The sequence below is a fragment of the Marmota flaviventris genome, chromosome 11, assembly GCF_047511675.1.
Source record: "Marmota flaviventris isolate mMarFla1 chromosome 11, mMarFla1.hap1, whole genome shotgun sequence".
NCBI lineage: Eukaryota > Metazoa > Chordata > Mammalia > Rodentia > Sciuridae > Marmota > Marmota flaviventris.
The window spans coordinates 3283165-3426249 of record NC_092508.1 but is presented as its reverse complement, the minus strand read 5'-3'; the positions used below and the strand labels follow the sequence as shown (position 1 = coordinate 3426249).

The 143085-nt window shown below is 51.7% G+C and overlaps 1 protein-coding gene across 1 annotated transcript; it reads right to left on the bottom strand.

Moving 5' to 3' along the window:
• Positions 1-56330: 56330 nt before the first annotated feature.
• Positions 56331-134960, bottom strand: Col6a3 (collagen type VI alpha 3 chain). Its single transcript, XM_027951696.3, has 44 exons — positions 134757-134960; positions 118396-118516; positions 116380-116997; positions 110018-110620; positions 104839-105423; positions 102412-103011; positions 100659-101231; positions 98718-99326; positions 96286-96891; positions 93919-94530; positions 92312-92911; positions 91222-91559; positions 90101-90179; positions 88930-89075; positions 87156-87248; positions 86642-86695; positions 85661-85732; positions 85012-85038; positions 84875-84919; positions 84711-84764; positions 83960-84022; positions 83358-83423; positions 82883-82936; positions 81558-81593; positions 81031-81093; positions 80436-80498; positions 79077-79139; positions 77995-78057; positions 76525-76575; positions 76292-76327; positions 75826-75888; positions 74795-74857; positions 73599-73631; positions 73476-73512; positions 73363-73374; positions 72781-73274; positions 71265-71361; positions 70025-70723; positions 68733-68832; positions 65967-66322; positions 64880-65143; positions 63935-64039; positions 57775-57939; positions 56331-57026 (listed from the first exon to the last, which is right to left on the bottom strand). Exons 2-44 carry the CDS (start codon positions 118484-118486, stop codon positions 56986-56988), a joined length of 9492 nt encoding a protein of 3163 aa, XP_027807497.2. The 5' UTR covers positions 118487-118516; positions 134757-134960; the 3' UTR covers positions 56331-56985.
• Positions 134961-143085: the final 8125 nt, after the last annotated feature.

The following is a 143085-nucleotide window of genomic DNA, read 5'->3' as shown; positions in this document are numbered from 1 at the left end:
ACTGTGACTCCCTTTACTCCCTATTGATTCAGAGGCACGTGGAGACCAGAATGGCCAGCAGCAGCCTTGACCTCCAGGTCAGTGGACCCATCACAGTGCCTTCTGCTGGGACCACTGGAGCTAAGACCTCTAGGCCAGCAGAGAGAAAGACCACGAGAAAAGGAAGCAACAGTTTTACTAGCAGGTCACTAGGGGAAATAGTGAGTTGCTCCACCCCCATTTCTGTCCCTAGGATTCTGGACCCATGGATTCTAACTATGGAAGAAGCATTGTCATGCACTGGACACTAATTCAGAATATCTACAGCCTTCTGGAGAACCCTACTCCAACCCTGCAAGGTACTGCCATCTAGCTGGTGCTGTAACTGGGTCTTCAGAATGTCAGTGCACCCTCCGTGAAGCCGGTTTCTTCAGAACACTAGGAGCACAGTCGACCAGGTGAGTTTTAGGACATGCTGTGCTTCATCTCCTGAAGTCAGTTCCCCATCAGAGGCAACGCTGTATGCAGTGCCAGGGGCTGAGAAGATCTTGTGGAAGTCCACAGATGGTAGTTTTAACAGCATTGCATGCAGGAAAAGCAAATCCACATCTAGAGTAAGTGCTTATCCAGTGTAGACAAGACACTGGCCCTACGGATGGGATGCAGTCGGGCAGCTGCCATCCCGGGAATGGTGCCACCGAACAGGCTTGCCCTGGTCTCTGCTCGTCTCTGCAGCTGGCAGGTTGGGCACTCAGCAGTGGCTGCGGCCAGGTCAGCCCTGGTGAGTGAGAGTTCCTCTTGTTGAGCCCTCTCTCCCTGCCACCAGGGCCACTTTGCCCATGAGCCCTTCCTCAGGAGGGTAGCGGTGAAGGGATCTCTCCAGGGAGAGGAACTTTGAGCTGTGCATGTCACTTCCATGTGATGATTGTGCCCTACTTGCTCATTTTTATGGCTTGGGGGACACACAACACCTGGTTCACATGGGAAGTTCAGGTCACATGGTAACTTGGTGGCCTATGAAGGTCCAGTAGCAGGTCAAGTGCTATTCTTAAAGGAAGAGAAGTTATCCATGGAGGGGGACAGGCTTATCTCCCTCCTGAGGGTCTGGAATGTGATCCACCCACAGCCATCTGCCAGAGGCTCCAAAGGACATCCCGCCTGCCACGGACTCTTCAAGCACCATTAGTTGCTGGATTGCATGGCCCAAGAACCTGGAGGACAGCCTGCAGCACTGCCTGGGCCCCTGGCAGAGACTTCTTCTGCCAGGGTCCCATTCAGAACCAGCACCCCTTGGGCCACACAGAAAATGGGAGATTTTAGTACATACTGAGGCCCACTAGGTGCTGCTCCTCTGTTTGGGTTGCAGGAGAGGCCAGAGGCAACCACTCATCTTTCACCTGAGAAGAGCTCTTTCGACATGCCCCGCATCGCTGGACTCTCAGGAGTTTCACTAAGGTAAAGGCCCCGAACATTCATCAGATTTATTCACCAACCCTGGACACACAAGTGTCTTACCAATAAGCAGAGAGTAGTTGCTGTTTCTCTCTCGCTAGGTTCAGTCAGTGTAATGTCCCCCCTGCAATGGGCCAGTGTGGTCACTTCTGGGAAGAAAGGCTGGATGCCTACAAACCACACACGACTCCAGGCTCCAGGGGGCACCCAGGTACCAGTGAAGCTGTGTTGCTGGCCCTGCCTGGTGACAGCAGACCATTAAGCCCTTCAGAAGCCCCTGAACTCCACGTTAAATGCAGACCCTCTGCTTACTGAGCCTGCTCCCGTTTCATACCTGTTCCACACACTCCCCAGATTTCTGTCCGTATAAGGCAGAAGACTGAAGTCAATTTTGGGAGTGCAGTTTACCTCCTCGTGGGTCGTACTTTGTGCCTCACTTTTAGTGGCCTGCTGGGACTTGAGCCTACGTTCAAGTCTGGAGCAGAGCGGTGGGCCTGGGGAAACTCGTCTTTTATGGTGGTTGTTTCGGGGAAGGTCAGCACAATTTCTCAGGCAATTCAGGATTATACCCTCGGATGGGAGCAGAAACCCAGTCCCACTAGGGAAGGGGAGGCCTCCTCCACTGGCAGAGGAGATTCATCGGAGTCTAGAGGAGTTCCCAGCTTCCAGCCTCCAGGTCCCACTCCTTCCTGATCAGGGTCTTCACTTCAGCCAAGTCCTGATTCAGCTAGTCACCTCTCCAGAGTCTGGGTTTGGTTTTAACCCACTCAGCCCCGAGCTACAGTAGAGAGTCCTTCAGGGCAAGCGGAGAAGCTTTCAGACCACTTATGTGACCTTGAGCTGGGCAAAGGCCTGAGTTCATCCTCTTCTTTCCCTGCCTTGCTTATTAAGCTGTTAGCTTGCCAAAGATGGCGTGAAGTATGTCCACTGTCACCTGTGGGCCTGCTGTGGGCCTGCTGTGGGCCTGCTGTGTCTGTGGCTAATAAGGAGTGGCCAACAGCGCTCTTCTGTGTATCTCAATTGTCAGATGATACTACAGACCATCAGTGCTCTTCTCACTACTGCAGATAGTTATTAGCAACTTTAAATCCCAACAGATTAAAGAGTTGATTTCCAAAACTCCAGAGCCAGTCATAAAATTCATCCTCAAAGTTCTGCTCCTCTAGAACCACACTTAGTACCAAAATCTGTACTAGTCAGTGTGCATACAACGTGCATCTCACTTAGATTAGATTTCTCCTATAGAATCCATATGAATCTGCGTGATTGTGGAGGGTGAGAAGTCCCAAGATCTACCATTAGCAAGCAGGAGGGCCAATGGTGTGCTTCCGGTCTCACTGCAAAAGCCTGAGAAGACCCTCTGCAGAAAGAGGGCTTCATACCCAGCCATTTTGTTCTGGTCAAGTTTGCAACTGATTGGAAGAGGCCCACCCACACCAGGGAGGGCATTCTGCTTTATTCAGTCTGGGATTTCAAATGTTACTCTCATCCACAAACACACTCACAGACACACCCAGAATAATGTGTTACCAAATGTCTGGGCAACAGTCAAGCAGACATATAGAATTAATCATTTGATTTAACCATCACAGTGGAAATTCTGAAAAACTGTAGAAAATGATCAGTGGTTCCCAGGGGAGAAGAAGGAGGAGGATGGGATGAATGGGTGAAGCACAAGGGATTTTAGGACAGAAAACTGTTCAGTATTGGAGGTTTTTGGGGCATTGCGTACTCATGAAAATCAACAAACTTTACAGCAGAAGAGTGGGTCTTTTTTTAATTTAATTTTTATAGTTGTAGACGGACAGTGTGCCTTTATTTTATTTTATTTATTTTTTATGTGGTACTGAGGATCGAACCCAGTGCCTCACACATGCTAGGTAAGGGCTGTGCCACTGAGCCACAGCCCTGGCCCAAGAGTGGGTCTTAATATATGAAAGATTTTAAAAATCACTTAGGAGGGTGGGGGGTCCCGGGAAGGAATGCAGAGACCCCAACGTCTAGATGCATTATGAGTGTGTGACTCTGCCTCGGTGCAGAGACAGGCACAGGGCTGACGGAGGGAAGGAGTGTGTGACCACTGCAGGTGAGGCTGTGCTCTGGCGATGAGGCTGTTTCCCAGGGCAGTCGGGGTAACAGTCCAGCACTGCCGTCCACGTGACCTGGAAGGAACAATAAGAAAACAGCTGGCAACAAGGTTTCCTGCCGTCGGAGTGGAAATTCACAGGTGAGCCGGGGAAGAGCCACGTGCTCCTGTGGTCCTAATCAGAGTTGGAGACATCGTATGAACTCGTTTGAGCTTCATACCACAAATATTTACACAGAGAACTGTCCACTAATCTCTCACACACACACACACACACACTGGTTAGCATGCACGTACATTTCCTGCTCTCAGCTGAGAGGGCTTTAACGGTCAGGATCCCCCAGGGAGCCATGCGCACACCTAATGCTCAGATCTTGTGTATAAAGTCAATCTAAGACAAAAGGAACCAGGATGCTAAGAAATGACTGATTTCAGGAAAGAAATATACAGGATGAGCATGGAGCATCTTATGGTTCCAGAAATAAGAAAAATGCTCAGAACCGGGAGTCAGGGTGGAGAACCCAGCCATGGGGTACGCGAAAGGACCACAGAGGCCAACCCCGGGAGCTCCCAGGGACCAGACTGGAACAATCAGTGTGACACGATGAGGTGTTGTAACCCAGAGTTTAAAATATCCATGATTCATACTGAAATAAATCAAAAAATTAACAGGTGGAGCAGAGGAGAGAGACAGGTTTCCCATGTAGAAGAATTCCAGATGATTTCTGTGGACCTTCCACCCCTGAGGAGAATGTGAGCCCACAAAGTGCCCTCCTTGCCGGGGAAGAATGTGCAGGAGGGAAAAATAACGCACAGTGGGCAGACGGGTAAGTGGCTCGCAGCCCCGCCAGGAGCCAGCTGGGCTCCAACACCTGGTACGTGGTGGGAACGGGACCCCTCCTGTGGCCTCCCTCCAGGTGACTCCAAGCCCAGCCTGACTATAAGAAAAACCAACAGCGAGGCACCTGCAAGGGCCCGGCCACACCTCCTCAGAACCGCCAAAGTCAGGAGAACAAGGAGACCAGAGCAGCTGAAGGAGACATGACATCCAATGCCACTTGGTGTCCTGGGTGGGATCCTGGGACAGATCAATAGGCACTGTCAAAAGCCAAGGACATCTGAAGAATATATGGGCTCCAATGAACAATAATGGTTTATTAGTTGTAACACATGAACCACAGAATTATAAGAGTTAATAGTAGGGAAATATGGGACTTCTCTATGCTGTTTCAATATTTTTTTCTATAAATCTAAAACTGGTCTGAAAAACAAAGGCTATTAAAAAAACAATGACTGTTGTCGCACACAGTGACACGGATATATCTCAAATGCATTATATCCAGTGAAAGAAACCAGACTAAAGTCTACGTACATTATGATTCCATTTGCATGACATTCTGGGGGGGAAACTACGTGGTTAGGCCAAGGACCAGGGTTATCAGGAGAGGGAGGAGAAAACCTGTTGACTCTAACGCCGCTGGGCCATGGGGGTGATGGTGTTCCACGTCTCGATGGCAGCACGTTCACGGCCGAGTGCGCTTCCCACGTTTCCCAGAGCTGGACCTACAACGAATGGATTTTCCTGATGTGAATTAGACGTCGATCTTAAGAAGGAGGGGGTGCGTCTAGGTCTGCAGTGGGACCACTCTCGGCCAAGCTCCCGCTCCGAGCCTCCCAGGGGTCCCAGCCTTCTTTCATTTCTCAGAAAAGACCCGTCTGTACAAACTGCCTACCTGCTGTGTGGCTTGTGGCCCTTTTATAGTCACCTCGGTCAGCACTGCTTGCATCAGGGAGGGCCCAGAAAAAACCAGGGGACAATGGAATGCCCAATAAGGTAATTGTGGGCGGTTGGGACAGATGATGTAGGACCCCAAGATCTATCCCCAGTGCAGGCTGAAGGAACCCGAGAGGGTTTGGAGTCAATCCGTCTGATGGACACTGCGAACTCTGGTCAAGGGACAAGCCAAACCAAGGAGACCAGCCCTCCCTCTCCCCTCACCTTGCAACTTCCTGCATGTGGCCCAGGTTGGCCAAACTCCACTAGGAGGGAGGCAAGGGGGGCCTGCGGGTGTGGGCCAGGAAGGTCAGCTCCTGGGTCAGAGCCTGGGTGGAGGCCTCGGAGGTGGAGGACTGTGCGCACCCCATCCACCTCGGCACACAGCAAGCAAGAGATTCCTGAGCTTCACCCAACTTGTTAGAGTGGAAAGTTGAAGAGAAAATGCAGAGAAACGAGGTCAGATCAGGGCCGACCTCTGCTTGAGTCACGGCAGAAGGAGAACGCTTTTTGTTCCCTTGTTGGGAAGAAGAAACGTCTCTGAATGTCCTGTTAAATGTCCTAAAATACACACAGCTGTCGGGCTTTCTTTTCTTTCTTTTTTTAAGCCAAAGGACAAGGACGTGTAACCTATATGCCAAGGTGACTCAGGAGTCACCCTGTCGATAGAGCTGAACAGAACTCTCTTCCGTGACAAAAAAATCTTCCTAGAGCTGCTCCGTGTCACCCTGAGGCTGTCCCCACCTTCCCCTCCCCTGGGCAATGGGCATGGGCAGTGGGGGAGGGGTGGCCCAGGAGGACGGAGCTCTTCTGACTGGCTCAAGGGCGGGCCAGGCCTCCTGACTGGAAGGAAGGCCAGCCCCACGTGGCACCCAGCACCCAGCTGAGACTTCGTCAGTACTTATAACGTGATGTGAAAGTCTCCAGGGCTGTAGCAATAGAGCTGCAAAGTTAGAGTTTACACCAAGGTCGGACTGTAGGGAGCAGCTCCTGTGATGCCCTGGGGCTCCAAGGCCTTCACCTTCCTCTGCTCAGTGTCCTCAGTGGGATCCAGAGAGCACAGTACCTCAGCAAGGTGACCAGCTCCAGTGGTCGCATGGCTGCCCGCCTTGGTGTTATCTTCAAACTTTCCCTTGCCACTGCTTCCTGTCCACCATTCCCAGCCACTTAGTGCAGTGTGACCAGGTGGCCATGGTCAGCCTGGTGACGAGGTGGCTCAGACCTGGCCCACGTACCCCATCTCTGCTCCCTGCTCTTATTTGCTCCTAGGACTCTGCTGAAGCCCACACCCCCCCTAGCATGTGCCCTGTACCCATGGTCCTCCTAGAACTCCCCACAGACTGTGCCCTGTGAGGAGCCTGGATTTCTGAGCCACTTTCTGAGAAGGTGCTCAACAACTGGGGGCTGAATTGCTGCTTCCATAAGCCTCAGCCTCCTCCAAGGGGAGAGTGGTCCTTCAGTTAGGAAAGGCCTGCAGGAGCTGACGCATGGGTGGGACAGTACGTGACTGACCCGCATTAAAAAGGAAAACACGCACCAGTGTCAACTGAGGTTGCTAAGGCGCTGAGTTTCTATTTTGAGTTTCACAGGGTGCCAAGTGTGAATTGCAGCATTAACAGCAGCCCATGCCCAGCTTCAAGTCCGGGCCTGAGCCTGAGCTCAGCACATGCGTGATTATAGCAGCTGAGGAAGGTGAGACAGCGCGGGGTGCCAGCAGGGCGGGCAGGCTGGGCAGTGAAGTTAAGCGTGGCCACTTCCAGGCAGCACATGGGCCCTGTCCCTGTTGCTGAAAGGCCCACCCGCCCCACCCCACCCCCAGCACGTAGCCTGCTTTGTGCTCCCCAAGCTCCAGGAACCTCTATCCTAGCTCTCCTCCCTCACTCTCCCTCCCACTGGACCCTGAGCCCCATGGGGCACAGCCCAGTGCCCGCCACATGTGCTTTTTGAATGAATGAATGGAATGAACAGGTGAGTGGGGAAAAGATAGAAGTAAAAAAATGATCGAGTGCTAGCTCATCCTTCTGCCTCAGACGCACTTGACAAGCACCCCGATTCCTGCTTTCTACTTGGTGCCTGTTGCACCAAAATTTTCCCCGAGGTGCGGAGCCTGCAGGAGAGGAGCACAGAGGCTCAGGGGTGCACCCTGGCACCACCTGCCAGAGCCTTGGCTCCTGGCTTCCAACTGCTTACCAGGTGCACAGCCCATCCCCCAACTCAGTCGGCCCAATCCCATGATAGGGCCAATCCCGTGAGGCCATCTTTCCCCAGTTGTGTGCTGGGGCACCTCAGGATGCCACTATGGGCAACAGCTGGCCCATGAGAGGCACAGGTACAACTACGTGGGGCTTGTGGTGGGCACTGGAAAGCACAAGTGGTTCCGCAGCACTGAGTCCTCAACTTGGGATCCAACCCCATCTCCAGGTAGCGTCAGAACTGAGTCGAACCAGAGGACCCCAGCTGGCGCCCACTGGTGGCTCCCTCGCTTACTTATGGTGCAGAGAAACCTCACACATCTCCAGGTCAGAGAAGTGCTGTGTGTTGGTCATCGGGTTGTGAAGCAGAGCAGACATGGCCTGTGTCCCCTGAGCACAGTGTGTCCCAGGGCTGTGAGGGCTCCGTGAGGGCACACCTATGGCGCCTTGTTCAGTGGCCCATGATGTTACCTACCGTCACCTGTCTCTCCACTCAAGTAAGGAGCCGACTAAAACCCAAGCAGCAAAATGACGGGCAATAGTGAAATGCCTTTATTTCCCCCAGATAATAAACCGATTGTGATGACAGGAAGATGCCGTGGGAAGAGGCAGCCCTGGACTCCGGGGGTCGTCCTCCTAGGACACGCAGGCCACAGACAGCTCCAAAGTGCTCACCAACCACTCAAAGAAATCTGACTGCCCTGGAGCCTGCTGCGTGGGAAGTCCACACCTAGAGTGGACTTTGGCCACCAAAAGCGATCCCTGGACACGGCTTCTGAAACAGTCCTTGGAATGGATCTGAATAGCCGTTGTTACAGATCAAAGTCAAGTACTCTGCCTCCCAGGTACCAAATGTACCAGAAGCGATTCATTCTGTTATACTGAGTCTGTTTTTTACTGAATGTCCTGTTTGTTTGTTTCCAAGGTACCCACCAGCATATTCATTATTACTGTTTTTAAACCAACCAAGCCATGGTGTGGTCAGTGATTAACAACATAGAAATGTGGAGAGTTTAAGCAGCAGTTGCTATATCATTTTCACAAAAAAGATCCCCAATTATCAGTGAGGCCAAAAAATAGCTGTCAGTTCAAAGCTCTAGCGCCAAATGAAGCACGTCAGTGTCCTTCTTCCAAAGAAATTCCAAACTAACTGCACACACAAGTCCGTTTCTCTTTTTAAGGAAAGACTAACTGGTGTATTAAGTTATCCCAGAGCCCTGAGCATTGTCAGAGCCTCTGACAGCCTCAGGCAGGATGGGGCACAGCTGCTACAGCCTTTTCGGCACAGGGATGAGTCACCCTGCTCTTCCTGCAGTTTCTCTGGGCAGCTGCCTTTGCCTTCCACCCCAACCCTGTCTACCACACCCAGAGCTCCAGAAGGCATGAGAATAAAGACCCTGGATCTCAGATGCATAGAAATGGACCCGAGATAATTGGTTTGTGCTTCTCAAAGTTCAAATACTCAGCAGGCTCCAGCAGGAGTGTAACAGAGGTGGGGAGCACCAAGGAGTTTGGAAACTTCTCCATCTTTCAGAGGCCCCTAGCCTTCCTTCAGAGAGGCAGGGGTAGGAATCTTTAGGAAATGAAGCTGGCCCCCACGCACAGGGACAGTGAGGCCCCCAGCACCTCGTCACACTGAGGCTCAGTCTGGGAGCCAGTTCCAAACATGCAGCCTCTGCAAAACCTTCACAAATCGTCTCCATCACCACAGAACTTGGATATATTTGCTTTGAGCCTGGTGTCCCTATATTACAAGGACATTGAGGACAGGTAATGTGTCCCCCCTGTTTACCGCTATGCCCCCAGCTCTGGGCAGCATCAGGCCCAAGGTGAATGTTAACACACAGTGGTTAAGTCAATACACAGGTTCAGCAGCTGTCATGTGTTGTAAAGCAGAGTTTAGAGCCACCCACCGTCACATGGCTTCTCCTGTCCCCTCTGATGCACTCTGGACTGTGAGCATCATCTCCATTTTACAAAGACAGAGCTAAATGGAGGTGCAGCTGCCCTGGACGCCCCAGGCAGTCGGCTGGAGGCCCAGGCAGGGACAGGCAGCTTTGCTGGAAAGAGCTGACTGTCCCACAGGCCCACCTGCCCCCAGAGCCACTGGTTCCTTCAGTTCCTTTGGCTCTAGAGCTTGCAGAGAGCTGTGACAGGTGGAGTGAGAGGGAGTGGGAACCTGAGGCAGGCTGGGGAGTCCCCCAGAGCAGGATGCAGAATTGAGCTGCAATTCCTCAGACAGCTTCTCTATTTTTTCTTTTTTTGAAAATGGCAGGATGGGTCCAGATTGAGAAGGGTCCCAGGGGCTGGGTTTTTCTGTCTCCTCAGGTTGGTGCCCTTCCAAGGGCACCAGGAGGGTCTCCTGGCAAAGACTCCACATGCCAGACAAACACAGGGGAATGGCAAAGACCCCACCTTGACCCCTCTTCCTCTTTCCCTGACCTGCTGGGTACCTTCCTACCCCTGCCTCTCCCATCACATGTGCTGGAAAGTTAACCCCCAATTCCTATGCTGAGGGCGTTGGGTGGTGAGCCTTTGGGAGGTAGCTAGATCTGGATGAGGTTCTGCAGATGGGGCCTTCAGGATGGCGTTAGCGTCTTTACAACAAGAAGAGAGAGCTGAGCTGTCACACACCCCTGCTCCCTCACATGTGATTCCTATACCATGTGAAGCCCAAGTAAGAAGACCCTCACTAGATGCACCTTAACCTTGGACTTCCCGGCCTCTGGAACAATAAGGAATAAATGTCTTTTTAAAAATGAATTACCTAGTCTCCAGTATTCTGTTATAGCAGCAAAACCTGAACTAAGACATCCTCCCAAGCCTTGATGGCAACTCCCACCCCTGTTCTCCAGCCCTTCTGTGGGTCTTGTGTTCTATAAAACACCTTGAGAAGCCATGGTTATCTTTGTTGCAAGGCCAGAGGGGAGAGCACAGTGTTTTACACAGCCAGCAGCAACAGGCTCTGGGCAAGGGGGGCGGAGCATTCTCCCCAGTGAGGGTTCTGTAGGGGATTCTTAGGGGGGAAATTCAGGTGCAGACATTCCTCAGCGGAAGGGAATCCCGGCCCTCCACTGGTGTGGGAGCTGGGCCCAGGCTGGGCAAGCAGCTGCCCTGGATCATATGGTGAGTGAGTCTCGAGTGAAAATCAGATTTTCCTCCCTGCAAGCATAACCTCTTTTTTCCACTGTGAAGGTGACGTCTCCTTAATTGACGTGAGTCCCCTAGTCACATGTCTCATCTGCGAGGTCCCTGAGCAGACATGGGACCCCGGCATAAGTGTGTCCTGGGGCTCCCCTCAGTGTGCAGTTGCAGAGGGGGCTGGAGCCAACAGGAGGGTGTGAGGGGAGGGGAGGGCCTGGTAAACTCTATTTCTTCTACAAGAAGCACAGCTCTCTTTCAACATTTAGGAACAGAAACCTATGCAGATAATACTTATTTAGCAGACAGAGGAACATGAAGCCAGCTTTCCTGGGCAAAGAACGGCTCCAGAGACCAGCAGACGGCCCGCCCGGCCTGGCTTCCCTGGGCAGGAAGATGTACCACTGCTGGTGGCCATGCTAGGGCGGGGGTCGGGGTGAAGCAGGAGGGTCTTCCAAAGTGACATCCGGGACAGCTGTGAGGGCCCTGCTCTTACTGCCATTCCATCGAGAAATGAAAAAGCAATTTTCCTTTGAAGTTCTGGGTTTTTTGTTTTTTTTTTTTCATTTCAGATTCCAGTTTGAGGTCAGAAAATGAGACACGAGGAATCCACAAGCACGCACACATGGATCTGGAAGAATTCCTTCCCCCATCCCCAGTTCAACCGTCCTAAGTCCAGATGGTTTGCAGATTGATGGAGCTCAGTCTGGCCAGCTCTGGAGGGGTGCGGCTTGCAGTGTTTTTCCTGAAAGAGAGGTATTTTGTGCATGAAGCTTATCAACATCATTTTTAAATAGTATTTTAAACACCCTTTAAGTACTATTTTATGAAACTATTTTAGAAATAGGAGCAGAACAAGAAACACACAGTAACCAAATGTATAAATCCATGAAGAGTGTTTCCTATAGCAAAAAAAAAAAAGAAAAAAAAATGAGAAGCATATTATGTAATCAAGGCAGTGTTGATTTTTTAATTTTTTTAAAAAATTTAAATTTCTAAGCTTATATTTCCCCCCTCAGAAGATTATGGTCTTGTACCAGTTGTAGTTCAATCAAGATGCAGAGACCACGCTACAATTTAAAATTGCATATAAAGAATCATAAGTAGGCTGGTGAGATGGTGCACACCTGTAATCCCAGCAGCTTGGGAGGTTAAGGCAGGAGGATTGCAAGTTCAAAGGCAGCCTCAGCAACTTGGAGACTCTGTCTCAAAATAAAATAGAAAAAAGGGCTAGGGATGTGACTCAGTGGTTAAACACCCTGGGTTCTAATCCCTCCCAGACTCCCCAAAAAAGAATCACAAGTAAAGTGAGACATTGGAGGAACAGGGGATTGGCTAGTAAGAAGTAGACTCCAGAGAATATGGGACAGAAGCTGTGAGGAGCAGCCACTCTCCCAGAAGCTAGGACAGAGCCCTCAAGGGTTCCAGTTTTTCTGTGTTTTCTCTGCTCTTCCACTGAACGTCATTACTGGTGAGTTTTTCCATGGAAGTTCTAAGGACTACTTGGGAATCCCCTGTGTCCCACCCACAGTCCTCCCTGCCCCAGGTACGGCAGCTGCTCAGTGTCCCCTGGAGATCAGGCCAATCACTCCACTGGGAGGCTCACTCCTTTGGCTGTGGATCCAGAGCCTCAGAACCCCACACGGCCACATCCGAGTCTCAGGTCCAGGTGAGCAGTCATGCTCTTGTCCCCGAGGGCAGCGTTCCTGCCCAGCATCAGAGATCTCCGGGTAGCTAGGATGGCAACCTGATCCTTGCATCCGAGCATCCTGGTTGACAGAGGTTTCTGATTCAACACATTTAATGCATCCTGTAAGACAGAGGCCTGATTTGAGAAGTATATCATGAAGCTATTTTAGGAATGCAAATAAAACAAAAGACACCCAGGAAATAAGTATATAGATTGATGAAGAATGTTTCATAGTGTTAAAAACGTGAGCCAGACTGTCGTTATTCAAGGCTGATTTCTCAGATTTTAAAACTCATATTTCATCCATTAAAACACTGTTGCCTATGAAAAGGAACGTTGGACAATCCTGTGCAGCAGGGTACATGAGTTTGGCCTGTGTTTACTCTTCTCATCATCATGATCCCACCTGGCAGATAGCTATTAACCTCTATGTACTGCAGAAGACCAAGAGATTCTAAGATTAACTTACCATTTCTGCAGATAAATTATGTCACAACTTGGAAAAATAAAATTAGGGGAACTCCAGACTTCTGGATTTTTTTAAAATTATTTGGGTGAATGTTTGTAATGACCATATCCAGAGCTGTCCCTGGGAGCTTAGGCTAGAGTGATTTTATTACAGGGATTTGGTAAGAGATAATCAGGCCAGACAGACCTGGCCAGACCCTGGAGGCATCTTATCTCTGAAGTCTGAGGACTCCCATTCGACCTCCTCTGAAAGGCAGAGGACATCAGGAAAGGCTGAGGAAGTAACAGAAAGAAGGAAAGGAAGTCATGTAAAGGACTCTTCATGGTTTAGATATGAGGTGTTTCCTAAAAGCTCATGCGCGCGACAGTGCAAGAAGGTTTAGGGATGAGATGATTGGGTTAGGAAAGCCTTGACCTAATCAGTGCATTAATCCCCTAACTAATTAGCTGTGTGGTAACTTAGGCAGGTAGCGTGTGGCTGCAGGAGGAGGGTCCCTGGGGACAAGCCTTTTGGGGTATATATTTTGTCCTGGTGAGGGGACTCTCTCTGCTTCCTGGTACCATGTCCTGAGGGCTTCCCCCACCACACTCTTCTGCACGGTGTTCTGCCTCACCTCCAGCCCAGAGCAAAGAACTCGGCCATCTATTGACTGAGACCTCTGAAACTGTGAGCCCCAAATAAACTTTTACTCCTCTAAAATTGTTCTTGTGAGGTCTTTTGGTCCCAGTAGTGAGAAGATGACTAAAACACAAGCTGATGAATGTCTCATCTCTGCAAGAGTGGGTCACTTCCTAGGAGTGGTACAAAACTCCAGGCTCTCAGAGACCATGACTTACTTTAGTAAGACGGTTGGTTGGTTGAACCCTGTCACCCTGCCACGGGTGTAGGCAGAGAAGTCTGCACAACTGGGTCTTTCAGGATAACTTTAAATATTTTAAGAAGAACACAGATGAAGTTGGGAAGCAGGAAAACAGACAATTTATAGGCCAAATAATTTCTGGTTTTATGCTCTGTTGATTTGGGAGCAAGAAAAAAGAGGAATAAGCCAAAACCACCGTCAGAGAGACTCAGCAGTAATAAGGGTGGAGGGTAAGAAGCTGTGGTGGGAGATGGAAACTCACATGCTAGCCAAACCTCACGAGGAGGAGTAGTCCCCAGCGTCCTGCTCAGGCTGTCCTACATCCATGGACTTCTCCCTGCACTTTACACATGAGTCAGCTGGAGCCACCTTCTCCTGCCCTGTGGGAGGGTCCTTTGAAATGTGGCCACCTCTGGACAATGAAGGCTTTCCTCATTCCCGTGGGCAAATATGAGCATCCCTGTGTTTAAGGGAGAAAGAACAAAGGAAGAGGGGTACCCTGCAGGGCTCCAGACCCCACCCGTCCTGATATGGTGGGAAGAGCCAAGGAACTCCGCCCGGGCTAGGGGGATTCAACACCCACCTGCACACACTTGTTTCTTGAAGACGGTGACCAACCAGCTTCTTTTAGATGATATTATCGAGAAATATAGGATTGGAGTCGATTCTTCTAAAATTCCTCTATCATATCTACTCGTATGGTTCCTGGATTGTAGGTTCTTAAGAGTGAAAAAGAATATTCTGAATATTCTCATATTGGTGAAGAGACTCACCAACCTTAAGTGAATAATGATATCCCAGTAACAAATATCAGACAGAAATTTGAAATCAAAATGGAGAAGTGTAACTGTCACAGGAGTGCCCAGATCTTGGTTTCTAACACCATTCTCCAATAAAGGGAAGCAGGCTTCTTGGAGAATGGGCCGATCCCCGGACCCAGACAGAAATATGCAAAAAGGGCCTGGAATCTTGCAGTGTCAGAAAGCAAGGAAGTGTTCAAAAACTCTAAAAAGGAAAAACAAAGGGACACAGGCGCCAACTATTTGAACCCAACAAGGTGCCATGGGATTGAGCCCAATGTTTAAAATAAACCCCTGCATCCATTGTAGTATCCATAGTGAGTAAATAAATAAATATTCCCGGAGGAGTGGAGCCTGCTCTCTATGGGCTGAGACCTCTGAGACCATGAGAGCCAGATAAATTTTTCCTCCTCTGAAATCGCTCTTGTCAGGAATTCGGGTGACAGGAATGGAAATAAAAGAAGCCCCTTTACTTACTGACGTTGCTGCCTGCCCAGGGGACCCCCTCTGTGGGAAACAAGGGCAGAGGGGTGAGCGTGAGCCAGCAGTAGGTTCTGGGGCCCAAGCCAGGGTCCCAGTGGCCTGGCTGCAGAGGGATGCGTCAGAGCCCACCTGACGAGCACCCCCCACCAGGTGCTCCCACCTGGGACCTCAGGGCAGGGGTGTGTGCTGGGTCCTCATGGCCTTCCCAGGGCTCTCTGCCTGGGGTTTGGACAGGCCCAGGTGCAGCGAGGAGCTGAGCCCAAGTCTTGATCTCTCTTGGGGTGGGCTTCAGAGGGAAAGAGCCGATTTCCTGACCACACCGGAACTCGAGACACAAGAGCCGCCACCGTCGCGCAGCCCCTGGCTGATGAGACCCAGGGTTATGCTTTTCAGAAGACACGCTTTACTTTTGGAATAGTTTCAATTTTACAGAGAAGTCGTGAGGACGGCCTGGGAGTTTCTGGACTCCCCACTCCCTGCTCCCCTGCACTAGTAGGGAACATGTTACAGTTAATGAGGGAACAAGAACTAACGGCACTACATGGCTGTGAACTAGAGTCCACACCCGACCGACATGTCCTCCGTCTTTCCCTGGTGTCCTCTTTCTGCCCGGGATCCCTTCCAGGGTCTCACGTGACACTGAGTCAGCGTGTCTTCTTAGGCTTCTCTTGGCTACGCTAGTTTCTTAGATTTTCCTCGTCTGGTTGCCTTTGATTTCAGGGAATGACCTTGTCAGTTCTGAGTGACCTTGTCAGGTATTTTGTGGAAGGTTCCTCCGTTGGGGTTTGCCTGATGCTTTTCTCTGGATTAGACTGGGATTATGTGTGTTGGGGAAGGAGACTGAGTCGGTGGAACATTCTATCTGCTCAGATCATCACTGATGAGGCTGACCTTGACCTTGACCTCCTGGCCAAGGTGGTGTCTGCCAGGTCTCTCTACTGGAAGCTATTCCTTGCCCCTTTGGAAGGAGCTGATGCTGCAGCCCCCACCCAGAGGCAGGAGCAAGCTCTACCTCCTTGAGGGTGAAGTACCTCCTTAAATTGTCTTCTGTAGGAGGCCTCTCTCTCTCTCTCTTCTGCCTTGCTTATTTATTTATTCACTCACTGTCGATACCACAGTGGATACAGGTGAGACCCAACATCCCGGGGGAAGGGCTTGGAGGGGGAAAGCAGCTCAGGACATGACAACAGGAAGCAGAGAGAGGCCCACTTACCAGCAACCAAATATAAACCCAAGGCCACCCCAGGGACCCACCTCCTCCAGCCCATCCTACCCGCCTACCGTTACAACCCAGTTAATCCCGACCAGGGGATTCATCCACTGATCAGGTTACAGCTCTCCTAACTCAAATCATTGCACCCCTGAACCTCCTTGCATTGTCTCACACTTGAGCTTTTGGGGACTCCTCATATCTGAACCATAACGGGGCCCACGGGTTAGGAACACCATTGCCAAAGAATAGACCACATTTCAGTTTTACTGATTCAAGCTGATGGTGAAGATTTTGTTTTAGATTCAGGATCGAAGAAACACAAATGGGTAAAGAGGAATATGCATTTATCAATTATTTATTTGAAATGCGATGTGCTTTTGATATGGAAGCAAAACCAAGATTTTTTCTGCACTGAAGCATCAACAACAGACCTTGAATTTACTATTGCTATTCACAAACAAGAATGTTTTCAAACACAAGGGACCTTTGCAGAATGGTTACTCTGCGGATATGTGGTAGAATCTCATCTTCCAGGTCATCCTTTAGCAACTGAACATGTCTTTTGGGTGAGTGCAACGGCAGTTCAACCACTTGTCCACGTGGCTCTTCATTCCCACCGTAAAGCAGGGGACACAGGACCAGGTCAAGCCGGCTCCACAAAGCCTGGAGTCAGAGGACCTTTTCTGGGTTTCCACTTCAACACTGCAATTTGGGAGCTGTCGTTCAAGTGGAGCAAAGGAAAATGGGCCATTGCATTTAGAGTGAGATTGCCAGAGACAACTTCCCAACACGTGAAAGGGACCACAAGTTTGTGTGATGAGTTTCTAATGCCCCAGCAGAGGAAGAACCTTCCAAGTGTGAAATAAAATTGTGTGGTTTATAAAAAATCTGGGCCTAGATTCCAGATTTGCTCCTGGAGATAGGAATACTTCGTGTAAGAGGTTACCTCTTCAGTTTACAACATCTTCCTGACACCAGGCCAAGGCCAAAGTGCGTGGCCTTCCCACAGGACAACCAGCGGTGACACTGCACATCCCCAGTCAGAGTAGCCGGAGACCCAGCGCATGCTGCCTGAGATGTGCTGAGTTAATCACCCAACACAGTGTGGCCTGGTTCTCTTTCTAGTACAAACCATTTCCTGGAAATGCTGCATTGGAAAACTCAAGTCCATGGTGGAGAAAGCGTCGCCCTTTGGTGGGAACATCTTGGACTGGAAAAATCCAGCCTTCTCAGAAACTACTGGAGAGCCTAACCTGTGGCCTCTCGTGCTGCTTCTGACTCCATGCGCTGCTCGAAGGTTTTTCTCAATATTTCAAGTCACTTCTTGATCCCCTGGGCTTTCTTGCTCAATAGGTCCAAGAGTTCTGTATCCACAAAGGTCCTCACGGACACCTGGAGAAGGCACCGCTCCCTGGGGAGCATCATTGACATCCAGACTCTCATCAGTTATAATAAGGGGACAAGAGACCCTTTCTCTCACACCTTGTCCTGAAAGTTCTTTACCCTGTGCACAGCAGACTCCGCCCCAGGATTCCCAGTTGAACTTACCCTTCCAAATACCTTTCTGTGTTCAGGACACACGACTTCTGGGGACACTCACAGACTCGCCCCACACCTCGGCAGCTGTTTTTCCCTGGAGTTCCAGGTGCCTGACGAAGCTGTTCTTTTTGGTGGTTTGTTGAATGTCCCCTGCATCTCTTCCTTCTGGTGGCCGTAGAGTTTACTACTCCCATCCTACCATGGTGTCCTCTTCGGAATTATTTTTTTTTTAATTATTTATTTATTTTGGTTGTAGTTGCACGCAATACCTTTATTTATATGTGGTGTTGAGGATGGAACCCAGGGCTTCACATATGCTTGACAAGCGCTCTACCACTGAGCCCCAGCCCCAGCCCCCGTTTGAATTCTTCCTGAGCGCATCCACCTTGTTTGCCAAGTAGAGAGGTGGGACTCTTTTTACTTTCACACACCAATTGGTTTGCTCTCATTTTCTATTGAAACTGTAGTTTTCCTGTTCTTTTATTTTTACATTATAGGGCACAGAAAGGGTACGAGAAGCATTTTATTCCCCTTAAACCAGGGCAACAGCACACGGTGACGATGGTGGTGGCAGAACACCCAGCGCTGGGGGACAGCAGAGGGTGGTGGGGACAGCAGAGTGTGGTGGGGACAGTGGCCAGCCAACCTCATTCACTCCTGCTCACCAACAGCTGTGGCTGTGCCGGACCGTGCCTCCAGGGCTGCAGAACTTTGCCAGTTGAAAGGGAAACACAGAATCAAGATAGTAGTGGCTTTTAAACCTTTTAACTAATTTAATGATAAACCAAAGACCAATTCCCACAGGGTGGACCCACTTTTTATTTGCAGAACGAGGGAAGCAGCCCCTGGCCGGCAAGCTCCATGTCTGAGACCTTGTCCTCGAGGAGCCATGCTGGAGACCACGATGCTCAGCCGGGTCCGGGCCGCACAGCGCTACCTTGTCCCCTGCGCTGGTGCCTCCTCTGGGCATAATTCACACCAGTCCTTGCAGCTACTGGTCTGGGCCTCACCAGGGCGCTGACTCACAGAGCTGATGAGTTAACAACTCCCCGGGCGTCTGCACGCGCCGCTGAGCTCCACCCTCCAGGCCCTACGTGGCCTCTCAGGTCCAGCACTCTGGGTCTTGCAAATGGAAGGGAACTGAGCTACCTTCATGTCCTGGCCTGCCCTGGGTGAGGAGGTGCCCCTGAGCCAGCTGGACCACTTGTCCAAAGCCACGTAGCTTCCCAGGAGGTAAGGTAGACTCACATCCATTCCAGAGCCAGCCCTGATTCCCAACCCCTCCCTCACCTCCTCTCCTCCCCCAGAGAAGTGCATGCAGGGTGCTGGGACCCCAACGCACGTCTTCAGCAGCTCTCCGTCCACACCAGCTCTGCGAGCCTGCATGAATTTGTTTCCCACATAAACAGAAGAGAGATACTTCAAACCGGCTGGTAAAGGATGCTGTCAGAGCACCCACAGCTGCCTAAGGAGTTCCAATTTCAGGCAGACCTGCACGTGTGTCTTTATTTATTTAACGTAAAATAAATTAAATAAAATGCATCAAGTAATTCAATGTATTAAGATGAAAAATAAATTACTACAGAAGGACTAGTTGAGTTGATATTTTCTGAGGGTGGCAAAATATTTCTAAGCACAACCTCATACAAAAACCAACAAGCAAATAATTAGCTGTACAAAATAAAAGTGTTTTGCATACGTAGAGACACCATGAGCAAACTCAAGGCAAATAATTAACTAGAAAAGATCGTTCCAAAATAAATGGGAAAGGCTTAAATGTCCTTCATGTATCAAAAAACATTTATGAATCATTAAGTAAAAGATATACACAAATTGAAAAAGGATAACTTATTTGATTGAAAGATTAAAAAATAAAAATACAAAGAATCAATCAATAAACAAATAATAATGTAACTTATCAGAAGGATTGGAATTTAAAATTATTAAGATTATCATTTTCAGGGCTGGGGCTGGGGCTCAGAGGCAGAGCACTTGCCCAGTACGTGTGAGGCGCTGGGTTCCATCCTCAGCACAGCATAAAAATAAACAAATAAAAAAAGGCTTCTTGTCCATGTACAACTATAAAAAAATTTAAAGATTGTCATTTTCAAGATACCAGATAAGCAAATGAAAACATTAGTGGAACTCCTTATTGCAGAGGTAGAGCGGCCCAGGCCCAACTCTGTCTAGCCGGGCAAGGCGTCGGGTTTAAGCTTTCCAGAGAGCCACCCAGTCACGAGTTCCCTGGCACAGTGGATGGCTTCTAAAAAATCACTCTAAAAGGCACCAATTCATGAAACAAAACTGTCCATCATTTTGCTGTTGAACAAAAAATTGGAAGAAACCTACATGAGCATAAATAAATAAAGCCCTGAAGTACCAGGTATTGCTGTCCTGTGTCACCATCCATTCATGGTGCCATTAATGAGCCAAGCAGCAAGAGCACACTGTGGCTCAAGAACATATTTCTCTAACTTCAAGATAAAAATCAGTGCATTGCCATGTCCACCACGGATGCACAGACACTTGAATATTTTACACCAAATGTTAATGATGGCTGTGGTTGGGTGATGGGCTGTAGCCTGTTTAATAACATGGAAAGATATGTCTATGTTAAAGTCATGTGAAGAGCACCAAGTTTACAAAGCAGTGTGATGTATCAGGCTATTTTCTATTACTACAATGGAATACTTGAGGCTGGGTCACTTTACAAAGAATAGAGGTTTATTTAGCTCACAGTTCTGGAGGTGCAGGGCATGGCACCTGCCTCAGCTCAGCTCTGGTGAAGGTCTCCTGGTGGGATGGGAAGCCAGAGAGCAGGTGGCTCTCTTATAACCACTCCCTCCTGAGAGCACTGGTCAGGGTCCCAGGAGAACTGCCTTACCGCCGTCTGAGGGCAGCAGATGAGTGCTGCAGATCCAGGTCTTAGAGGCCCCACCTCCTAGCACAGCCACCTGGGGGCCGAGCTTCCAGGCCAGGAACCCTTGGGGACAGAGCACCTCCAAACCATTGCACACAGTAGTGTCTTGATGTTGTTGAGAATTGGAGCATTATAGTTTTGCTTAAAAAACAAGAGCAGAAGACATATCCGTGTACGCAGAGAACAGTCTTTTTTTTCATTGTACCTCTTTTTCTTATACTGGTTCTCTTTGGTTTTATGGGATGGTAGAATCCATTTTGACGTAAAATATACCTTGTTCTAATTCCAGTCCTTCCCCTTCCCTCCCCCACTCCTGTTTCTTCCCTCTACTCTGCTGATCTTTCTGCCATTGACCCACTGTTTTAATCAATTTCTTGCTGGTGTTGTTGATAGCAGCACGATTCTCAATAGCTAACCTCTGGAGGCAATCTAGGGGCCCTTCAGCAGATGAATGGATAAAGAAAATGTGGTTCATATACACACTGGAATATCACTCAGCCATAAAGAAGAGTGACTTCAAACATTGGTCAGTGAGTGGGTGGACCAGAGGCTATCCTGCTAAGTGAGATAAGCCCAGTCCCAAAAAACAAAGATCGAATGTTTTCTCTTATATATGGAATCTAACCCACAATAAGGGGGTGGAGGCAAAAAAAAAAAAGTATAGTCTTAACAGAAGAAAAAGCAGAGAAATTGCATGAACATTATACTTTTGTTTAAAAATAAGATGAGAAAAAGAATGACATCAAAATCACATCTCAGGTCAACCTCAGGCTGTGGGACGTGGGCTGGTCTCCTCTCCCCTTCACACTTCCCTCTGTTCCTCGTTGAGCACTGTTTATCACCCTGACAACAAAAACATCGTCAAGAACGGTTTTCGTCTGTAATTCTTTATGGAAATAAAGTGAGAGGAGACAGCTTTCCATAATCCTGTAAAAGGGCTTCTACTGCTCATAAGTTTATAGGTTTTTCTCTTCACCAAGTATTACATCGCTTTTTCAGGCCGTAAATCACAAACTCCATTTTCCTTGATATTTGGCTGGTATAATTCATCGGCAGTAACGTGGTCAATGCCTCTCCAGCAAGATGGTTGGGGACACAGGGTAGTGAGGCTTAGAACAGAAGTCTTACTCTTAACAACTGACGGTCACTTTATTCTGAAACGAGTTTTGTCTCGGTCCCAAGTGACCTCACAGTTTCTATGGCAAAGTCTATTTCTGTCTCTGGGCAGCCGGGTTCAATGTCTCTTCTGTGCTTGGTGCCCTGTTTCGAATGGTTAGGAACGAGTGATGGTGAGTCTGGATCACTAACAAAGCATCTGCCAAAGAAAACAGCTGAGCGGCTGCCCCGCGGGGTGAGCCGGGCTCTCGGGGACTTCCAGAGCTCACCTCCGTGCCCAGGCTCACCCCCGTGCCTCGGGGCAGCTCTGCACAGAGCTTTGATGCTGACACCTGGGATCAGCTTCTGCCAGCAGGCCTCTCTGGTGGGCGGAGCTTGTGAGGCCTCCTCGAGGCCTGCACTGGGTGGGTCTGGGGGACGCTGATGACGCCATCTCTTCCTCTGCCAGGCCTCTGTGCTGTCCCCACACCCTGGGTTCCCCCTCCCCAGGCGTCCGGGTCTCAGGTGGCCTCTCTCCTGGGGCACGCTGTCCTCACTCTTGCCCCCTCTCTCTTCTGGACGCCCCACACCCTTCCACTGCCCCTTTCCTTCCGGGAGGCTGTAGGGGACAGATGGGCTTGTCCCTTGCTAGGACCCTGCTTGCACGTGTCCCCAAGGAAGCAGAGGGCTTCACTCCAGGGTTTGGATCCCAGCTCAGCCCCTGCTGGGCGCAGACCTAGGGGGAGTCACTTCCTTCTCTGGACAAGGGCACGGGGAGGACCCAGGCAGAGCACAGGGGAGAAGGCGACCGCGCCGACCCCACGCTGGCTGGCTAGAGAGAGGCGGGCATCGCGTGCTGAGGGCCTGCGCGTAGGCAGCCCCTGCGTGCTCAGCTCTTAGGGGGCCTCTGAAATGGAGGCTCTGAGATCCCACATGACCTGAGGCTCAGAGGGCTCTGCCTCCCGCCTGCATTCCCAAGGGCAAGACCGGGGCAGCCCAGCAAGCGCTGCTGTTTTCTTGCTTTCTCTAGTCCTTCAAGTCAGCAGTAAAGATGGCACATGTCCTCCCCAGCTCTCTGCTGGGCACGAGTAAATAAAGCAGCCATCGACTGGACTGATGCCCTGCCTGTGATCAGCGTCACAATCTGCTGCATGTCCCTGCCTAGTAAGTGACCGCAGCTGTGTAAAAACCCCAGGAAAGCACAAACGTTTATTTTATTTTTAGAAAAAAAGAAAAAGAAAGAAAGAAACCACCGGGAAAGAGCCTGGCTTTGTGTTTGGAGGGACCAGTACACATCAGTGTCCTCCATATGAAGGAGGCAGGGGCTCCCGACGCCCTTAGGTCTTTCTGTTGCCTTGTTAGCGAGAGGCTGGTTGCAAAACTCGAGTCAGAGCCTGGATTCTTTTCCACACGGCAGAGCTCACTGCCAAGTGGGGAAGGAATGGGCCCAGAGCCCTGTCCCCCTGCCTGCTGGCAGGGCCCCTGGAGGCAGCGGCGTCCTGTCTGGCAGGGGAGGGGTGGGCTGCTGGCCCTCCACCCTCAGAGAAGGCCTGGCTCTCAGCTTCCTGGGGAGGGAAGCGGCTGTGCCTCCCCGGGGCCCGTGGGTGGAGCCCCAGGCGTCTGTGCTCCCAGGCCAGGTGCCCACTCCCCTGACTGTTTGATCCCAGCCCCCCTGGAGCTCTCCCCATCTCCAGGACCCACCTGCCGCCACGTCTTCATCTGTCCCCACTCTGACATAATTCCCTGCTCCATTCAAAGGTTTCCAGTGGCCGTGCGCTGCAGGGCTCCGGACGCCCACCCAGCTCCACATTTCTCCCTGGCCGCCACACCCCGTCTTGTTCGCCTCCAACACGGATCTGAGGAACAGGAGCCAACCCTGGCCCTCGGCCTGTCTGTGCCGGGTACGGTGGCACGGCACAAGTAGGGGCTCAATGTGTCCCCACCGCTCCCCAGCAAGTGTCACCTGGCCTTTACTGTCCAGGAGGGCGGGGGCCTCCATCTGTCCCTCGCAGTGTCTTGGGAAGCCCTGAGCTCACCCGGGGCAGACTGTGAGCTGCAGAGGGAGGGGGCCGCTGTCTGTCCGGAGATCCTGACCATCTACCCCAGGTCCACAGTGGTCTAGATCAGGGGAGATGGGACTACTTTGCTAACTAAACTCGACTTGTCTTCACCTTAGGGTAGAAGCTCAGTAGCAGGGGAAGGTGCACTCTAGAGACACACGGACAGCCAACCCAAGCCTGGGGTCCCTGCTGAGCTGGGCCCGTGGCCACCCGATAGCAGACTCCTCCAATACTCAGGGAACTCAGGTGTACTGGGCCCTCCCTATCTCTCTGCAAACTTCAGCGTCTAGCTCGCCTGCCCGGGGACAGCGAAAGGTCCCCTGATGTCCAAATGCTGCTTCTCAGGTGCCCTGAAAGACCCCCAGAGAGCAGCAGGCCATGTTCGGGACAACTGAGAGCTGTATGGAGCAAAGAGCCAGCCCAGGGGGACAGTCCCTGCACACAGCTGTGTGGTCATCGTGTTTGAAACTCCCGACCCCCATTTACGAGTGGGTAGGGAGCCCACCAGGCAGTTTTCTTGAGCCAAGGTGTGGATGATGGATAAGTTTGCCAGGGAAGAACCCTTGCAGAGAGGGGGCATGTGGGCCGAGGTTAGGGACCCCGGCCAACCAGCACGTCCAGGGAAGGACACCACTGAGAACCTGGCAGCTGTCAGAGCCCCGTGTCTGGGTAGTGAGCAGGGCCCAACAGCCATGTGACCCTGATGGCAGCCGGCCTGGCAGATCCCCACCCCGCGGCTTCCCAGCGTGCTAGGCCGTGAGATCTCGGGCACTGGAGCTGCCCTGAGCCTCAGCCCCTGCTGCAAAACCAGAGATAGAAATGAAAGCATAACGGAGAGCATGCAAAGCGATGACGGGGATCTCCAAGGACAGACCTCGGAGCGCCCTGCATCTGGGTGACAGTTGTGACCTCGTTCGCTCTCTCATCATCTGCCAGCATTTCTGTGCTGCCATCTCTTTCCAGCCTGATTCCTTTTTCCAAAGATGAACACCAGCCTCATAAAATTCAAAACCGAGCCTAAGAGGGACAGGAAAAGAGTGACACAGGGGATCCGGGAGCTCCCACAGAACAGCCTCCAAAGGGTCCCGACTCCCACCTGAGATGGATTTGAACGTGGCCATAGCTGGCCAGCAGAAGAGGAGGCCTAATCAGGTGCATGAATCAGAGGCCCCGGGGACAAGACATCAGTGCCACAGGACGTGAGAGTGCGCCCCACGGTTGCTAACAGGACACGGACGCCGCCTTAGTCCAGGTATCACACCGCGGCTGCCAACAGGCCACCTGGCTCGGCTCTAATGAAGTCACAGAGGAGGGTTGGTGCCTCTCGCTGACCAGCAGCAGAGTGAGTCCCCACTGCTGACCAAGGACTCGTGCAACGACCCACGTCAGGCAAACAAATCTAAAGAAAAGAACGGCAGGTGTGTTCACTTTGATCACGACCGTGATGCTGCTTCAGAGCTGGTGTGACCCAGGGGGCCTTTACTTACAGCAAGTAGTGTCATCTGGCTTGCTCCCTGCACCCTGCACCCTGCTCCCTGAACCCTGCACCCTGCTCCCTGTACCCTGCTCCCTGCACCCTGCTCCCTGCACCCTGCACCCTGCTCCCTGCACCCTGGACCCTGCACCCTGGACCCTGCTCCCTGCACCCTGCACCCTGCACCCTGCACCCTGCTCCCTGCACCCTGCTCCCTGCACCCTGGACCCTGCTCCCTGCACCCTGCTCCCTGCACCCTGCACCCTGCTCCCTGCACCCTGCTTTCTGCACCCTGCACCCTGCTCCCTGCACCCTGGACCCTGCTCCCTGCATCCTGCTCCCTGCACCCTGCACCCTGCTCCCTGAACCCTGCACCCTGCTCCCTGCTCCCTGCACCTTGCACCCTGCTCCCTGCACCCTGCACCCCTGGCTGGACTATCCCACCTACACTAGGGCTAGGGGGCCTTCCTTTGACCTCTTGCTGCCTCTCCGGTGGGAGATGGTGGGCTCCTCGGTGCCCTCCCCAGGCCCCCGAACCCCAGGTGTGCTCCATAGGAGCGAGAACTCCTGGGGGAGTGTGAGACAAGGCCAGAGGCACAGGGGGCCTTTCCACAAACCCACTGGGGGCTTCCGACCCCCAGGGAACTGGGAGAGGAGTCACAGGGGCTGAGAGAGGAAGGGTCTCTTCAGAGGCTGATGGCGGTATAGGCATGACAGAGGCACAGCCTTGGGATCTGGCAAGTGGAGGACACCAATAATCAGAGAAGGGACCATGTCAGTGGGACAGAGCCTGATATTGCACTTTAAAGAGAGGCCGGAGGAGCAGTGTGGCCGCCATTCACCTGAGGAGTGGGCGGTGGCGAAGTCCTGGCGTGAGAGAACGTGCCCGTGTGGCTTGCTTGGCTGGTGTTTGTGTGAGGAGGGGGGTGCCAGGCTGCAGGCTGCTGGTGGACGTGGTGTGGAGGACGGGCACTGACGGCAGACGCCCGGGGCCCAGGCCCTGAGAAGGAACACGGACGGGGACCAGGACACAGGAGGGCCCTGCATTTGCCACCAGGAGAACCCAGGCCTGGGTGGAAGGAGGGTGAAGAGATCGGGGGACTCACTGGGGTCCCGAGTCAGGAGGGCCAGCTTTGGAGTCTGCACTGAGCTGGACACCCCCCCACACACTCTCATTCTGAGACAGAAACTTCACCCCACTTCAAAGAAAAAACAAAACGTAATTCCGGTCCCTGGGGTTTCTGTTGTCCCCACGCAATGGTGGATCCATAGGAGGCTTCCACAGGGGCTCTTGGGACTTCCCAGGCCTGCGGGATCCCAGCAACACGAAGCTGCAGAGCTTAGAACTAAAAAAGGCTTTCACACTCCACACTGGCCTGCTCGTTTTATGGGGTGAAACTAGGAAGTGAGCCAAAGCTGATCAGATGGAACTTAAAAGGCTGGGTATGGACTGTTGCCCTGAGCTTCCCACAGAGACTCGGGGTGCCTCTGGAGTAAGGGGGACTTGAAGCTCGTACAATATCTGGGGGACAAGTCCAAACAGTGAAGACACCAGCGATTCTCCCACCCCGTGTCTGTTAAACTCCCCCAGTGAGTCACCCAGAAAGGAAATGTCTTCAGTGGCTCTCACACAAACCATGAGAATCGGCCATCGCCCGTATCTGCAGGAATTTCCGCCGTCACCCACAGCAGTGACCTGGGATGGAAAGTCCGCCCCAGAAGACCCACTGGCCCACAGCGGCTGGAGGAGGCGGCTCGGACATGCCCCACTCGGGAGCTCCCTCTGGACAGCCACATCCTGTGCTCTGAATCCACTGAGATTTCTTCAGCTTAGCAATCTATCATCCATCACTTTCAAATTTTCATTTTTAACCCCCACTCGCCACCCCATTCCCGCCGGCCCACAACTAGAACAGAACTCTGCACACAGCAAATTCTCAAAGCCCTGTTTCCACTTCACCATCAAGTGGGACCAGTAACCCCTGCTCTGCTGAGCTCCCAGGGCACGAGCAAGATCACCATCAGGAGGAAATGTGCTGCTGCCGTCTTGCCAGCACAGAAGTCCTCCAAAGGTGTGTCTGTCCCCTTCCGATGTCTGAGGGGCACCTCGATTAACTGGAATAAATGGGGGCTGGGTTTCCAGCTAACTAAATACGTTTGGATCCATGTTAAAGGACTTTCTGACTCTGTTCCTGGTGACACCATGAGAGGGACCGTGTCAGCCCCCTTGCAGAGGACCTGAGGAGCCCAGGGTCAGGCATGCGAGGTTACAGCTGGCCCTAAGGGAACGGCGCCCATTCAACATTCGCCTCATTTCTGATCAAAGTCCGTCCTGCAGGCCAGGCTCCATGAAAGCATGTCACATGCTGGGCAGGATCCTTAGCACCCCAGTCTTGTGTTCAGTATAATAATATACACTACATTAAAATGTCCCCAATGTTAACTCTGTTTTTATTTATTTTTCTTCCAAAATAGAGGACAGTTAATACAATGGATATCTTAATTGACTGGAATAATTTAGAGTTTTATCATTTCCACACAAGAATAATTGTTTTCAAATGGAAAACCACAATATTCAGAGAACACCCCTTGCTCCATCTACATGAAATCAAAGCCTAAAATTAATTAGGAACAGTTTTAAAGTGGTGAATCCAAATGTCTGGCAGCATGGTGGCAAACCCCGTGGCTCGTGGGCTTGGGTGCTGTTGGAAAGACTGAGAAGCCCAGGGAGGGTCTCTCAGCAAGCAGTTCTAGAATCCTGAAGAATACTATCTCCATCCGCTAAGATCATGCAGCCAAAGTCATAATGAAATTACCGTCACTTTGAGTCAACCAGAGCCCGACAAGAGCCCTGCCCTGAAGGCTGTGGCCGAGGAGTCCTGCCTTGGCCTCCTGCCTTGGCCTCCGAGCTACTTACACTTCCTTTTGCTGACAAAGGTTCCCTGTGAAATGTAAGATCACTTGGGCTCCCGGAGGCTCTGACTCATAGGAACTTGAGCAGTGATGAAGATGATAAGGCCTCGGTGGAGTCTTGGCACTGTCCCCAGCAGAACAAATGCCACAGAACTGGAGGCCCTGTGACCACAGCCCTGTGACCGCAGCCCTGCTGGATGGTAGGCTCCTCAAAGCCGGGCTGGCCGGGGGCGAGCCCAGGAAACGCATTCCAAGGTTTTTTGGCCTCCACCACCCATCACATCTCAAGACCAAAGAGCCCACACACAGGGTCTAGGGTGACAGGGTGGAGAGACCCAGCCACCGTTGCGATGCCACGGAACGGTCTAGCTCCAGGGGCAGGGCTTCATCCTTCTGGGCATTTACAAACTCAGGCTCAGAGACGCAAAACCAATCACCCAGAAAGTGACCTGAAGCTTCCAACGGGGGTCTCCAGGCTTCACTACAGGGCAAAAGACACTGGGGTGTAATTTACCTGATGATCTTATTGAATCACCTCCCGTAGCAGAATGCAAATTCCATCGGGGACAGACATGTTTATCTGTTTGTCCACTGGTGTATCCCTGGCATCTGGGTACAATATGATGTCCACATGTTTGTGACAATAAGGGAACGGGTGAAGGGAGGGAGGGAGGGAAGGGAGGGGAAGATGTCTAACCCCCAGCTAAATGGAGGAGCAGGAATAGCGAGAGCGAGGAGAGAGAAGGGCCACCTCCTGGTGGCAGCCAGTGTCATGCAGTCAGGTGGGCTGTGTAGGTGGAGGAGAAATTGTCCTCTGCTCTGGGGCAGATGTGGGACAAGTGGCACAGCCTCTGAGGATGACTGGTGTCCCCTGGGTCCTAGTTCCAGCCCCAATCTCCCCTGTGGGTCTGGACCCAAGGTGGAGGCTCAGAGGGAGGGCCTTTCTGAGCACCCCTGATGGCCATCCCTGTCCCACCAATCTCACATGACCTTGTGGTCGTGACTCAACCTAAAACTGAGAGCCCTTTGCATTTAAAGTCACCAGGCGCGTTTGTGAGTTCCTCCGGGAGTTTTGAGGGTTCTTTGCGGCAGGCGCTAGCCAGCGGTCACCTTTTGCTTCACTGCCTTAGCGAATTCCCTCCTGTGCCCTACAGCTTCCCTAGGCCAAGTTCCGTGCTTGGTATAACCAGGTTGGGGTTGTGCATTTTACATGCGGAGCTCTCTGCTCTGCTGAGCCCTGAGACGCTGTCGATGGAGGGAACATCCTGACGTCTCCGTTTGTGCTGTGAACCTGGAATAATTGCCCGCTCTCTGGCATCCCAGCTGCCATCCCTGCCCCTTCAATCCACTCGCCCTCACATCTGTCATCTTTCTGAAGCGAGCACTGGCCACGTCACGGCCCTGGGTGAAAACCTTCAGTGGGGCCCGTTCTCCCAGGCACAGCCCACGATCCTTAGTGCTAAGATCCTGCCCCAGCCCCATCCCGGCCCCCAGCCCCACAGCTCTCTCCACGGCAAACAGTCTATGTGGCTTTCAATTCTCCTTCTTCTTTTTCTTTTTTTTAATAAACTTTATTTTTTGGAGTCGTTTTAAGTTTATATTAAAATTGAGCTCCAGATACAGTGGTTTCCCACATGCTCCACCTTCTTTCCTGTAGATCCCCCCTGTTGTCGCCCCAGCAGGGGCCGTTGGATGTAATCAGTGAGGCTGCAGTGACATGTCACCACGGGGCCTTAGTTTACATGGGCTTCCCTGTGCACTCTGTGAGTCGGACCTAGGTGTAAGGTCTCCACTGTGGGAGGGGCACACAGGGCTGGTTAGCGCCCTGAACGCCCTCTGCGCCCTGCCTCCCCCAGCCCCGGCAACACTGGTCTTGTTACTGACAGACGTTCCTAGAGCATCACGCAGTTGGAACCATGCAGCACGTGGACTTCCCAGATAGCAGGTTACTTGCTGAGGAATGTGACATGTCCTCCTGACTTCCGCCAGGCAAGGCTGCAGGTAAGCTGCTCTTAAAAAGAAAGCACATGGGAGGCGCACAGTGGGACCAATTTACACCATCGTCTCTTCCCCGTGCCCACCATTGCCTCTGCCTGTTATCTATCAAAAGTATCAGAAAAAAAATTTAAAGAACTATGAACTCGAGTGCAAAAGGTGGACAACCAGCAAGAGCAAATAAAGAGCTTCAGCAGAGAGACTATAGAAGAAACCCGAGAGAGAGAAAGTGGATGCAGAGAAAGCCTTCGACAGGATCCTCACTAGACCCAGGCCAGCTGAGGAAGCACTGGACTGGACAAGGTCCCAAGAGCCATAGGACAATATCAGAAGCCTAATGTGGGTAATTGTTGAAGAAATAAAATATGGATCACAAAAAATAAGAATAACAGGATGTTCTTCAAGAGAGCAACTGCAATGACAGACATATGGATCCAGACCTGACAGAACGGCCCATGCACAGCCCTATTTCTTATGCAGCCCAGAACTCTGGGTGCAGAGCAGCCAGCATGAAAACCAGAGGCACTTCAGGGGCTAAGGAAGTCACTGCTCTCAGGTATTTGATTTTTGTCTTCTTTTCAAAAGGGTATTTCCATGGCCATTCCAATTTTTTTAAAAATGTACATATCTTTGACCCCCATCCTATTTCAAGAGTCTTTCCCATAAAAATAAAAGCATCTGTATATTACTATATATTCAAAGATATTAGTTCCGCTTTTCTCAAAAGTGAAAAATGGGCTTAGTATGAACATCTGTTAAAAATGATCTGGTTAAATTACTTAAAATTCAAATAATTACATACACTACATGGCTCTAAAGATGAGTTATTTGTATTAAACTTTTACTTCTTTGGAGCTTCTTCACTTTCTTATGATGCAAAAGAAATCTCTTCATTCTAACTGCCCAGCAGACTGACTTAAGCCTATGTACTTCTATAATTGTTCTCCTTGGACTTATTAAGACACAGATGCTGACTCAGTTTTTTTAAAAAACAAGGAGTCTGGTTAAATAAATCAGTATGGGCCTACACACTGGAAACATTTGAAACCATTTGGGAAAAAAAATAACAAAACAAATGTATTTGGAGGGACTAGCATGTATTATTTTAAGTGAAAAACAGATTCAAAATTATGTTTAATGCTCTCTCATTTATGTAAAATAAATATGATCCTTGTAAGTGCAAAAAAAAAAAAAAGTCTAACATAAATCCCAGGAAGAAAAGAGAACCAAATCAAATACTTGAAATATTTGAGATAATAAACAATAATTTATCAAAGCAATGAAAGACATAAGACCACAGATCCAAGAAACTTGGAGATGCCCCCAAGGGGGACAAATAATCCTCCAACCAATCATATTTGAACTGTTTAAAAACAAAGTAAAGAAAATAATCTTGAAGAGACCCAGACATATTACCAACATGAGAACAAAGATAAGAAGACCTGTTAAAGAAGACCTTTAAAAAATTAAAAACTATGCAAACTAAATTCCTGAGACAGAGAGGTAGACTCCTGACCAGCGCAGCTACCACCAACCTCCTCCTGCATCAAGCTGGCTCTGGGCTGTGGCAGGGGCACATCTGCCTTCCTCCAACCCACTCTGCATGGCCTATGCAAGGCCTCTGATACACTGCATATTGGATGTTTGCAGACTCTTTGATAAGGGACCACTGACAATTCTGAAGCAGTCACAGAAGAGAAGGCATGTGTTGGCAAACAGATTTTATCTCCAAGCCAAGTCAAGTCAAGGTTCACTGTGTAGTCAGCTGACCTGAGCGCAAAGGAACACACAAGGAAAAGAGGGTCTGGGAAGGAGCCGTCTTCATGGAGTCCAGAAAGCTGAGGCTGGCCTGACCAGCCCCTCTCAGCTCCATGGGAAACAAAATCTAGAGTGGTGTGTTGGGATGCCTCAATGCTTGGTTTTATCATGGTGGATTTTCAAAGAAAAGGCAGGTAAAATATAAATAATCAAGGTCAGTTCTTCAACTCCATGGTATCCTACATATTTGCATCCATACCCTTCACATTGAGATTTTCCTGCCTTTAGGGAGCAATAAATTCAACAGTTAAGAATCAGATCTCAGGCTGGGCAAGGTGGCACACGCCTGCAATCCCAGCCACTCAGGAGGCTGAGACAGAAGAAATGCGAGTTCAAGGACACCCTCAGCAACTTAGCGAGGCCCTAAACAAAGTAGCAAGACCCTGTCTCAAAATAAAAAATCAAAAAATCTGGGGATGTGGCTCATTAGTGAAGCACCTCTGGCTTCAATCCCCAGTATACAAAAATTTTTTTAGATAAAAAGACTCAGATCTCAGATAAGAGTCACTCTCCCTCTGACTCTAGTCTCCCCATGCTCGGCAGGCCAGGGGGACGATTAAGCAGGATAATTCACAGGACGCACTCAGCACCATTCTTACTGCACTCTACGGACACACAATTAACTTGGGTTGCCATTAGCTTAATTGTGGCTTTTGTTAATCATACTCTGATTCCCGATGGGGAGTCATGTTCTCGGGCCAAGGTGTGCTAGCTGACGACCTCCCCTGTGTGCCTCATTCTGTGGCCTCTCTTAAGTCCAAGACACGGTCACCCATGACTTTCCAAGGCCCATTGCCCAGGCTCCTTTATCAGGTCTGAAAGAGCAGCCCAGCTCTGCACCTAGGCGCGGCCCCAGCTTCCCCAGACCAGGGCAGCCAGGCAGAGCGCCTCTGCCAATGAGGGCTGCTCCTGGCGATCCCCACTCCTCACGACATGCACTGTGCCTGGCCAGGAGACATAGGACACACTCTGTGGCCCACCTGGCCCTCTGTGGGTGCATCACATATTTCTACTAGTTGTTCTCCTACAGAAGTTACCATCACGCTGGCCTGTGATTATGTGCTGCCTTCACCCACAGTGGCATCATCGTAGTCTAGATCAGGGCAAAGGTCCGTGCAAATGACCAGGTCCACCAGCTGGTAAACTCACTGGGCTTTAGGGGCTGCACCTATCTGCAGACTTCACAAAAACAGTCTGTGGGCAAGAATTGGTCCACGGGCCACCGTCCGTCACCCCCGTTCCACGTGATTGTCTTTCCATTTGTTTGTCAGTAAGGAAGAAAACACACTCTGGTTTTCTTTTCTTAGAGCTACATTCAAAGTCAACCTTGTTTTCAGCTTTTAGGAAACTGGACTCTTAGAGCCATCTAATTGGAAGAGGGGAGGCATTTCAATAAATGCTCTGAAACCTATCGAGTGCCGCACACACCACATTTCTGCGATCCATGCAGTCGAGGTCTATGAAAACGGCTGGACCTTTCAGCCAGTTTCCTTGGGAACATATGTGAAAACAAATGCACATCTCAGGCCAGCGCAGGGCTTTCTGCTGATGAAAGGTCTGACGAGTTGGCCCTGGTGGGTGTCTGACTCCCATCATGCCGTGCTGCGCCCTCCTCCCCCCTCGCCCCCCCCCCCCCCTGCTTTCTGTGTGCTGCGTCCCTCCAGGGGCGCTGGCCCTCCCCTCCTCTCGCAGCTCACTGGAGGCCTCTGGGATGAAGGTCGGACATCTGCTTTCCATCTCCCACACTGGCTAACTGCAGCCGGCCGACCCAGATTTCCCGCTCATGAATCATTACTCATCTGGAGCGCACTCAGGGCTCCTCGCGGTGTTTATTCAGCGTATCTCCTTTTTTAGAAGAATGGCTTCCCTTCCGCGTTGCTCCAGTGGGGCTGCCATCTTCTAAGCAGATCCTTTTCTTAGATTTTATTTTTGAAACTGGGCGAGAGGGGGATTCACTTAGATCAGGCACTAACTACATCAAAGGAACAGTGGGGTGAAGCATCAGCGTCTGTTACCATCAGGCCGCAGGAACCCACCCTGGGAGTCAGCGTGTAGGGTAGTGAGAGGACAGAGTACTTGATGTTTCAAAGAAACTTTTCCAAAGTAGAGGTAGTTAACACTTACTCACAGCCACATGCCAGCTAACAGCCGAAATGCTGATTCCACACTATGGTTCTGTGAATGAGGAGCCTGGGGCCCAGAAGAGATGAGGAACTGACCAGACACCTGGAAGGGGACAGTCCCGGGAAACGAGCTGGCGTCTCTGCTGCCTCACCCGAGATTTAACTTTAAAGTCGTTCCGTTTCACAGACGGGGAAACTGAGGCACGGGAGTTAGCAAATGAAGCTGTGATGGCTGTTTTCTGACCCTCTCCCAGAGGTGGCCTTGACTGCCCCGGGCTGAGGGCGGGGTCCTTTGACGTCACCACTTCAGAAGACCCATCCCAATTCCCGGGGGGTGTCCTTGCTCCTGGTAGACCAGCTATGGACCAGGGTTTCTATGTCCCTCTTCAGGTCCAGTGACTTGCGAGAACAACTCACAGGACTTGGGGACACATGCTGAGCAGTTCACTATCCAGGATGTTACAAAGGACACAGGTGGAGAGGCGCACAGGGTGAGGAGTGGGCGGGGGACCGCAGCTTCCACACCCTCTCTGGTGTGCCACCAACCAGGATCCCACACCTCCTCAGCCACCCGAGGATCCCAAGCCCTGCCCTTTGGGGTCATTTTGGAGATGTCATCGTGTGGGCATGGCAAAAAGAGATGCCCTAACGCTGGTGGGTGGGCTGGCCAGTCTGTTCCTTGGGATTTCCTCCTCAAGGGTGGGCGGGGGGCACGGCCTTCCAAATGGAAGTCTTAGCACCTACCACAGCCAAATCAGGGGTCAGAGAGTTTCCTTATGGCCTGCTCCAACCCAGAAGAGAAATTCCAGTTTACGGTCTGCTGTAAGATTCTAATTTATGAGCCAGGAACATTGGATGAAAACCAAAGTAGATAAATCACAATATCACAAGCTACTTTCTTTTTTTGTTTTTTTATAGAAGCATGTGATGTGCGGACTTCCCTCAACTGACTTCTATCTTAGGAGCAGTAAGTGAATGTCCAAGTATTTTTACATGAAAGCTGACCCAATCGGACATCTTTTCTATGGTCATAAAATCAAAGACTTTACAGAAATTCAAATTTAAGAATAAAAGCTTGAATTAAGTAGAGGCCACTATGCCTCGTTCTAGTTCTCAAGTCATACCTTTGGGAATAATTAAAGCAAGGGATATACAATGACCATTTTTGATGTTTATTAAATACTAAACACTGTGCCAGTTGCTGGAAAAAAGAGATAATTTCTCTCTCTGCAAACAGTGACTCTGAGCAGAAGCCATAAAAATGGGAATGAGATTCTTGTCCGTTGTTACTCGTAGACAAGTTGGGCGGGAGGCTGGGGAACCCTGCAATAACCAACACTCTAAGTTCTGGGGAGCTCTGTACCACCTAGTGTGGCCTCTACTCACCCCTCCTATCCTCGGCTCCACAGAGTGGCTCAAGTGACTCAAGTCACTCAAGTCTCTTATTTTGCAAATACCCTTTTGTTGGTTTGGTTTATTTAATACAATTTGTGATACATTTTCTGTGTTCCAGGTGCAAGCACCCAGCATCATGAAACAAGGAACCACAGGATAAAACAGAATTATGTGGATTTGTTTGTTTGTCTGTTTGGAACTATCCAGATGGCATTTGGACCATGAACCAGTCTCTGAATTCCCATCAGCTCAATAATTATCCCCCCCCAGATACCCCTACTGTTTAGTGGTCTCTGTTATTTGTTAACAAAAGATGTATCATGAAGAAAAATCAGAAATTAATTGCAAGTAGCTGACCCCACCTCATGGACCTGGTTGAGGGGGTTGTTATCCCCAAGTTCCCTGCATTCTGGCGGGAAAGCTGACCACACACCACGTCCTCCTGAGGGTGGTGGGCGGGACATTTGGCCCCAGGTGTCAGGATGTTTGACCCCCCCCTCACGCCCCGAGTGAGGAGCTGAGCAAGGATGCAGGCTGCGCTCCAAGGTCACTGCTGGGAGAGGGAAAGTGCAGAACATTGCTGACTCCTGAAGACAGCAGCGATGATGACCGCCAGCTCCTGCCTCGAGGGAAGCTCTTTCTCCCTGTTCCCAGCACCGCGATGCCGCTGAGCTTCAGAAGAAGAGGCCACTCGGTACAATTCCATGTCCACAGTTACAACTGAAGCACCATCAGGGCAAGCGGGAGGTCCTCCAGGTGGGAAGAGGTACCGGAGAGGAGCCAGAGACTCAGGCCACTTAGGTGCCAGCCACACACAACTGCCCTCTGAGCGTGGTGTATGTGGTGGCTCCTTCACTCCCAACAGGCTCACATCCCCACTTCTCCAGTCATCTCTGCAGCAGCGCACACACACACACACACATACACCCCACTCTCAGTTCTCCCACTTGGCCCTTATCACCATTTACCATACTGCATACTCATTTGCCTACCTCTGCCTATTATCTGGGCTAGGCTAACTGATGTAATAACAAATAGACTGAAACAGGTCATGTTTCAGTGTGATAAAGGTTTGGATTCATGCTCAAATACCAGACCAGGGCAGGGACTCCAGTTGGCCATTCCGCTCTCCTCCATGTGGTCACTCAGGGATCCACACTCCTCCTTCCATGCTGAGGCTCCCTCGTCTTGACTCCAGTAAGAGATCCAACAGGGAGAGATGCACACGAAGTTTCAGATCCAGGCCTGGAATTAGCGAGACAGAAGGATGGACCACCCATAGGTAGCCAGGAAAAGGGTCGTGGAGAAAAACAAAAGGAAGAAGAGAGGACTAGAGAAACAAGCTTCAGACACCCATTGCCACCCTCCCTTGGGACCGCTCCCTTCAGGAGCCCTGGCTTCAATCACCCTCATAAATCCTGTTTCTTTGCTTTCACCCTAGTGTCCGTGACTTTCATTCTTAAAATTCGTGAATCAAAGAGCTACCTGTCCACCCTCCATGCTACAATGGGACATCTTACTTTGCTCATTTGATTGGAAAGGACTTGACATAACTTCAAGGAAAGTTGGGAATAGAGTTAGGGTATGTGACTGTGGTAGAGGGGCCTGGCTCCTGCTAAGACCTGTAACCTCTGTCCTGCTTGAAAATAGCAGCTCTGTCTCTCTTGTTTGCAGTTATATTCATGATGCAGAACAATGCCCGGGACATAGTAGACATCCAGAAAAGTCGTGCCAAAGGAGGGAAATGAGCTTAAGCAAATTTTCTTTGAACGTACCTGAGAAGACTGGGGCACAGTCCAGATCATACCAGCGAGCAAACTCACCAAGACCCATATCTGCTTATTTGTCCCCAGATGTACCTCCTGTGGGGAGATGGCAGGCATTTAGCCCAAAAGCTGCCCACGCATGGACAGTTTCCTTTAGTGAGTCTAGCAAATAAAGATCATGAGTACCTAACATTTCTGGCACTTAAAATTCACAAATGTATTATTCCTCATAAACAAAAGAGGATAGAATTTTAGGTAATTAGATCACCAGAAAGCTCCGAGCTTAGCAAAGAGAGTCTTGGTATTGCCCCAGCAGTGGGCAGGACGCACTCCTGTCTCTCCCAGCTTTTCCTGCTCCCCTGGAATGAACTAGATCAAGGAGATGCCACATACCCACCCACACCACGGGGAGATCTTCCTTGTCCTCTCCTAAGCCTGGCCCAGGACAGAAGAACTAGGAACTTGTTCCATCAGGCAGAGACGGTGGCCACAGCTATACTTAACCCAGTTCAGTCACATCCAGGGCAACGTGCCAACCAAGACACAGGCATTGCACTTTCTTTCCAGGAGAAAACAGGATGTTGTCTGGACCTTTGACTGATGTACAGCGTTTCCCAGGTCCCGTCTTGTTTCATCTCCACCATGTGCACCTGGAGAAGGCCCCTCGTGCCCAGGATGCAGACTAAGAAGCTACGTCTGGGCAATATCAAGACTGTGCCTGGGAGAAATTGCTTTGACCAGAGATTCTGAACTTGGAGAGCACCAGCTCTGATACGATGCCTTGGTACGATGACAGAGTTGTGTGTTTGTGGGTGTCTGTGTGTGTGTGTGTGTGTGTGTGAGTCTGTGTGCACGGGTGTGTGTGCCTGGCAGCCACACTGAGGGCTCTAGACTGGACCAGACAACTTGTGGAGCGCCATGTAGACAGGTACTGTCCTTTCCTGTTACCCACAGCCCATCCCACGGGGACAGGTAGGAACTTGACCCAAAGTAGGTTTAAGGCCAGCCTGTCTTTCCCCAGAGGCCCTAATGGAGGGCCCAGTGGCTGTGGCCTGGACTCTCATGGTGACATGTTCCTATACAGGGAAAGTCAGAGATGCATGAGGAGGCCCCATGAGGAGAAAGGGAAGAGGTTGATTCCTGTTATAGATTTTATGACAGCTAAATGATAGAGGGGAACACATGTCAGACTGTCTTTAATAATAACAAAGACGACTGTCTCTATCATTGGGCGTATGCCATACATCAAATAGAGAACTAGATACTTTATTGCAAGAATTCTGGGAAGTAGATATTAAAATTTCTATTTTTTCATATTTAAAAAACTGGCTCAGAGAGGCCAAACTAAAACAAAGGTGTTAGATTTTTATTGTTGCTTAAGGAATACTATAGACTTAATGAATTCAGATAATACAAAATCTATTATTTTGCAGTTTTTCAAGTCAGAAGTCCAAAATTAGTGCCAAGGGGTGCAAATCAGGGTGTGGACGGGGCTGTGTCCCTGACAGCTCTGGGGACAATCTGCTTCCCTCCTTTGCTTCCCATAGGGGCTTCTGCATGCCCAGGAGCCTCCCATCTCACCCTGACCTGCTTCCTGCCTCCCATCTCACCCTGACCTGCTTCCTGCCTCCCATCTCACCCCGACCTGCTTCCTATCTCCCATCACACCCTGACCTGCTTCCTGCCTCTCATCTCACCCAGACCTGCTTCCTGCCTCCCATCTCACCCAGACCTGCTTCCTATCTCCCATCTCACCCTGACCTGCTTCCTGCCTCTCATCTCACCCAGACCTGCTTCCTGCCTCCCATCTCACCCAGACCTGCTTCCTGCCTCCCATCTCACCCTGACCTGCTTCCTATCTCCCATCACACCCTGACCTGATCCTCTCCCTCCATCTTCTGCTTTAAGGACCCTTGCAATTACACTGGGCTCACCAGATGGTCAGAGATAACCTCTTTATCTGTTGGAGGCAAACTGAATTCCATCCGCAGCTTTGGTGCCCTCCGCTATGTAACAAAGCAGGCTCCAAGAGCAGGGTATGGACATCCTAGGGGCCATTTTTCTACGCACAACACCAAGGTTGCAAAGCCAGCGAGTGGCAGTTTGTATTCAAGCACAAGCTAGTGCAAACCTCATCCTTGGCCTAGCCTTCTCCAGCCTCTGCCTGGTTACCATGCAGTTCTCTCCAGCCTGTGAAAGGCTTCTGGAGACTGAGGCACAAGTATCCCTGCAGAGCCTCCCTGCTCTTCAAAGCTCAGCGTGACTTTATCTCTGCCACGGAGCATTTCCTGAGTAAGCGCTCCTAGTGAGCACCAGGCTCACGTGGTCAGAATCCCCATCTGCAGTCTCTCCTCCGAGCGTCTACACAGCCCGGGCAGGACTGCAGCTGGGACGAAGCCCAGCCCCAGCTCCGGGAGTCCACCTCACTTCCCCCCATCTGCCCATCCACATCTGGTCCTAAGCCTTAGGGGTAAAGAGAGTGGAAATCGCTTTTCTCCTACCGGAAAGCTTTGCACGTAGATGAAGAAAATAGTCCAGGGCCTCTTGCCCACAGCTTCTCTCCGTCATACCGAGGAGCTGGGCTCCTTCAACCATCCTCTCTGGCCAGAGACGGGCAGTTCCCGACTCTCAGGCACACAGTCCCTGGCTGCTCCAGTTTACCTCGCTCGGCTGAAAGAGTGGCAGCTCCCTGGGCCTTCCAGCAAGTCCTCCTCCTGGGCACCACAGCCTTCTAAACGCCTGGGCCGCTGAGCTTGCTGGTAGGTGCGCCTCAGAGGAGGGAATCTCTGTTTACTCGGATATGACTGATTCACGTGGATGTGCGTCAAGACGTTTGCAGCATGCTCTGCTAAACTACTGTCACGTTATCCTAAGGTGGAAGGTCGTTTACCCGTGGCCTGAGCCAGCAGACCTAAACAAGAGTATTTACACTTAACATCTTTTTTTTTTTTTGTCCTGGGGATCAAACCCAGGGACGCTTTACCACTGAGCTACCCCCCAGGCCTTTATATTTTTTGTTTTGAGACGGGGTTTCACTAAGTTGTTTAGGACTCTCCAAAGTTGCTGAGGCAGGCCTCCAACCTGCAATCCTCCTGACTTGGCCTGCCAAGTCACAGGGACCACAGCAGTGTGTCACCGTGCCCGGCTCACTCTCACATCTTAAGTCTGGTTTTTATACATTGAGTCCTCGTCAATCAAGGTCACGCCACTCTCTCCTGGTTTCATGACATGATGCAAATGTGAAAATACTGACTTCCCTACTTCAGTCCGTGGCACTGATGACAATGGCCAGCAGTCTAGAATCAGGGACAGAGTTCAGCAGCACAGGACCAAACCCTGTGGGTTGCTGAGCCAACAATCCTGACCCCTCCGGAAGCCACTAGCCACTTAGTACGCACCTAATTGCACCAGCCTCCACCCACATTCCCCAGTGTCTTCAGCAGACCACGAAGAGCCTGTCCAACGCCCTGATGGACGGCAGAGGAGGCACCAGCTGACCACATTCCCCTGAGGAAGGAAAGGAGCTCCGTGGGCAGTGCCTGTTGGCCTTAGAGAGCGTCTTCTCCCAGCTCTTCCACTGAGCGAAACGGCCGTGGGATTTCCAACTAGTCGCCTTACACAAAGTCACACCTCTCTTTCTTGGTGCCACAGAAGGACGTAGAACAGGAAGAGCAGTCACATGACTGGGTCTGCCTTACACACCCTTGGGCATGGGCTGGAGCTTGTTCAGTTTCCTGTCAATGAAATGAACGCCGTGTCCACTCTACCTGTGTGACGTACAGCCCAGAGCGTGTGGCTGCACATAAGGACTTGTGCCACGCAGACCAGGGCGTGCCGCCAACACTGAGTGTGAGGCAGGCACAGAGTCCCCAGCTCACCCTCCATGGCCCTCCTCCACCTCCTCCACCAGCTCGGCAATGTCACACATCTGGGTACAAAGCTCAGGGAAGTTCCAGCTGCTGAAGCTCCCTTAAACATGTGCCCTCCAGGGCTGGGCATGTGGGTCTGTGTGGAGTGCTTGCCTAACACACACACGCACAGCCTGGATTTGGTTCCCCAAATTGCAAAAAAGAAAAAAAAAAACAAGTGTACTACACATGGATGGTTTGGAGGTTAAGAACAAGGTGTATGATTGACAACGAGAACAGCGCTGATCCCAGGAGAATGTCAACCCTGCCTGGTTTCCGTGGGACAAGTTTCATGCTTCACAATACAACTCATTCCATGAAAGTTCTCAAGCCATGGCCCTAGCATCTCTGGGACGTCCTCCTAAGGAAAGGAGTTGGCCTATGGCACCGAACAGACCCATTGGGCTGCTTTCCTCACCACGAGCTGCACTCGGAGAGGCAGGATAGGCTGAGCCCTCCCCCTGGTCTCATAAGGTCTGTCACAGATCTTGTGCCTGAACAGTCACACCTACTAGGTGGTGCCAGTCAGTAACCAGAGATGAGCAGCACAGAGCATAAGGTTGTGTCCCCTCAACCTCTGTCACACACCGTGGCCACTGGAGGGGTGTGGAATGTGACGTGCAGGGACCAGCACTCCTTACTTGCCAAGTGACTTGCCAGTCCAAGGCTCAGAGCTTGAGTCCTTCATCTGGAGGTGGGTCGCTCTGCACCTCTCCAGCACTGCACTGTCCGCACAGGGTGACAGGTGAATGAAATCGTGGATATGAAATTGCAGGACAAAGCCAGGCTCAGCTGCAGGACTGCGTGAGCAGCACAAGGGTGGACGTCTTCCATGAAATGAGCCCCAGCTAAGCCACACCAGACCAGCCTCGGAGATGGCTGAGGGTTACCTTTGCCCTCTGCCCACCATTTACCCTGGGGTCAGAGCTTGCAGTGGTTCTGCCCCAGCAGAGCTACCTGTCCTTAAAATAAAACCTTGTGTAATGTGTGAGCACTTCAGTGCAGTGAGATGAACTTGTCTGGATTAGCAGGAACAAATTCCCCACATAAAATGTCATTTAAAATTACAGTACAGATGAAAGAATAGGAGGCCGGCCCTCCCCAGAGATGCTTCTCTATATACTTTTCCCCACTTTCTGCCTTCCTTAGACACAGGCTGTCTTGGGGCAGAGTCGACTGGCCGTGCCAGGCTGCGGCCCAGGACTGGGCAGAGATGCTCTCTGGAGAGCCCAGATCTTTTCCCTCTGATCCGGCTTCTTCCCAGTTAGGAGCTGCTGCCAGCTCTCAGACTCACCTCTGCCACTTCTTGCCTATACTGAAAATGCCTCCCTGGGCCAAGCCACTGCCATTTCCCTTTCTGGTTACTACCAAGAGGACTTGGGCCCAAGACGTTCAGGAGGCTGGGAGCTTCGCCACACAGGCTGCAGGGCAGGGAAGAGGCAGACGAGGCTGGAGGAGCCGGGAGACCCATGCCTGCTCTCCACCCAGGGGGCACGTCCAGATGTGCAGACAGGTGAGGATACCCATGGAAGACCCACCGGGGCACAAGGAAGTGGCTCAGCCACACCGGGGCTGATAGGAGCTGACGTCTTCACCAAACGGCTCAGGTGACCCACAGGCAGGGCGGGAGCAAAGGAACCAACCCCCAGCGATCCTGGGGCAGCAGGAGTCAGGCAGGTATCTGGGGCTGGATTCTGCCAGAGCAAGTCTCCAGGTAAATGGGGGCTCCAGGTGGGAGGGATACAGTGTCACCAAGTAGCTTGCACGAGGGAGGGGACATGGGAACAAGAAGTCTGGCAAAATACAATCCAGGATCCATCACAGCAGACCACCTTCTTATTTCTGAATACTCCCCGCCCGTCTCAGTGGAGGGTGGTGCTTCAGTGTCTTCTTGTCACCAGGCTCCGTCTGCCCACAGGACACAGGCAGCAGGGACATAGGTCCCTTCCCTGAGAGAAAAGGTTCAGATGGAGGCAGCACCCACAGCCTGGGTCCCAGACAGCACACTGTGCAGACCCCCGGGGACAGCTAGAGTGGGCTTGGGGAGGGATTGGGGGTTTTGAGGGACTGGATACTGCACGTGCCCGTGCGAACTTCACAGATACCCAGAGGGAATGATAGAGGAATGGACCAAGGAAGCTGTGCTGGGCGAGCAGGGGGTGACAAGGAAGGGAAGGGCCGTGGCCCCAGGAGGCAGCACCAGGTGTGAGGATCTCTGCTGGGGCCCTGGAACAAGAAAACAGGACCCAAGATGGAGAGGCTGCTGTGCCGGGTGATTGACGTTGAGGGTTCTTAAAAGGTAAGTATTCTGCAGGTGTGTGGTGCCTGCGGTTGACAGAGTGGAACCGAGGGGGACATGGTGCTGATAAAGAGGACAAGTGCCTGAGATCCCAGGTCACGGGATGCCATCCAAGCCTCTGCCGCCATGACGCTGTGATTTCCTAAGAGAGGTGGAGATGTGTGCCAGCAAAGGGGAGACAGCAGTGTCCCGGGGTGGGGGGGCAGCTCTGGGAGAGGCGTCAGGAGCTCAGTGGCAAACCATCCTCTGGCACAGCTCCTGCAGGGGTTCAGCCACAGATCCTGCCAGGGCTGCGGCAGACAGCATTCGCCAGAGCAGAAACTCAGCTTTCAAGCAAGAGGGAAGATCGTTTAAAAACATCTAGCAGAGACCCAGGGCCGTCAGGAGCACCGGGAAGGTGTGGAAGGAGGGAGTGGGGAGGGTGTGGAAGGAGCCGGGAGGAGACTCCGGGCAGTGACGGGCGATGGATCCTTCTGTTGGGTCAGCCTTGGGAGTAGCCTCGTGCTGACCAGACCAGGGCTGGCAGCATGGCTCTGGAGCTGCTGGTAGAACTCACAGGTAGCCTTTCTCAATCCCCTAAACCCAGAGTGCTTCACCCGGGTAAGGCCCTCTCTGGAGGGTCAGAATCCCCAAGAGCACAAGATAGAGGTCACCCTGGCAGCCACTTCTCTCCTGCCCCACACCAACGTAAGGAGGGAAGGCCATGCTCTAGGCTTCCTGTCACAAGAGGGGCAAGGCTGGGGACAGATGCAGTGTCACACCATGGAGCTATCACTGCTGTGGCTGCTCCTTTTCTCCACTAGTGGGCCACTGGACCTGGGGTGGCCCCCAGGGGCTTCCTCTCCTGCCTCTGATGCACCCCGTGACTGCTAGGTAATGAGCTTATGCTCCACAGGGACCTCACAGCCGACATTCATTACTTCCTCCATCATCCTCTAGCTTGTCACATGTCCCGTGTCTCAGGAAGGTTCCACCTTGCACCTAGTCATTTAGCCCTGACTCCTGTAGCCAAGAAGGCTCGACTGTCCTTCACCAGCCTCATGGGGTCAACCATGAGTCCTCTCTGTCTGCGTCCTTTGCGTCTCCTCAGCCCCCTGCACTGTCCACGTCCAGGGCCCTGAGTAGCGCTCATCGTCTCTCCCCGTCCCTCTCTCTCCTACTGTTACAGCCTCCCTGCTCCCCTGGACATAAGCCTAATAGTTCACACAGCAGGAAGTAGAGTGGCTTGCCCTGCTCTACTGACCTTATCAGGTCATCTGCCGCCCAAAGGTGTAGTCAGTATCCCTCCCCCTTTGCTATGTTAAACCCTTAGGATGACAAGCAGAGGCCTAGGGGACCTATTCTTGAGCTCAGTCCAGCCTCAAATCCACCCTTCCAGGAAGGGCCAGCAATAACGAACTTCCCATCCCTGGACACCCCTCTCTGGTCACGTAAGGCCTTTGCAGGTGCTCAGGGGTTCACCAAGCGGAGAAGGCTGGACCTTCAAGGCTATGCCATTGAACTGCTGGGTCAGAGCCTCCTGTGCAGACTCACCTCCACCAGGACATGACTTCACGTGCCCACACCAGTCTCTACATGCTGCTTAAGAGCGAGCAAGGGCCAGGCTTTCAGATCTTCCTTCTCCGGGGCCTGTGCCTACAGGCCATGACTGAACCTCTGTCCCCTGCACTGAAGTCATGGTCTGTATGTGTCCCCTACCAGACCAGAGAGGGACGAACGTGCTCGTTCTTGCTGATGTGGGGCGGAGCACAGTGACACCACCTGACACACAGAGCTGTTAGCTACCACAGATGGCTATTGGGGATTCATGCCAGAGAGCCACTCTCCAAGTCCGTGATGCTGAGACTCGCAGGGAGACTCCTGCTAGGCTCCAGGTTCCTGCAGGAAGATTCCTAGTCTGCTTGCAGATGACAGTGACCAGATCTGAGGATGACCAGAAGCCAAATCCCCCCAGCCACTGTGAGAAGAAGTACCAGCCTACTTTGTTATTTCTGGAAGCTTCTTTTTCAAGCTGGTCATTTATGAAGACTTCTCTAGCTCTTGGGTCATATCACAGCTTGTTGTTTCCTCTCCTGGTTGGCCTTGAAGTCGTTGGTGTACCCGACACTCACCTGCTTTGGGTTAGGCACAATGTGTTGTTAAACAGTTTTGCTAAACCAAACCAGACCTTCAAACAACTTGGCATCTCTCGTACTCAGTCACAAATGTACAATAAATGCTAGACCTTGTCCTTTGTATGGTCTTTCTGCTTAGGCCGTATTTAATCCTAAGGTCAGGGGAGTCCAAGCCAAGCCTGCAAACCTTGACACAATCACATACAGCAGATCAAACAGAAACGTTTACTTGGGAAATATTTTTAACTTTATATCTATAAACCACAGATTGCAAACCAGCAACCCAAATGCCATATTTGCCAGGAAGGCATTTATTTGGCAGTATTGTGTTAAAATCTTCGAACTCGGATGCCTTTTAAGATGGGCACTTCTTCCTTCTTTGCCTCAGGCCCTGGCTGTCCTGATGGCTCGCCCTCCCCAGCCCCACTCATCCATGGGCCTGCTCAGCTCTCGAAGCCTTTTGAGCCCCACCTAGACCAAGCATCCTGTGAGGTCCCAGAGGGCCCCAGGGACTGAGGCCGGGTGGTCCCTGAGACCCGCAGAGTGGCTCTTCATATTACGGAGACATTTCCTTGGCGAACACATTTCCATCTCCCTTTGCTCTTTTGAGACTCTTGGTGAGGATTCCTGGCCCTGGGAGCCTCATGGTCAGGGAGATTCCAGGAGGGGGACCCAAGGGGCCCCAAACAATGGTCTGGGTGGGGTTCAAGCAGCAGCTTCTGCCAAGCGAGGGAGTTCTGAGAGTGCCTGAGACCCGGCAGACGGTTCCTATATTTTCGCAGCCAATGAAAACCGGCTGCTGCAGCAAAGGCTGCCGAGGGCCACCAGCTATTTTTAGCGCTCTTCTCTGCCACGCTGGCAGAAGCACCCTGCTAAATGGCAGGCGATGGGCTGCGTGTGCTCAGGGAGGAATGCAGCAGCTGAAGCGCTTCCAGGGAGAGTGAGCTTCCTTAGAAGGCAGGAGAACGTGGATGGAATGGCTGAGGGAGGCCAGGGGACGCGTGTCCATCCTTGAGATCTCTGGGGACAAGCAAATTTGCGAGAACCTACGGGAAAAATAGATTATTCTGAAACTCCAAGGAAAACAAGGATTTAAGTGATAATTAGAATGCACTGGGGAAGGACGGTCCTGTGTGGTTCATTTGTGTCAGGGACCCTGGAGCCACTCACATAAACTCCCTGCCGACACTTCCCAAATCAAAGCCTTTGGCCAGTTGGTTACAATTGATGCTAAACAGCCCCGGTCTTGAAGGCAGGCTTTTCCCAGGGCAGCCTCACAGAAAGAAAGTTTCCTGAATGTATTCTGAAGCAGAGCAGAATAGAATAGAGTGTGATTAGAATACATTTTAATTTGGGACCTTGATTCTGAATCAGATAAATCATGTATTTGTTGCTGTTTCTGGAAAGGGAGAGTGTTTATTTTTGTTACCCTGAAGTTGTGTCTTTCCATGAGTAGCATGGATTCCCTTGACAAAGGGGAAATACAACAGACTGTTTATTGTGTGTGGATGAAGACCAGGCTCTCTGTTGCCAAAGTCCTCTTTTGCTTTCCAGAAAAACAAAGATAGAGACCTTATTGAGATCTTCCTGCACAGCCTTAAGCTAATGCCCAACCATTATGCCCTCCAGTCACCACCATAGGTCACAAGCATTTGATCTGGCCCAGGGATTAATGAAGACCACCAGGAAGTGAAGAAGGTGGGACCCGGTGTGGCCTGGGGTGTCTGGTGCAGCCACCAACGCCTGACTCCGGGGGTTCAGCAAGGCTGAGGCCGCCGCGGACAGTCACACAATGAGCTGGCCCTCCTGGATCGCAGACAGGGAGCCACAGTAAACTCTCAATGTCATCCCATTAGTTCAAGTGTCTGCTTCTGACGAAACTGCAAAGCTCTGTTCCTGTGGCTTTGCTTTTTCTTGGTAAACTACCAAGAAAGTTGCTTGGGAAGAATGGAGCACACACCGCTGAATGAACCATGCAGTCCCTGTTAAATGACACAAATGGCTGTGTGTCGCGGGGGCACCCAGTGCCACAGTGGCTGAGCCATGCCCTCCTTTCCAGAGCCCCGCTGACCCACGCGGAAGCCCATCCATCCTGCTGGTGACTGGCATGGGGAAGACCACGTCGCCTGATTCTGGCCATCGGAATGCCACGTCGTTGCTTCAAGTTTCCAGGGCCTTCCTATCATGCCAGAGAAGAACCAGCAGCTCCTTCCCCAGCGGGAAGATTAGGGAACCTGGCGGGACCGTCTTGCCTTTTGAATTTCAGTCCATAAATCAACTCAAGAGGTCTTGCCTTCACCCCCAGGGCTCATCAGAGTCCCCTGCAGGTGGCGTGTCCTCGTGTACTGAGGGTTTGCAGTTTGCCTTCCATCTGCCCTGCCACGTGGGCTGCACAGGAGCAGGGGTGACTGCTGGTGCCCCCCTGGAGGGGGCCTTATCTAACTCCGGGCATGTGTGAGGCGTTTACTGGATGAGGGTTCCGATGAACTCTGTGTGTGTGAGGTTGTGAGCTGCCACAACTCTCCCGAGTGAACAGATGGGAGGACTGTTTCCTCAGAAGGAGGTTGAATGGCTGACAGCTGTGACGGTGGCTCAAACCCAGTTTCAGCTCCCAAACTGAAGAGCGGCAGAGAACTGGGCACCCAGAAACACCAGGTGCACACATGTCCCAGGCTCGTGGCCACTGTAGCCGTCCCTGGACCATCGGACATCAGGTGGGGTCCTCAACCAAAGGACCACCCTCATGCAGTCCTGGGCTACAGTATCCTCTAGGAAGAGCTCAGGACATCTGCTCTGTCTGTGAGTCCCTCCTTCCTTTCTGTTAGAGAAACCAGGAGTGGACAACAAAGTCTGTCTGGCCACCGTCCTTGGGAAGACCCTCGCATGTCACTTGATTTTGTCTCCACTTCCAGCTCTATAGGCTCATGTCCCTAGTCATTAATGTTGTTTGTGGCTTCTCCTCATCCCACCTCTGGGTCACCTGGACTTCCAGGGGATGGTTCCAGGTGTGCCCACACCTCTCTGCCTCAGTGACCCACATCTCTCCCCTCAGGGACTTTCCCTACCGCAGTTCTGTTTCCAGTATCTCCTGGAAAATTGTGCAACTGTGGAGATGGATCATCTTTTGAAAGCAGACGTGCATGGCCAACTTCCTCTGTAGGTCCAGACACATTGTCCCAGCTGACTTTCTAACAGCAGGTGGAGGCTCCCAGGCCCCTGGATGGGCAGGAGCCACTTGGAGAGCATCCTCTGTGCACACAGGGCCTTGCTTTTTCCTATCACTCACCACCACGTCTTCTTCCACAAGAACTAGACTTAAAACACTCCTCCTTCCGTGTTTTGCTCTTCGGCAACACTGTGCCCACGGTGTGAGTTGTGGAATCTGAATACCACAAGAGGGGTCTCCGAATGGGCCCCACTTGGGCCTCTAAGGTGGGACCACACTTGCATGTGATTCCAAGCACACAGGGAGGCCCTGGGAGTCCAGCGGGCCTCGGAGCTGCTCGCCAGCTGCAGTCAGCCCAAGGGAGAGGGGAGACCAGCAGCCTCGAGGCTTATCCAAAAAGGAAACCAACAAGGAGCAACCGGAGGGCCGTGCCTGGCCTGGGCCCAGCCCTCCAGCACCACCGCCAGTTCCCCACTTCCCCAGAAGCCGCACCCAGCGAGGTGGGACCCTGAGACTGGCTCCTGGGGAACAGCAGGGTCCAGCTGGAAGTCCAACAAGGGAAATTTGGCAGGGAAATACAAACCATCCCCTAAAAATGAGTCACCACAGGGAAAGAAATTTAAGATGGATCTCAATGTTCATAACATGAGCTTCCTACAAAAAGACTGGCCCGGCTCCATGGCTGTGATTTCTTTTTAATTCTATAGAAAATTGTAAAGAAGAATGGAAAGCAGAGCGCAGCTGCTCCATGGTCCAGTCGGATGTAGATGGACGTGGAGGACTGGGAGGGCCTGCAGCACAGACCCGCAGAGCCCTCGTGACAGCTGGACAGGGGCCAGGGCACTCAGCTTCCTCCCCAAGGCCTAAGTCAGAGGCACTCAGTATAACAAAAAAGGGGACGGAAAGCTACAAGGAGGGAACGGGCCAGATAGACCCTCTCCGTCCCCAAGGCAGGAATGGAAGGTCTTGGGAAGGGACAGAGGAGGGTGTGCTTTCTTCCAGAAGACTACGTCTCAGATTCAACCTCCAGAGGAACTTCTAGAAACCTCGAGAGAATGACGTTGAGGGTGCCTTAGAAAGGAGTATGCCCTTGGAGCTGGGGGAGAGTTGTTGGGTCACAACACACCCATCGGGTCACAAACTGGACCATTCTGACCCTCTGTTTCATCATCTGTAAAACTAGGTCAATGACTGCTGGTCAACAGCAGCGTGTGAGATAATGTGCGAGCACCTGGTGCTGAGCCTGGCTCCCAGAGCTACCAGATAAAGACAGTGTGACCTCACCGTGTCACACTGGCCGCTAGAACAGCCCAACACCTCAGGGCCTCAGCCTGGTAGAAATTTATCTCAAGACCCAAAGCAGCGTTCCTGATTGGCCAGCCTCCTTCTACACGGCAAGCTAGAGGCAGACCCAGAGAGTGCTGGGTGAGCGTTAGGGTCAGGGATCAAGGAAGGACACGGAGTCCTCCACGTGGTCTGGCCAAGGAGGGGACTTGGAAGGAGAGAGCAGCCAGCTGTCAGGGGTGCGAACTGCAGGGCTCAAATCGCACCCGCTGAGCCCTAAGCTGGACGGATGATCTGACAAAGGGTTTGGCTTTATTTGCTTTGTGGGAATAAATATGAAAATCTGAATGCAAAGATTATGCCAACCAGTGCACGTACGGGACCAAAACGCGGCCAGGCCCATCCCCGGCTACACTTCTCTGCCGTTGCTCATTCTGGTCTCCCAGGAGTGTCTGCGGCAGACCGGGCTGCCCTGGCACCTTGTCCACACACGGCAGCCAGGGCGCTTTACAGCTCACCGTCCTGTGCAGCCCTGGGGCCGCTCCCTGTCGGCTGAGCAAAGCCAGGCTGCTGGCCCCCCCGCGACCCCTGGCCCCAGCCTCCGTCTCCCCCACTGAGGTGCCTCACTGTCGGGGTCGCCTCTGCCCAGAGCTCCCTGGACTCCTTCCTCTGCTTGGCCAAAGCTGCCTTCTCTATGAGGCCTATGTGGTTCCCAGCTGAGACCTGGTGGCACAGTCGTGCGTGTCCCCACCCAGTGTTGCCAACCACTTCCCTGGTCACCTGCCTGTCCCCACAGCCCTCATCATCTTCCACAGCAGCCTGCCCTTTGTTCATGGGTCATGTTCACTGGGCTTTGTCTTCCTCCTTCCCGGGGTGGGGTCCAGGTCTGGTTTCCTCCCGGGCTCATCCCAAAGCCCAGAGCGGCACAGAGCCCGTGCCAGCCGCTGCTGCACAGGTTGACGCCATCCATGAGTTGCTGGATGTCACTGAACAAAATGGAATTACGTGGATATGGGGTGGCTGAGCCCACAACTGCCCTCCACTCGGGTGAGAACTCGCGCTGGGGTACAAGGCAGGTGGCGGGCTAGACACACGGGACGGGAGACACTGCAGCTGCCCGCGGGCAGGCCAGGGCAGCCAGGAGGATGCTGTGGGTGAGCGGGCTTCTCAGGGCTCAGGTCTCCCTCCTGCAGCCTGCAGCTCTGCACTTCTGAGCATCCCTGGGTAGGACTGAGGGTCTGGTCCTGGTCATAAGAGTGTCCCCTCCCCAGGGCCACCAGGCACCAAGTGCATAAGACAGAGAGGACCAGGGAGGCTGCGCGACTGTCCTTCTCAGCCGCCCGCCCAGCCCCACAGGGGCCCCACCTGGCTCAGTCCTGTGAGACACTGCAGTGCCCACACGTGCTGACCCTGAGACTAACGCTGTGGAGCTGGAGACAAGTGACCGACCGAACAGCTCAGTGCAGACGGTAAAATAGCTAAAATTGACAAAGGGTGTGGTTTTCACACCAAAATATGTTCTAGCTTAAAGTACCTGGTTGACAAAGGTAAAACAAGACAGAAACGGAAGAAAGTCCTTCCTGGTGGGGAAGTGGCAGGAGGACCACCTCCTTCCATGGCGGCCAAAGCCGCTCTTGAAGGCTGGGGCATCATCCTCTGGGTGCTCCCAGCTGCTGGGGTCGCCCAAGAGGAGCACCCTTGGTGCACAGGGCCTGGAGGAGGTAGCAGAAGGTGTTGGGGACATGCAGGTAGCATCAGGAAATGGTGTGGAGCAAGGGGCAGGGCGGCCGTGAGGGTCCGAGGGGAGAAGAGTGGGCTCCAGTCTATGGGCCCAGCAAGCCACCAGGCGGAGGGCAGTTCCCCGGGAACTCGCTGCCCCGTCTCTCCCCTCACAGCCCTCGCCACCCACCGGCAGTGCTCTGTGGCATCTTCGGTAACCCCAGGCTCTGTCACAACACCTCATGAGAAGACCAGCAACAGGGATGCATGTCCTCTGCGTCCACTCTTGCTCCCAAGCCCACCCCTGCCCTTCTTCAAACCCCAGGATCTTTGAAACTCGCCATTGGGTGAACCCCACCGACTTCTCGTCAGCCACCACCTGCCCGTCTCCCTGTCTACCGTGGTCCCCCCCCCAGTCCATCCCAGCCGATCCCAGTCCTCATAAGGACAATCCACTCACCCTCGCTCCTCAGTTCTGGGGCCTCTTAGCCTCCACCCCACCTCCGTCGCTGATGTGGACAGTTACCCCGCCTGTCCCCACGGGTAACCAGAGTCCCCCTACCCCTGCAGCACGTTCCCCTCCCAGGATCCCAAGATCCACCACTGTGACCATCCCTGGAAGACCCCACACCTGCCCTTCTCTTTATCAAATCCACCTGGAGAAGCCCCAGCCCTGGCGGAGGCCAGCTGCCTGCCCTCCTGTGCCCACGTCAGAGGCCGGTCCGCCTCCGCGCCAGCTCACCTCCCAGCAAGTCCCACTTCCCGCCAGCAAGAGCTCTTGTCAGAGCCCCTCCCTCCCCAGGCCCCTGCTGTCCCTGTCTCTGGCCTGTCCCTCTTTCCCCTGAAGAGTTCCAAGCCATAAGAAGAGCTTTGTCATATTCTCGCTCCCAGTTCCGCCTTCTCTCTCCCTCCCCTGTTCTGAGGGTGGAACTTCACTTCTGGCTCCGTTTCCTCCCTCCTCAGGTTCAGCGGCAGGTCTCCAGGGAGCCACTCTGCCCTGACCCCATTAGTCTCCCTCTCTCATCAGGCATTCCCAGTGACACAGCCCTGCACTGGGTATTGGCCCCACAGTATGTGGCATGACAGACACCTTCTGCCCGGCAGCCCCCAAGGACGCTCTTGGGTCTGTAGACCCCCTGCCCATCTACCGCCCAGTGCCTTATCTCCCCCACAGCCAGTTCACCCAGCCATCTACCTGGAGTGTGTCATCTCCTACTCAACTGAGACTCCAGCATCCTCGAGCAGCCCAGGGACAGGTACAGAGCAGAGCACAGGTGGAGTGAACTGAAACCCAGGGGTGGGGTGGCGTGCTGGCGGCAGGGGGCCTGTCTCTGGAGAACCTCAAGTGAGTCCTCCAGCAGTGGCCCCACCCAGCGTATTTGTGGCACGCCTGGAACAGGTCTCAGAGTGCCATGGAGACAGTCAGTGGGTCTGACCACTTCCCTGGCTCTAGAGGCTGCGTATGTGAGCCTCTGGGCCACGTGCATGCTCCTACACATGAGGCCTGGGGCCAGGGTCCGCACAAGCAGAGGAACCAATGGCCACCCTCCAGGGCCACCAGCCACCGGGGCAGTGGGTGTAAAAGACCCCGGCTCCCTCACCCCTCCACTGAGCTCCAACAACAGAGAGTCAAGCTCCCGCACATGGTGACAGTGGCCTTCCTGTCCCCAACTCACTCCTGAATCATCTGCTCAGTGGCTTCTTCACGCCTCCCAGGAAACTGAACCCGCAGTTCAGAGTCTGCTTTTGGGGGAACCAGGTTTTGATAACACAGGCCACATGATGTCCAGGCAGATTGACCATCAGGGAAGACCACGAGGGGCGAGGCAGGGCTCAGCCCGTGGCGGAGGTACGCGACTCTCTGCTCCTGAAGTTCCACAGGGTTGACATTGGGTGCCTGGGGGACCCTGTTCTCCCTGTGGCTCACCAAGGGCCACAGCTCAGAGCCCTGAACTGACACTTCCCCAGTAACTGCTGAGACAGAAGAAGACAAGGGGAAAGGTCCCCGTGGCCTCAAAATGGCAGAGCAGAGTTCTGCACAGAGGCCACACACGTCCTTCACCTCCAGTGGAGGAGGACAGACATTCACCTGATGCTTTCCCTGAAGCCAAGGCCCTAGCAGGCCTTAAGACCACCCTCAAAGACTCAGGGCCCGAGGCAGGACAGGGTCTGACTCCTTCCTCCCCACCACCACTGCGTCAAGGGCTGGAGACCAGCTTACGCTGTGCCCACCCAACCACTGGCCCCGTGGAAAGAGAGCAGTGGCTAAGCAGAGAGTTGGAGGTACGAGACATGTTTCTTTCCCAGGGAGCCCACAAGCAGCTGGATGCCAGCTTCGCACTGCCCCTGCCTCCGGAGGCTGGGCTACTGGGTGAAGGAACTCAGTGCCAAGAGCCTGTGGGGGGCTTCCCTGGCAGCGACCTACAGGAGGGGGAGGATTCACCCACAGCCAGCTCCCCCAGGCTAGGCCCCTGCTGATTCCCCAGAATATACCTCCCCAGGGCGTCGGCTCCGGCCACCTGCCGCAGGTGGGACCACGGGCCGAGCAGGGCCAGAGAGCAGCGGCAACAATGGCCCCGCTCAGCCCTTGCCTTGGGAGTGCAGCTCAGAGCTGCAGCGTAGAACTCCACCACCTGCCGGAGAAGGGGGCCGAGGGCGGCCTGAGCTCCCTCCAGGGCGCGTCTCGCCTGTGCTGGGAGCAGGATGTGAGGTGTCGGAGACGCCCAGGACTCAGCCTGAAGGTCCAGTGGTGACAGTTCTGCGGACCGAGGATGACGAGGGGTGGCAGAATCTGGCCAAGAGCTCACCACGGGGCTGCTACCAGCCTGCCAGCCGCAGACCAGCACAGCAAAGCTGGGAGCTGATATTGGGGAGGCTCAGGCTGTGCCAAAGGCGGAATAGTGACACAGTTAAAGAAAAGTCCTAAGCCACAATACCTTAGGATGGGGCCTTATTGGAAGTATGGTCAGTGCAGGCGTAGCTAAGACTGGGACGTGCTAAGCCGGGGCGGGAGCCATCCAGCCTGACTGGCATCCTCACAGGAAGACGCCACGTGGAGACAGAGGCACAAAGAGCAGCCCCGTGACCTCAAAGTCACAGACCGTGTGCTGCCACTGGAAGCCCCGGGGCACCAAGGTGGCAGCCACCACCGAAGGAAGAGACAAGGAAAGAAAGGGACGGGGACGGAACGAGGACAAGGAAGGACCCTCCCCCTGCGGTTCAGGGGCTTGGCTCACACCTACCTTGGTTGTGAACCGCCATCCTTGACAACGGTGAGAACTGACTTCTGTTGTCTTAAACCACCCTTTTGGGCCCTTTGTGACGGCAGCCCTTGCCCACCCAGGCAGACGGCTTCGAGCCCTGCAGCCCACCTGCTCACTCAGACCGTTGCTCGGGCCATGAGCTCGGTCGAGGACACGCGGCCCAAGGGAGGCTCCGGGCGTATTCACCTGGGGGCTCAGGTACTGTGGTGGTGGCCCTGAGAAAGTCCCCAAATGCCCGTTTCGTGCCTACCACTAAAATCCTTTGAGGGGCTCTGGTGGGTCCACTGGATGCTAAAATAGGGGTCTTCAAAGACAAGGGGTCAGGCCTGACCCAGAACTGGAAGGGCCAATGGGAATAAAGGGGCAGCTTGTGGCGCTGGTACTCAGTGGTGCTGGGGAAGGGCATCCCAGGATGCCTCAAAGACCAGGTGAGACCACCTGCCCATGAGGGCTCCTGAAGGGTCCCCAGAGCTTTCATTCCACTGGAGCTGCCCCGGTGTTCTACTGGGGCCTCCGGTCCCAACGAAATGAGGTACACTCAAATCCCCAACCTCATGGGCCACAAAGCCTCGAGTCCTTCCCGGGAGTCCCACGAATTCCAGAAGAGCTCAGCCCACAGCATCCTTGGCTTCTCACACACTGACGTGGCCACAAAGCTCAATCCCTCCCCAGTTTCTACAAAGGTGCCCCCAAACTCCAAGAGTCTAGAACTTTCCTTCCAGGATCCTGGTGGGCATCCTGGGCCTTGGGGATCCTGCAACCCGTCAGCTCTGCATGCCCCACCCTTCCTCCTGCTGTCTGCCCTCCCACAGGCCACGTGGCAAAACCACCCTTCAAGACGTCTTCCTTCTGCTCCCCCAGGTCCTGGAGTCCACCTGCAGCACCATCGGGCTGCAGGCATTTTGCTGGACACATTCCCTTTTCTCAGGTGCTGCGAGTGTGTGTGTGTGTGTGTTGTGGGTTATTTCTGAAGGTAGGAGGAAAAGATTCCAAGGGAAACCTCCTGTCTCTCAGCCATTGAGGCAGGAGCAAGCCAAGCCCAGGGAAGAGTCACTGTAGATGTGGACGGGTAGGAGGCTGAGGCTCTGGTCAACTCAAAGTTGGAGGACAGAGAGCAGGGCAGCCTGCGCTCCTGAAATGAGAAGGCTCCAGGGCTCCTGGCTGTGCACCTGTGGCTGGATCCACCTGTGCCAGCCGCCCACCTGGTACAGCACCCAGCACAGCCTGGAACCAAAGGGTGGTGCCCGGGACCAGAGGCCAGGCAGGGGCCACACCTTATGACCCTGGGGTGAGTCTGACAATCCTTGCTCTGGACACAAGACAGCCAAGGGCCAAAGCACAACCCTTTCAATATACTTTATTAAAAAGTTTCTTTGTATAAATTTCCTAAACATTTTAAAATTATAATTAAACCCCACCCCTCACTCAAAATAAAAACAGCAACATTAGAGGAATGCCAAAAATATTCCCTATCATGGCTTGCTTTGAATTCTTTAATTAAGGCTTTGGTCCCAACAGTGCACACAGGTCAGGGGATTCTGCTTTCTTCTAACTAGAGCACTTGTTAGAGGGTTGAGAAGAAGAAATCAGCTCAAAGCCTAATCCAGGAAATTGGGGATGAAAAGGTTGGCTCTTGTCTCTGCATCTAACTAAGGAGGAAATGAACCAAGCGTAAGCAGGTGGAGAAGCTGTGGCGTGGGGTGTGACGCTCTAGGCCACTGGAGCCCCGGGGGGGCTGCACCAGGAATGTTCACACGTGGCCCACGGTGGAGAGCTGTCACAAGTTCCCAGTGCAGACGTCACGGCAGGAGACGAGGAGCGAGGGGTCCACAGACTCGTTTAGCACCATATTGACAGACAGGTCGCAAGGCAGAAGTTTCCTCCCGATTCGAGTGTCACTCGAAGCATGAAATAGCACAGTGCCGGGCTCCCCAGAGCTTCTGCAGAGACAGCTGGAAAGGCCACTCCATCTCAGAGGTATGCGTCGCGCCAGCGCTTAGGTGCCAACCACGTCGATGACTCCAGGTTTGGTGAGCACTGAGCGTGGGGGAGAGAAGAGGATGGGGAAGCACATCACTGACCAAGAAGGACGTGCACTCACCAGGACATGACCCCACAAACTCTGCTGTTCACCCCTTCACGCTGCCTGTTCAGGAACGTCCCTGGTACCCCGTGACCTGCTGGGCTGCAGCCTGGGGCTGTCTGTGCCCTCAGAGTCCACACTCCCTCCCCAAGTCATCTACCTGGATTTCATGCCCATTGTGCACTGACCCCAGGCCTCTGCCCGGCTGCTTAATTCAAATACCAAGTACGTTGCCCAAGGGGATGGACATATATTGGATGGGCCCAGAGGCAGCATTGTTATTTGCAGAAAGTGAGATTACTTAAAGATAAGACATGGGGGGATTTATCTTTGGTGTTATTTCTAATTGATCATGATATTATTTTTCTCATAAACATGTTTGGTGCAATATGTTGAGTAACGGGGACTTGGTAACATTTCTGAAGAGTGGTAAGTAGTTGGCCATGTGTCTCTCCACTGGCAAAAAACAACAACAAAAAAAAAACAAGTATGTTTCTAGAAAAAAAAATGTAATTTGAAAAATTAAATTCACAGAGGTTTGTTTGTAAAATTTTAAATTGTGCTTATTCTGTATCCTTATCTGAAGATACAGTTTATCTTTTTTCATTTGTATCACAATCACTGTAATTCAAATATTCCTCGAGGGGCAGTTATCGACCTGGCTCTCTTATTTGCGGCAGCCAATCACAGAGAATCACTTACCATGACCGCAAACTTTTTCACATTGTTCCTGTGATTCAAAGTTGTTCTCGTTCCCGCCACAGCCTCCGAACCAGAACCTGGCGCAGTTCTTGGTGCCTGGGTCGTAGTACCACTTGAGGTTGAAGTCCCTGCAGGTGCCTATCTCCATGGGCAGCTTACATATATCTGCAGTGACAGGAGAGAAGGGCCTCCATCAGGCTCCGGTGACCCCCACGGCCAGGCTGCAGTCTAACCAGAACACTGGGCCAGGAAAACAGGTCAGTTTCCACGAGGAAAAGCCCCTTCCCCTGACTGAGCCTGTGTCCCCGCTGACATGGGGACAGAATAATCACTCAGCTTTGCAAGGAATGAACAAAGCCTCCCCATGGTTCACGGACGACACTGGAATCCCAAATGCTAGCTCTCCTCCTCGGAAACTGGAAACAAGATGAACGGCTGATCCTCTTCCCACTCACGAGACCGCTGACTCCCTGATTCCTTCTATGCTAATTCCTCAGAGAAGAAACTGATTTAAACCATGTGGAGCTTCCCATTCCTTGGGAAAACGGCATCTAAATAACAGCTCAAAAATAAAGCTGCTCACTTCACTGCGAGCCAAGTAGACTGGAAATCAAAGGCAAAGTGGGAATGAAGAACCTGTAAGAACGTGCGTGTGCTCACACACGTGTGCAGCTGAGCTTTTTCGAGACCTGCCAAATCAAACAAGTTCAAAGAACTACCACTGAGCAGAATTCACCACCGTGAAGACGCCACCGAGGAGCATTCTTCCTCCTGCTGAGGAAGTCAAGCAGGCCACGGTCCCTCCCGGCCTGCAGAGGAGAGCTGGCAGCTCAGGCACACTCTGTTGTCTGTTTACAGAGTTCTCAGGCAAACTCCAGAAGAGATACACGGATGTCAACTGTTATCTGAAAGTTTGAAAAATGTAAACCTCCTTTGGACAAAACTCCCTGGGGTGGATGAGGCTGCGTGTTTGTGTGAGTAGCTCATGAGCCTAAATCTCCCAGCTCTGCCCAGAACAGCGGCCATCCCACTGTCCTTGATCCCTAGCGAGGCACAGCTGTGGGGTGGGGGCAGTGTGGGCATCTGCAGTTGTGACCAGCACAAGAGGGAAAAGAACCCAAAGTCTCGGGGTTGCCATGAGATCTTGGGTCAGCTGTGATGCAGCAGACTCTAAGCTGCACAGGACGAACGAGGCTCAGAATTGTCTCCAATGACCCTGGCTGCTGAGGGGAGGCTGTCCCGCAAGACTGAGGGCTGCCAGCTCTTCATCCACACCTCCCAGATGCACACCCTTTCAGAGGTGGAGAGAGCCAGGGGCCACACCGAGAGCTTTCCAAGGCCCAAAGACGCAGAATAAAATGGCGACAATTTACAACAACCACCTTCTTCCTCTCGAATGTGCCAGGGGCCTCGAGGGTGCTGTGCAGGGAACTGAGCAAGGCAAGACTGCGGATCACTGGACAAGCTCTCCGCTCACCGCGGGCGCCCCGCAGGCCTGAGAGCCAGGCCAGCTGTCTGCCGGGCCTTTCTCCTCTCCTCCTGGAGGATGCCCCAAATGGCGCACATTTATTCACAATTTAAAAAAGAAAGAAAGAAAACCAAATACCCTCGGGGAGCATCTGGCCTGAGCATTGCAACTGATGGTCACACTCCGAAGCAGAGACGGACAGACCATCTTGAAGACAGCAGCTTCTCTTCAACCAAGTAGAGCAAATATTTATAGCTGTTTATCTGAACTTGTGAGGTTCAGTTCTTTAAATTATTATTAAAAGTCAGATTTTCCCCCACCACTTCATCTTGTGCTAAACAATGATCTATATCCACAGTGGAACTTGGCTAACCAAATACTGTGTTTCATCAGGACTAAGAAATCTTAATTTTAAGATGCAATGCTATTTTATGTTCCCAGAATACTACCAGCCAGGCAGGATATGTGGTCAGTTGTAAGTCACATTTCAGTTTCAGAAGTGTTACAATGAGGGGAAACGTGCACCTTACAGTCAATAAAATAAGTAAAAGATGGGTGACCACAAAAATAAGAGCTCCTCCAGAGCTGTATGATTGGCCCGGTGACGTCTGCTCGGACAAAACGTGACCAGTTCACAGACTGCCAATGTCTAGAACAAGTAACACAGAATGTTAATTATTTTGGTGAGTTTCTGCGTTGGACTCTTCCTTAACTCATATGGGTAAGCCAATAGTTTAGGACTCTTTTTGTAATATTGCATAATGTAAACTTCCTGGCTTTGATTTTGTTTGGGCACCTCAGAGAGGTGCCTTTGGTAACATCTAAACTTCTATACAAAGCCTCCTTAGCCAAAATTAGATGAGGGAGGGGAGAGGTGGCAACAAACCCTAAAACCAAAATTGACAGCACATGGTACTGTCAGCTGTCCTGGTGACAAAGCCTGAGGCTCGGTGCTCGGTGCCTGGTATGAACTCTCGATGCTCTTAGGCTGTGACGCGAGTGAGAGATCTTCCCATCACCTCTAGCTAATGGCCATATCTGCAGGCAACACATGGACCCCAGGAAAGGGCTGGGGTGTGACGTTTTAGATGCTGAAGAAAGCAAAAGGTAGAAAGGGAATTTTTTGTGTTGGACGGAGGAAGAGGGTTAATTTTACTTTGTTTAAAATTAGAAAATACAAGTTTTGCTGGGCACAGTGGCACACACCTATAATCCCAGCGACTTGGAAGGCTGAGGCAAGAGGATTGCAAATTGGAGGTCAGTCTGAACAACTTAGTAAGAACCTGTCTCAAAATAAAAAATACAAAGGGCGGGGATGTGGCTCAGCCGTGGGAGACCCTAGATTCAATCCCTAGTACTGCAAAGAAAACGTTAACCATTTCAAACAGAATCATGTAGTACTGCGAAACCTAGGATCCTGAATGGCAGGTAATGGGGCTGTTGTCCCCCTAGTGGAACCAACCCTTGTCGCCAGTCAGGGTCTTACACTCAGGGTCTTGCAGGCAGCCATTTCCCTCTAGACCAAGGGCCAGGCCTTATGTGGGAGACAAAGAATCCCGTAGCCACTCTGTCCAACATATGTGCCTGTGTCTGTCAAATTCTCCATAAACAGGCATCTCTTGGGTTGGGGGTGTAGCTCAATGTAAAGCTTGTGTTTAGCTTGAACTCAACCCCTAGCATCAAAGCAAAAACAAAATTCTCTTAAAATGTGGCTTTTGAAACAGGAAAACGTTAATATACGCAATGGAAAGCTCAAATATTACTGTTGGTCATCTCCTTCCCCTGAATTAGATGCCTAGGGCCAGGGCCTTTCATTTCATTGTGTCCTTGCCCACCAATTTCTAAATGGACTCAAACATGGGTCCAAAATGGTAAACTCGGGCAAAAATGCAGGTTGTCAGGATGGAATCTTTTATTCATGGAAGTAAAGAATTGCTAACATTTCACACGGAGAAAGAGACACACCTTTGTGAATCTAAACTGAGTTTGTAATAAGTTAATGGTCCATAAGATAAAATAAATTAAAATGCATGCATGTCCATTTGGGAAAGCTGGTTTTAAAGCTTAATTTTGCCTGAGATGTTTAGAAAATACATCTTGGCTGCAGAGATCAATGGTGCAGGGCCTTGCTCTTAAGAAAGGCAGGGAGCTTGCACCTCCATGCTATCTGAGTGGGAAATTCACACGAAGGCACGTGCACAACACACGTGACATGGTCAGAGAACACGCGCTTGAGTGACAGGACCCACCAGTGTCAAGGGTTCAGTGTGTCAGACGCCCTGCAGCCTGAGGGAAGCCCAGGCTGCCATCTCAACACCTCTTCTCTCTCTATCATGTGGGGAGGAGGTGCCTGCGTTGGGAGTCTGGCTGGAAGACAGTCTCCTAGTTCTGAAACTTGCAACTCTACCAGAAAAAACAAAAACGGCCCCACCAGATTTGTGTTTCAAGATTATGTTGTGTATGTTAGCTCAGCGCTGTTTATCCATGCTGATCCTTCTGGACCACACATACGAGAACCAGAAACTTCCACAGGCTTGCCGACTTGTGGTTACTCCAAGTCATGTTCTCTCAATGAAGCAAAAGTTTGCGAGACATTTTACAACCTCCACTACCAGGGACGGAGTCAGCCCTAGGCTTGGGGTGGGGGCTTGAGACTTCAGCGCCTCGGAGAGTGCACTGGATCTGCCCTGTTCATGTTTTGGAGGAATCTGGTGTATTCCTTGCAACTTCCCTTTGAGGTCAATCCTCTTGTCTGGGAAGCCTTTGTGGGGCTCAGAAACTGGAGCTGCAGGACAGGGGCAGTGGCTCCTTGACAGTCCTTTGATGCAGGACTCAGGAAGCTGCTTATGAACAGAAATCAAAACTTGAGTCTTCTCCCAGCCCTACCGACATCACATGTGCCTAGCTCCAGCTTCTTAGCTTGAGTTGAAAACCACAGCATTAAAATCTTTTGTCCAGTCTTTTTATACAATCTCTAAGAAGCTAAAACTTTATTACCCCATCTACTAGAACACCTGGCTTATTTCCATAAGTTTATAGTGAGGAGAGAATGTCCTAGTTTTCTACCAGCCTTTCCTTTTAAAAGGTGAAAGAAGTTTAAAAGACACGTGGCCATTCTGACGGACCGATTGCTCAACTTGTCTCCAAAGGCAAACTATAATTCAACAGTATTCAGTTCTGAAAGTAGGTCACTTATCAGCCCTTATTAAACTCCAGTGTGTAACAGCCACAATTCCCGCGTGACTCAGTGACCCTCCTAGTAACTCTGTGCTTGGCATCTCTACAGACGGTCCTGTATGCGGGGATTGTGAACATGCTGGTGTGTGTGGACACGGGGAAGGTCTGTCACTGGAAGAAAGCACTCTGACAGGAGGCCTCCACTGCCCAGCGGCCCCAAAGAGGCAGGTGTGGAGGAGTTACAAAATGCTCAGAACCATCTAATTTGATTTAAATAGATGAAATGGGATGCATCCCCTACAGAAGCATGAGGTAGAGAAATGAGCATCATTTCAGAGACTTACAGTGGAAAGAGTAAAATGAGGAATATACAAGACAGATCCAAGAACCACACAAGATAGTTCAGAATAATAAAGTGCTGTTGCTTCTCTCAATGCATATTAAATCTATGCCACCTGCTGACTTCTCACACAGCCTCAGCTGCTCCTAAATCTAGCACAGCATGAAACCAGCCACAAACACCCTCCCCTCCATCAGAATTCATTACAGAAGTACCCATTGTAACCCGAGATGGTCCTCCTCCTGAATGGGGTGATACAGCAAAAGTGATTGAATTGTTCTCGTATGTTCCCATATGTAGCAGAAACTTATGCTTTGGGGTCTGTAAAACAATATCACACCTAAAATCCCATGGAAGACCACGGGGTAGGTCTGCCGGGCCAGCAGGCCCCCAATGACATGGTCAGTGACTGTAAGGTTCTGCCTCAAAACCAGGGACTGGTCATGGGCCAAGGTGACAGCAAGCTCATAAAAATAAGAACTAGGGGGCTCAGGCTTCTCCCAGTGGAGTTTGGCACTGTTTTTATGTTAGTACCAAATCTTTTGCTGCATACACTTAGGCAAAACAGTGACCTCTTTAGTGATCATCTCTCAATGACGAACAAGGCCAGCAACAGCTGTGTGTACCCAAATCATGGCTGCCCAGTCGCCGATAAATGTTAGCTGAGCGGCACACCTGGGCTCAGGCACCCGAGAGAGCAGGACACGAGAGCAAGCCCAGGCTGTGTGCTCAGGACCTGGGACCACAGCACCCCAGGGGTCACATTCAAACCCAGGCATCTCACGGCTCCAATCTGGACCATCCTGTTTTCTCCCAAGCAGTTTCATTTATGGGAGTGAATCATGGAGGGGACAAAGCCCTCTCTTCACACCACCATAGACCACCATCAACTTGAGTCTCCAACGAGGCACAGAGGATTCGGCCTGGAGCCTTAGAAGCAACTCCCACCCAATTTCCTCTGCAAATCTGGTGGCAGGCAAGGTACAGCTTCATTTACAGCTGGGAACATGCAGACTGACACCATCTGGGCCTCTCAGAGCCAACTTGGAACTTTCCCCATAGAGGTCATGGGAACTAGACCCAGGGAGAGGAGCTAGAATCAAGACTTTGAAAACTTTAAAATTCTTGGAAGAATTCCCCAAGTGCCCCCAGAGCACCTCATTTTTGTAGCTTACCTGTCTCAGTAAGAGCCAAGGGTTCTGTGTTCACCATTAGATTGATGGTTGCACTAGAAGCTGACCTTGCTGATTGTGGAGGTGGAAGTGGAGGCTGAGTTTTCTCTGTAAAAGAAAAATGCATGCAAACCTAGGCAAACCAGAAACCAGCCACCGAGAACTCCGCAGCAATCCAGGCACAGCAGCCTTCAGGGTGGAGGAAACCCTCTCATCTCCCACAAACCTCTTCCACGGCATCCAAGAAAACCGAAGGCCAGGGTTGGGCAGGTCTCTGATTCCTGGGGATGCTGAGCCTGACCAGTGGTTGCCAAGGGGAATCACCCCCCTCCCCCTGTGATCCCCCCTCCCCCTGTGATCCCCCCTCCCCCTGTGATCCCCCAATCTGAGTCACACTGGCCTGAAAAGAAGAGGGGCCTGGCCTGCTCCCACCTCCCTGGAGCAGTAGAGGTCAAGAGGAAGGAACTCAGAAAGACAGAGAGAAGGGCCCCTGGGTTACGGCTGGGAAGGCAGTCTTCAGTGATGGGGAGGAGCTGGCAGAGCATGAGACTGGTGGGCCAGGGAGGCAGAGGCTGCTGGCCTCGCTGCCCTGGGAGCGAGTCCTCATAGTCTCTCCATTGCTCCCTAAGAAGGTAGTGACTCGCGGCTACTTTCCAGGGCCAGGTGGGGCAGCAGAGACCCCCACCTTAGCAGGCTGCTCTCAGGCACAGAGAACCTGGTTTCCTCCATGCAGCAGCCAGAACCCAAGAGCCAGAGCACATTCACATGGAACCCCCTTTTATTCTGTTGCTCTATAAACTTAGGGTGTAACCAAAGCACCCTGGATTCTTATTTTGCCATTTAAACGTTGCTGGTACTTCAGGATAGATGCCATCACAATTGCTCCCTTCTGTCCCACTGGGTATCCCGGGTACAAAGCAGGTGGCCTGTGAGGCCACCTGTACTCACTTGTACTGAAGCTTCCTTGGTAGATGGCTTTGACCTGTGACCGCAGGTAGCAGACCACCACCACATGGTAGGTCTGCCCGGCCAGCAGGCCCCCAATGACGCGGTTGGTGACTGTGAGGTTCTGCCTCAGAACCAGGGACCGGTCGTGGGCCAAGGTGACAGCAAGGTCATAAAAATAAGAACTAGGAGGCTCAGGCTTCTCCCAGTGGAGTCTGGCACTGTTCTCGGTGATCTCAGATACCTGGACTTCTCGGGACACCTTAGCTGAAAGACAGACCAGAGCAGAGCATGGAGGTAAAGAATCGGGCCCGTGTGACTGTGCCACCCAGGCGAGGAGGACACCTGAAAGCCATGAGTCAGCACAATCGATCTGGAAGTTGAACTAATTTCTCCTTCAAGCTCCTGAGAAATACTGTCACACTCAGCATGCGTGAAACATGAAGTTCACTAACTAAGAATAATTAAAAGTCTCATTACTCACCAGCAAGGTGCATAACCTCCTTTTGAAAATCTCCATTGTTAAGGGGATACTTTGAAAATGCAAGATCTGGAGAGCTATAGGAAGACGCTCAGGACAAAATGAGCCTTGCCATTTAAAATCTAAGTCATGAAACTTTAGGGCATAGCATAAAATTCTGTTAAAGGGATCTCTGCTTCCATTCTGCTCATGAACTGAAAGCAATTCCCACCTTTCCTGAGCACATACATTCTGCCTCATGTTCCTCTACAGGGGTGACTTTCTTAGCATCTTTTAGCATCGACTTTGAGGAAGATAACCCACGCACGCTGGGCGCCTCGAACCCAGCTACCTCTCATACCTGTCAGAGTCGGACACGCATCTTTACTATGTTTAGAAGGAGCTTGCAGGTTCGTCTTTGGGCAAGGATGATCACCCAGATCCTAATCAATACCTAATATTGCCACAATGCACAGCCTGAGACCCTATTCTGTGACCATATGCCTCACAGCAGGGACAAAGATCACCAAGGGGATCACTAACCACATTCCGACTGCAAATCGGCCTCCAAGGGCACCCTCAGAGGGGCCTGGGAGGGTGTAGCAAGGCAGCCCCAGCTGGGCTTCTTACCCACGGGCTTGGCAGCAACGGGCTTGGTGGCAGCTGGCTTGGCCTGGGACCTAGGAGCCTCGGGCTTGGTGGCTGCTGGCTTTGCAGCAGGGGCAGGGGGTCTCACAGCTGCAGATTTCACCGCTGCCGCTGGCTTAGCCACCACTGCAGGTCGGGCCGTGGCCGGCTTGGTGGCCACAGGCTTGGCAGCCGCGGGCTTGGCAGGGACAGGTCGTGCAGCAGCTGGCTTGGCAGGCGGCAAGTTCACAATGGTGGCTGGTTTTGTTGTGGTGGTCACCGGCTTTGTTGTGGTCACTGGCTTCGTTGTGGTCACTGGTTTGGATGTTGGACTTGAAGTAACATTATTTGGAATGTTTCTGTTAAAACAGATTAAAGGTTACTTCCACCTGTAACTTTGCATGTTATCTAAGTAGTCGAAGACATCGACCCAAGGATCTATGGGAAATGTGCTGTTTTAGCAAAAATGCTTGCCCTATAGTTTTTTAGAGATTAGGCATAGTATTGCACATGTTCAGAGTTTCTTAATTTTAGAATTTGGGACACTAAAAAAAGATATTGAATGGCATCTAAAAATAGAATCCTTAAAAATAAAGCTTACATGGTACTATAAGAACATCTGACATCTTATTTTCAATTCATTTTTAAAAGACAGAAATAAGATATAAGAGAATAAATATTAACAGTGTTCTAATTATAACACTTAACAAACTGAAACATACATTAAAATTAAATAAAATTAGTAATTAGCTATTTTCACTGTAAAAAGGTGTCCATTCATCAAAATGCCACGTTGAACTAGAAAGTTATGAGGTCAGCATATAACGCTTTGCTCCTATGGCTCATTGTTGGCTGAAAATGTGTGTATCTTTTGTTTGTATCAATTTTTGTGTATGTGTACAAAAACTTGCAACAGTGGGCTGGGGTCCTGGCTCAGCGGTAGAGCACTCGCCTAGCACGTGCGAGGCCCTGGGTTTGATCCTTGGCACCACATAAAAATAAATAAATAAAATAAAGTTATTGTGTCCAACTACAACTAAAAAATAAATTTTAAAAAATCTACAACAGCATCAAACAATGCAACAGCACAGATCCATGCTTCATTCTTGCTTTTAGATGAAAATTCAACTACTTTACAGCTGTATCATGCTACAAATCATATGCAGGATATTTTCAAGCTGATATCATAAAAGTACAAATACTGTTACTTTGTTCATTCAGTTTTCCTAAAGATGAGTCAGTTGAGCCAACTTTAGAGGTTATTTCAGAAAAAAAATGGGGTCCATGAAAAGCTGAAGAGTAGATAGAGCCTGTGAACCTGGATCCGGCTGGGCCGGCATCCCAGTGCCTGGGGAGGGTCGTAGCTGCCTTGGTCATGACTTTCAGCTTACTAGGCAGGGATTTGGCACCACTCCCTCTGACGATGGGGGCAGGAGCTGAAGGACTTACAGGGTGACAGAGAGAAGGGTCTGCAACAGAAAGAGGTGGCTCTCCCGCACCCCCAGGTCAGCTGGGGAACTGACATTCGTTTTCCAAGGATGGTTTCACTTCTCATCTGGTGCAAAGAACCTCCACCCCCACTTAAGTGTGACATACTGTGGCAGTCCCTTAAGGAGCACAAATAGCTGACACCCACATGAGCTCAGCTCCTGCAACCATGTCCCCCTCCACCCCACCTAGTCCTCTCATGTGGCCACGTTCTCCTCCTCTCTGTTCCTAGAGTTGGCACCAGAAATGGAGCAGGGCATGGGCCATGGAGCAGGTCCACGAGCCGCAGCACCGCGGTACCGTGGTCCTCCAGTCTCCCAGCTCTCGTTCCTCTTCCTGGAAGGCATACATGTTGCCTCCCAGGGCTGCCACCTCCATACGCTACCGCAGCATTAGTGATTGCAAGATTATTACGATTATTAATGCTTTGCTTAATACTTTTTTGTATTCAGTTCTTACGACATCCTATCACACAGGGCTGGGATTGTGGCTCAGTGGTACAGTGCTTGCCTAGTATGCATGAAGCACTGGGTTCAATTCTCAGCACCACATAGAAATAAAAACAAAGTAAATGTCTATCAACAACTAAAACATATTTTAAAAAAAAAGAAAAGAAATCCTATCACACCAGGTACAACAGACTGTTTAGACATACGGCCTCGAACATCTACCTTCTCTGTGTCCATATTCTGAATAACGTGACACGCCAGGTCCCCTCTTGGCCTAGTTTTCCACCTTTAAATCTAGGCCAGTTTTTGGACATGGGTTTTGGCTAACAGATGGGGTAGAAGTCAGCAGTGTACCAGGTCTCTTAGGTTTCAAGACTCTTGGCACACTGCCACCGACTTTCCATGGTACTGGCCTGGTCACCTTATGAACAAACAGGCTAGCCTGCTGGAGGATGAGAGACCCATGGAACAGAGGTGAACCAGCCCAGTGGAGACCATTCTGGACCTGCCAGTCCATATCTACAAATGGCTGACCACAGCACACTCAAGAGCCCAGCAGAGACCAGAAGAACCACCCAGCTGAGCCCAGCCAGAATTCTCAATGAATTAAATAATCACTGCTGTAAGCCATTCCACTGAGTTTGGGGTAGTTTGTTATGCAGCAAAAGCTAACCAATATAACAAATTCTTTAAGAACATCCTACATTACCTTTGAGACGTCATACTATCTGAATGTCAATGTCCTCCTCCATAAAGTTAGAGGATGGTTGGAGGACCTCTGCATTCCACCTATAGCACCACAATTTTTTCAAAAATAATTATAATCACTTACACTTGTTTGTGACCAAACTTCATAGCAGTTGCTGGTTGGTCCCCTTGGAACCAATCACACTGTTTCCTAATATCTGGGGACAAGTAAAAAGCATTTTCACCTAGAGAAAAACAAGAAAAAATATTTGAACTGCACATGAGTCACATGGAAATTAAAATCAGTCTGATATGACTAGAGATAATGCTTAGTCGGCCATAAATATTTATCAAATTAATTGGTTCTTCCAGACAAGCTAAGCCCAGTGATGTTAACCATTAAGGGTGATGGTACTAGATTCATACCACAGCTCAGGCCAGTATGTTCTATTTGGTAATTGAGTGATTGGGTTAAAGATGGTATTCACTCAATGTGAGGAAGAAGACAGGAATAGAAGAAAACTCATGAGGAGAGCTTAGCAAGTTCCAAACTCCAAACATCAAATTATAGTCCAATTACAGTTAATATTTTCTCAGAGCTTTGCTCGATAACACTTTTGTTTTTAACCTTCTGAAGACAGGAACAGCAATCCCTGGGTGGACGTGTGGCTTTCCTTTGCTTCACGTTTCCCTGGTGTGTTCTGGGGAAAGGCCTTTACAGACTTTCCCTTGGACCATAAATATTCAGCGGGGCCCTGTGTGTTCAGACTTTGCAGATCCCCCATTGGGGTGATACACAGCCTCTGCTTGTTTGACTATGCATTGTACCAGACCCACCAAAAAAATGACCAGTGGTCCAGATAACAGATGGCCCAAGTTTGGCATCCAGGTTCACCAAGCACAGGCCTTGAGAGAGGGAGTACCCACAGTGAGCTGGGGCAGACAGGGTGAGTTTTGATGCATTTGATAAGAAGGTGGGGGAATATTCTAGGGAGGAAGATCCCCAGTGGCAAAGATGCAGGGGAAGCAAGCGTGGGCTTGGTGGCTAATCCCAGATCAATGCCCCCCACAGGATACACTTCTTTAAGGCATCAGCTTATTGGGGCATGCATAGTGAATGTCTGCTTGACCCCCTTGCCCACCCAGCAAACCTCTGGAACACCAATAGCATCTTACGGCAAGGAGGTCCCCATCAAATTTGGGATTAAAAATGAGTAAATGAGGACCAGGACTGTTGTCTGTGTGTCCCCTGCTGACGCTGGCTCCTAAGAGCATTTCTAGCATATGACAGGCATCACATCTACTTGTTGAGCAAAGGGTCACGTGCATGTCAGCACACTGGTATCTCTCCTGTGGCTACCTGCCTGCCCCAGTGGCCTGGACTGTGGGGCTAGCACAGAGCGTGGCCAGACAAGTGCTAGGCTCTGCAGGACTTACTGCTGACAAAGGACGGCAGCAGCCTCCCAAAGCGCATCAAAGGCTCCTCGTTGAGCTCAGTCGACTTGTCCACTAGTTTGAAAAAGACGTCGTTGGGCTCGCTGGCAAAGCCATACACCTCCTTGACGTTCACCTTCCTGCCAATGCCCAGGACCACAAAGAAGTAGCCCTTGCACTTGGCCTGGAGGACGGCTCTCTGGGCCTCCTCCAGCTGCTGCTGCTGCATCTTGCCCGTCAGCATCAGCACCACGATCTTCAGGTCCCGGGGGTTGGGGGCACTCTCAAAGACGTTCTCTATGGTGTACTCGATGGCACTGCCCAAGGCCTGGGTCCCCTGCAGTTGCGTCATGCCCCTGCTCAGGAAGTCCAGCAGCTTCTCCTTGGAGCCGTAGTCCGTCAGGGAGAACTCCACCCGCGCAGGCGGCACGCTGGCGTTGCTCACAGACTCGAAGGGGGCTTGCTGCACGACGGCCACCCTGGCAAAGTGCTGCGAGGCCTTGGGGTCTGGGCTCAGGTCCAGCTGCCTGACCAGGTAGCCTATGTACTTCTTCATCTCGTTGAACTGGAACAGAGTGGTGGCCTCTGAGCTGTCCAGGATGAAAGCCAGGTCAATGTCCTCATCGCTGCCTGCTGCTCTCCTGTCCCTGAAGGCTGGCCTCCAGCTGCCAAATCCGCAGGATGGGTCGATGTTGCAGATGTCTGGAAAGAAGCGTGGCAGCCCACTTATCCTGGGGCTCCCGCAGCCCCGTGGGCCCCTCGGCTGGGAGTCTGGGTACTCAGAACTGCCACCCAGGACGGAAACCTATTATCTCTCAACTTGATTGTGGCCAGATATCAGCTCTCACCCCCTAAAACTCATTAGAAGAACAAATCAGTAAAGTACTCCCTTTATCATCACCAGACCATCATTTCAAATGAAAAGGGAACATTATCCCCATTCTTAGCCACTCTTTGAAGAAATAGTTTCTGAAAGGTCACTTTAGCCAAACATTTTAATCCCAGATTTTAAGGCTGTAACTGGAATGGGGCCACCTTCTCCTTTGTCTCCCTCTAGAAGAGAGGCTCTGTGTGGGGAGGTCCACTTTAAATAAGAAGGCCCCTCATCGGCATTTACATTGGCCCCCAGGAGCCTCTTAGTTTAACTCCAGCGCTTCAGACAGCTCACAGTCTCACTAGGAGGTCCCCCGTGGCTGTGATCCTGAATCGCCGTGGATAGACTTTCCCCTGGAGAAGACCTTACCCAGGCAAACGTGGCAGGTGAGCACGTTCTTCAGGAAGTCCGTGAGGTCCCCCCTTGCAGGCAGGACGAGGGCGTGCCCCACCGCTGTGTTGTTGATCTGGTTTAAACAAAAGGAGAGATGCCTGGTATGGGAGGGTTGGTGACAGGGAACTATTTGAACGTATAGGAATAAATCCAAGTCACATCAGTAGACCAACTTCCCAGGGGCTCAGAACCTTCCCACCTGGGTCGGGGGAGGGGAGCGGCACTGTCCGAGAGGAAGGCACAGGGCTTGTTCTAAGGGATGGGCTGAGTTCAGTTCCTCCTCCTGCACCTTCTGCTGGGCCTCATGTGAAATTATTCAACCTCTCTGGGGTTCTGTTTCTTCTGCTATAATACAGGGTTAGTGGTACCTTCCCGTTAATGGAGTTATTTGGTGGATTAAATGAGATAATGTAAGTCAAACGTCTGGTGTGTCCTCTAACAAATACCGGGGACTTAGATATTGGATTACTTTTAGCAACAGCAGCAGTTGGCAAATGTGAGCCCCATCCGGTCCCCACCCTTTGAGGCTTCGATAGTGACCAAGCCCACAGGAAATCACTCCCAGCAGGGAAGAGCTCTGCCCATCACAGTGGCTGGCGTGCAAACTGTCACTACTCATCAACTTGAGTGAGAGAGTGAAGGATAAAGGAAGAATCCTTTCTTCACCTTCCAGAAAACACTGTCAAGAATCACATGTGCGCCAGGTCACTCCGCCCACATAGGGAGGAGGCATGAAAAGGGAACCCTCACACAAACACAGTTCCAACTGGACCCCGGGCCCAGTGCCCTGTGCTCAAACTGGCCCACACAGTCCCGTAGAATAAGGCACGGAGAAACGGTGGCCATGGCCCACTGTCCCCTGCCCATGCATGCAGAGGACAACAGAACACCATGTTGAAGGGAAGACACTGGACACCATCACCCCAGCCTCCCCTTACAGGAGAGAGACCTAAGGCCCTGTGAGGGCAAGCAGGCCAGGATGGGACCAGCACCAAGGCCCCCCGATCCAGGTCAGGGGCTCCTGCCTTTCGCACCCCTTGACCACATGCTTTGGACAGACCCAGCAGAAGTGGCCCTGGATAAACATTAATTCATCAATTACAGCAAGTCAACGTTAGTATCAACTGGGAAGGGCACATGTCCCAGAGGCGCAGGGAAGGTGGGCCTGGCCGTGCACACAGGGAGTGTTTCCAGGTCCCTTGAGGAAGGGACACGGCCACACCACCCTCTTGGGAGGCAGAGGGAATCCACCAACACTGACGCTGGACTCGGTGGCGAGGCCCAGAGCCTCACTAGCAGGTCAGAGCTGCAGACCGTGAGGAGGGACCTGGAGGGGTGGCTGGCGCCGCACCGGGGCCAGAGCCTCGGACACCTCCCAGAGGTCCTCAGCTTGGCCTCACCGGGACGCAAGTCCACCCTGGAGAGCGGGGTGTGCTGAGAAGCTCCCCGGGGCGGGAGGAGAGGGAGGCCGCGGCGGCCGCGGAGCCCAGACCTGCAGGGCGTTGACGAGCTGCCGGTCCTCCTGGCTCGTGAGGAACAGCGGGGTGATGCCCGCGTCCGAGAGCTTGAGCACGGCCTCCCGCAGCTGCGGGGAGGCCCTGGTGGGCTTGTTGCTGAAGAAGACGGCCACCTTCCTCATCAGGAACCCACTCCTCACGCGCTTAAACGTGTTCCTGGCCACGAAGGACACGGCTGTCTCCAGGCCGTGCTGCTTGGAGGTCAGCGGCACCTGGAGGTTCCGGATGCTCTCCAGGAGGACGGCCTTCTTCCTGGAGTCGGCAAACCTGATCTCTGTGGTCACCTCGCTGTTGTAGGTGACCACGGCCACACGGGCCCCCCTGGGGCAGTTGCTCTCCGCAATGGTCAAGCCGTCCACCACCTTCAGAAGAACGTCTCGCATCCCGCTGAACGTGTCCTGGGTGACCCCCTCAGAGGTGTCCAAAGCAAAGGCTAGCTCCGTCGGGAAGACGGGGCACTCCAGGGGCCCTGTGGAGAGGGGCGGGTTGGCAGACAGTACTCACTGGGAAGGGTCCTCCTCTCCTCAGAAGAAAGTGGCACCACCGCAGTCACTTACCATAGCAGCAAGCTAGAAAGGGAGAAGGAGAAGAAACGGTGAAGGGCACGTCTATGGCTTGAGGGTTCAAAGGTAAAGATACCCGTGTCAGGGCCAAGGAGGTCTGCACTTACGGCATTTGTCTTTGATGCTCTGGACAAGGGCACATTGCTTTAAAAGAAAAACGGAAGAGTGTGTGAGGAGAGCGGGAGCAAGGCCGGCAGGACAATGGTTTGCTCTGGACGCATGCAACTTACGTCAATGGAGTCGCCTCGATTGCCTTTGTGACCCTGTGAAACCAAGGGAGGACAGGCTGAGAGGCGCAGCTGTGGTGCGGATGTGGCATTCAGAGGAACTGCCTTTGGCCCACGCTAACGTGACGGGAGCGAGGCAGACCCTTGGTGACCTTGGCCACTCCAGCCGCTCGCTCTAAACTCGCCTTGATTGCTCAAACAGCTCAGCAGAGAAGACCCAGAATAGCAGTGCGTCCCTTGGCGGGCAGCCTGGCTTGCAGAGTAGCTGCATACCCTCATCCTAGGGGCCTGTCACCCATTAATGGCCAGTCCACACCTGAGCCTGAGCCTGGATACCCCTCTCCCGAGAGGAGAGCTTGCACACAGAAGCCGGTGGGGGGGGGGGCACCGCTAAACCATCCCAGGCCCTGGGTGTCCACAGCCTCCCATCTCGACTGGACTGTCCCCACCCACCCCCCGGCTCTAAGACAGAGCTAGGCTGCTCACCCCAAGGCCTCATACCCTGATGGCCACCCTGCTCCACCCAAACAAGGCCCTTCATCTGTCCCTCCAGGAGTCACTTTTACAACCCAAAGTCACCTTTTCCATTCACCTGTGAACCTCATCAATTTCAATACAGAAACAAAGTAAAATAAGGACACAAAGATATTAGTAATAGAGTTCTCCTGGCTCCTGGTGGAAGCATGGCTAGTGGCTTCTCAGCCACACATCTGGAGATCCCATGGAGATTCAGTGGGCAAAGGGAGACTCCCCACACCAGGACCTGACACAGGTAGACCACCTCCATGAGATGCAAACAAGACGCACTGACTTTGCTCTTGTTTTCCCCTCACAGGCCGATATCAGGAAATTATAAAGGCAAATCACAGCGTTCCCTGGACTGCAGAGAACCACAGGAAACACTTGCTTTTGGTTTATAGGCTGGGGATCAGATCAGGACACCTGGTGCATCCTCAGCATAGGCTCTGCCACCTAGCCACACCCAGCTCCCAGGAAACAGGTTGTTTAAAGTTTCTTGTTATTCCAAAATTCAAAAGTTCTTTTCCCCATTATAATATAAGAAGGGCAGTGTTTTTTTCAAAAAATAACAAAACCCAGCCCATTCTTGTGAGGAAAACATGAGGGAGTCTCTAGGGACCCATGGAAAGTCCCCAGCCTTACCCACCCCTGGGCTCAGGTGGAGCTAGATGGGTACTTACGGATGGTCCCGGGTAGCCAGGGTCTCCCTTCTGTCCGACAGCCCCCGGAGGTCCTGAATTTCCCTAGAGTGGGTAGAACAGACCCTGCTCATTCCCAGCTCCTGCAGCCGGGAAGGATGGTGAAGGCAATCGACCCAACATCCCACACCCCCACTGAGTCCCCACTCAGGGATGCAAACGCCCCACAAGTCAAGTGCAGAACAAGGGACCTGGACACTGGAGTCAGTTCGCATGACTGTGCTCTCTGGCAGGTTCAGGTGGGACAAAGGCTTGCCCGCCAACCAACCAAAGCGTTAGCTCGAAGGCCCAAGAGATTCAGTAACCGCAAATGAATTAGAGGATCTCTGGTGCGGATGACTGATCGTGCTTCCAACTCCACCTTGAGTAAAAATGCCTCACTTGACTGTCTTCGCTGACCACATTTACAGCGCCATCACCCTCACTGCCCAACTGCACTGCAGGCTGGAGATAAGTCTTAGCCATGTTCGCCTCCGCCTAGAGCATGGGTCCCTAATTCAAGACCCGGTGCAGTCTTAGGAGGGCAAGGAAAGTCCACTAAAGAGAGAAATCCAGATCCGGGAGCAGCTAACAGAAGGGGAGGCTCATCAGCCAGTGCTGCAGAGCCTGTGGTCCAACCAGGAGCCCTCGTAAGTGGCCCCGACACCTAGCGAGCCCCGCTGCCCCACTGTCCGGGGCCCTGGCCAAATGTGACTGCACGGACTCCCAAAGTCCCCTGACTTGAGCCTCCCTCACGCCCCACTGGGGGTGACTGGGGGCTGGGCACCTTGAGGCATCCTAGGGGAGGGGGCTCTGAGGACTGCCCAGTGGGCAGGAGGGCAAGGAGGAAGGTCGCAGACCACAGCTCCAGGGGGCCATGAGACACTGGCCTAGGACCTGGGGTTCCTGCTCTTTCACCCCGTGGTGGCACTGGCCAGGCCCAAGGGAAGGGCGATTTCCCGGGCCTCGGCAGTTAGTGATGCTCTTCTGCACGTAGCCATTCCCAGCCGCGGCCCAGGCCCAGGCGAGCTCACCCTTCGGCCTCGGATGCCTTTGGGTCCAGGTGTTCCAGCTCCCCCCGGCTCACCAGGGACTCCCTGGAAGAGAACCAAAAAATAGCACATCAAGCTCTGGAACAGAAGGTCCAGCTGGGGACCGTGGGCAGGACTGCCGTGAGGCGTCTGGACCACACTCTCAGGACGGCCAGGTGCTTAGGGGCTGGCTTCTCGAGGGCTGCCAGCGTCCTGGTGGCACTTGCTGACAGCCTGGGTTATTTAATCAGCAGTGACAGTATCCCAGAAGCTACCGCATCTTACACTCTTACTCCAGGGAACCTCACAAGCGCTGTGCTGTCACCTCCTTGTGCTAGAAGAGGGAGTACCCCGGAGAGGGTGGGGTCTTTCCCAGGGAGGTGGAGTGAGTATGTGGCGACTGAAGCCAAGATGATGTGCTTTTTGGTTCACAGACACACGGACTCCTGCAAACCCAGGGAATATTTACCTTTGGTCCTGGGTACCCAGGGAATCCTCTTTCTCCCTGTAAAACACAAATAAGTGGCTCAATATTGGGTACCAACTTAAAATCACCTAAAATAAATTGACCTTGAAAGAAAAAAAAAAGTCTGTAGAATCATCAAACATAAATATCTATCACTAAAATACAATAAGATTTAAACAGAGAATTCTCTAAATCATGAGACAACAGGGACTTTTCCAGAGCCTCGCAGGACATACTTTTTTGCCTCTGCGTCCTTCACTGCCAACTCCATCTCGCCCGTCATCTCCCTAGAAGGAAAAGAGAACATCACTGCCGGTGCCCCTGTGGGCACTGAACAGCCACCTTGGCTGCCCTGCTGCTGTCCTGAGCAGACAGTCCCTGAGGCCCTGAAATGTCCCCAGACCAGGAGCAGGAGAAGGAATACTTCCCACCCTCCCCCATCCTACAGGTGTGTGAACAAAGCCATGTCCAGAGGTGGAGGGCACAAAGGACCTCTTAGCAACCCGGGGCAGAGGACTGCGAATATGGAGAAGGACGAATACTCTGAATGAGCGGCTCGCCCTCGAGAACTGCAGCCTGCAAACATCAAGTACTGTTGGACGCAGAGCTCAGCAAACCAGGGAATCCTAGAGTTGGAAGGAATCTTGGGGCCACCTCACGAATATCATCCAGGAGTCTTTGAGGCTACCAAAAACAGGGATAATGAACCCAACTCTCGGGCTCTCTTGGCTCCCCCTCTCTGAGCCCCTTCCTGTCCTCCCAAGGCACCCTGTCCAGATGACTCTCCTTCCAAACGCCTCCTCCCCATGCCCAGCACCTGTCCCCAGCCCTCTCCTGTGGGACATTCAGAATGGGCACCGTCAACTCCTCCAAAAGCATCAGAACAATTTATATGAAATCTACATTGATGTATCTGAAATCAACACTTCGATAATTTACAATTTTAAATAGACACCAAGAGCTAAGAGCAATCACCCCAAATGTCCGGAAGCAGACTCAGGGAGAGGTTGCTTTCAGTGATTTGAATAGATCTTAAAGTCTGATTTTTCCCCTCTGCTTCTGAGACTAAAAGTAATAGAAATAGGATTTTTTTTTAACTTCAATTAGCCGAAGACAAGAAACACGAGAGAAATATTTTAAAACTTGGGGTTCATAACGTCTGACGCGCACGGTCTGTACAGAGTTTTCAGGTGCAGTGACTCATTTTAGAAAATTCCCAGCGAATTATAGGTTTCCTTTTCCTACATAGAAATAGACATGACAAAATCACTGTTAGTGAGACTTGGATGAGTTTAGATAACCTTCTCAAAAATGAGTGATCATGATTTCTGTTCCTAGGATGTCTCATTCAGAAGAAACGGTCTCCCTCGGACAGAGACCTTACCTAATCCAATCCCACGTCAACCCAAGCACCTGAACTTGTATGAAGGAGAGCTCCAGCAGGTCAAGCGTGTGGGGTCTAAAGGGGCTTCAAGCTCTGGAAAACCCCGCCTTCACCTAGCAGAGAGGCTCCCGCACTCCCTCCCTCGCCAATTAAGTGAGACATTTTGAAACTTACTGGCTGTTTACAAGCAGCAGATTCCAGGATTTTCAGTCGTATCCCCAGTAATACAAAAAGCAATGCCCAGTCGCCTCCCGTGGGAACCGAGGTCCCAGCTTCCCTACTGCCCCAGAATCAGCAGCGCACAGAGTGCCCGGGGCCTTACCGTCTCCCCGCGAGGGCCGCGGTTCCCGACTCCTCCCTTTGGCCCTGGCTCTCCAGGCTCGCCCTGGACAGGAGAGGACAGGGGGGACGCGGTGAGTGAGGCTGGGGCGCAGTGCTCCAGCCCTGCTGCTGCTCGGCCGCTGTCCCCCAGGGCCCCTGGAAGCTCAGTTTCTATGAGGTCATTTATGATTGCCATGAGCCAGGCGCAGAAAGACAGACCCCAGTGTCTTCCCTGACGTGCAGAAGCCATGAGAACAACTGAGAGGAGAGCAAGCCGCGGTCAGGAGGCTGGGAAGGTGCAGGGGACGGAGAGGCTGAGCCACAGCAACCCAAGCGATTGGAAAGGGGAGTGCGTCCTGGTGTCGTGTGGCACAGGAGGTGTCCAGCTTCGACCTCATTGTACATGTCCAGAACACCGGAGGGAGTCAGTTCAAAGGTTCCCACCACGAAGAAACACTGTGCACTGTATACCCACATCGAATATCACAGCGTACCCCCAATACGTAGTTATTATACGTCAATCTAAAAAGTCACATGTATTGTTTAAAACTGCCGCATTCATATGTGGAGCATGAGAGAGAAGTCAGAGGGTTGGCGCTTATTCTCCCAGGGCATGGGAGCAGGCTTCTGGGGAAGAAAGAGTCCTTTTTCTCAAAGCCCATAGAGGCAGGTGCTCAGCCTTTTGTGGCACAAGTCACCGGGGTCTAGGTCTCTATGACTTCACAGTGCACAGAGCTGCTGCGTGTGCTCTGCCCAGATGTAAAAATCGTGGCGCCCTGTGGTACTGAGACCACGCAGAGCTGTGCCCGGCTGCTCTGGGGAATCAGAGGACACTGCTCCCTCGGCTTGCGTCAGGCAAGAATGGACCAGATTATCAGCCAGCGAGTGGGGGGGCTTGGTCAGGAGAGAGCAGCCCACTGGGCAGGTCGTGGTGAGCGCAGTGATGGGGCTGGTGAGGCTATCCGCAGGTCAGCACAGAGGAGGAGCAAACTAAGCAGACAGAATCTTCAGTGAGGTCGAGGGGACATGTGCCTCCACCCAAGTCCCCGCCCTCGGAAAAGCTCTTCCTTGGTCCAGACAAACCTTTCTTCCCAGGGGACCAGTTCTGCCACGTTCTCCAGGAGCCCCAGCAGGACCTCCACTTCCCTGTGGCACAAGGAAAGGGGTGTGTCACGAAGGGGTCACCATCCAAGCCCACGGGCCCCTGAACCCCAGCTCTTCCCTGTGTGGGGGTCAAGCCCAAGGGCAGGTGAATTATGCTGCCTACGGATCCCAAGCCCTTGACGTTCAAAGGTTGACGTGCACAGAAATGGTTGGTGCCCGTCTCAGATATCAGCATGACTGCCCAGAGCCCTCGGTCAGGACTCCTGCGTGTTGCAGCTAATTCACATGCAAATGTTAGGTTCCCAACAAGCCCCTGACTTTATGGGACTGTGTTTCCCCTTCTACGTTCCACCCCACAATGAGCAGCTGGTATCCAGAGGTACTTAAGTGTCTGCTGAGTGAATGGGTAAATCAATGAATGAAAGTAAACCTTACAATGGGTGCAGCCTACCCAACCCAGCAACGGCCCTAGAGGAGGTGTGGGAAGCACCGACTAATGGATGCTTCTGGGCTGTTGGTAACTTCAACTATTTGGGCAATTTTGCACCTGTGCCACTTGAATTCTTGGTAAACCAGAAGTTCAACAAATGTTAAAAAAAAAATACAACCCAGAAACTTAAAAACTAGTTATTTATCCATTCTCAAGTGATAAAGGACTTTCTAAGCAATGACTGACAGCTGTCACCGAGCGGCCTCCACCACCACACACTCCTGCACGCCTGGTAGCTACACGAGCAGGCCCACCAGCTGACCAGCCACGGCCACGTCCTGCAGCCAGTGACGACGTGGCTCCCTGCCTATCATCTCGGGCATGAGAGAAACCTGAGTGGGGTAGGGTCCTAGCACTGGAGCCCACCCAACCATGGCACCCTGCTTCTGTCTTCCATGGCTGAGACACATGCTGACACCTACGGTCACAGCAAGCTCACGCCTTCTGCTCTGAACTGGAGGTGGAGGGACCCCACACTAAGAGCTGAATTAGAGGGGCTCTCTCTGGGGGCCCAGCGTGAGCTAACAGTGGCACATTGGCGTATCTACTGATTCTGGTAGATCTCATCAGATTTTATCCAGTTCCATCCTGAGGCACTTCCTCCCCCGTTTGCCACCCAGGGCTCACATTTGGGAGAAACAGATCAGGACGTAGAAGTCACTGGATCACTAAGAAATGGGGTCTCGTTTCTCTCACTGACAGGACCGAAGATAGACCCAGGGTTTGTGTTGCAGTCTAGAGTTGAGGGACAGGCCCACCTACAGTCCCATCACCCATGAAGTCCCAGCCTGGCCAGGTTCTGGGCTATCTATTTAGCTAAAGAGGGGAGGTCAGAGGGAGACACTTACCCGAGGTCCAGAAATACCTTGCTCCCCAATCAGGCCTGGAGGACCAATGGGACCAGGTAGGCCCTGAGGAGTGAAAGACCACTGTAAGTCCTGCTGAGGGGACTGCCTCCGAGGAGACCCATGTGACCTTTACGCACAGTCACCAAAGGTGGAGACAACCCAATCACTCAACAGTTGACAAACAGAACCACTGTGTTACGTCCACACAGTGGAACATTATTCAGCCATGAAAAGGAATGAGATTCTGGTACATGCCACACATGGATAAAACTCAAAAATCTTTTACTAAGTGAAAGGTACCACACTCAAAAGTCACCCATGAAATGATTGCATTGATAAGAAATGTTCAAAATAGACAAATACATAAAAACAAGCACTGGTGGTGACCAGGGGCTTGGGGGGTGACTTTGTACAAAGTCACTTCGGGGGCTAATAAAAATGCTTGAGACCACTGCACAAGACTGAAGGCACATCATGCCCCCAACTACACATTGTCAAATAGCCAATCCTGTGTGCATACCACCTTGATCTTAAAACCACGAAACACCAGGGAACCGGGACAGAGTCACAAGCCTGTGACCGCAGGAGCACCCACCTGCGCGCCTCTGGTGCCCTGCTCTCCCTCGAAGCCGGGCTGGCCTGGACCGCCCCTGTTGCCCTTTGGGACAAGAGAAGAGGAGTCAGCCTGGCTCACAGGGCCACAGGGAAACGCAGCTCTCCCAGGCCAGATGACAGACAGGGTCACCTGGGTCACCCCAGGACGAGACACCACACATGGCAGCCACCTCTGCACGTTAAAACGTCTCTCACCCTGCCTCACCTGACCCTCAGGAGGGCTTTGTGAAATGAGGACGCTTTAGACCCACGCCTGTCCCATGCCTGTCCCTCACAGGCCAGAGGACCAGCTGAGGGACACGTCAGGGACATCCCCTGATCAGTCATGTCCCCTTCATTTCACCCCCACGCTCCCCTGGGGACCTTTCCCCTATTGAAGGGGCTGAGTTTGAGGGGCTGGCAGAAACAGTGGCCGTGACGGCCCAGGAGGGCATCTGACCCTGGGCTGGTTGCACCCAGCAGTGAGGGGCAGCGTGCCTCCAGGAGAGATGCCCAGCCTGGACTCACCTTAGCTCCTGCGGGTCCCCTTCGGCCAAAGCCGCCCTGTGGAAAGTCACACACCGTGAGAGGAGACGGGGACTCTGACATGGACCCGGGGCCCCTGAGCCCAGCCCGAGCATCCCCACTGCTGGCCCCGGGGTCAGAAACTATGCCCAGGCACCCAGGAGGACCCGCACCAAGTCCGCCTTCGTCACCCCCACCACAGAGGGCCCTGCTTCCTTGTCACTCTCTTACAAATCAAAGGGGAGTTTCCAGAATCACTTCCGACCCGCCAAGCAGCACAAGAGTCCCCAGCCAAGTGCAGTGAGGACCGCGGGACAGCATCCTGCCTCGCTTCCTCCCCTTCCTCAGCCACAGGGAGCAGAAATGAAACGTGCTCATCGCCAGCCGGGAGTCCCCCGCACCACAGCACAGGGCCAAGGACAACACTCGCTGCGTCCAGGTCCGACCCATCTGTGAACCTGGAAGTCCTGTGCACTGAGATCAGGCTTGTCCCTCGGACACCTATTCCTGGACACGCCAGAGGTGGCTCTGGTTCAAACACGTGCACTCGCCCATAGTAACTCAGAGGTTCAAGACGGGAGCGCGGGAATGTCCTGGGTCATCAATGCAAGGCCCTCTCCCAAAGGGGACACCCTAGAGTTTGGTCTGAGGCCCTAGTGCCCAGTGACTCATTACCCAGGCCAGAGGCAGGTGCGTGAAGAGTCATATCACCCAGTGGCTGGGGGGACACAATTCATCTTCTACCTCGTGCAAAGAATTGAAACCAACTGTATGCACCCTGCGCTTTAAGTCATTTCAGGAAACTACTTATAAACTGAGTCGTAAGAGTTTATTGCCACCAGAAATGAACATTTCCACATTTATTTTTCATTGTGTAACTCTACAGCATCATAATGTTCAAATCTTTTAAGGTATCGTTTTCAATATTTGCTGGCCTGTGGATTTTGGAAGCATGACGAGTGTTCAGCTGATTACAAGGGAGCCTGTCCCTTAGAAAGCCCCTCACACAGTCGGCCACTGGGACCTGAATGTGCTTCTGCTATTCCCACGATGGCTGGGGACCCATTCCCAGCTGCCCAGGCCCAGTGTAGCTTTCATCCTCTGTTCCTGTCAGAGCAGAGACCTGCCCTGGGCACATCATAAATTACCCGGTCTGTAGTATTCTAGCCGCACAGCCCAGAATGGGCAGATAAAGATGGCCTCAGAAATCCCTGTAAGGTTCCTAAATGAAGAGCCGCTGAGTGACCGTGTACCAGGCAGTGCTTGGCAGATCATGCGGCACTTGCTGAGAATCACCGCAGGGTCCCCAAAGCCCTAAGGTTACTCACATCCTTCCCAGTTTCTCCTGGACTTCCTGATACGCCGTCTCTCCCTGGGAGACCCTGGTGTGGGGGAAAAGAGTGGCGTGAGATGCTGACCCACAGAGATGAACTTCTAACCCTGGCACAGTGCCCGAAGGGGTCAGGAAGGGTCAGTCCCCGGGGAAGAGCCCATCTGCAGGAGGAGGAAGTGTCAGCCTCAGGTACGTCCCCACTTCCGCGAGCCTTTGGCTTGACCCACACTTCCATAAATACCTAAGGGGCATGCGTTCTGCCAAGGCACAGCCCATCTGTATGGGCTGCTCTGGCCCCGGAGAGTCCCTCAGGGCCGGGCACACACTCGCCAGCCTCACGGGGCCTCCGCTGCGGTCCACATGACTCTCATGTCAAAGGCCACAGCGTGGCCTCTGCAGCTGCTGCTGAGCCAGCGTGAGAGTCATTTCTTCAGCCCTGAGCACAGGGGGACAGGAACAGAGCACGGTACCATGGGGCCGATGTCGCCAGTCTCTCCTTTGGGTCCTCTCTGCTGGCTGTCCCGTCCTGATTCACCCTGAGAACAACATGAGCCAGGGGATGAGTCTGTGTATCAGGAAAGCCACGGCCCTAGGGTCCAGGAAGTATCAGCGTGACATGAGCACAAGGCTCTGCGGCACAGGGCCACATCCCACCCAGACAGCATCCATCCACTGTGACGGAGCCGAGCAGGGCGTCAGCAAGCCGCTCTGGGAGGAGAATGCCCAGGTCACTGGAACCTGTCCTTCGTCACAGAGGCTGGGTCCCAGGGGACAGGCGGGTCAGAAGTGGACCCTTTTACAGAGCCATGAAACAGGGAAAGCGGGAAATAACTCTTGTTTCCAAAAGCAGATTTGAAGCGTCCTGAGACAGCACTGTGGAAAAGCCTCTGAGGTCTCCCGGTGACACCAGCGGCAGATGCTCCTCTCTGTAGCTGGGGACAAACGTCACCCAGCAACCCCAGGTTGCAGGAAGAGCACAGCAGGCACAGGGACGCGTCACAGGGTTCCAGTGAGGTCCCTCCTCCCCATGCCCCGCCACCTCCCCGCAGCTCAGGACTGATGGGAACCTTACCGGGTCACCACGGATCCCCACGTCCCCTCTCTCTCCTTTGTCTCCCTTAGGTCCTTTGTCACCCTAAATAAACACAGAAGTGGAAGCGAAAAACTTAGTGTCTTGGAGGTTTTTAAATGAATTTTATTGAGTGTATTTGAGGTTCACAGCATGATGCTATGGGATATACGTAGCCAGCAAAACGATGTCCACAGTGAAGAAAACGGACATCTCTTGTCACACACAGTTACTTTGTTTTCGTGACAAGAGCAGAAGACATCGCCTACTCAGCCCGGATCCCCAACACTGTTCTACTCCACCAGCTACAGTGGTGCCGCACACCAGGTCCCCACACTCCTTCACCGGGTTTTTGTCTTGCCCTGAATATCCCAGGCTCCAGTTCCTGCCCCTTGGCTGAACGGCGTCACCGTGTGCTCACATGACATGAGGCAAAGCCCCTTCCCCATGTTTCTGAATCACTTAGTGAACCCACAAAAATCTACTGGGGAGCCAGGCACTGGGGACCTATTTATAACCAAAGACACTCAGTCCCTGCCCTGTGGGACATGCTCTCCAAGCCAGGAGATGCTGTGTGTTGTGTCAGAGATGGCCGGGGACTTGAGGGACATCCGGGGTGTCCCCGCAGGGAGGAGGTCAGGGAAGGCTGCCTGGAGGAAGAGGGCTGGCCGCGGAGGAATAAAGGAAATACCGAGGCCCTAGAGGGGGGGTCCGTGTTCTCTCCATAAGCGCAGCTCCATGGAAATTCACCTACCCGTCTCCCTGGGCTCCCCTTCTCTCCAGAAGACCCCGGCAGCCCCTTGTCTCCCTGCCAAAGACAACAGCAAGATCACACGGTGCACAGCTGTGGACCAGGGGGTTCGTTTCTAGAACCTTTGGGACCAGGAGCGGTTTGACTTCACAAGTAAAATCACTCACCTCTTCCCCATCGAGACCGTCCAGGCCGATCTCTCCCAATTCGCCCTGAGAGGGAGCGAGGCAGACAGGTGAGCGTCGGGGGAGATCGGGAGACAGACGGGGGGAAGTTTTCCAAAAACAAAAACGAGCACAAATACCTTCTCTCCTGGGAATCCTCGGGAGCCCTGGAAGGCAAGGGACGGGGAGGGTGAGTTCTTCCTGCCCGGCTGGGTGGCTGGGGCAGAGGAGGCCGGAGGCTGCCCCCACCCCCCTTGAACCCCGAGTGTCTGAAAACTTCTGCGTCAGCTTCCTCTCTCCGTCACGTGGGGGCCATGAACTGATGTGCCTGGTCTTGGCTCCCTGGCAAGTCAAGTGGCCCCGAGAGAAGAGATAGTGCTCTCAAGGCCAAGGCCAACTCAGAGACTGAGGGCGAAGGGCCTCCCTCAGCACCTGCCTGGAGCTTCGGCACAGAGGAGAGACTCCGGCGGCACCAGCTGATGATCCTTGGCTGCCTGGCTCTCCCGGGCCCAGGGCGCGAGGCCACCTGGCCCTGGCCTCCCACCACCTCGTGACTGTCTCCTGACTGCTCTGTATTTCCACGGCTCCTCCGTTCCCGGGCTCCCTTCCAGCTGGGGCCAGCTCCACGCTCCTGACCCACCCATCAGGCTGCCTTCTGATGAGGCCCCGGCTGCCAGACACCGAGAACGGAGAGGCTGGTGTGTCCTCCTGCAAGCGCGTCAGCCTGAGCACGCGTCACCCTGTGAATGTGTGTCACCCTACAAGCACCAACCTGACCCCACACTGTACCTTCACTCCTCTCTGGCCCGGGCAGCCCTGGAAGCCTTGAGTGCCGTTCACACCAGGGGGACCTCGCTCGCCCTGTTGCGAGAAAGGAAGGCGTCAGGCAAGCTGAGCCCTCGTCCTGTCTCCCCAGCCCTGCAGACAGAGAGCCAGGGAGGGGTTCCCTGCAGCGATGCTTGTGCAGTCTGGGGAGTCAGAAGGAACTCAGCAGCCAGCACCAGGCCTGGAGGGACCTGTAGCTGCCCTAGAGAGAACAGGCTATGGGAGGGTTGCAGCTCCAAAGGGCACTACTGGCCCAGGGAAGGTGCTGGACTCTCACAGAGGATCTGTCCTCTCGCTACTCCTCTGCATGGTCTTGGTCCCCAGCTGTCCAGTGGGGCCAGGCCAGCCTGACACCCAGCATCTCTGCAGGGGTCCTAGAGAACCCACCTACTCCCCATGACCTCTTGTCCCCTACTCCAGGGCTGGACCTTGTTCTAGGGTCCCAAAGCCTCCCAGGACCACATCTGTCCCAGGCCCACATCTGGCCCAGGCCCTGACCCCAAAGGCCCTTCTGGGGGCTCTTCTACCCTCCACAGCCCCCCCAGATACTGAAGAGGGATCCAGAACACCCCGTCTGCCCCATCTGGGAGACGTTCCCACAGGAGTGACCACAGTCCCACAGGGGTGACCACAGCCCTGCCTGGTGCCCTGCTCAGCTCTCTCTCACCTCCACTTCTCTGCTCCCTGGTCTCAGCTTGGTAGACTCTGCTGGCCCTCTGTCTCACAGACGAAGCACATCCCCACCCTCACCCACATCTGTCACACCCACATTATGACACTACTTTCCACAGCGTAGAAATCTGAGGAAATCTGTTAAGGATGTTGGAAGAGAATTTTTCTCTCAAAGAGAAGCCATCAGCCACCGCACAGCTGATGGACACAACTCACCCCAGCACAGAGGGGACAGGAGACAAGAGCTTAAGGGACAGGGCAGCGTGCACTTACGGGTCCGCCCTCATCGCCAGGGTAACCTCGGTAGCCGTCTTCTCCAGGAATGCCCTGAAACACAGCACAGCGGTCCCTGTGAAACCCAGGCTCCTCCTTCTGCATCCCTCCCTGGGAGCCTTCGCTGGGCAGAGTGGAGCTGAAACCCAGCAAGGCTTCGGGTATTGCCTAGACTTTAACGCTTCCGGGCTGTCCCTTGACAAGGAAGCCTGCTGGCTTCCTGCTAGAAGCCCATGCTAAGAATCCGGCTGCCCAGCACAGGGAGGCCACCAGGCGCAGTGCCACAGTGTCCGTAGTAGTCTAGGAAATGAAGAACCAGTCTATTAAAGAAGAGATTCCCTCATCCCCTGGAAGAGGAGACTGGCAGACGCGTGGACCCCCCCGCACCTTCTCCAGCAGGCCCTCAGCAATGCCCTTCCTGGCCACATATTAGAGAAGTGACCCAGCTGAGCCATGGTCAGCTTTGAGGCAGCTGTAGGCTCAAGTCTAAGGGAGGGTCAAGTAAGCCACGCACCTTTGGCCCGATGGTGCCGATGGGCCCGCGGTCTCCCCTTTCTCCAGAGCACTTGCAGGGAACCCCACAGCAAGCCTTCTCAGCAATGTTGTCCTGCCAAAGTGAAGAAGAGCACGGGGTTCAGACAGCAAGAAATGCCGAGCCAAAAGTCATGAATATGCTGATAAAGATCAAAGCTGACACATGTGGGCTTCACAGTGTGAGACGTGGTCACCCAAGGGGCAGTCCCGCAAAGACAGGCCTGGCTGAGCGTTCAGCTCCACGAACAGCGGGAGGGAGTCACCAAAAGGAAAGAAAAGAGCAACCACAGTAAGGCAGATTTACTCCACTGTGTCCCCATAGTGACCACGTTTCTAAAAGCTTCCAACACAGACAGCCAAGCTTCAGATTTGAAGTATAACTACCCCATGTTTAGAGTCCGGTGCAGACCTAACCAACAGACCGCAACTGGCCAGACTGAAGATGGTTCCAAAACAGAGAGGCAGGGCATGGCTTCTGCAGAGCCGTCCTCCGAGAAAATGGCACCAGCCTGGAGGGGACCCTGGAGCCACCGTGGGTTGCGGCAGACACAAGTGGCCCCAGCTGCTGAGCCACAAAGGCCACAACCCAACTCCAGGTCACCAGGGCCTGGAACACCCCCCACACACACACTTCACACTTCTGTCCACCCCACCGCCTGACCTTAAGAGGCAAGGGCGCAACCCAGATGCGTTTCCATCTGCTGAGCCAGCGGAGGCCACACGCGTGTTCCTGCAATGAGCTTCTTGGAGCTCTCACTTTCTCCCCCGTCCCAGATTCGTCAACTGACTCGACCCAGTAAAAACTTCTAACTGCAGCCCGGAAGAAGGTAGGAGGGAAGGAGGGGCAGAGGCGGCTCACCCCAACCACTTGGCTCTCTATTGCCACCACCAAAGAACCCTAGTTCTCCATGGGGCCTGCCTCCCGCGTCTCCCAGGCCACGAGGCAACTCCGCCTGCTGAGAGAGTCTGGGCTCGGTGAAGAGAAGCCTCAGGGGGTTTCTCCCCCTGCACCAAGGAAACCAGAGAGGAAGGCAATGAAAGCTCTTCTCCCCCTAGGGGCCTTGGCCTTCCTTTTTAGGTGACATCTTGTTTTCATCATGTAAATTCTCAGATACTGTGGTGGCTGCTGCCTGTCCAGGGCTGGTCAGTGGCAAGCTTTTGCCTTCCCAGCAATCTTACGAATGAAAAGTCGTTATAAGAAGCTACAATTCTCCAGGAACGGTGGCACACGCCTGGAATCCCAGCAGCTTGGGAGGCTGAGGCAGGAGGATCACAGGTTCAAAGCCAGCCTCCGCAGCTTCACAAGTCTATAAACAACCTAGTGAGACCCTGTCTCAAAATAAAAAATTAAAAATAAAAAAGGGGGGGTGGGTATTTAGCTCAGTGGCAGAACACTTGCCTGACGAGCACGCGGCCCTGAGTTTGGTCCTCAGCCCTGGGGGGGGAGGGGAAACGGGTGGGCGGGGGTGGCTGGGGATGTTGCAAAAAAGCCACTGCTCCTGGGCCCAGAGGACTTCCCAGCCGCGGGTCTGCAGACCCACAGACCCACCTTCCAGCTGTTGATGCTCCAGCTCCAAGCTGGCTCCTCAAGGATCCACACAGAGGGCAACAAGGCCGGTCCCAAGTGAACTGAACAAACTGAATCACCACCCAGAGCCCTGTCCCCGCTCCCCGGGCCATAACTGGCTTCCTTGTGTTGAGATGCCAAAACCACCATACCTAGATCACAGCAAAGACCTCAGAATAAAACTCACGAGCTGCTCCGCCAGTTCATAATCTAAATCCAGCAGGTTGAGCCGCAGGGGCCTGTCGTACATGAACCCTCGCCCGAACTCCAGCTGCGTCAGCTGCTCCAGGTTGGCTACCCGCTCCAGGCCCACCAGGATCAGGGCGTGGACACCTGGAGGAGAGACGGGCACTCAGCTCACCCAGGCCTGTCGAGCCGCCACATGGTTTTCCTGGCTGGGTTTTTGTGTTGTTTTTTTTAAGCAAATTCAGCATAAATTTGGCTTTAACATGCTTAATCAAACTGATGAGCTGCTGTGAAGGGTTGCAATACCGACACTGCAGACTCCTCTGAGCTGCTGTTTCCAATGTGTCCTTAGCTAAACTTTTTACTTTCAAGACAGGAAATGGCAATTCTCAAGCCCCTCTCCTAGGAGCAGGGGTGTGCTGTGGGAAACCACCACGGCCCCCAGTCAGGTAGCACAGTCTCCTCTCAAAGCTGGGGAAGTACGCTCATGAGTAGAAGGTTGTTAAGATAAATCCTGCTTCCGCCAACGCTCCCTGAGCCCTCCCTCACAGCCGCTGCTCTGAGAGTCAGCGCTGCCAAATTCAAAGCAGATGAGCACCTGACGTTCACCAGTCTGCTCACCTGGCCCTGGCGTTCACCTGTCTGCTTACCCCCCTGACGTTCACCAGTCTGCTCACCTGGCCCTGGCGTTCACCAGTCTGCTCACCCCCCTGACGTTCACCTGTCTGCTCACCTGCCCCTGAGACTTGCTAAGTTCATATATATCATTTATCTTGTCTTATTCCAGTGTTTTTTTAACTTAAATCTTGCAGTGTCCTTGAGCTGTGGAGTTTTTGCAGCACATGCATTTCTAGCTTATGTAACGGGCTGCGACAACTCAACACTTGATTCAAACTCATCAGCCTTCTAGGTGTTCTGCCGTCTGCATGGGTCTCAGAGCCTGAGGGCCTGCACCAGGGGTTGGGGATAAAGCCATCCCTGGCTCAGAAAGATTTCCTGTCAGCCTCATCCCACAGCCCCAGGCTGGCACGGAAAGGCCAAGATGCCAGGGAGAGTCCTCCAACTAAAGCTGCCCACGCCCCAAAGACTCCCACCAGCGGTTTCTCTCAGCAGAGCGGCAAGCCCTGCCTCGCCTGGGCTGGTTCTCGCGGGTAGGAAGCCCCTGAACCTACCTTCTTGCCGGAGTGCCTCGGAAGCTCTGTGCAGGTCGGCCAGATCTCCGTCTGCGCCATCAGTGAAGTGAATGACCACCTGCAGACCAGAGAGGAGTCAGGCCCCACCTGAGCAGGAGAGAAACTCACAGGCTGGGGAAGGGGCCTAAAAGGGTCTTGTCTAAATCAAACTCCTCATTTCACAGTTGAGGAACTTTGGGCCGTGGTCTAGGATGTTGTACAATAAGAGGTCTGAAATAAACGAGTACAGTTTAGTGCTTAGTTAATTTTTAAAAACACAAATAGTAATGAAAATAAATCGGCTCACCTCATTCTCATCTCCTATTTCTCAGATGTGGTATCTACAAATGGTGTGTGTCTGTCTGTCTGTCCGGGGCTGAACTGTGCTCTCCTCAAAACCCACACACCGAGGTCCTAACCCCAGCACCCAGAATGTGCTATGCTCAGAAGGAGGTGAGGGGCGATAAAGTGAAGCGAGGTCTCAGGTGGCCTCTAATCCACAATGACTGGTGTCCTTTCCAGTTTAGGACACAGTAACACAGAGGGCAGCCAAGTGCACCAACAGAAGCCAGGCTCAGAGAAAACCCACTCTGCTGACAGCTGAGGTCAGACTGCAGCCTTCCTTGCTAAGAGGAAATAATAAATTTCTGTAACTTAAGCCACCCAGCCTGCAGTACTTTGTAATGAAATCCCTGACAAACAAATGGTGTGTGCACATCCCATGCCTGTGTATGTACATATGTAGGAACACGTATACACAGAGAGACACAAGCTGAGAACGTGCCTTATTTAATGGGAAGGACTATCATTGAACATGAATGAGGGCCTGGCATGCACAAGGCCCTGGGTTCAATCCCCAGCACCACAAAAAAAAAAAAAAACATGAATGAATCAGAAATCCAACTCACTCAAGCTTCACTACTGATACCAAGGATATTTTTTAGAGCTCAAGTAAAGCTAGCAAAATTTGACATGAAATTATGACCAGTCAATCAATGAAGAATTTTTCCACCTGGGCACGAAAAACCTAGTCCTGTGCAGAGTGTGAATGTGAGAATAACTGGGGCCTTCTGCTCCCTAGAGACTCCAGAGGCTGCCGAGGGAGTGTGTGGCCCGCTCACCTTCACGCTGTCTGGCGAGGACTTCTGGAACTTGTTCTGATAGACCTTCAGCGTGTCAGCGGTGAGGACGTAGGGGTGCTGGTTGCGCATGTTGCGGAATGTCTCAAACAGCTCTGGCTGGTACTCCTGGAATTCAAAGGCCTCCACCGGCCCCGAGGGTGTGTTGGCTACCACTGATACACGCACGGTAGGCAGCTGGCCACCACTGCAGCTGATTCTTTGCATCTGGCTGATCCTGTTCAAGATGATGTCCATCTTGGACTCAAGGCCCTTCTGAGTCACAAACACATTCTGATCTCTTGATCCATCAAACCCCAGAATCACATCCAGATTACAGGCTGAAAAGAGAAATGCACAGTTCTAAGTTGAAGCTGCCAAGAATTCTACTTCTACCTGCAATAGGTATAGTCCTGGCCCAGGGAACCGGGACACTGGCTCACGAGCCAAAGATCCTCTGTGTAAGAGCTCTGAGAAGCAATAGACCTGCCTCACACAGGGAAACAAGAGAGTGGCTGCAAGAAACCCAAGTCTTGGGCCATTTAATAAAAGTCCACGCTTCTGAAGGCGCTATTTTGGGTGTGGTGATATACAGCTGGCATTTGTGCACCAAGATTGTGCACGAAACTATGAGCACTTCAGAAAGCAAATCCACTGATCTTAAACAATTGATCCAATCAACCTGTAATCAAAAACAAAGATGAACATATCTGAATTATTTGTGGAATTTAAATAACAGGAGTGGAGCTGAGGGTTATAGGTCAATTGGTAGAGCTCTTGCCTTACATGCTCAAGGCCCTGGGTTCAATCCCCAGCACCACAATAAATAAATAATAAGAGAAAAAGTAAATCTTTTATAAGGGCAAAGAAGGTTGACTTAATCTATTATCCTGGGAGGAGACACCAGACCAGTGGTCAGAGGAGTACCAGGGCCCACCCATGTTGACATAAGTAAATACTCAGAGCCACCAACTGCCACCATAGCCAGCACTGGGATCCGGGTAATCCAGATAGCTGAATAAAAACCTGCAAACTTCAACGGGAAAGGGTTGAAAACATACACACCAGGGGATCAATGTGCACATGGGGTTACCTTTGGAGACGTCGGTCACACCAGGACATAAGGTCTCATGCATCGCATCGTGCAGCGTTTCCAGGACCTGCTCACTCAGTTCCGACAGCTCCTGGACATTCCCCACGCGGAAGGCTGTGGCACTGTTGGATGCAATTTTCCCCACCTCCTCCGAGTCGATGTTCCTCACACCGACTGCAAACACTTTGACGCCTTTCTGGGTAAGCGCCATGCTCACGTCCTGAGCGTCCTCCACCGACTTCCCGCCGGTGATCACAAAGGCGATCTGAGGGACCCTCTGATCCAGGCGGCTGCCTGCCTCAGGCACAAAATGATTCATCCTCAGGTGCTCCAGGCCCACCCTGGTGTTGGCATGTCTACCCCCTTTGTAGACCACCTTGTTGATGGCGTCAATGATTTGCCTCTTGGTGGAAAATTCCCGCAGATAGAACTCATCCGTGGGGTCGGAGTTGTACTGGACTAGCCCCACTTGGATGGAGTCGCCGTCTTCATAAACCGTGTCCACAATTTCAGACACAAACCGGAGCACCTCCTGGAAAGTGTCCCTCCTGAAATTGATGGACCCGTCCAACAGGAACACAATGTCTGCTTTCTTCTTCTCTACAGGGGTCACAACCAACATGGGGAGAGATTGCGTCTCAGTACCCTGAACATAAATGCACCAAACATCAATTAAAAAAAGACATGCAAAAGAGGGCCAGGAATTCCACAGGGGTCTCGTTCTCGATGTCTAGGAAATGCCATGAAACCTTCTAATTCGGGTCAAAAGTAAGTCTCTGTCAGGAGTTGGGGGAGACAGGTGAAGGGCAGGGCAAGGAAGGGCTAGAGAGACAGACTGGAAAGTGGAAAGTAGACCCTTGGGAGGATTAGGGGCCCATCCATTCATAATGCAGAGCTTCATGAGAGCCTGCTGAAACCAGTGGCTGCTGCGGGTAACTTTCTGGTTCTAATCAAGCAGCAGAGAGTCCACTGAAAAGGAGAGGAAGCTGGAGACAATGTGAGAGGTACAGATGTGGCACAGCCAGGCTAAGAGGCAGGGAGAGTCAAATGGAATGCAGATCCTTCTAGAAGCCCAGTCCTGCTCATGCACCAGGGATCTGAATGTCCATTTGCCCAGAAGAGGGCAAGGAAAGGGGTGGGTAGTGGAGGTATCCGACGTGCTCTTGGCATCCCTACAGGTGAGGGCCAGGAGCACGAGAAAGAAGATGCTGGTGGACACATCTGAAGGCCAAGGAAGGAGGCCCAGGCGGACTGTGCTGAGCGTCCCATCTCTGGGAAGGCCCTGATTTCAAAGTGACAGCCAGTGGGGCATGGTGTGTCTGACTCTGAGACGCTGTCTCTCCTGAGGGCCAACGGTTAGATTAGCCCCCAGTGCACCCCTACAGAGCCCACCATGGGCTGCCTCTAACCGTGGGAGTGACCAAGGATGAGTGACCATGTGCTTTGGGGGATATGTTTCCCTCTATTTCAACTTTTTTCCAGTGTTTAGTTTCTAATATTATCTGCAGAAAAGGCCCTGAAAGAAAATTATTACAACGAAAGCCAATTATATTTTAATTAAAAGTCATTGATGGTCCACTTGTAGTAGAGGGTCAGAGAGCTCCTACCTGGCCTTGAAGGAGGCGGTGTCTCCACGGAAGGCCCAGGAGTAGCCCCAGAGGGTCCGAAGGAGTTCATGACCCTCACTTCTATGTTGGGGAGATCTCTGAACTCCCGCACGGGGAAGACCAGCCTCGAGTTGCTGGCGATGGTCTGCAGCTCGGCCTTGTCGACGTTCTGGTCTCCTATTCCCAAGGTCATGATCCCCGAGGAACTGATGACCTTGGAGAACCTGGAAACGTCATCCTGAGACCTTCCACCCAGAACCAGGACAAGGTGCTGGGGCACGCCGTCTTCTATCCGGCTCCCCGCAGACTTGACGAAGAGGTTTCTTGCCACAAACTCCAGCGCTTTGCCAGTGTTCCGCGGAGAGCCACCGCGGAGCCTCAGGCGCCGGAGGGCTTCGAGCACGGGCACCTGGGACTTGTAGGTCTTGAGGTAGAACTCAGGGAAGACCTCGTTGCTGAACTGCACGACCCCAACTCTCACTCTGCTGGGGCCGATGTTGAGTCTCCGGACGATCCTGGTAATAAAATCCCGGATGTTGGCAAAGCCATCCGTCTGGACGCCCTCGGAGCTGTCGATCAGGAAGACGATGTCCGCGGCGTCGCTCTCCGCAGCTGAGGGCACAGGGAGGAGAGGGAGGTCAGTGCCCTGCTGCCCTTGCCCAGCTCCTCCTGCCTCTGCTTCTGCCCCACCCCTGGGGCTGGGCACGATGGCGGCACTGGGGCTCCGCCCAGCCACCGCGGCCACTGCCTCTCGGGCCTTTTAAATGAACCAGGGAAGGTCGGGTCTTTCTCACTGAAACAATTTCCTCTCTTTAAATACCTCAAGTTCCCCCAGACCTCCCTGGGTTGACCCTTTTCCCATCTTGGCTTTGTGGTCTGAGTTCTTACTAGTTTTAAAAATGTAAGCAGCATTTGGAAACAGATCCTGGAATAGCACCCTCTAGAGAGTTGGAAACAGAGCCGCTGACTGACGTCTAGAAGAGCGTCCTTGGAGAGGAGAAAGACAGCGATCACTGTGCCATCACTGCGACAGTCCTGAGAGGCCCAGGTCCATCCCTGACCCCGGCCTGCACTGCTGCTGACTCAGCCCTCGGGGCGGGTCTCTGTGAGGGACAACCAGCCCCCTGAGTGCCACCTGTCACGTTAACAACCCCCACCAACAGAGACACCCTCATCTCTTTTGGCCACGTATCCCCAGGATTTATACAAAGTCTTTATTTTCATGATTATTGCCCCATTTCTTTACATGAATTGGTTCTTAACTACAGATTGAGCACCCCTTATCCAAAAATCAGAAATCTAAGATACTCCAATTTGAAATTTTTTGAACAGAAATTTGTTGGTTTGTTTTGGACACAGAAAATTTCACACTGAAACTTTGTTTCATGCACAACATTATTTTTTAACTGAATAAAATCAGTTTCAGACTATGTACATAAGGTGTATATGAAACATCAATGAATTTTATGTTTAGACTTGGTCTCCTCCCCGAGGTATCTCATTACCTATATGCAAATATTCCAAAACCCAAATAAATCCAAAATCTGAAATACTACTAGTCCCCAGCATTTTGGTTTAGGGACACTCAGCTTGTACAAAATTAACAAAAACATCTTGGGAAAGATGAGCCACAGTTTCCTATTAGAACCTAGATGTTTCTCAGATGTCATTTAAGTGAACTAATACGTTGCCACTTGACAGATGTCCACCTGGCTTGGTCTCATCCAACCTGGAAGAGCTGCACAGTGAGACTGAGATGACCGTCACTGAGCCATTCACTGGGAGAGAGAAAGTAGCTCTCAGGCTGGGAAGCAGGCCCAGCACACACAACCTGGGGGTCCCCTGCCAGGCCCAAAGGACCCCACAGAACATCAGCATCAGACAAGACCACTCTGGTCACCATAGGGAAGGTAGAAATGAGGCTTCTATAATCGTATGTGAACACAGACAAAAACCTGGGAACTATCCAAACCACAAAGGTGACCGCACTGCTGTCCGGGTGGGCAGGGGTGACCTGCTTCTTTTTCTTTACCCTGACTTCCTAAGGCAGCCCACTGAAGAACTACCTCCACTGCGTGGCCACACCCAGTCCACACCAAAGTCCCACTTCCTTAAGCCTTCCACAAAATGGCCTGGCACAAGCTCAAACCCATGGCCCTATTACTGAGACGCCCATCCTCCCTTGGGACATCAAGGGACAGAGTCAACCTGTCCAGTCGCTGGCCATCCTGGGGGCGCCTGGCTGGAGGTGTCAAGGTGGAAGAGCACCCTTTATTGTAAATTGTCACCTTTAGCCAGGCCTTCGAGCCTGGTCTCTTCCCCATCAGAAACACCCGGAGGGAAACCACCCCACCCCTCCAGTCTCACCCGGGGGAGGATAGCGGGTATTGGCCAGGATCTGCTGTATCTGCTCAGAGGTCAGCGTGGTGATGGGGGTCAGCAGTTTCTGCTCCAGGCTGGGCAGCTCCCTGAAGGTGCTCACTGAGAACACGTACTCAGGACTCAGAGAGATCTTCACCAGCTCCTCCCGGTCTGCGTTCCTGGCTATGGTGAAAGGGGCCACCCCAAACTGCTTGAGCTCCACAGCACCGTCCTCCACCTCGTCGTCGGACTTGCCAGACGAGATAAGGACCAGGAACTGCGGGACACCCTCTTCTATCCGGCTCCCCAGCGGCCTCTTGAAGATGTTCCTGGACACGTACTCCAGCGCATTTCCAATGTTGACCTGCCTCCCGCCCTTGGGCCGCAGCCGCCTGACCGCGTTCAGCACCTCGTCCTTGCTGGCGTGGGCATTCAGCAGAAACTCCACCTTGGGGTCCTCGCTGAACTGGATGACTGCTACCCGGGTGGTGTCGAAGCCCACGTCCAGGTACTCCACCAGCCTCTCGAGGAGGGAACGTATGTGCTGGAACTCGGGGCCAGCACTTTGAGACCCATCAATGAGGAAGACCACGTCCTTCTTGCTCCCAGTTCCTGTGAACCAAACATGATCTTTAGCATTAACGAAGCACATTAGAATATCAGTCTAAGGAGCAAGCCCTGTGCCCCTCAGTGTCTGTACATGAGAGGCAAGAGGAGGAGCAGGCAAGGTCAGGACAAGTGCCCCCAGGGAGCAGAAGCTGTAGGAGCTTGTCACCAAGTGACAAGGATGTTTCCAGAAGGAGGGAATCTCAGCTGTGGCAGTGCCTCTCACAGACTGGGTAAGATGGCACCAGAGTGGGCATCCGGCTTCAGCAGATGGAGGGACAGATAGGAGTGTTTCCTGTGGAGGGTGAGGGTGAGCCACAGATTGGGGATGGTCAGAGAGGATTGAGGGGAGATGTCCGGTGCAGCTGGAGGGGGCACAGGGGCATAGAGAGAGTGTTTAAGACAGAAGGAAGCAGTATACTGGTACCATGAGTGGAATCGCGCTGCATGGTGGTACAGGGTGACAGGAGAGAGAGAACTGCAGAGGACGCCCTGGGCAGGGGAGGAGAAGGTGGCCACAGAGACAGAAACGGACCATCCCAGACAGGCCACCACTGAGACATGGACATCACGGCCAGTAGAGAGTCGGGGAGCCTCTGGAACTTCTCTTGGATTTACTTGTATTTTCTTGGTGCAACAGGACTCAAGGCCACCACCAGCTGAGAGCAAGCTGAGAAAGGAGAGGTGGGGAAGAAACAGGGTAGGAAGAAAGGAGAGGAAGGGGCGTGGCCATTCTGAGGAGTGGGAGAGGGAATGGACCAGGAACCCCATGGCTGCAGAAAGAGCATCTGTGTTTGGAGTAAGAAGCTGAACACACATGCTTCCAAAGTGCATCCTCGCCCACACCAGGCACCTCGAGGGGCATCATAACAGACTCCTGCAGTCGAGGTTTGGAATGTGCATCCGCCTGGTGCATGGGAGATGCACAGGTACACCAATCAGAGAGGGGAAACCATCTCACTTTGTCTCACTGTCTCCCAAATTTATCTTATTGCAACCACTTCCGAACACTCATGCAAGCCGGCAGGCTCACTGCTGTCCTACAGAAGCTGACCCAGTGCCCACCAGCCTCCTTTCCCTCCCTCCTTCCCCACAGGACGAGGCACCCTGCCACCAGCTCCCTTGTCTCTTTCTCACCCCACCTTCCTTCAGGGACACTCTGCTCCCTCAGCACTGTGACTGTCCCTGCCCAGGAGCAGGGACAGCAGGCACTGGGCGGGCTTGTGTTGAGGGAGGATTCTTCTTAGTCCTCTTCCTCTCAGCCCCCAGGGCTCCCGCCATTCTCAGGCTTATTGTACCAGGTCTGGCGAGGAAGAAATAGAACACCCCTGGGCCCAGGGGCCAGGGGGCCTTCCCTCCAGTCCAGATGCTTCTCATTTTTAAGAAAAATTCAAAACTAATGTTTGTACTCTGGCACAGAAGAGGCCAATATAGCAGAGGCTCTGCCCACACTTGACAGCAGGGTGCCTGTGACCAGACTGGCTTCTGATAGTGGAGGGCTGTACCCAGGCTCCTGGGGACCACGCAGAATGAGGCTGAGCTGGTGTGGCTGACAGCCCCTTCAGACAGCTGCAGAGGGGCTGCCTGCAGATTAGGGAGTCTGAGCCTCAGCCAGGATATGTCCTCCTGCAGACTTTTATTTGGCCAAAAACATGAATCTTGGCTTCTCCAATGGGACCTAAAAAGGCACATGGCTTCTAATTTTTCACGTGACTCTAGTTGTCACTATATGCGGTGGTGGAAGGAAGATTGAAAGCACCCTGTGGCCCACAGTCTAAACACGGGTCCCCGATGATTTCAAGGAAAAACGGCCCACAGAATTCTCCACTAACCTGGGCTCAGTGGTTGCGGGAAAATCGGCTGCAACCTGCTCAGCTCATCACGGCTCAGCTGGGTCACCCTCTCAGAGATGACCTGCTGGACAGTGCCCAGCTCCCGGAAGGTAGGGATGGCCACAGCGAAGTCTGGGATGAAGGAGATGGTCTGCATCTCTGAGATGTCAGCGTTGCCAATGCCAATGCCGATGGGCACTGCCCCGCCCCTCTTCAGGACCACCGAGGGGCCCCTCACGTCATCACCAGACCTCTCAGCCGTGAGCACGATCAGAAGCTGGGGGACGCCCTCTTCTATCCTGCTTCCTGCAGAGCTGATCAGGATGTTCCTCAGCACAAAGTCCAGGGCGGCCCCGGTGTTGGGGACCGGCCCGCCCAGCAGGGTCAGCCTGCGGACAGCACTGATGACACTCTGCTGGTCCATGTAGGAATTCAGGTAGAACTCAGGCCTGGTCCGGTCACTGTACTGCACCAGGGCCACGCGGACGCGATCAGGGCCCACATCCAGGCTCTCCACCACTCTCTGCACAAACTCCTTCATCAGGGTGAAGCCACTCCTGACGCCCTCAGAGCTGTCGATCAGAAACACCACGTCCTTTTCACCTGAAACTGGGAGGGAGACATCTGATGGCTCACCGGGGACCGGGAGCAGCAGCTTCACACCCATGTGGCACTGCACATTGCCCCCAGGGAGGGTCAACTCCAAAGTCCTGCGAGGGCCAAAGAACTTTGCAATGGGATTCAGTGAAGGATTGGGGGCTGTTCACCTCCAGCGTCTGCACAGAACCAGGAAGGAGGTGAGAGTGAGGGAGGAGAAGCTGGAGCAGAGGTCAGAGAGAAGGGAAGACACCCCCTGCCAGCTCCCAGGATGGAGATGTGGCCATGGGCCAGGGAACACAGGTGGCCTCTGGCAGCTGGAGAAGGTGAGGTAGTAAATGACCTCCAAGTTCCTCCAGAGGGAACACACACCTTGGCTGAGCCCAGTGACGCTGGTTTCCGATTCCTGACCTCCAAATTGTCAGATAATAAATTCATTTTATCAGAAGCCACTAAACACGAGCTGATTTGCCATGCTAGCAATGAGAGGGACACACCACTGTACAGAGCCCTTCCGCCTGAGCAGAGCTGCTAATTTCACAGGTGAACTCGAGGAGAAGATTGGGTGCAGAGGAGGAACATGGATGGGGGTCGCAGGGCCACATCACCAGAGCACGTGCAGAAGGGAAGGCAAGTGGTTGGGCCCAGTTACAGGTGGATCATGGAAGAAACACAGCCCAGGAGTCAGCAGCCACCCAAACCCACTGTGGGCGGGACCCGGCCACCAGTGCATATGCTCCGAAAACTCAGTTTTTAACCAAAGGGATACTTTTGCAATTGATCACTCTTTCTTGCTGCATTTTTATCATCAAATAAAAAAAGTGGTTGAATGCAAAGCCATGGTGATGTAAATCGGCGGTTGAAAAGTCAAATGCAGCCTTCACAGGGGGAATTTATCTGCCTCTTCCAATACCTTCAATTTTGAATGAATGAAGTCAAGGGATTAAAACAGTGAAGGAATTAGACACCGGCACTGGAGGAACAGGAAGACAAAGACAGTTTCAGCTCTGATATAACCATGTCATATGGCTTCTATTCTGCAGATAGTAAAAAAATTTTAAGCAGGGGGATTTTAACTATTGATATCTAAAGCTTCATAATGCATCTTATCATGAGATATTCTGATGCCCTTTAAAATAATCACCTGAATTCTCTTGTTTTCCCCTACGAAACAGATAAAAAAGTAAGGTGTGGAAAGAAGACTCATATTCTTTGGCTCCTGCAGAGACCACCTGTGGTTTCCCATCTTCCCGTGGCCCCCGGAGGGCTCCAGGCTATCTGAGGACCCTGGGCTGGGCACTGAAGAATCCAGCTGCAGAAGCCACCCCCAGTGCTCTGCCCTACCTGGTTGTGGGGCTCCATTGTGCACAGATTTCAAGAGATGGACAATCTGTGGCTGAAGATCTCCGATCTTGGGGAGGGACTCGGCAGCCAGGATGAAGGCGGAGGATGGCACTATGCGCTCCAGCTCGGCAGGGTCTGCGTTCTTGGCTTGTAAGATGAAAGGCACCACCCCACTCTGCTTCAGGTTACTTGCTGGCCCATCCACGGAGTCCGAGGACCGCCCAGCAACCAGCAGCACGAGGAACTGCAGCACTCCATCCTCGATGCGGCTGCCCGCGGACTTGACGAAGATGTACCTCTGGGCATAGTCCAGGGCGAAGCCCAGGTTGAGGGCTCTGCCTGTCTTGATCTTCATCCTCTTCACGACATTCAGGATGTCGGGCTTGTTTGGATGCTCATCGAAGCGAGACTCCACCTTGACGTCATCACTGAACTGAGCCACTGCAATCCGGGTCCCCTCTGGCTTCACATCAAGCTCGTCAATGATCTTGTAGAGAAAGTCGCGGACAACAGGGAACTGACCCACGAGGTTGGCTGAGCCATCAAAGAGGAACAGAATGTCTCTCTTGCTCTCTGCAAGGGAAGTAGATCAGGATGCAGTGAGGAAAGCAATCCTGGCAGTGTCACACCACCAGCGTTTAACTGTGGGCCCGTGAGACTCCCCTGAGGGTCACTGTACCAGCAGGAGAAGAGAACACCTGCACCACTTGTCAAGAAATGTGCTATTCAAAGTGGTGCACATTTGCAAAAGAAAAAAACTAGGCTGGTCTACTCAACCCCACATAGCTTCCTCATCAAAGCCCCTGAAAACCCCTCTTCTGCCTCAGTGGGCCCCTGCAGGAGAACAGAACCATTTCACACTGTTACCAATGAAACTACGGGAAAGGTGGTCCTCACTGTACTTTTGCTACAACTTGCCCTGTCTGTGACAGAGGATCGCCTGTTTGCAGCACAGGTCCCTGGGTGGCCATGTACTGCTCTAACTGGATTGTCTTTTCAATGTCTTTGGGTTTATGGGATAGTTAATAGCTAAATAGCGCTGGTCGTTCCTGGGTGGGTCAGGTCTCTGCCAGTGCTTTCCAAGCGCTATCACTGGGCCTTGGGAAACATGAATGACAGCCCACAGGAGGCTACACCACATCACATAAATACTGTGTCCAGTTCAAACAGCCCTTGGTTCTGTTTAGACTGGGTTTCCAGTGGTTTAATCTTGCACGCAGCTCTGTGATGTCAGTAGGCTGGTGGATCAAACATGTGCAGTCTCACTGCCACGACAATTTGCAATAAAACACAATGATGCAGATTTCCTCTGGGAAGCCTTCTAGTGAGCCAAGGTGTATGGATGACTTTTTGCAGAGTCTGAACGCACAGATACCATATAAAGAAAACAATTTCAATTTTTAAATGTCAAGGCATGCCCCATGCTCATGTAGGGTCTCTCTCTTTTCTCTCTCCCCTCCCTCCCTGCTACCCTCCCTCCCAGTCTGCCACCTGGATTTTCACTCCAGAATCTTCCTAGGCTTTTGGAGGGGTGCTTCTGAATTCAGGCTGAAAGGCATGGACAGAACTTTCATTAACTGTCCTCCTAAACTGGCTGGTACAGTGTCTTAAACCCCATTCCAAACATTTCAACCAAAGTGGGCCAGTGTCTTTCTGGAGCTCACAATGCTCTGAGTTCAGATTGTCCATGACCTTGCCCGGCCAGGGAGGCATGTGAGGAGGGCAGGGCCGCGCCGGTGGGGAGGGGGTTTACCTGGTTGTGCGAGGGGGACTTCCTCCACACCTCCGCTAACATATGTGGTAAGGGGTTGGATCAGCTGCTGAGGCAAAGCTGGCAGGGAGCTGAAATCGTCCATGAGGTACACCAGGCTGGGGTTAAAAGCAATGTGCTCAAGCTGGGCCTTATTCGCCTGGCTGACCCCCACACAAAAGGTCAGGACGCCTGCGCGCGCCAGGGCATTGGCAGCTTGCAAATAAGAGTCGTCAGACGGCCCAGCCGTGAGCAGGAGCAGGAGCTGTGGCACGTGTTCACGGATCCTGCTGCCGCCAGACTCGGTGAAGTGGTTGGCATGCACATAGCTCAGGGCCGAGCCCGTGTTCAGGCCCGAGCCCCCCTTGAGCTGCAGCTGCCTCAGGTGAGCAAGCAGATCTGACTTGGTCTGGTATGTGTCTAGTGAGAACTCGGTCACGGGAGTGTCACTATATTGCACTACACCCACGCGAATATTGTCACTTCCAACATCAAGGCTGTTAACTAGGTTCATGACAAAGTCGCGCACATAAGGGAAATTGGCTTTTCCAACGTTGACCGATCCATCCAAAAGGAAGATGAGATCCCTTTTGTTTACGCGAACTGCGGTGAAGCACAGAAAACAAAGTGAGACATACACAACACGAAGGCTCCCCATGTGTGTCTGCCGAGTACACACATGCCAACGTTTAGCACACAGAGGACGTCAGCGTGGCGAAGCATGCCCTCTCAGAGAAGACGGCAGGTGGCTGTGTATTTCCCTCTAGCGGAGGCTGGAGTTGGTGAGGCACACTGACAGCCAAGTGTACAAAACCAAGTGGACTCACAGACACAGGGCCAGAGTAGAAGGTTTGCAACCACAAAGTCATCAGAATCCTGGAAACAGAACGTTTCTTCCCTGGAAATGAGTTCTACGAGGGGGCTGGCTGCTGCATGTCTCATCTGATGTGTGCAGGCCTGGGTCCTCGGGGCTCACCTCTGTGCTCCTACAGGGAGTTCCCCATGGAAGCTCAGGAGCAGTAGCTCACCTAACCTGAGGAGGTGGGTTCCTAAGGCTAGCAAACAACCAAAGACTTTCTCATGATTTGTCATTCTCCACTGAGCTCCTCTCCTGCCAGGGAGTCCCAGTGGCACTGGACCAGCAATCCAGCCACATCCCCCAGGTAGTTCCTCCAAAAAAAAAAACGACAGGATCATGGGCAACCAGGAAAATACTTGTCTGAAGTTATACACATGATCAATTAAAAGCCAAATTCTTAAATGAGAGCACCATAGACCCACCAAATCTGTGAGTCCCACATCTGTGGATTCAACCAATCTCAGATCAAAAATATTTGGAAAAAATTATGTCTGTATTGAGCAAAGTATGGATTGTTTTTCTTGCCACTCTTTCCTGAACAATAAAGTAGAACAGGTATTTACACAGCATTTACATTATGTTCAGTGCTATAAGTAATCTAGAGAGAACACAAAGTACCCGGGAGTATTGCATAGATTATATGCAAACACGGCACATTTGACATCTGAGGATTTTGGTATCTGCCCGGCCCTCGTGGATACTGAGAGATGATTGCTTTTCTCCAACAGACTTCACATGTATATTTTCCCATTTACCCCCAACGCCTCACTATGATTGAACTAATATCATTCCATGTTCATCCAGCTGAACGTTGGCTATAAAAGAGTGGATCAGGAGTGTTAGGAATACAGAAGAGAGAGGTGTTTAGGACTTCTGGAGCGGGAGAGTCCGGAGGAGGAGCAGGCACCCATGCAGCAGGGGTCATGCACCCAGCACCCCTGTAGTGGAAAGGCTGGGAGGTGGGAAAGCTGGCTTCCAAGATGTTCATCTGCTCTTTATTAAATCAGAGGACTGCATGTGCCCGATCCATGGGCTCAAAGGCTTTTATGTTGTCTTTAGAAACAATTGCACTGAGGATCATGTTAATTGGGAGATTCGAGGACCCGTGGGGTTTGGTCTTGACACCCACCCACTCAGCATGCTGTCCCATCAGAGGGGGTCCTGAGCAGTGAGAGGACAGAGGGTGAAAAGGTGAGGCCATCCCCTAGGGTCAGCACTGTCGGTCAGGAAAGGAAGGACCCAGGCTCCCCCTTGGTGGAGGGGGACAGGAGGCTGGTCACCAGTAGGAAGGGAAGGACACTAGTCCCCAGACCTGAGACGTGACTGCCTTGGCCAGAAGCCACACAAACAGGTGGCCCCGGCCCTGAAGTTGAGGTTACACAAGCTGATTGTTCAACACTGTAAACCCTACCGTCCTCAACCCAGGGGAAAAGGAAGCCTAAATAAATCTCATTTGCTACAGTTGTTTTCACCATTGAACAAGCGTCTCTCAGCTAAACACCAACAACGCCTTTCTCTCAAGGGCTCTGCCTGCAGCTACCCTGCGACACGTCTGAGCGCGGCCACCATACCTTCAGTGGTTCCAGAGAGGGTCCGCAGAGGCGCCAGCAGGCTTGGCAGCACACCCTGCAAAGAGGTTACCCGGAACTCAGCGGGCTTGAACACCAGGGAGGAGTCAAAGGCGATCTCTTCCAGCTCCGCTGGGTCGGCAGCCTGGTTCCCGATGGCGAACGCCATGATGCTGCTCCTCTTCAGCTCCTGGGCGGGCTGGCTGACCTCATCTAGGGACTTACCACCTGTGATCAGCACCAGGAGCTTGGGAACCCCCTCTGTGGCCCGGTAGCCGGCCGAGCTGATGAACAGGTTGTTGCGAACAAAGTCCAGAGCAGAGCCCGTGTTCAGGGCTGGGCCGTCCAGGGGCTTCATCCTCCTCACGGCCGCAACGACTTCCCTTTTGGTGGGGTAGCTATTGAAGTAAAACTCGGGCCTCACAGTGTCTGCATACTGAGCCACTGCCACTTGGATGAGATCCTGTCCGATTTCCAGCCTCTGGAGGACCTTGGCAATGAAGTCTCGGATGGCATTGAAGTTGGCCAGGCCCAGCTTGGAAGAGCCATCCAACAGGAAGACTATGTCCCTCTTGTTGACCTCGATGACTGTAGGTAGCAACATGGAGAGGTGAGTGGAACAGCCTCACCAAGCACACCTAACAACGACTCTCTACAAACACCTCCACCTACATAGGACGCTCCCCATTGGCTCTGGCCAATGTGACATCAGGGAACACCTCAGGAGGAATTTGTCAACACACACGCGTTAGCTACATTAGCTTCCTTCGGGGTAGCAGGCTGGCTCCCCTCCCACCCTGCTACTCCTAATCACTTTACAAAATAATTGCACAAAAACAAATTTAGGTTCAGTAACCACCTGCTTAGCATGCTGTCACTGGAAGGACAGTCAGTTGTCTTCTGCCACAAATATCTCATTTGGCCAGAATAAAGCCAGAGCTTGAAGAAACAACTTGCGTCTGCTCAGAGAGCCCTAGCCCTCTGGATCACAATCTCAATTTCAAAATCACACATAACCAAGTGTGAAAGCTCTATGGAAATAAATATCTTCAATCTCTCTAGCTCTCTATTCCAGGACTCCTTTTTTCAGGGAAAAAAAAAATGACTTGACATCATAAAACCTAAAAAGGGAGATCAATATCAATGCCAGCAAGTGCCACAGAAGTTTTCACTTACGAGACCTGGGTTGCAGAGGTCTGGAGTGACATCTTAAGACGATGGTAACTCAAAGACCGACCACAAATCAAAACACCTCAACGTGACCCCTGCCTGTGAACTCTGGCCCAGCTGCTGTTTCAGAATGAATGCAACCTGCTCCACTGGCAAAGAACTCTGTTAGACCTCAGGGACCACGCCAGAGCCTGGTGGGTGTCCAAGATGGGTAAGGGTGCAATTGTGGGACCTGATGGGGGGTGTTTGCAAAAGGGCCCCTGTCACTCCTTCCATCAGACAGCTTGTATGGGAGGTGGATTTTGTGACACCCAGAGGAGGAAAGGTTTGGGATGAAGGTAATGCGTGTGTTAAACACAGCTCATTCCTGGGTGTGTGGACTGGATGCCAGGACCATGGTGGCTAGAGTCAGAACGGTTGGCACATGTTAAGGAATGGTTTTAGGACAGCCACACCTCATTGGCCCCAAAAGGGGGACACTTGGGGCACCAATGTCTTATGCAGTTACCCAGCTGCCCTCAGGCATAACAGCATGTGCGGGACAACATTTCACCTCTCCTCACTGACCTGGTCATGGTCATGAGCAGCCATTCGGGGCCTGCTTTTTTTCCTTCAGGTTAGAACTTGCTAGTACCCTGAGCTGCTCCTCTGATTCTGGTTTGAAATATCTTTGCAGATAAACCTGGAAGGGTAGCTATCTAGTGGAGTTCTCATGCCCTTGTACCATCGGGGGTGCTGTGGGTGACACACACATACGTACGTAGTCCACATAGGATGCCCCACATCTATTGTCACATGCATTGATCATGTATATCACATACAGCAGATAAATGGACAAGTATTCATGACAGCCATCAGCTGGGAAGTGGCTCACCTGCAGCAAGTGGCCCCAGTTACTGTTATTCTTCATAAGTAACAGCAGTGACACAACATGCAGAATGGGGGAGTTAAGTCTCACCCTCATTTTAAGTGTGGTACAAATTTGAACACCTCCTTCCACAGTGTCACTATACATCCCACCAACGGGCCTGTGGGAAGGACAGATGTCCGGATGTGGCAGACAAGGAACCCAGAGAGCTAGGAATTGTCTTTGGGAACTCAAATGCACGCGGGGACTCTTGATTCTGTGCCAAAAGTCCCCTCCCCTGAGCAAGAGGCCACTTAGGTTTGACTTGTGTCTGAGGCCCTGGGAACTCAAACACCTGGACCTCTGCATAGCCAGCCACACAGAAAAATACCAATGGCTCCAAGATCGGCTGCATTCCTGCCTGGGTTTCATGGCTCTGCCACTAGCCCCCAGCCCCCACAGAATCAGGTAGCTCCTCCAGGTTGGCCGCTTGCTTGCTTTTCTGTGAGATGAAAGGGCTGTTCGTGGACTTCCCCAGCCCCATCATAGAATGGATTCTCACGCCTGCCTCATTGGAAGCCACGTCATGGATGCCTCAGTGTCTCCTTCTGCCTGACCTGAAATGCCAGCTCATCAGAGCCGTCCTTTCTCTATTGCATGGTTCTGCTGGTCTCTTGCCTCCTAGGGAGGTGCACTTGAAGGTCCTGTTAATCAGTCAGCTATGCTGTTGGATACTGTTCGCCCTCATCTCCAAGACTGAGCCCGACACCCCCAGGAGGCCTCCTCCCCTGTACCCCAAGAGCCCAGGAGTTGGGGTGTCCTCACTCTTCCAGGTTACTGTGTCCAACAGCCCTCCTGAAGCATCCTACCAGACCACCCTTCCTCCAGCTGCCTTCCTGTCCGTGCTACCCTTACATCCTCAGTGACTCGGAGACACCAGTCACCTGAATACCTCAGTACTTCCAATACAGTGTGTCCTCCTGTCCACACAGCACTGCTTCTAGGGCCACAGCTGGCCTGTGGTCACCATAGATCACACCACCTCTGCAATCTCACACACCCACACTCTGCCCAGCCTTCGTCCTTCCAGCCCACCAATGCTGCACACGTCTCCTACCGTACGAGCTCTCAGATCTCTGACGCTCACCCTATCATCCAGCCCTTTCTAACTCACACCTCTCCCCTGCGCCCATCTCTGCGGGCTCTCTGATCCACATTTTCCCATCTCCCTGAGAGAGACTCCACCCTGTCCCCCTCTCTTCTCCAGGCATCACCCAAGCAAGATGGCGCTCCTGGAAAAATCCCCCAACAGGGAAGCTTGCACTCCACACCTGGAGCCCCGGAAGGCACACGGGCAGCTGGTGCCAGTCTGCACCTTCCAACACTTCCCATTCCCCAGAGGGTCATCTCCGACCCTACTCTCTGCTCAGTCCTCTGCTACTGCCTTGTGAGATGTCACCTCAACCACCACTGAAGGGGAGGGAGCCCCTCGGCCCCCAGCACCCCGTCTCCACCTCCTAGCAGCCCACCCCATCCTCACTGGGTCTCCTCCCGCCCCACCACCACACTGCCATTGCTCCCAGGACCCTGCCTACACCTCCAGAATACCTCCCAGGACACTGCCCTCCACCGGGAACCGTCCAATGGCTAATCCTGGTCCTCTGGATCACTGTCAGCGTCTCCCTCCCCACGCACACACCCCTTCCTTGACCTGTCACCCACACCCCTGTGTCTCCCGGGTGGCTGACTAGGCCTCCCAAGGCCCCTCTGTCACCCAGCTGTACAGTCGTGATTGGCGGCTGGTCCCCAGGCCTTCCTTCTGCAGCCACGCCCACCCCAAAGCCTCCTCCCTCTCAGGCTTCTCCTCTGAACCCAGATATGTGTCATCCCCGACTGCCTGGCACTCACCCCACCCTTGGGGTGCCCACAATGAGGCCGCGGCTCTCCCCCAGCCAGTGGCTTCCATCTCCAGGCACGCGGCTCGTGGGAGGTCCTGGGAAGGGGCCACGCTCCTCTGTGGCAGGGTCACGCTGCCTGGTGCTTCCACCCGCACGCCCTCCCCTCCTGGCCTCCTTTCCTTCCTGCGCCCCAGTAGCCACTCCTTTCCCAAGGAAAACCCACCTCGTGCCCCAGCGACACAGGTAAGCAGGGTTTTATCACAACGGTTATCTTGCAGCCTCAGACCTGTGCCTTCACTTAGTCAGCCAATGAGAGCTGTGGAGACGTGTCGCCCCACACAGGAGCGTCTCCGTCACTGACTGGGACGGCCACCCAAGCCCACTCTCCCTTAGCCTGTCCTCTGCTGAGGCACTACAGGGAAATGAGGGCAGGTCTTTGGATAAAACAAAGACTCTTCTTATGAGAGCCTCCCAGTGTGTGGGTGATGCTGGAAAGGGACTGGGGGTTTCCAGAAGGCACTGGGGGCCAGCGTGCCCCAGTTTGCTGAATGGCATCCGGTTGGCCTGGCCAAGGTCACGAAGTAGATATGTCTAAAAAGGGGCTGACGCAGGGAAATCTGCGCCTCTGAGGTATCTCCCATGGTGACTGAATGTACATTTCTTAAATGACTTGGATTTCGTTTAAAATGACTCCAGGTGGCTGTCTTGCCAAATGCCTTCCATTTGAGTACATATCACAATCTTGATAAGCACAGGGGAAAATGTCTGAGAAACACTCCACAGAGTGGACACTGTGCTGACCCTTACCTTCGTAAGTGCGCTTCTCAATGCCCTGGTACAGGAGGACTTCCGGGACATGGTGCTCCTTTGTCACTTTGTGGAAAAAGACTGCCTATGCACACACTTCTAACGCTGACTTAGGGGTCAATGCCTCTACCTGGAGAAGCTTTCTCAGAGTACGGTGAAACCTCAGATCCAATTTCAGGATGACCAGGTGGAGAATAGAGGGTACAATGAGCTCCAAGCTCTCCAAGCACCCTCGCAGTGGCTCCCACTCTAGGAAGACCTCCCCACTCACTGTGGAGGGTCAGCTTCCCCAACGCTGCAGCAGTGGTGACCCTCCCTGCGGGAGCCAGCTCCTCGGGGCAGGACAGGACGTGGGTACTTACTGCTCTCCTCTGGGGAGTCACTGGTGCCCACCTTACTTCTATCAAACCGACACACAACACCTCCCACCCCGCACAGAGGGCCAGAAGAGCATACGTACCTTGTGTGACAATGGTTGGCGGTTGCAGCACTATGTGCCTTTGGGCCACACCAACAATGTAGGGCAGTAATTGCTCCTGGAGATCCCCAAAGCTACGGAATTCCGGGACAGTAAACACCAAGTTGTCATCGGTAGCTATGTGCTGCAGCTCTGCCCTGGAGGCGGCCTGGGCTCCGAGGCCGAACGAGAACACGCTAGCCTGCTTCAGTGCTACCACCCCGTCACCAATCTCGTCACTAGAGGGCCCGGCACTTATGAGAACCAGCACCTGAGGGACCCCTTCCTCCACTCGGCTGCCCCCTGCCCTGGTGAAGTGGCTCTCCACCAGGAAGTCAAGGGCCTGGCCAATGTTGGCCAGCTCCCCACCCGCGAACGCGAGGGCCTTCACTGCGTCCAGAACCTGAGCCTTGGAGGAGTAGGTGTCCAAGGAGAACATGGTTCTGGGCTCATCGCTATACTGGACCACCCCCACTCGGATCTGCTGGGGTCCAATTGAGAGTTTCTCAAGGAGATTTATAAGGAAGTCTCGAATGACTGCGAAATGGACACTTCCGGTGTTGTTTGATCCATCAATAAGGAAAATAATGTCAGCAGAGTCTTGTGCTTTAAAAGAAAGAAATGCAAAAAACGTGAAAGCGTTAGAACAAGTGACACATGCATCATTCAGTGTTCTCACATGTTTCTTTGGAAACCAATAAGAAACACGAAATACGGACAAACAAACCACATGTCAATTAAGGAACGTGAAATTCTCATTGAGTTCTGCATTCTGAATGGATAAGAGGCAACTTCTTGGAACTAGTAGTGTAGAACAGGCTCAAATTCTCATTTGTGACATCTTTGTAATTAAATTTCAAAACATCATATGTACTTTTTGGAGGAAGAGATCTCATTTATATATTCTGGAAATTTCTACTAAATTTGGAGGGAAATGTAATAGCATGGGATTGTGATTGCCATCCCTGCAGGAGAAAATTAATGAGTTGAGTCACAAATCCAAAGCTGACTTCTCATTTTTGGTTATTTCTCCTGCCTCCTCCAGGGATAAGGATTTTTATGCAAATCCACAGCCGTAAACAGAATCCCAGTTTCACAATTTTGTCAATCAACCTTCTGGAATGTTAAGTGATTCCTTGAATAACTATTGGTCATTCTTCCCTTAAAACCAAAATGGTGGAGCACCTGCAACCTTGTGGGTCAGAATTCAAACTGCTTTTAGAGTTTTAATTTTAAAATACTCTGATAGATTGGGGGCTTGATTTTCTTGCCCTGAAGCCATTTATCTGTATGAAACTCAAATGCAGACCTGGAATTGGGCTGGATTTTTACTCATTTATTCTTGCCATTGCCTCTGTATTCAGTCATATAATGCAGAATAATGTTAAGCAGAGTGATATGAAACCAGTCATGACATAATTATCCAACCTTATTTTTATGACATCCTAAACTGATTTCTAGCAGGACCACAAGCATCTGCTAACCCTTACTCAGAATTAGCTCTGGAATCATTTAAAGGATGTAAAAAGGACTGACCAAGACCTCCTCCTCTCCCCACCATGGTGGCCATGAGCCTTCCATTCTGCTATGGAGAATGGGGGTTACACAGAAGCACTGAGCAAAAACTGGCTACCAATACGCCTTCAAATCAGAGCTGAATACTGCAAGATCTCATTTAAAACACATAATCAGGCTGCTTTAAACCAGAGGAAAAGCAAAATTGTTCTAGCAAATGTTTTCTATAACTTGGAAGAGACTTTATGTGTGCATAAATGTTTACATTCTGGAGTTCTAGAAAGCTATATTAGGGATATAATTGTAATATTATATAGAAGACCATTTGTTCTGATCATTTTAATGCCAATGAACACTGTACATTTAATTTTTTTTTTCCTTGTGCAGTGGAATTGTTTTTGTCCTCACTGTGGAAAAGGATACAAATCCTGTCTCATAAAACTGAAGTGTTCTGCTCTAAAGAAACGATGCTCTACCCAAGCTTGCCCATGGGCTATACCAAAGCAGAAGTGCTCAACCTGGAACTGCTCCTCTTCCCTACATTCTCGAGGGCCTGATAGCACCCTGCAAGTTTATTCTCTGCACAGGTGACTGTGGTAACTTGGAAATACTCCTAAGATATAAAGAGAGGAGAGCTGTTTTGCTATGTATAAAGATCTCGTGCTTTCCATAATTGTTGTACAAAATCATCAAATAAGACTGGGCCTTTGAGCATAAGCTTCCTGAAGGTCCCTGGGCAGGGGCAGAGCCAGGGAGTATGAACCACCTAGCGGGCCACAGAAATGGCTGGGTGGTTGCAAAAGGCAGATGCTCTGCACATCACCTCACAAACTTCCTCAACGTTTCCAGGTTGAAACCCATGGCCCTGCAGGACACCAAAAGAATTGCCACTTACACAGCAAATGGTGGCATTTGAAAGAAAGATACCTGTGTTCAGTATGGCAAATTAAAAAAAAAAAAAATGACACCTAAGTCACAGCATGACACTATTCCTTCTTCATTTATTACTTAGTTGGGTTGCCATTCATAATAATTTAATAAGAGAAATGATCCCTGGGGGAAAGTAAGTGAAAATTTCTCTCCTAAGAGACTGAACATCTGCAAAAGCAGGTCATAAAAACGTTGGATAATTTGTCATCACTGAATAAAACCCCATACTCTTACACACATGGTAATGGGACACACAGAGCATGCTTTGTTATCTGGAGAGCCAAAGCCTAGGCAGACCCAGGAGCCCTGGGCACTTACGGAGAGTAAGGTATACCAACAACCAACAGTAACTCCAGGAGAAGTCAGACCTATCGATAATTTGAAAATTCGAGCATGTCTGGTTTTTCGTCTTTATGGCTCATGGATCCCCACCCTTGATGGCATTTTCTCTGGAAAAGTTTCACAATCTCCAAGGAAAAATCCCTGGCTCCTTCTGCCCAACTGGAGACACAGTTTTCCTGAGCACTGTGTTGCAGGCAGAGTGCCTCTCTTAGCTCATGTGATGCTCCCCTTTCTAAGAAAAAAGCCACATTTTTATTTCCTATAAAGCAAACATGAAATTGTAGCTCAGTTTCATGAAGTTTTGAAATATTCATATTTTGCAGAAAAAAAGAAATTTATGCTGAAATCCTCACTGCTGCCTTCAGCTTTTGTTTTAGTCGGGCTCTAAAAAGGTTGGTGAAGGGATTTTTTAAAACACAACCATTAAAGATCGATTAACTGAGTAGAATTCACCTAGAAAGTGGCAACCATTAACATTTGACGTATAAAATGTTCTTATTTCATGATCAGGAATACTGTAGTAGGAAAAGTTCCCAAATAGACCAGAAATGAGGAAAAAGCCCTCGCTTGCTAGCAGGCCCTAGACAGCCCTCCTCGGGCCTTTTACCAGAGCGGTAAGCGGAGACGTCCCACTCTGTAGGTCTCTAATTTTACTTTTTGCTGTGGAGCATGCGGTGGGCGTGATGCCAGAGGCGTGGCAGAGTGCAGTTAATTAGAAAAGACGACATAAACAGATCCAGAGTCCACCGGGGCTGCTAGGGGCTAAGACACTAGACGACAGAGATGCTTGCTTGGCGTAAAAACAAAGGTTTTCTCTTCTGTGTGGAAACGCACCGTGTTAGGGGCTCACTCGGCCTCTGCTGTGGTGACCTCAGTTTTGCCCATCTACAGAACAGCTACACATGCCGCCAAACTCAGCTACTCCTTCTCGTGAGTTTGCCGAAGCATCAGTTTAAAAAATGCCCCTTTCTCCATTGATCCCTTCCCTACCCTTGACAGGGCTGCTGCGACCCTGTACGCCTAACGGCGATGGGTGAGTGTATATTGACTGCTGCGGCAGAGAAGGTCGTTCAAGGTGCCCTGGCCATTCCCCTGGAATCCAATGTTCAGCCTGGGGTTGTCTTGAGGACACCACCTTCTTTTCCTGCCACCTAGCAGGACCACTGTTGGTATCACCACCAGGGCGGAGGCAGGGAACACTTTCCAACTCTCTTATCCCTTCTCCTGGGAAGCAGACCCACCGCAAGGGAGCTCCTCTTCCACCCCTACCAAGTCCAAATCTGGGGACCACAGGGAAGGCCGTTTGAGAAGAGCCTTCAGAAACACCTCGGGGTTGGTGAGGGCTGGCTGGTTCTGAAGCCCCCGGTCACCCAAGCCCTCCTGCTTGTTCACCTAGCCATCCCTCTCCCAGTCTGCTATGAAAAGCCATGCCTGGGATGTTTCCCTAGAGCTGCCCGGTGATTCTGACCACAGTAAAGAGAGCGCTGCGTTTCTCCAGGTTCCTTCTGCTCCATCTGCCCTTCCCTGAGTCCCTCCGTGGCCCCCAGGGCCCCCAGGGGTATGATGTGTGCCTTAAAGCCTCATCTCTCTTTTTCCTGCTGCTTCCACTACCCTGGTGGACAGGAGACTGACTTTGCCCCTGGTCACCTCCCCGGCCCTGTCTCTGCAGCCCTCCTGCGGTGACCACTTTCCAAGGCTGAGCAGGAATCTGCCCCTTGGTCTCCCTCCCTCCAGCCACCTCCTCTGTGCTGTGCCGACCTGCTCCCCGCTGTCCCTTCATTCCTTCTTCATTCGAGAATGCTCCCCTCGCTCTGTAGCGAGGCACACTCAAGAGTTTCCCCATCTTCCTAAATGACCGCGGATCCACCAGGCTCCACCAGGGTCCACTCTGCTCTCAGGTCATCTCCAGAGACTCTGAAGTCCATGTGGGTGACCCCGCTGAGCCCCAGTCTCTCAGCCTCCTCTCTCCAGTGGGCTTGTCTATGCGTCTCTGCATGTGTGGCCACACTGTGCGCATCACCTGAAACCCCACCAGTCCCACTGTCTGCCCCAGAAGTCCCCTCTCTACAGGTGGCATCTCCTGTTGACAGGTGGCTCTCCGCACTCCTGCTGGCTGCTCCTGCTCTCCAGGACGCCATGCCGGCTGAAGCCATCCCTGCGCTGCCTCCCCCAGAGAGTGTTCTCCTCTCCTCTCTGCCTTGCCCTCTTTGCCAGCTCCAAATCTGGGAACCCCTTTGATTCTGAGAGGGCCTGCGACATCTGCAGCAAGTCAGGTACCCCGCCGAGGGGTCCATGCTAACGGGGTCCACACTGAGGACCTCAGTGTGGACCCCGTTAGCATGGATAATTAATGGGCAATTCTGACGGCAACTCCGCCACACTTCAAGTCCGCAGCTGTTTCCTGAGCATCGTGTGGGCCCATCTCACCCCTGAGCCCTCCCAGCACCCAAGCCCAAGGCCACCCTCTGCACCCTCTCCTTCAAGGGGGTGATCCACACCGGCCCTGCTGGCACTCGCTGTCCACTTCAGAATGTTAGGACACAGCCCCCTCCTCTTCCCTGCCCTCCGTGTGGAGGCTGCATGTCTCCCTCCTTCCCCCCCTAACTCCCCATCTGCTCTACCCAGAATGCTCAGCTCTCGGCTGTCAAAGGGCCACATGGACTCTGGACTCTGCTCTAACGCAGGGCGTCCCTCCACCCTGCTGTCCCCACTGCGGACACCTAGTCCCACGCACTCGTCAGGGCTGCTGTGGTACCTTCTGGAATTTCACTTATCAAATTCCTTCTTCAGTGCACTTAGCACTAGAAGGACAGTTAATGGGCTCAACAACCTGATGGCAATTAGCTCTGCCACGTCACTGTGAATAGCACAGCAAGGTGATATCCATGCATTATGGATTCTTCCAGGATGGCCGATGAGGGCCATTAGAACCCAAAGAGCCTCTCTGGGCCTGGCCACAGGTACGGCATGGTGGACACATACGCCCTCCAGGCAGGGCCAGAGCCCGAGGCTGCCCCGGGTGGACTTCCCCAGCATGCCCCCTGCCCTTTAGGACTCGATTTCTTCCAAACAGATCCATACTCAGTCACATCTAGGGTTCTTCCCACTCAGATTCTATCAATTCTCTGAAATGAATTCAGAAAAAGGGCAGAACAGAGGAGCTCTCTGCTCTCCACTGGACCAGAAGGTGGACGTTCTTTCCCTCTCTGTTCATGCCCCTCCTGGCATGGAGCTGCCTCTGGGGACACAGGTCTCTGTGCCCAGAGCAGTTTTGGGGGTGCTATTCACCAGACGCTTTTCTAAGGAATCTGAGGTCTCTTTTGTGATCTATTGGAAATCGGCTTTTAGCTAAAATATCAGCTGTTTCAGAAACAAAGGCCTCCTCTGGATGTGGCCAAGTGCCGTGTTTGAGAAAGCGGCTCCAGAAGGTACCCAAACCTTTGTTTTTAAGCCCATGAACAGTCATCTCTCCTACTCCCCACCGACTCTTAGCCAGGGCGTTGCTTTAAGGCCAGCGGTTTGCCAAGCTCAGCTGCAAAGGACGCAGGGCAGGAGCAGCTTGGCGATGTTGCCATTACCTGTGACGTCTTTAAAGGTTTCCGTGTCCCCAGCCCTTTCTGGACGCACGGATGAATGCACACAGGCCACTAAGTTTCCTACTATGTCATGAAGTGAGGTAAAGTTCTCTAGGTTGAAAACATGCATATTGACTGGTTCACTTGCTATTTCTTTTAACGCTCCTTCATCTGCATCCTCAACTCCAATTGCAAACACGTTAACATCAGCAGACTTAAGTTCCGCTGAGGGTAGAACAAGGCCGTCCTCTGAGTGTCCATTGGTCACCACTACAATAACCTGGGGGACTCCGTCACCAGCCCGGCTTCCAGCAGCCTCAGAGAGGTGGTTTTGAATTACGTATTCTAATCCTTTTCCAGTCTGATTGCTTCCCCCAGAATAAGACATGTTGGAAATATGGGAAAGCACTTCTTGTTTAGTGCGGTATGTGTTTAACAGGAACTCGGTATGAGGGTTTCCGTTGAACTGGACCAGAGCAAAATGGAAATCATTCTCTCCCACAGCTAAAGATTCTATAACATCATATAGAAACTCTCGAACAAGTTGGAAATGTTCCTTTCCAATGCTCCAAGAGGAATCCACTAGAAATATTATATCAGCAGCGGCACCATTTTTGACATCTTTAAAAAAAGACATTGGTTTAGATTTTTCTACTGTTCAAGCAATTAAATCACTTCCTATCAGTGCAAAACTTCCTAAACAGTCCAGCTGATGCTATGCTGTTACTGAATGACTCACACTTGATGCAATTCAGGCAGGTGGACTTACCTGGGGAGCAGGGCCCCAGCCCCATGGAATCAACAGCTGTGGTACCCGGTCACAGCCCAAGTTCCACACTGAGTGACCACATTCAGGGCCAGCAGCTTGCTCCAGAGTGGGAGAAACCTCCTAGGTGTCTTTGAACTCAAGCATGAGCTTCACCACAGTTTGACCCCCAAGACCCTCTTGACCAGACCAAAGGGACCTCTTACCATGGGTGACCAGCTGTGGCCTTAGAGGCTCATTCCTCCATCTGGGGCATAAAATTGGGCCTTGACAAGGAGGTGATGTGACTACTACACTGTTTTACCTGAACTAACCCCTAATGTTGTGGGTAATTTGCAAAAAAATTAACAAGTACATCTTTTTTAAGTAGCAAAGAACTGTGTAAGTGTAGAGAGGGAAAAGGCTCATTTTTCTCAGATTTCTGAGCAGGGAGAAAGCTTCTCTAACTAGTCACTGTGTAAAGGGCTTCACAGACACAGAAGGGCACTGATCTTGTTCACAGGGGGATCTGGTTCTTCCTCGAGTGTAGGGACTCGGGGCAGCTGGCCGTCAGTGGCCCAGAGACAGGCCCACACACCAGGCAGGCTCCTGGACTCTGCTTACCTCGGGCTGACCAGAGGCCCCAGCCCACATCCCCTTCCATGGAGGGGGCACTCACCTGCGCATCTAGAGCAGCCTGGCCCCGGGGGAGAGGCCCCGTCAGAGGCCTGCTCTCCAGGCAAAGGAGAGGGACCCAGTCAGTGCCTCACAACTGGCAATGCAAGAAGGTTTTCTCACTTTTCTAAAACTCTAAAGCAAACTCCGAATAGGATCTCTAGGATGGACCTTATAAGAAAATGGCTCTAGAAAACAGATGTGTAAAGATCCCGTGATGCTAGAGGAAAATTCCCTCTGTGCCCAGAGATAACGAGAGGGCTCTACCTCTCCCCCAGGGACAGCCTTTCCCCCTCGGTGTCTGTCCCCTCCAGGGGCAAGCTCACGGGAAGCTCCCCCGGAGGTGGGACTTCTGAGATGCCAACCCCCGCTCACGCTCAGGAAGAGCAGGCCTCTTTCAAGCCACCTCCACGGTATCAAAGCAAGTTTTAGGAAAAGGTGAAGAGCATCCAAGGGGTCTGTAAGCTGAATCCACCTCCTACGACAAATGGCTGGTCTAAAAACAGGCCTAAGCTCTATATGGAGCTTGTGATGGCTAAGATCTAAAATCCGAACAGGATACTCCTTTTTATAAAGTGAAGGGCACTTCTGCACCTTACCTGCTTGTTGCTGTTGGGCATAGGTCACGGAAAAGCCTGAGAGAAAGAGGCAAAGGATGGCCACTAAGGGCAAATGCCGATGCTTCCTCATTGTGGATTTGTCTAAGCACCAAGTCTGAACCTAAAAGAGAAAATAGGGCAGAAGAGAATGGTTGGGTTTTCTAATTGTCATGCTTAAAAATTCCTCAAAATATGGTACTTTTTATGTCCTTTTAGACCTCCCAGGGGGCTTTGTATCTGATCCATTTTTTTAAACCAGCAAAGAATAGACAGATGATAAATAGGTAGGTAGGTGAGTAGATGGCTGGATGGACGGATGGACAAAAACAGATACACAGTCATGCACCTCATGGCTCAGGAACATACAGCTGCAGACACACACAGGGAGGGACCCAGAGCCCGGCTGGATGCTTTGGCATCTCTGTCTTGGAAGCCTTAAGAGAGGAGGGAGGCAGAGAGGGCAGTGCGTGTTGAGGTAGCCAGATGGAGCTCTGTCCCAGGAGACCTTTTGCAGACGGGTCATGGATCCCCTTGTAATGAGCTGCTGACTTCCTGGCTGGACGTTCTTACAGAGTGTGAGGAGCACGGCCACATTTTCTGATGGACGCTGACAGTGGTTTCACCACAAGTTGAAAGCATCCTCTTTATACTCATTAATAACAAATGAACCAAGATGTATTCCCATTGTGAAAAGCAGTTTTATTTAAACATGTGAATGGGCGTCTTTGAACCTAGTGATTACATTATTTTGACTGTGTAAAGAAGTATGCCTTCTTCCTCCCAAACCGAGGCAGGCAGCAATTTGGAAATAGCATATTCCTGAGCAAATGGTGGGAAGAAAAGGCTCCTACCTGGTCAGGAGCACAGGTCCTCGCAGAAAGGTGGCAGGGTGTGACAGCCAGCTTCTGCTTATAAATCATGTATAAAGGAGTCACTGAGGAAAGCTTCAGCTCATGGAGAGAAGGGGCTTTGACCAAGTCAGAGCATGAGCAAGGCCAACCATGGCACGGCATGATTTCAAACCTTGCCCTCTCCCTGAGGCTATTCAACACTTGCCCCGCTGGATGCCAACAGCAACCTCACAGTGGAACAAGCCAGGGAGGTTCAATTAACCAGGCTGCAGAGCCAGACCCGAGGGCCAGCTGCTTGCCACAGTCTCCTACACCGCGCACCAGCTGGTGGCTGCTCTGTGACTCCCAGGCAGCCATGTTCAGGATCATGTGGCCTCGGGAGCCGTGTCATCAGACCCCCCTGCCAACATCTTCCCTGCCTACCTCGAGGCCTCGCATCGGTCCCCTCACCCTCCTCTCCCCAATCCAGAGAACATCCAGGTGGCTGAGATTTCCTCAGTCCCCTCCAGAGAGCTGCCCTGCTCTTTCTGCCAAGGCTGAAGTGCCCCGGCCAGGTCAGCACGTCTTTTCTCCTCCTCTCAGCTCAAGGCTCTGGTTTCTCCTGTCTAGGCTCAGCTACAGCAGGACCCTATGCTCAGAGGCCCCAGGACCTGGCCTAACACTTGGCTGTGTCTGTCTTGAAATTCTTAAGGACTTTCAGAGGAGACTCTCCTTCCCACTGGGCACTGGTCCCAGAAGCTGTGTAGTTGATCCTGCCTGCAGCCTGCATGACAGAGACTCTTCTTGCCAGACTGGTCAGGGCTTCTCTGGTCAGGAGTTGAGATGACAGTGCTGAGGGAGAAGGGCATTGGCAACACCCACAGTCTGGAATGTCATCAAGCCACTGTTTTTAATGTTATCAAAGTCGTTCAGCTACCACATGCCAACTTGTCCTAATTGACCTCATTATCTTTGCATGATCCTTCTATGTAGCTGCCTACCCCCATGCTTACAGTGAAGAACTGGGGTTCAGAGCCTAAATGACCAAAGTCACACAACTAATTAGCCACCTGGTAAATGGCATCTGAAGATTAATGAGATGGAGATAAGAAAAAAAATGGTTCTTTTTTTCTCCATGGCAACTCCATGATTACATGTCAGCTGTCAATCTAGTTTAAAAGCCTCCATTTTGGTTTTTAGGATTCAGAAAAGGACCCAGCGGTATGGGGAAGACAGGTGCCTGGAATCAGATAAATCTGGACGTTGGATCTACCACACTCTTCCTTGGAAAGGTCACTTAATTGCTCTAATCTTCCATCTTATCTGTAACTCGGGAACGAGGCTAACACCTCTCCTGTGAGGAGTATACAGCCACCTGCTTACTAAATGCCTGATGCAGAAGAGTAGTAAGAACCATTCTCTTCCAAGGCAGGTTCTTTCAGCATTTCCAAAAGGAGATGCCATGGAACCTCAATCCATGAAATGTTCTAGGGGGAAAGGCAGGGGGTCCATAGCAACAGAGATTGGAACGCCCTGGATCCCAAGCCTGCCGGAAACAATACACTGAACACACAGCAGCCCTGAGAAATAAGAAACAACATAAAGAAATCTACACTCACTAAACTCAGAATTGACCAAACACGTGCTCTAAAACATCTTTTTCAACAGTAATTATTCACATCCCAGGCAACCAGGTGCACAGCTTGGGAGCAGTGGTCTCTTCATGACTGAGTGTGGTCTTTCTGAGTTCTTGCTTCTGTGAAGCACCAACTGAAGTCCTCCCCATCCGCCCAGGCATCTACTGCACCTGGGCCATGCTGATTCTCTTGGACTCCATTAACTGCAAGTGTGGACCCATGTCCCTTGATGGCAGAGCTCACCACCTCCCAGTGACCAAGCCAGGGGGCTGGAATCTAAAGATGGCCATAGTTTCTCCAAAGAGTCCCAGGGGAGAGGCCAGAGCCAATCTCATCATCAGCATCATGCGTCCATTAAAACTCTCATTACTGAGCACTTTTTGCTCATACTGGGCACACTGATACTGCAAATGATATGAGGTAGATCATAGTTACATAAGAAGTTCCATTTGGTTGAAGAAACTGAAATGCATTTACTCTAAGGAGATTTGGTTACCATCACAATTTATATTTCACTGTTACAGAATGAAGGTTTAAAGAAGGTCTTGTAGTGAATTACAATATATAAAGACACTCAGCATCAATGTGAATGCTGATGCTGAATTCTTTCTCTCTGGTTTTCAAATACCTGTTGGATTTTCAATTGCAACTTTTAAAATTGTGGTATCCCCAAATCCCAAATGCCTGCATCCTTGTTTCACATCCCCATCTGGAAGATGCTGTGACTATTCCTGAGCAGGCTGAGGGATTAGAGTAAATCAGGCCTGGGAAATGGCTGGCACAGCATTCCCACTGTTGAGAAGTTGTAAGATGAGCAAGACTCAATGGTAACTGGAAGAAGCGAGGACAGAAATGCACCCACAAGATGGGTAACCTAGAAAAATGAAATCATTTCCAGAAATACACTCTCCATCAAACTGAATCATGAAAAACTTGTTTAACAATCTGGGGCTGGGGATGTGGCTCGCCTGGCATGCGTGTGGCCTGGGTTCGATTCTCAGCACCACATACAAACAAAGATGTTGTGTCCGCCAAAAACTAAAAAATAAATATTAAAAAAAAATTCTCTCTCTCTCTCTCTCTCTCTCTCTCTCTCTCTCTCTCTTAAAAAAAAAACAATCTGAACTGACTTATAACTATGGTGGAGTTTGAATCAGTTATCAAAAGCCTCCTACAAAGAAAAGCCCAAGAGTAAAAGGCTTCACTGGAGAATTCAACCAAACCTTTAAAGAAATATTAACACCAACCCTCTCAAACTCCTCCAAAAAAATTAAAGAGGAATGAATACTTCCAAACTTATTTTATGAAGCCAGCATTACCCTGAAAACAAAATAAAGCAAAGATACTACAAGAAAAGAAAATTACAGACCCACATCCCTAAAAGAATATTGATGAAAAATTCTCAAATACTAGCAAACCAAATTCAAGGATGTGTTAGAAGGATTATATATCATAACAAAGTAAGCTGTACTCCAGGAATGCAAGGATGGTTCAACATATAAAAATCAAGGTGATACATCACATTGATAGAATTAAGGGCGTAAATCACATGATCATCTCAATTAATGCAGAAATGCATTTGACAAAATTGAGCAACCTTTAATAATTTAACAAAACCCTCAACAAAATAAAAGGAAATTGCATTAGCATGATAAAGTCCATGTAGGGAAAACCCACAGCTAGCATCATACCCAATGGTGAAAAGCTGGAGTCTTTCTAAAATCAGGAAAGAGGCAATTATACCCTTTCTCACAACTTCTATTAACATAATATGAAAAGTCCTGCTCTGGACAAGAAAATAAAATTAAATTCATCCAAATTGGAAAGGAAGAAGTAAAATTATCTCTGTTCACAGATGACATGACCTTATATACAGAAAACACTAAAGATTGCAAAAACACGTGCACATACAGATAGAGAGAGAGAGAGAGAGATTGTTAGAATTAGTAATAGAATGCAGCAAAGTTGCTGAATATAAAGCCAATGCACAGAAATCATTTGCATTTCTACACACTAACAACGAAATATACAAAAAGAAAATAAACAAAATGACAGCATCAAAAGGAATAAAATACATAGAAATCAATTTAACCAAGGAGGCAAAAGATTGTATCCTGAAACCCACAAAACAGTGCTGATAGAAATTTAAAAACATATCAATAAATGGCATCCCCATGTTCAGTCACAATGATGTGGAAATGTCCATAAAACCCCAGGCAAAGTCAAAGGTAATCAGACTCAGCATGATCCCTATCAAAATGTCAAAGGAACTTTCAGAAACAGTAAAAAATACTAAAATGGGAATTGCAAAGGATCCCAAATAGCCAATGCAATAATGAGAGAGAAGCGAAGACGGAGACTTCACCCTTCCTGATTTCAAAACATACTACAAAGCTCAAGGGATCTAAATAATATGACACTGGAATAAAGACCAATGGAACAGAATAGAAGCCCAGAAACAGAAACTCCCCCAAAGGGTCAAAGGGTCTTTGATGGAGCACAAAGGTGATGCAGGAGAAAGGGACAGTCTCTTCAACCAACAGGGCCGTGAGGAGTGAGTGTCCACACCCACAAGAATGAAGCTGGACTCTTGCCTCACACCACACACAAAAGTAAACTCAAAATGGATGAAAGGCCCAAATGAGACTACACTACTCCTAGAAGGACACATGGGGGTGTCTTCATGACACTGGGTTGGCCACCAGTTCTTGGACATAATACCAAAAGCAGTTCAACAAAGCAGAAAATGGAAAGTGGGACTATATCAAACTGAAAATCTTCTGCCCAGTAAAGAATCAACAGACTGAAAACACAATGTAGAGCAGGAGAGAAAATATCTGCAAGCCATATATCTACTAAGGGCTTAATATCCAGAATATATAAAGAACTCAAAACAACAGGAGTAACAACTAGAGTTTGTAAATGGGTAAGACTTGCAGATAGATAACAAGTGTATGAAAAGATGTTCCACACATCAGTCATCAGGAAAGGCAGATCAAAGCCACATGGAGATATTACTCCCATTAAGATGGCCACCATCAAAAGAAGAAAACATAAAATATATCTCCATGAGACGGGGAGAAGCCAGAAGTCTGGCGTAGTTGGCAAGAATGCAACATGGTGAGGCTGCTATGCAAAATGTTGGCAAGTTCCTTAAAAACTAAAAATATGGTCCAGCCATTTCCACTTATGAGTATTACCCAAAGGAACTGAATCTCAAAGAGCAGCTTGCACATGCGTGTCCACCGTGGTGTTATTTGTAGTATCCAAGAGGTGGAAATGACCTAACTGCCCGTCAACAGATGGACAGAGTACGATGAGCACACAATGGACACACCCGGCCTTAGGGATATCCTGTCATAGGCTAGAACACAGGAGAAACTTGAGGACATTGTGCTAATCCATCAGTCACAAAATACATACACTGCATGATCCCTCATAAGAGTACTGAGACGTAGTCAGACTCCTAGGGGCAGAAGGCATGGTGGCTGCCCAGGCCTGGGGCAAAGGAGCTGCTACTCTGCACATAGAACTATCTTGCAAAATCAGAAAGCCCAGAGGTCTGTGGTCCATGCAACAAATGCTACTGTACTGTACACTGAAAAGCAGTTAAATGGCAGATTTTATGCTGTGTGCTTTTACCACAATGAAAGGAGTAAGTGAAAAGATAAGGCCCAGAAAACCACCTGCCTGTTTTCAAAACCCTGGTTAAGTATGGACCCTAACATGCAGCCACCGAGTTAGCAGGAATGAGGGATGTGGAGCTTAGTTTGTAGTTTAAGAACTAAAAGGAGAAAACAGGATTCTGATTCCACTTTTGTTCTTGCTCTAAATAACACTGGGGGAGGGAGAGGAGAGGCCTGAGGAGAGACCTGGGACAAGGCTTGAGCCTTAGGAAGGGGAGACTCAGACCCGCTGCAAGGGCCGCGCCTGCCCTGACCAGCTGCCCAGGAGCTGCCCAGGAGCTGCCCAGGCTCCTATGCCCCAGGCCTGGGCAGCCACCATGCCTTCTGCCCCTAGGAGTCTGACCTCTTGGGCTCCAGCCAAGCGCAAGCATCTGCTTCCTCCCACCACAGGTCTCTGGGGCCTGTGACCCTAGTGGTCATCCACTCAATGAGGCAAGAGTGCCATTTCCCCACACAGTTACTGAAGCCAAAGGTAGGGAGTCTCGTGTCCTCGTCTGGCCATCTAGAAATGGCAGGTGGATGGGTGACTGCTGGATTACCATGTGGCTTGCCATGAGCAAGGCAGGAGTCTGGGGTCCAGATGGGTTGCTACCAAGATGGCAGGGAGGTTTAGGGAGGGCAAAGCCCCTTAGGGAGGCTGCCACCCAGGGACAGGGGCAAAGCAGGCACAGAGGAATCCTGAAGCTCAGCCACGGACTTGCCATTGACCCCTCCTGAGTGCAGTCAGCCCCCCAGGGAAGAGCGTGTGGAGGGTGCAGGCCTGGGCCCCACCTGCCAGAGTTGGTGAGAGGAGAATGAACCATAAACAGCGAATGAATTCCAAGACGCGCTGCGACTCTGGGTTTCCCGGGAGAGTCAACCCCTGGGGTGAAACCACCCTTCCCTGTGATGCAACTCAGGAACTGGAAAGCAAGATCTCAGCATCTCAGCAGCCGAAATAGAGCCCCTTCAAGGCACCCTCCTCTTGGAACTGAATCGGTGATGAGAAGGGAAAGCTGTCCGACGAGCTCAGGAGCAGTCACCCACAGAGCATGCTTCTTTCTGCAGTTAGTGACAGCGGTGAGTGGTGATAATGGGAAAGCTCAGCCTAACCCTTGGCTTGAAATGGTCGAGGCCTGTTAGGCACAGATGCGTAGGACACAGAGGAGCAGCGGCCCCATCTCCAGTGGTCAGTACATTGGCGGGGCAGCCATCCTGAGTTCCAGTGATGTCCCAGCCACAGTGGGCCCAAGGCACTCCCCACACACAGCACAGAGCCCACTGCATGGCTGGCTGACTTCTCCCTCCACCACCAATGACCATGCCCACAGCCCGTCTGTGCCCCTTCACTCTGGACACCCTTCATACCCACGCTCTTGCCTGGGAACCTCTGGACCTTTCCCTCAGCTCTGCCGCTCTCCCCACACTCTGTTAGACACCATTCCTGAGAGTTTCTCCAAAAACCCAAAGAAAGTAGAATCTCTGTGCATTTTGTGAGCCCTCAATTAATTAATGATATACACTTTTAAATAACATAAAAGCACACTGCACTCTGTGCTAGTCTTGATTCTTTCTGTTAAAACTGATCATCATGGCTCATGCCTGTAACCCCAGAAATTTGAGAGGCTGAGACAGGAGGATGGCAAATTCAAAGTCAGCCTCAGCAACTTAGAGAGACTCTGTCTCAAAATAAAGAAGGGCTGGGGATGTGGTTCAGTGGTTAAGTGCACCAGGTTCAATCCCCAATACCCCCCACCCCCCGCAAAAAAAAGTGATCATCAGATTTTCTTTTAGAAACAGGGCCTCGATAAGTTGCTAAGGCTGGCTTTGATCATCAGACTTTTGATCATGAATAAGCATCTTGCTGAGATCTTCCCAGGAATATAGTCTATTCTTCCCAAAATTACTTGTGACGTTATAATTGGTCTAGACCAATGTTTTAATATAGTACCCACAGATTTAAAGCATCTGTGACTCTCCCACAATTGTGTGCAAAACTGTTATCTGTGAATGAGGGGCTTCCTGGGCATAGGATCCATGTTATTTGTGACTCCAAAAGGCAACTATGCTACTATCTGCCCACCCACCCCAAAGTTTAAGCATCATAACTTCAGTCAAAAATTTTAAGGCAAGGATCTAGGGGTGTAGCTCAGTGGTAGAATATGGGCTTAGCATACCTAAGGCCCCCGGTTCAGGCCCCAGCACCAAAAAGAAAGCAAAGAAGAATAGAAAAATAAAATTTAAAATCATCTGAAGATTTTAATGCAAATCTTTTGGGAGATCCTGTTCAATTACTTTAAAATATTTCACCCATGCAGGAGATGCAAGATTTTAAGTAGCATTTTTGTTCAAGAATTAGGACACAAGAATATTATAGGGTCTTATTACAAAGCACTGTGCTATATAATAATCCATGTGGGAGAAAACAGAACATGAGGTCGGGGTGACCACCCCGGGCCTGGGCGACCACCCTGGATCTGGGTGCAGGACGGGAGCACAGCACAGCCTCTGCAGGCAGTGTGGACAGCATGCGGGTGAAGCATGCACAGAGCAGTTTCCACTCCTGGGTTCTTAGCCCTCCCTGTACCTCACGTGCTGAATCCACCAGTTCTGTCATATGTTAGCCGTGCGTGGCTCTGTACAGACTCTCTAGTCTTCAACAGTGTCAATAAAATCAACAGGTAACAGGATGAGATCTGTAAAATCCTGCTAAGCCACGACCTACTTCAACTGTTCTCTAAGGAGAGTGAATTTCACATGGGTCTGTATTCATGTGTGAAGGTGCTTCTTGCCCCAGGTTAATCTCTAGAAGAGTAGCCAGCTCCCTGAGCCAAGGGCTTCCCACTGGTCCCAAAGCAATGAAACGAATACTCAGCACACAGGAATCGTTGTTCCGGAATCCACCCAGGTACTGGGAGAAAGCAGGGGAGGGTAAGGAGGACAGGGTGCAGCAGCTCCAGCTGAGAAGCAGGTCCAAGGCCCCTGTGGCTCTGAGTCATCGGCCCACTGATGACCAAGCCACTTGGTCTGCTGTGCTGAGCTCCCAGGTGGGAGAAACGCCCACCACCGTCTGAGCAGCCCCCCGAGCGGTTCCTGGGCTCTCGCCCAGCTGAGGCATATTTGTCAATGCTTTTGTTTGCAATTAAATCTATTCTATTGTTTATCATGTCCTGGAACCTCAATTTTTAAAACCAAATTTCCTGGCAACAAATGGTGGAGAATTTTTTCCTTTAGATTAGTAAAAGATGTCAAAAACCACCCTCCAAATGATCACTCAGCTCACCCATTTAATAAAGGGGAATGAATCAGCCATCCCACCTCCTTCCCCTTCCCAGGTCCTTCCCCCATCGCCCCCAGGAAGGACAGAGAACATACCACACAGTCTGGGCTTCTGTCCCCAAGGGGAGTTCCGTGCCTCCCCCCAAGACCCAGTTGTAAAACCAGATGAGGCAAAATGATTCAGAGCTCAGACAGAAGCAGAACCCGAACCCAGAGCTGCACTTCCACAGCCCAAGCGAAGAAGCCCGGAACCCCACAGGCTCCCGGGGTCTCCGGGGAAAGAGACTTCCTTGGTGGTGGCGAATGTCTGAGCTCTTCTTACAGAGATGGAGGAGGAGGAGGAGACCTTGTCCCCAGGCAGCAGATTCAGGAAGAGAAGCTCATTACGACCCGTCTTCCCAGTGGGCCCCGCTGACTCCTTCATCTTCACCCTGCCTCGTTCTCAGAAAGATTCAGGGCAGCTCTTTCCACTTAGTGGCTATCCACTGGAACGTGAAAGCCATCTCTTATTATGAAGGTCACCCTTAGCCCTGAAATCACATTCAATCATATTCCAAAGACTTTCCCAGGCCATTCTGCAATTCTGTGAAATTAGTTTTCATTAAGCCTACTCAAAAGCTTGTCATTTTCCACGTCTGGAAATCTTTTTAAAGAAGGAGACCCACACATGCACATGAGGAAATAATTTTAAAACAAAGGCTTAAATGCATCCAGAGCTCCCATTCTGAAGACTTTTATTTGGTTTCCTCCAAGCTCTGATTTTTAAAACCAGGCTGTCCAACTCTCTAGACGTAGGGTTAACTCCTGCCTGCCCTGTGTACATGGGGGCCGCAGAAACAAAGACCACACCAGACACACACCCCCACTGCAAAGGAGAACTCGGGTTTCGTTAATTGGGACACCCAGGGCCTCCGTCTTTGCCACATGCCTTTCTCTACTGTGGGAAGGCAATCCCCTGGTTGTCTCTCTTTCCCATTCTCTCTTGCCTGAGTCCCAACAAGGACATAGGAGAACATCTTTGAGTTCTCCCAGAGCAGGGAGGAGAAGGATGGAATTTCATACGGCTCGCCCTTCCACAGACCTTCGGGGAATCCTCGAAAGCAAGTGATATGGAAGGACTTGTGGAAAACCTCTCCAAAGAAACTCATCAGAAGCTGGTTTTCTACCTTCTATTTTACAGCTAGGATCTTGCATTTTTCTCCTATGGAATCACTCTAGGAAAAAAAAAAAAGACTCCAACTCTGAGTGCATGTCCTGTGACAGCAAAACTTGAAAGTTCTTCTGATCATGCAGGGTGGTCTCACCACCTTGTCCCCTACTGGCATTCTTGTTAAACACTGAGTAGCTGACTCCAGACCTTCCACTCTTTCTGGTGAAATCCAATACAGTGATACGTGAAGCAACTCATGTGTCACCACAAGCCACGCAGAAAGAGGAGGCACCCCTGGCAATGGCGTCTCCATGGGGGAGATGGCTGTGCATTGACACAGGTCCCTCACAGTGAGTGTCCTTCTCTCTACGGAGGCAGCCCAAGAGACTTCAGATTAATTGCCCAGATATTCAAAAATTTGCTTAAAAACACTTTCCTAGCACCCAAGATAATGACCATGAAACAGAAAGCCCCATGGCTGCTTTGCTTGAAAAGCTAGACACCAGCATGCTCATGTCGAAAGCATTCTGCATTCTTAAATACGTAGCAGCCACACAAGACTTGCTCTCCATTTATCCTGTTAATGATAACCACGAGGCAGACCTCAATCTGTTTTAACATTAAGGAAGAGAGAGCACCAGCAATTCAAAAGCAACTGCATGAACACCCATTGCCTTCCCACCTGGACACCCCCGGCTGTGGATTCAGATTGGCACTTTCCTACCGATCCCCACCTCTGCCTTTCTTGACCAAGAACTTAGGGGGCAGTGGCCTCTTTGAAACCATGGTGTTTTGTTATAAATCACTAAAGCAAAGTGGCTAAAAGTCTCCCGCATCATATGAAAAAGTTACATTTTTGTTCTCTGATTCATAAGTGCAAAAGAGAAAATTTCGTCTCTAAAATAGAGACCTTGCAAAATTCTGCTTCCTTATTGTCTCGGCAGGTAACAGCCCTTCCTTCTGTAGCCGGGGGCTCAGGCCCTGGGGTGTTCTGCTCCCCTCACCACCAGCACCACCCCGCCACCTGGTGCCCCTCAGGGCCGTCTGTGGGTTCAGCTAAGCTGGCTGCAGCTCTGGGGATGCTGGACTGCTGAATCAACTAATGAACATTCCAGAAGTAAAAAACCAGTTTCCTGGAATGGTTTCCCTGGAGCACTGAGTCATCTCCAGCTGCTGTTCAATTTTAATTCTGAAGTTAAACTGCCCCATGGGTCTTCTGTCCAGCGGCCAATTCCTGATACACCGGGCCGACGGCAATCAGTTGTGTGGCACACACCAGTGGATCTCACGGAAGTACTTCCCATTGAAGTTTTCCCTGCCCTTCCCAATTCTCCAGCGTTTCTCTGTATTCCGTGTGAGGGAAACTTCAGGAGAACCGCGGATTACACTCTGCTAAATGCAGCCAGACCCCTACAAGACTATCTGCCTGTGGGAGAGGGTTTGGCAGAACTTTTTGTATTTGTTTCAATTTTTTCTTTTTTCTTTCCATATTTTTTTTAAACAACAGTTACTCCTCTGCTCAATCAATTTAAAAGATGTTGCTCCAAAGAAAAAAACTAGTAAGTGCAAAGAGTACCTTTCTCCACCAGATACTCAAAAACATACTCTTAATCAGTGTACCAGCTCCAGATATCTGCTTGTGGGGCAACGTCAGACAGCGCAGAACACTCAGGAAATGCTAGGTTTGCTTCTGCTACTTACTGGGTCTGAGACCAGCCATGTACCTCCCTGAGCCCCAAGTTCTTGCCTGGAGTGTAAACGTAAGGAGGAAACACCCACCAAGACCATCATTTTCAGTATTTCAAATAACCAAGCAGAAATCAAGCAACCTGAGGAGCAAGGGCTACATCTCAGTCATTTTTCCCCCTCCCCTGATCTTGAAGCTAGTGCCCTAAGAGCCGATGGATCTTATTAAGCCAAATAACTATGAGAACACACAGACCAACGCGAGGCACGTTGCTTTGCTCCAAGCTGGAATTCTGTACCTCGGGTTCCTAAAGCAGTTAACTCAGGCTAAAGTCTTAAGTCTGAGTTTCAGTAATACATCTTTGAATTAGCAAAGACTTTAAATGGGAACATTCATAATTACAGCTTGTGTGACTTTCTTAAAAATGTTAAAACACGTTGCCCATTTGGAGAAAATGGCAAAAGGCAGGAAAGGAATGCTTTAGGATTTTTACAAGATTGGCTAACTTAAATATCTCTTTCAGTGTTAAACTTTGTAATAGCTCTACGTGGGAACAGCATCTGACGTGAATATGCAAATACACTTTGGTTCCCAAGCACCTGCATTCACTTAAACTTCTATAATGAGATACGAGTAAAATGCTTCCTTTAAAAGTTCTCCTTCGCTCAATGCTTTCATAGCACAGTGGCTTCTGAGCACAGAGCACCTCCTTCCAAGACCATTTCATCGCAATACATTCACACATTTGCATAGATGAAAAATAAAATTCTAAATTTATGTCCACCTCAGATAGTATGAACAGTCACATTGATAACAGTAATAACATATTGATACAGGTTCTATGCCTTTCCTAAACTTGCCCACAGCTCTGCAGGGGTGTGAATCAACTGACTCCCTGCACAACCCCACCCTAAGAAACACCATACGCCAGCAGATTTTTCTGGCCTGTAGAGGAGTGCACCGCCCTCTAGAGGAAAGATATCAAACTACACCTTCAGGCCCTGCTGTCCCTGTGCCTACTCAAAACTTCATCTTCTCCCGAGAACAGACTGTGAGACAAGAATGTTTTGCAAATCACATTTTTAAAAAAATCAACATAATGAATTCCTCTTTACAAAATTTTTATCCCCACTCAGAATAAGCAACTCATTACTATGGGCTCGAAGGGGCAAGCACGTCTTGTATTTAAAGTGTAGATTTGTCTCTTAGGATTTTTACAGTGGAAAGAGGAAAACTTCATCTACAAACCAGGGAATAGAAATAACCTTCCTTTAGTTTACAGCTGTCCAAATTGATGGAAACCTTGTGAAGCTCCCTTGCTTTAAAATTTGAATCTTTTGGGGCTTTGATTTCCTTAGCTAATAATAGAATTTCTAAATGTCAGGTCACTCCCCAAATCATCAACTATTTGTGCCACAGCGGTGTGTTTTTACTGCCTGCTTTCCGCAGACAGGACACTGTGTAAAGTTTGCTCCCCCAAGATCAGTACGGGAAAGCCTGCCTGGGACACAATGTCCCATTCGGACAGGGACACCACCTGCCATTCTTCCCCAGGAGATACCACATTCCAGCTTCTTCTACAAAGAAGTGACAACTAATTTTCGAGTAAAATTATCACGGAAGTTGTTAGTATGCCTGCAAGAAAGTCTCACACAACAGAATCCATGACTTGCTGGAGCATTTTTAAATCGTAAATGTGGAATTTCACAACAAAACTGGGTGGGGGGGCACAGTCCACTATTACAGCTGCACTTCACCCCCGTGACTAAACGCTCAGAAGCGACGAGGAAACGAGCCAAGGCCCCGTGGCAAAAGCCCTCCACCAGCCTCCAGAGATGAAGGAAATCTCATTTCAAACTGGCTTTAAGCTCCACAACCAGAACCAAGGTCAAGATGATTTGTCTGAACCGAAATCAATAATCACTAGGCAAAAGAGCAGAGGACCTTCTTCCTGCCTTACCATAAGTGATTATTAAGTTCTAACATCAGAACTAAGAAAAGGCACAGCGCATAAGTCAGGGAGATGCACGGAATAAAGCAAAATGTAGAAGTAAGGCCAGCTCCTACTCAGGTACTTGCCTCCTCTCAAAAGTATCATTAAGACTCCAGGCGGGTGCTGGCCCCTGGCTCCTCACTACTGCATGCCCTGCCCCCGCAGGAGGGTGTCTTGGCCACACCCTCTAATTCCCAGATAGGAAAAATCCCCGAGAGCCACCGACAGCACCCAGGCAGGCCTGGTGTCCCCCCCAGCTCTCCTCCCCACCCAAAGGCCACTCAGTGGCTGCTCACTGTCATGAGTGAGGAAGAGAGAAAGACACACAGCCACAAAACGCCTTGTCTAAACAAAGACGTCCAGACACAGTCTCTCTTCTGTGAAAGAAGTGCCACACCTGGAGCCCCACGCCTTCACCCCCAGCAGTCAGCCCCTCCCAGAACGGAGCAAACTCAGGCCTCCAAGGCCTCCACACCTAGAGATGGCCTGAAGGAGGACCGGCCAGGGTGGTCCAGGCAGGGCCACCACCCCTCTGCCGTCCACTGCACGTCTCTCTCCATTAGCCGGCAGACCCCTAGGGAGCCTAAACCAATGTCCCTGCTGTTTCTGATAGAACGTGACAGGAGGAATTCCCATGGGGACCAGTCAGGCAGCGCCTTCCAAACCTCGACACACACACCAGGTTGGGACCCGTGCGCTGGGCTTTCTGGGTGAGCCGTGCACTCGGGGCCCACGAGCCACCCAGCATCGAGGAGCCTCTGCCTCCTCTTCTCTAAAGCCAGGGAGTGATGCCCCAGAGGCTTCCAGCCTCGGCTGTCCTTCCGCCCAGCAGAGAGCTTGGAAGGTCTGATCATACCAGCAACCGCCCACCAACCCGTTTTCAAGACCACTGTGTTTGGGAGCAATAGAACTTTGATTTCAAAGCCATTTCTGTTCAGCTTTTTGCAGCATTCAGAATAGGTCTTCTGGAAGTTGGAGACTGTCCATCCACATGTGCCCTGAGGCCCCTTAAGGCTCTGAGTCCCTGTGGTTCTCATCAGTGTCACCGTGGATAGGGAGAGAGGCTGGTTGGTGTGGGGTGCAGGTACTCCCCCAGACTCAGAGCACTTTGTTCCTGGGGTCCAGGCCAGCCTGTGAATCTGCCCCCAAGCTTGCTGGTTTTTCAGAGTGAAATTCTGGTTTTCCTTTGACCACACCCCAACACTCCACAGGGCCCTCTCTGTGACCCCACCCCTGCCTCAGTTGAAGTGGATTTTCTAACATAGTAGGCTTGAACTGGGTTCCCAGACAGGCTGGCCACCATCAGTGAATAGCTGCCATCCTGAATGAAAGAGGGTCACCCCACCCGGCATCTTCCCACCCAGGGAATAGCCCTGGGGCCTCCCAGCTTGGCACTGGCCTCACAACCTGAACATAGGCGGCCTGCGGCCCCAGGAGCCCTGCCTTATCCACTCGGCCTGCTGCCAGAGCACCAAATTCCTTCTCCTCCTCTGACCCCAGCAGCCCCTCAAGCAACCCCAGAGGACAAAATCCCCAACAGGGACTTCAGATTTCCTAAAAAGATGAATCCCTGATGGTCGTGGCTGAGTAACTGTGGACTGTCTCTGAGCCTAGGCACCAGGGTCACCCCAATCTTGTAAAGATCCTTTGCATGGTGGCCCAGAGCAGAAGGTCCGCTGGGCACACCCTGACCTGGCGTCCTCCTCAGAGAGCCAGAGAAAATACCCGGATGGGTCTGCTCAACAGGTAGCTCTGCGATCCCCAGCAAGACACTTCTGCAAACAAAGCAGATTCCAGCTGGGCTTGGAAAGGAGGAGTCAACTCCAAATCAACCATGAGCCGAGACGCCCTCTGTGAGGGACAAGCAGGGTGCGTGGACAGCTGCAGACACACAGCTGGAAAGGAAACCGTGTTCTCCCAGGCAACCCACGACCTTCACCACGTTAGGAAAACCCAGTTGCCACAGTGAAAAAGAGAGATCTTCGGAATCTTCCAGAGACCTGACCCATGTATGGAACACGGGTGAGCAGAGTGTCAGCCACGGACCACCTAGAAGCAGCCACCTCCTGCTTAAAAAGCCTTCTCCCTCTTGCCCATGGACTCGGAGAAATCGCACTTACCCTGAGCAAACCTAGCCGCACGTCCCTGCGCTTCCCGAGTCAGTTCTGTCTGGCCAGATGCATAGTCCACGCTCTCCTGCCTCTTCCCGGCCTTTCTCCACCCAAGGGGGCTCCGGGAGCAGAGGAGGCCGCTTCTCCCGGCGGTGCCTGTGGAGGCTGAGCCTGGAGAGCTGAACGGCCTTTGGTAGAAGACTGAGCTCCAAACTGGACGGGGTCCAGGGGTACAGTCAGGCTTCCTCAGCTCCTCCTCCTCCTCCTCCTCCTTCCTCCAGACCCCTCCTCTCCCCCTCCTCACTGCAGAACTGACCCAACTGTAAATGAAAACCAGACTCCAGGCCCTGTTGCTTCTGGCCTCTCTTGCAAGCTGATGTCACCCTCTGAACGGCGCGTTCGCCTGACAAGCGTTTAGTTGGACTCCTGCAAACCCCAGCTCTTAAAAAAAAAAAAAAAAATGACCACTTCTACCCATCACCTTTTGGGCCCAGCCCCTGGTGGCAAAAAGAATGAATTTTGGAATTTTTTCGTAGGTCTCCATGGTTTTCCTGCCATGTTTTCCAACACCATCTGAAAGGAAAACAGGAAATGCAACCCCCCACCCTCACCACACCCTCCTGTTTCTTCTTGAAGTTTCTGAATTGAGACTTCTCCTAATAATCTCCCCTTTCAAATATAAAAACTGGCAACTAAAACGGTCTCAGTTTTCTGCTGACCAAAGCTCTGTTTGCAAAAAAGGAAACTACATTTTTTTAAAAAAGCTGTGAGCTGGGTCTCACTTGGGCACACACCAGGGAAACGCAGCTCTTGAAGGACAACTGGAGTTCCTGCAAAGCTTGCTACCTTCAAACCCAGTGATAAACGTCGGCAGCCCTTTCATCATGAACCTCAGCAATCCTAACCCTCCTTGATAGGCACATGCCTTTTCCATAGGTGGAATTGTGGTCCCGTTTTACAGATGAGAAAAGCCATCTGCAGACTGGGTGAGTGACATCGTCATGGTCCCTGGGGTTAGCAGCAGAGCTCAGACCAGAGCCTTGGACAGCCCCAAACTTCTCACTTCACCGCGTGAAAAGTCCGCTAAAATATCCAAAGGACGTTTTTGACATTTTTGAAATCCTTCCAAAAAGTCAAGTTTGAAGAGAGAAGAAGTCATCCCTCTTCCCGGAGACTCTCTGTCCAGTTAGGATGTCAGGGTGGGCAGCGGAAATGGAGACCTGGACGGTGGGGTTGCCCTGCCCACCACCTCCAGGTCCCAGGGATAGAAACGCACTGCCTGTGACCGTGGAGGGACAGCATTCCCTGCAAGGGGCTCAGCAGTGCCCCCAGCAAGTCCTCCCTCCATCGCGCAGGTGTGGGACGGGCCCCTCAGGAGCACCTGGACATGGTCCTGGAAGTCACTGTTATTTAGATGGCAAGGGTGGAAAGTCATTGAGAACAAGACTTAAAGACAGGCCCTCCTGCCCCTAAGGAGCTGAGCTCTTAACATTCATAACCACAATCCACACCCTCTCCAAACTGTGGAAACTGGTGGCAAATCTTCCTGTGCTAGGAGAACGTTGGTTCCTATGGTGTTCTCACTCAGGACACCTGAGGGAGCTCACAGGACACCTGAGGGAGATCACAGGACACTGAGGGTGCTCACAGGACACCTGAGGGAGCTCACAGGACACCCGAGGGAGATCACAGGACACCTGAGGGAGATCACAGGACACCTGAGGGAGATCACAGGACACTGAGGGAGCTCAGAGGACACCTGAGGGAGATCACAGGACACTGAGGGAGATCACAGGACACCTGAGGGAGATCACAGGACACCTGAGGGAGATCACAGGACACTGAGGGAGCTCAGAGGACACTGAGGGAGATCACAGGACACTGAGGGAGCTCAGAGGACACTGAGGGAGATCACAGGACACCTGAGGGAGATCACAGGACACTGAGAGAGATCACAGGACACCTGAGGGAGCTCACAGGACACCTTTGGGACCTCAGAGGCCACCTGAGGGAACTCACAAGCCAACTGTGGCACCTACTGGCCACCTTCGGGACCTCACAGGCCACCTGGGCTCTCAAAGTCTGCCTGAAGGACCTCGTGGCGCACAGAACCTGTCTGTGCAGTTTCCCCTTCATGCTGCGTTGAACTGGCCCTTGGTGCGTCTTCCCCTTGCCCCCATGTCCCGTCCTGAGCTGCAGAGTTAGACAGTTAAGAAGTCCTTTTCCCAGGCTCCCTGGAGTCGGAGAACCGACAGGGATCGGGTCTCCCCACTCAGGTGCACTGCCGTGGTGTCTGCAAGGTGGACGGGAGGCCCTGGTCATGTCCCTCGGCTGTGTCTGGCCTTTGTTGGGGGCAGGCAGAGTGTGCGAGCCTAGGCACCTTTCCCAGTGCCCCTTCACAGGGGAGCCAGGCACAGTGGCACACACCCATGCCTTCCCTGGGGGCCTGCCTGTGGACGCTGGGAGATGCAGCGTGTGGACAGCAGAACCCAGCGTGGCAGCCTGAGGGAGCCCCTGTCTGGCCCCCCACGCCTGAGCTTGGCCTGACCCACAGAATATGGCACAGGCAGCGGGCGCTCCTCTCTTGACTTGGTTCCCTCACACCCCACACGGCAAAAGTAGGGGGAGAGGCACTCCTGTTGAGAGCCACAGCCAAGTCGGGATGGCGCCTGGCATTTTGCCAGGAGTGGTTGGGAGGTGACGCCAGCGAGCCATTGGAATGATGGTGATTAAGTTAAGCTGTGTATAATTATTGGGATGGTGGCTGATTGCTGTAACTGGATGATGCTGGATTGGGGCAAGCTGTGTATTCAGTTGTGTATGTGGACCTCTGTTGTCCGGCAGTGGGGCGGCTCCTGCTACCTCGGGTGCCCGCTACTTTTGAGTTCTCGTGGAGTTCCCGTTGAGTTCCCATTTGTTCTTGCGGAGTTTCCGTGGAGTTCCGGTGGAGTTCCCATTGGGTTCAGGCAATAAAGTAGTTCCTGTTTGAACCTACAAGTGGCTCGTGACCCTGGTTATTTGTGCCCAGCCAGACTGCAGCACACTCCAGCGATCTTTGATATCCCCTGAGACAGCACTGGGGAGAACGGTTCTCTTGCTGGCTGCTCCGGTCCAAATGTTTGCATCCTCCCAAAATTCATGTGTTGAAATCCTAACTCCCAACAAGGTGGTGTTGGGATGTGAGGCCTCTGGGAGGTGACTGGATCATAAGGGTGGAGAATTATTTCTTAAAAAAGAGGAAGGTCCCTCCACCCTTTCGTCACCTGAGGACACAGGGAGGTGGCACCGTCTATGAACCAGGGAGCAGGCCTCACCAGATGCCCAATCTGCCAGTGTCAAATCACAGACTTGCAGTCTCTGGAACTTAAGAGATTGAGAAGACCCTGTTGATCCTTCGCCTCCCAGTTGGTGGAGGTCTGCTATAGCAGCCCAGATAGGCTGCCCTTGAAGAGGTCCACTGACAGCTTGTGAGAGGAAGGAAATACGGGCCCCCAGGAGCTGAGCGCAGCCCCTGGCCAAAACCCGGGGAGGCAGAGACATTGATGTCACAACCACAAGCAACTGAACTCCGCCAACAGCTCCAGGAGCCTTGTGAAGGCCCCCAACTTCCAGAAAGGAAAGTAGCCCCAACCAGCACACGGGTTTCAGACTTTCGAGCCCAAGTCGAGGACCCAGCTAAGCCAGGCCCAAATCCTTGGCCCACCTTCCAGAATCGGGCAGTGCTGTGGTGTCCTGGGAATTGTCCCTGGAGGCCCAGCTCAAGCCCACGCCTCCAGACTCCCAGCCAGCTCCCCGTGATGAAGCCGGGTGCTCACAATAGTAGAGTGTGTCTCTTTTTTGGGGGGAACCCTGGCTACACAGGCATGTCACCTCTGCTCTGCAGTTGCCTCAGTTCTACCAGCCTACGCTTAAAACTCCCACAGAGCTGACAAAGAGATACGAGAGGTCCCTAATGGCCTGTAGATACCGCGCTTCATCAGATCTGGGTCCATCGTGTGAAGGGTTCTCTGCGCCCAGATGACTCCCACCTTTCCCCCCGCCCGATATACTGTTTTAGTTGTAGATGGACACGATACCTTTATCCTGTCTGTTTGTGTGGTACTGAGGATCAGACCCAGATCCAGCCTCATACCTGCTCGGCAAGCGCTTGACCCCTGAGCCCCAGCCCCAGCCCTGCTTCTCACCTTTGAGCTTCTCCTAAAAGCCAGCTGCTATCGCTGTTCTTCTATTGTGTGGCTTTATTTTCGGTCTGAATCAAACTATCAGACGCACAGTCGACCTGCACAGATGCAGACTCGTTAGGTGAATGGCAGCATTTCATCTGTGCCAGGAGGTAACGTGGAAGAATGCACCAAAACGGAATTTGAATCCATTCTTTACAGAGATGCGGACTGATTTCTCCCAGCATATCATCTGTTAATGTTGGCTCGGCATAATGAGCCTACGCTGATGGAGAGGGGAGGTGGCTGTGCCCTTCAGTCCTCTTTGTGACCACAAAGTTGTAAATGGCATCTGGGTTGAATGGAGACCATGACCTTGTGAGAGCCTTGGGAAATGTTATTGGCAGACACCTTGGGAGTAAGGAATTGAATGAATCACAACCAGCTCATGAGAAGAAGCTTCCGGAAGTCCACATGAGCGAGGCCCTTCTCCGCTTCACATCTTTAATAATGCTGCCCCAGGTCATTCTTCACCACTACCACCAGCACCATTGCCATAATAACCCAAATCCCATAATAAGCACTGATAACATTAACAGAATTGATGGGAGACAAATACCACTATTGTGATCTTTGTCCCCAGTTCAGGGATATGTGACTTGGGGACCTGGAGCTCTGAGCTCATGATCCCTTCCTGAATACAAGAGGACTTCTCTGCTGTTAGCTTCAAAAGGCCTTCTCCAGCCACAACCACACGGAACCTCAGCCCGGGGACGTGGCTTGGCACCTGAAGGACCTCCCTGGAGGCTTCAACAGGTTTGGCAAAGAACGAGCAGATGTGGAGACCACAGCAGAACACGAGGGTTAAGAAGGACCCAGTTTGGGCTGGGGATGCAGCTCAGTGGTAGAGCACCTGCTTAGCATGGGCAAAGCCCCGGGTTCCATCCCCAGCACTGAGGCCACCACATGCCGTTTCCTAGCAGGTCTGCACGCACAGTGATCCAAACGGATCTGCTTGGTGCTCTGAGCCTCCCCAAGCAGCAGGTGGAACACTGACAGGCTGTCTGGAAATGAGGCCCCCATGTCTGCCTTACTGTAACCAGCCCAGGTCTCAGGCATGCCGGTGACATCTTGTGACGCAATGTCCCCATGCACAGAGTGAGAGGAAGCTGGGCTCCCTGATACCCGGACAGCCCGCATCACCCTCTCCCATCCCAGGGTCTGGGCTTCCTCCACCATTCCTCACCCCTCCCTTCTCTCTCCACCTCTGGACTGAGCTGTACCCGGCCGTGGGACAAGGGCACAGATACCGTGGGTCAGCTGCCCGCTCCGGCTCCCTAAGCACTTGGCACATTCGTGTTGGTGCAAATCTTTCTCTATTCTGCTGCACAAGTAATGCTGGACTGTTCCACTCTGGGGAGGACCATCAAATGGCATTTCACCTCAAGCTACTGGAGCCCAGCAGGCTATGAAGGAACCCCAGGTGCCAGCAGTGAGTGGGTGTCGGTTGGGTCACGTGCCCAGACCTACTTCCCTCAATTTGAGAAACATGCTTCACCTACTTTCATCAAGGGCTCAAAGAGAGCTGCCAGCTTCCAGCAGATCCTTCCAGCACCTTCCACTGGGCCACTGCGTGGTCCAGGGATGGACATGTGACAGGAGTGACCCAGTCAGAGCCCTCCCCCAGTTTCCACTTGCACCCTGGGCCAACCTTGGGCCCTCTCCACTGTGGTACCAGGAACTGCCATATCTGCCCCCTCTTGGAGACAGAGAGAAGATCTCTTACTTCCCAGCCCAAACCCCCTGGTGACCGGCCCCAGAGCCTGGCCTACTGATTCCATCCAACTCTGCCTCCAGTCATGTGAGCCAAAAACCATTCATTTTCTTCATAATTCAAGCTGAAGACACCTTGAGCAGAGTGCTGATGGACACACTCACAGAAGCATGTACAGGCCACACTTTGAAGTAAGTCCTGAGCTGGCAGACCAATCAGGCCATCGCCATAGTCCCCACTGAAATCCTATGACTAATTCTGCCATAGTAAATATGTTCCCCACGGTGATTTTCCTTAAAGCTATTTTCCTAATCAAAACAGACAGGAAGTGAAGTCTTTTTTGCCAAGGACATGAAAACCTGAAATGTAAACCAGAGGTCAGATACTTTCCCCAAAGCATCAAACAGCGAGACAGAGCAAGGACTTGGGAGTGGTGAGGTGGACCTTTGACTTCATGTAAAGGAAGACTCTAAACAACATGTATTCTGCAAAGAAAAACCTAACGTGGAATTCTACATTTACCTTGAATCAGTAACACTGGGGGACATATTAGCCCCTCCCCCCATGGGGGGGGAATGAGATGACTACACTAAGCTAGAAGAAATATGTCAGCACTGAGCTGGCCCTAGGAAAATTGGTGTAAATTTGCCTGGTTAAAAATATAGCATTCTTCCTAGAATTTTGTGAGCTAAAAATGGTGTTCAGCTGATTAATTTTAAGGATGTGGAACCCAAATGTAAGAAGAGCCAAGCAACTTTTTGTAGTTGATTGGAATTCAAAAATTTGAGCAAGATGTTCGGATATATAATTATAGGACTACACTGAAGCTCCAACTTGATCTTCTTTTTTTCTGTTTGAAATATAAATTTCCATTTGTAAAGGATGGGTGGACCGGTTCTTTCTGTAATAATCTTAGCCTTGGGATTGATTTTCTTTAGCATGAACTCAGACATCTGCTCATTTTAGCTTCAAAGTCATCTCGGTTCCTTCATTCCTCCATTTATTCACCAAATGTGCACTGAGGGGCCATTGTGTGGGGAAGAGCGGCCCAGGAGGAGGAGGTGATGCCAAGAAGACGGGCATGGAGACTCTTCTCCAGGGTCTGCTGCAATCCTGGGGAGACAGGGCTAAGGAGGCCTGGGGCAAAGGCAGTGCATGTGCTCAGGGGGCCAGAGAGAGCGCCCCCACCTCCACTGGGAGAATTAAGGGGCTCCCTGAATTAAGGGAAGGCCTTGAAAATAGAAATTTAAAATGTAGAGACAAGAGGCAGATGCTCGGGCACTGGAGGTTCTGATTATTTTTCAAGAGTGACCTGAGGCCAAAACCACAAGTAGTTGGGAGTCTAAGTAGGCAGAACAGGACCCTAGATCTGCACCCCGTAATTTCAAGAGAAATTAACCCAGAGATGTTCCAACCACAGAAGGACAAGGGTGAGATCCTACCCTGACCAGGGCAGTGGAGGAAGGGCTAGGTCACGTTGCCGCAGGCCCCCTTGCCCACAGGAACGTCCACAAGCAGCAATCACACTGTGTGCAGGGCTGACATACCAGAGCACCACACACAGGTGAGACCTGTGCTCTCACAGTTCTGCAGGCTGGGAGTCTGACATCAGGGACTAGCAGGCCCCGCACCCTCTAAATCTGCACAGGAGGGTCCTTCCTGCCCCTCCACCCGTGGCTCCAGCCATTCCCAGCTTGTGATCCCTTGTGCCAATCTCTGTCTTCCTCGCTGCCGGGCCTCTCCTGTGTGCCTGTGTCACATGGTGTTCCCCTCTGTGTCTGTCCCTGCTCTTCTCATTAGGAAGCCAGTCATATGTGATTAGGGCCCACCCCAGTCACCATCTAAGTAATTGCATCTGCAAGGACCCATCTCCAAGTTAGGTCACATTCTGAGGTACTGGGAGGTCAGGACTTTGACACATATTTGGGGGGGACACAATTCCATCCAGAACACCCTTCTGGCAGAAATGGAAGAGTTGTCCAGTGCAGGAAACGGACTGGACCTGAAGAAAAGACAGAAGGTGCTAATAGATAGTCTACCAGAAAAGTCTAGGCATGTCCTCACCTGACTGCAATCCTGCTCATCAACAGATTATTCCACAAATGACAAGCCTCCAGTGATCCTTTTGGTGCCTCGTTCCTAAATATGAGAAGCCAATCAATTCATCCAATAAAATCCTTAAATCCCTAAACAAGAGAAGAAGGAAAAGCAAGAAAAGAAGGGAGGGAGGAAGGGAGAGAAGAACTCAGAGGAAACACAAGGCGGGAGAATTGAGGGACACTCACCGGGGACCCAGGAAGGTAGTGCGTACAGGAACAAGAGAAGGGACTTTAACAAGAATGAGAAATTTTACATATTAACACGCCACAACAAAAGATTAAATCAATAGAAGTTTATGCAAGAT

Bases quoted from the DNA above. Each gene is read 5' to 3' on its own strand.
- Col6a3 (XM_027951696.3), bottom strand. From the start codon at position 118,486: ATGAGGAAGCATCGGCATTTGCCCTTAGTGGCCATCCTTTGCCTCTTT. The intron at 84,023-84,710 runs GTAGGTGAATTT...GTGTTTATTTAG, and splicing joins AGGGGAGCCCAGGGAGACGG to GGTGACAAAGGACCTAAGGG. The intron at 79,140-80,435 runs GTAAGTGTCTCC...CTTGTGCCACAG, and splicing joins AAGGTATTTCTGGACCTCGG to GGAAGTGGAGGTCCTGCTGG.